Source organism: Xenopus laevis, chromosome 1S (genome assembly GCF_017654675.1).
Source record: "Xenopus laevis strain J_2021 chromosome 1S, Xenopus_laevis_v10.1, whole genome shotgun sequence".
Taxonomy (NCBI): domain Eukaryota; kingdom Metazoa; phylum Chordata; class Amphibia; order Anura; family Pipidae; genus Xenopus; species Xenopus laevis.
Window position 1 is genome coordinate 19,194,058 of NC_054372.1, and position 144,179 is coordinate 19,338,236.

The window sequence follows — 144,179 nt, forward strand, 5'->3', positions numbered from 1 at the left end:
TTAACGTAGCCATGCCAGGCCCTGTGTATTTACCCATTGTTTGGATCTGAAATACTCCACACACTTGGAGCCCAAGGCTCCCCTTCCACCATAGACCAGCACTCTCTGAGCTTCACTGGCAGCTGCCATTCTGTATGAATTCCTGGGTAACAGTGCTCTCCAATTTGCAGCTCATGCCTTACACCCCCCTTCTACAGTATGGAAACTCCCTCCTCATTGATGTCATTATCCCTCCTGGCCATTCGGTGCTCCTCTCCTTTCCCTATTGCTCTGATGTCACCAGCTGCTCTGTGCTGATTGGCCAGAAGGCTCCCACCACTCGCTGTCCTGCTGCAGCTGCACTGCTTTCTGCATCTTGCAACTGCTACGCTGTGTCTCTCTTGAATGAAAGCATTAGTGCAAAATGTTCTAACTGATGTCTCCCAGCTGCAGGGTTGCCGGATATAATTTTCTGATGCAAGCTATTAAACAAGTTAATTAAACAAATTGTAAATGGCCATGGAAACCTGGCTGGCAGGGGATGATGGGAGTTATAATTCAGCAATAGCTTGAGATAAGTGTCAAGTTTGTCTCCCCTTCCACCGGCTGCAAGACAGACTTGGTGCTGGTCATCTACCACAAGATGGTAAATATATAATAATATAATTCATAAATATATAATAGAAACTGAAATAAGAAACTTTGTAAATATAATTAATTATATATTCTGCATCATTTCTGAAATAATCAAGTTTATCATCACTATTCCTCTCTCAGCATCTGTTTCTCTTCATTCTGTCTTCATTCAGCAGTTGGGTGTCAGATATTCATTGACAGTTAGATCCAATATATCTTATTGGGGGGGTTTCCTTTCCTAGCAGATGTATTAGAGCTCATTCAAACAGGTGATTCCAGTACAAACGCAATCTAACAAATAACTGCCTTTTGCACAAATTCTGCATGTAGAGAGACATGATGTCTGGTGATTTTAATAGAGTGAGCGCTAATACAAAAGGCAAAAGGAGCCCCCCTATAAGATATATTGGATCTAACTGTCAATGAATATCTGACACCCAACTGCTGCATGAAGACAGAATGAGAGAGGGATAGTGAAGATAAACTTGATTATTTCAGAAACAGTACAGCATATTTAATTAATTGTATTTAGAAAGTTTCTTATTTCAGTATGCTGAAGCTAATATACATTTTTCATTAGTTCCCTTTTAACATAAGTCAGTTATTTGCTCTGTGTTGTCAGGAGTTACTGCAGTGTCACTTTGATAAGGCCCAACACACTGGGGAAATCCTTCCCATTTTTTCTTTTTAGGTAACTTCACTTTTTTTTTTATTTTGGTTTTATTTGATCACCCAGCACAATAGAATATTGGTGCCCATCCAATTACAATAACAATTTTGCTATTCATTCCTACCGCTACTATTCTAAATCCCAGCATTCCTCAGTAGCAATTGTTGAATTTCGGATTTGTAGTTCCCAACAATGGAATGACTACCAGTTAGGCACCCAGGTGCACCCACTGTGCAAAACCTCTGCATACCCATGATGCTTCCTCTTATTATTGTTCCACGAAAGTTGAGAACAGAAAGGACGCTGAAGCAGAATTACTGCTGGTGTGTAATTTATTATCCACACGACATGTTTCGGGCAACATATGCCCTTTTTCAAGTGCTTATTATTGTGGATATGTCTGGGCACTATACAGTCATTTATTCTCAGAATAAGCCCTAGTGTTGTGACTGCTATATTAATCATTTTAGGTTGATCTTGTGCCTTAACCTGAAGGTTTTGTTCTCTAGAGCTGTTTATACTAGTGACTTGTATTTCCCAGCAAACTTAATCCAGAACATGTTCCAGTTTTTTTAGTTTTATAATAATTGTCTATCATCTAATTATTACTTGTGTCTTGCTAATTAATAACACTGCATATCAACAAATTACATATAAATAAAGTCATTGATATATAGTATATAAATAGTTCAATACTGTAGTGTTTATATCCAATAACTGGGATTATCTTTATGTCACTTTGTCACATATGGAAAAGCTGATCAGTCTTTTTTCATTGTTTATGTTTCGATTTAAACAAAGTAAAGTTTACTTGTCGCACCTTTATACTGTATTTGTGTATATTCAGAGCCCTTGTCTGATGGTATTCCCTAGTAATAAGTACAAGATAAGTTATATCACTACCCATGCTTTATTGTTTTTTTTATCCATAAGGTCAATGGCACATTCGAACATTCTGGGAATCTCTCAATGGCAGTTGCCTGGTCCTGTGCAGTAAACTCAGGTGAATAAGGGTAGGATTACACTGCAACAAAATGCCAGCATCAAATCAATTGCAACAGAAATAAGGTAAGTAATGGAAATGTCGGATGAAGTCGAAGCGTTGATCCGGCACGATGCGACTGTCGGATGCAGACGCAGTGTGCAGCCTCTGCATCCGACAGTCATGTCGCAGCAGATCAACGCTGCGACACCATCCGACAATGCATTCACTTACCTTATTGCAATATGACGCTGTTGTTTTGCTGCAGTGCGTCGGATCGCGCCGAAAACATCCATGTAGACCTACCCTTAAAACTGAATTTTTAGCAACAATTGCCTGACCTGTGAGTTTCCATCCAGGCAATGGCCACTGAGCTCAATGAGAAGCAATCTTTGTGTTTTTAGGCAGCAGAACTATTAAATGCAAAAACTGCAAAACAATTGATTCTTGTGCCGTTGCCTTAAGACTTATTCTAAACTTCATTTTGGTACTGATTATTATTAGTATCAGTCAGATCTAACTACATATTTTAGTTTTGTGTGGGCACATGAGCATTTTGCATCAGCTAGAATATAATGGGGCTCATTTATAAATGGAAAGCAAGGAGCAAAATGCAAAATATAGACCCCAGGTCTCCTGGCAGGGTTGCCACTTGGGCGATATTTTACCGGCCTGGCCAGTAAAAGTTATGGCTGATCCCAATGTTATTAATAGGGAAAAAAGATGAATATAAAGGAAGGCCGGTATTTTTTTCCAGGAAAAGGTGGCAACCCTACTGGCAGATGGAATTCTTTGCTCCGGCAGAACATAAGGCAAACATGGCATAAAGAAGGGGAGACTTAAACCTTTCACTGGCACACAAGTCTGTTGCAGCAGGGTGAACTATAACAAGCAAGGGAAAGTTGAGCTCACCACTAATTTTTAAAAACATTAAGCGGGGGTGCAATGAGGCTGTGACCACAAAATTCACATAGACAAATACAAGAGTCAACCCATTCTCAATATATTTAAGACATTGAAACATTTTGTGTCTTAAGCTACTAAAAATGCCTTCCCCTTTAAACAAAACAGGGATTGTTTGTCCATATATTGCAATATATTTAAGCTGGCCAACTACGTCAAAGTCATCCCATATCTGGCCAGTCCTACGCTTAATTTTATCTGATTCATTAAGATTTCTATTGCTTCATTATACATTTTACAAAGGGACTAAGTTTTACCTGCAACTTACCTGCTGCTTTCAAAGTAAAACTCCCAAACTTGGTTGCCCTTTTATTAGCCACCTGTGCTTAAATATATTGTAATATATAGATAAACAATCCCTGTTTAGTTTAAAGGGGAAGGCATTTTTAGTAGCTTAAGGCACAAATCAATGTCCTTAATATATTGATAATGGGTTGAGTGCAGAGGATCTCTTGTATTTGTCTGTTGGAACAGGGTGAACCTTGCACAATTTTATTTGCAGAAAGTGCACTGTTAGCAAATAGTATTGTGCCAGGGATCACCCTGCTTCAACAGTACTGTGTGTCAGTTACATATATAAGTGTCCTGGTCTTTGAGGGTACTGATCCCTCTATCATTGAGCACTAGGCTTTTCTAATCAGTGGGAAGGTAATGGTGTGCGAGTTTGCCTTACTATCTAATAAAGAAAGGTCTCCTCTTACACACTCCTTCCATACACCCATTAAATACCAAAATCCCTTATCCAAGTAAGTGCTATGCTCTGTGACTGATGCCCAACCGGCACCAGCGAGTATCAAATACCCAAGTCTGCATGATTGATGAATAAACCCATCTATATATTGATAAAAATTTATTAATAATAATAAATAACATGCATAGTGTTTGCCCCCAGCATTTCCAAATGATCCTTACTGTGTATATACTTCAAGACCAGTTTTGTGAATGCTTGAACTATCTATAGCAAAGTTAATGGATACATTCATTAACCACAGTTTGGAATTCTAAAGTTATATGTTGTCAGAAGTGACCCTCACCCTAGATCTATGTCTGCTTTTAAGTCTGCAAGCAGTGTTTTCTTTTCAGGTCAGCAGGTCAATATATAGTCAACTTTATGCTTCTCCTTATTAGAACCTCCTGCTAGTTCTGCTGGGAGGGCTCATTTGGCCTGTGGGCTAAAGAGAAGGGCAGCTTTAGAAGTGGCAGACACAGGAATAAATGCACAGTGGCGAAAAATACAGCACTCCCATTTTTAAACAAAAATATAGTCCCCAGTACGACTAAAGCTGGCCATAAACGTGAAGATTTTATACTTAATGTGACGAACAATCGCTTGTTTCTGACCACCGAGCTACAACTAACCATTCAGATTAAAGAAAAATAACAGGCAGCAATCGTACAAAATTATGTCCAACAAATAGTCATGACAGTCACCCACTGATATTGTTGGATAAGCAATACATGCAGAGATCTTATTGGTAATCAATATAAATCTTTTAACCTGTCTGATCAGCTAAACAACCAATCACAATGGCAAGAAAAAATGTCGGGATACTCCACACACGGTCTGAAAATTGTATCTTCATTTCGTGTGACTGTATCTTTGCTTCTATGGCCAACTTAATACGCTAAACAGAAAAACAGCTTGGGTGATAATTGGTTTGACCTGATGATGCCATCCCCTTCCCCACAGGTCTACCAATTGGCCTATTTTTTGGCACAGGAACCAACTGCAATAACAAAGCGGGTTTCATGCACCATCCGACTACAGGATAGCCATTAAAAGTTTAGCTTTATTATTCCATTAAAGGGATCCTGTCATCACAAAACATGTTTTTTTCAAAACGCATCAGTTAATAGTGCTACTCCAGCAGACTTCTGCACTGAAATCCATTTCTCAAACGAGCAAACAGATTTTTTTATATTCAATTTTGAAATCTGACATGAGGCTAGACATTTTGTCAATTTCCCAGCTGCCCCTGGTCATGTGACTTGTGCCTGCACTTTAGGAGAAAAATGCTTTCTGGCAGGCTGTTGTTTTTCCTTCTCAATGTAACTGAAGGAGTCTCAGTGGGACATGGGTGTTGTTCTTAGATCTACCAGGCAGCTGTTATCTTGTGTTAGGGAGCTGCTATCTGGTTACCTTCCCATTGTTCTTTTGTTTGGCTGCTGGGGGGGAAAGGGAGGGGGTTGATATCACTCCATCTTGCAGTACAGCAGTAAAGAGTGAATGAAGTTTATCAGAGCACAAGTCACATGACTTGGGGCAGCTGGGAAATTGACAATATGTCTAGCCCCATGTCAAATTTCAAAATTGAATATAAAAAAATCTGTTTGTTCTTTGAGAAATGGATTTCAGTGCAGAATTCTGCTGGAGCAGCACTATTAACTGATTTATTTTTTTCCCATGACAGTATCCCTTTATGACCACTACACCTGACACATTTCATGCGCTGCCACAATTAATCATGTTTAGGCATTGTTTAGAATCACACAGTACAGAGTTTAGGGGCTCAGAAATGACATCATAAAAACATCATCCCTAACCCCCCATGATACATTTAAATATTAAACAAATAAGTAAAGTGACCCATGGAAAAGCAAACATACTGATAACTATTGATTACTAAGCCAACTCGCAAAAAGAACCAACTGATTAGATTAGCCCAATATGGCCTATTACTTGGGTGTCCAAATGAAACAATGATCTGCTCATTTAAAAAATGTTTTGTGAACGTATGGTCAGCAGTCAAATACATACTTAACAAATTTGCTAGGCCAATGTTATGGGGCAGCTGTAATCAACGGGAATGGGTAGATTGAACATAACTTTAAATAAGTGTGACCTAGGCAGATATGTGGTCTAAAATGTTTCAAAATTTGTTCCAAATTATAGTAAATGGCCAATGCAGACTGTTCTCATGGCACTTTATGGTTAGGCATTTCCTGGTAAATGGATGCCAGAAACCAAGGCCCCAAACTGTACAGTATATGCACCAGACTAACCTGACATATAGGGGGGCCATTCTTAAGTACTGCATGGCTTATAAGTGATCAGCACAGCTTTATATTATAGATAACCTTGCTTTATAACTAGTCATACACCTAGCCGTTATCAATTTAAATGTAAAGCTACTCCATACATTTTCATTGCCTTGGTGGCCCTCACAGGGAGCTGAACCACTCAATAAATCCTTACCTGCTGGCAGCTACATCTTATTGTATTGAAGAGGTGGTTCATCTTAAACGTTTAATATCTTATACAATGGCTAATTCTAAGCAACTTTTCAGTTGGCCTTCATTTTTCTCCTTTATAGTTTTCTGACTCTTTCCAGCTTTCAAGAGCAGAAGAACTTAATGCAACATTAGTCAATCCAAGTAGATGGGTGAAGAAACCAATCAGCGCAGGTGTACTGCTGCAGGGTGCTTTTATTGAATACATGACATGTTTCGAGCTTAAAAGCTCTTTATCAAGTCAAGACACTTGATAAAGAGCTTTTAAGCTCGAAACATGTCGTGTATTCAATAAAAGCACCTTGCAGCAGTACACCTGCGCTGATTGGTTTCTTCACCCATCTACTTGGATTGACTGATTACTTTGTTTTGGATGGAAACAAGGGTTCGGAGACCAGAAATATATAAGAAGGGTAAATATACCAGTTTATGTTGATTAATGCAACATTATTTCGGCTCCCCCCAGCCCAACCCACCTTAAATCCCCCCCCGATGTATGTGTGTACTTTTTATTGTTGAGTCGGGAGAGGTCGGGGGCAACAACAACAATAGATTCAGGCAGGGAGTGGCCCAGTCCGACTGTGTATAAGATGCTGCTGGACACTGCCTGGTTTATAAGCAGACAGACCTGTGGAAAGTGGAAAACTACCCTTTATTACACTTGAAGTTTAATGAAGTGATAGATACAGTGGAAAGGTTTTAAATAGCGATGATCATCTGGTTTGGATTGGTTTTCCATTTACCAGGGGGGCATTAATCTGCTGGAAATATCTTATTAGAACAGCCTTCAAATATCTTATTAGAACAGCCTTCACTCGATTTGTACATTTTGTAAGATTTACACATTACCTTCCACCTTTAGTCAGTTTAGACTTTTGAGAATTGCCTGTACTAATTTATTTATTTTTTGTACTCTAGCCAGATAGGAATAAAATATCCTCTTCTCGGTTGGAGAAAGTACTAGGCAGAGACTTGGGCATAGAATTACCAGCTGATAAAAGCACCCTTCTGAGACATAAAGGTACAGTGCTCAATGAGATCACTCCTTAATAGCCCCATCCACTTGAGTGACAGATGAGGGTGAAATGAAAAGTATAGGGACATTGAAAGCTATTTGGGAACAAACAATTATTTTGCTAGGTTTCTGAAAATATGGAGGCCTTTTTGGAGAAGACTATCTAGAACTGACAAGACAAATATTGTTCTCACCCAAAGCAAGTCATTTCATACAGATGAGACTGGTTTTGATGTTGTATTATTGCTTAACCTTCTTATGCAACATGCTACACACCTTTCATTACAAGCAAAAGAAGGTGACACTAGCATTCACTTACACAAACTTCATTTTTTATTCTTGTCAAATTAAACTGAAATTTAAATATGTTAAGATGTTCTGCACAATGTACTGTATATATGACAGATCGAGGAAGGATCTGTCCTATATAGAATTTGGCTGTACAGATAAAATGACATTAATCTTAAAACTGTATGTGTTGAATACAGTATGTTGATGGTATTTGTTGCTTCCAGTGCTTGTCATCTGAGTATTTAAAACAAGAGACAGTAAAACCACCTGGTGAAACTCTAGAAGTGCAATGCAGGTAGAGTTACTGCCTTCAAGAGCATCACAACTCGGTTGTATTCAGCTCAAGATCTCCATTGCAAGATGGTTTTCAGCGTCCAGCATTTCTATAACGTCTGTTCCATACCCTAAAGCTGAAAAAACCCTGGCTGAAAAAAATGGAAATTGCCCTGGATCTGTGCATCAAACTTCAAATGTGTGCAAAGGGCATTAAGGAGCTCCACTGTTGCATGACAACCCTTGGAATGATTTCTTGAAAGCTCTAGAATGCCTGGATGCTTTAAAAAAATCCTATTCTCCTTGGCATCGGTGGTCAGTTTTGTGTCTTTCCTGTTAATCGTTATTTCCATGGGAACTCAGAAATGGGTGACCGGCAAAATTCTGTGTCAGACTGGGGTTGATCTGGTCAATGCATCAGATCCGGAGCTGGTAAAGTTCATTGGAGATATTTACTACGGACTGTTCCAAGGGGGTAAGGTACGGCAGTGTGGATTAGGAAAGAGGCGGTTTAAGTTCTCAAGTAAGTGTTCATTTTCATTGAATTATTAAAGCACATTCATAGGCGAGTGCTGACTGATTCAGGGTTAGAAAATGAATTCTGTATTCAGGCATGGAAAAATAAAGGAAGTCTCTAGGTTGGACTGCCAGTGGGTGCTGGGAGTTGTAGTTGAAGGACGGCTAGATGGTCCATCACTGCAAAACTAGGTTTATTTATTAGTTATAGTGATGTACTGCATACACAGAACCTGTATTAGATTCCTTTCCAAGGATATTGTTTGTGTGTTTATTTAAAGCGACATTTCAGTTATCTTATAAGCACAACACTGTGTTTTGCAGGGTCTTATTAAAGAGGTTCCCAAGCTGTGGAACTGGCCCTACTATTGGGGCTAAACTAGTGGAGAGGACTAGTTTGAATGCAAGTTTGGGTGTCATTTATTTAAGTGATCTACAGCATGGTGACAAAGATGCTTCTATATACCTATAACCTTGTTTTGGCCTCAGAAGACCCAGTTGAAGGACAGTAACAGTACCTGTAGAACTAAGTACCAGTAACTTTGGGTAACAGTAACCTTTTCGGGGATGCGACCACTTATATATTTTTCCTATTTAAATTGGACTCAGACTTTTTTGTGACTAAAGTAGAACTACACACCACAGAATATTTTATACTGTGTTTTAATTTGCATTAGTGGCTGTGTTTGAACAGCTGAATGTATTATTAATTAAAATTCTTCTTGATATATATAGTTTAAACTTATACTGATGGAAGAGTATGTTAAATATTAAATAATCCCAATAGGCTGGTTTTGCTTCCAATAAGGATTAATTATATTTTAGTTTGGATCAAGTTTAAGCTACTGTTTTATTATTACAGAGAAAAGGGAAATACTTTTTTCAAATTTGGATTATTTAATTACGAGTCTATGGGAGATGGCCTTTCCGTAAAGGCCAAAGGAAACCAAAGTAAAAATGTAACCATAGAGTTGTCATTCTTCCCCTTTCCCACGTAGCACTTGCTGCTGGCTAGTTTGAGGTTCCACTGAGCATGGGGTCATTTACAATGCCCCTGAGCTCCTCTAAGTAGCACTAACTAGTTCCTATCTAAGTAGCACTTGCACCCAGGGGTCAGCTGCACTCTGCAGTGAACACCGGATCAAAAATCTGATGCTCCCTGCAGAGATTAGTGTTGGGATACATAGCCAAGCCCTGTCCTTACCACCTTCCTTAGGTCTACTGGTAAGGACAGGGCCTGGATGTGGGCTTTTCCAGTTTACTAAAAGGCTAGCACAACAAATTTTGGCAAATTAATACTGACAAATATTCACATCTTTTCCCCGGGTGAATTTTTTTTTTTCCAGTGCACAACATCAAATATGTGTCAGTGTGGAAGAATACATTTTTACCAAGAGTAATTTTACTGGGTTCAGACTGGTGAAAAACTATTATACATACAATACTATTATAAAGAGAGCACTAATTTTGAAGAGCAAAGCTAATAGCTAACTCATGATTGCACAAAGTGCAACAAGCGAGCCATCAAAGATGATATTAAAAATCTATATATAACATATCCAATTATTTGAATTAGAGGAGAAGGAAAGGCTTGGTGCACTTGTCTCTGTGGTGCTCACTGGTATAACCCTGCACCGGTGCAGTTTTCTTCTGATAGGAGCACCAGCACAGGGTTTCATGTAAGTAAATACAATATATAGATTTCAATGGTAGACTAGCACAAAGACTGGACTTCACTCCAAAAATAGATGCAAATTAAAAAAGGTTTTATTTATACAAAAAGGAACATCTCAGAGGGAGGCCTTACGCGTTTCGTGCCTTCTGGGCACTTAGTCATAGGCCAGAAGGCACGAAACGCGTAAGGCCTCCCTCTAAAATGTTCCTTTTTTTATAACTAAAACCTTTTTTAATTTGCATCTATTTTTGGAGTGAAGTCCAGTCTTTGTGACAGTCTACCATTGAAATCTATATGTCTAGCATTGCCTCCCCGAGCTAAAGGTCTGGGGCTTGAGCACCTGGACCCCCTGATGTTATTGGTGAGTTTACCTTATTACTTACATTTTTTGTCACACTGGAACTTTTTTCCTTTTTACCTATCCCCCGTTACCCTTGTGAAATTTTTGAAGTAAATACAATCACTTGGGGGTGCACCAAGCCTTTCCTTCTCCTTTAATAGAGACACATCATTTAAATCCACAGGGGTTTGATGTTGTTTCAATATTTCCCACTCTCACATAATATGAAATCAGATGCTTGTTAGTTTTATTTGTGCAACTGTACAGTCTCTGCGTTGTCCTTTTTCATTTGTGCCATTAATGGGCTGTACTAAAAAGGAGCCATGTCTAATTATCCTCTAAAAAAAAAACAATGCGTCTTCGGAAGTTAACAGGCCCATTTAGGATGTGAAAATACTGTTTGTTCTTTGAAGAGCAGCATAAATACACACAAACCAAATGCTTCCATATTGTTCTCGTTAGGCAGATATCAATTACCGCTTTGTTGTGCAATATGACAATAACAACAACATGCCTTTATATGTTTCAATGTGTTTTATATGTTTCAAGAGAGTTAAATTAAATGACTAATCTCTAACCAAAACCTTTCTATAATTGTTTCCTTTAGTGGAAAAAAGAAATAGTGGAAATAAATGACTATACCCATAATGCAATTACATGGTATATATAAATTATTAATAGAAGAACTGGCCTATATATATTTTCCACAGACAAATAGCTAATTCTGTGCACTGACCTTTCCTTGTCAGCCTTGACTCATGGGACATATATCTAAGAGTGAATCTAGAGCTTTCAACAGTTCGAGTGAAATTGTGCCGGTCTCTTTTCACTGCTATGGGAAAAAAACCCAATAACAATAAAAAAAAGAGAGAGCTCTATAGAACACTGCATGGGCAGAGACTCTCTACATAGGACAATAAACAGATCCCCTAGTTATTTGTTGATAGGAGGTTTTAGACTGGAATTTTAATAAAGCTTGAAAGTGATGATTCGATCGAGGTAGTATGGTCAGTATGATTACAGATTTTGTGAGATTTTTTGTTAATGAAATATATCTGTTCCAATGCATAGCTAAAGCAAAACACAAATCTACAAGTCTATAGGGTGGTCAGTTGGTCACTAAACTGTTGCCCTCTAAATTATTTTATTACCCACATGGTGGATGCAATGGATGGACACACAGGGCTGGAACTAGGGGTAGGCAGAAGAGACACGTACCTAGTGTAGTGGCAGGGGGCGCAAGGCACGTACATCTTCTGCTTCCTATTCACGATCGGGGCCTTGTTCCCCCTCCAGTTGCAGGTTATTTTTTCAGGTAATCATGCGCATCAGGTGGGGACCTGGGCGGCCAGGTTAACTAGGATGGCCCAGCCCGTTTTGCCCATTCTCTGGATACAATAGAACATAGCAGACAAAGAACGGCCAAAAAAAAGTATGGGCCCATAGGTTTACTAATGTCCCTATGGCTTTAAATCCTTACACTTCCTTATCTCCCTAGTTGTTGGGCAGATGCCCATGTATCTAGCTTCTTCATTTACATATATGTATCATTGGCCTACTGGCCTATGACCACCTCCTGCCATACTGTAACATAGTGCCTGATTAGGGGTGGCTCTTTCTCTTTGGCTTAAAAAAAAAATTAAGTTGTTTCCCAAAGTAACCATGGCCCACATAAACAATCACCTACTAAAAACAAAAACCCTATAAAAATACTCTGTCTGGACACACATGAACACAACAAAGCAAAAATTCTGAATAGTTAAAAGAGACAACACAGCATAGTAATGATATTCTACCCTCCTCGTCCCTGATGGGATCTGACTCCTCAACCAGCCCTTTATATATACCCATTAGGGAACCCATTATGTCTGTTGCAGGATTCACGCCAACCCCAAAGCTAATATAGGCCCAGTAGTAGCACGTTAATATGCAGAAAAATAGCTGTACAGTCAAACCCTGTTTACTGGTGAGCCACTCGTTTGGGATCACTGATGATTTTGATTTCTAAAGTTTATATGCATGCTAAAGGATTCTGGGAGTTGTTGTTAAATGAACAGTAACACCAAGAAGTGAAAGTGTTTTAAAGGACTGACGATGTAATGTAGTAGTGAGTGCACTGGTAAAACTGGGGTGTTTGCTTCAGAAACACTACTATAGTTTATATAAACAAACTGCTGTGTAGCCATGGGGGCAGCCATTCAAGCACAGGATACAGAGTAGATAACAGATAAGTACTACTATAGTTTATATAAACAAGCTGCTGTGTAGCCATGGGGCAGCCATTCAAGCACAGGATACACAGTAGATAACAGATAAGTACTACTATAGTTTATATAAAAAAGCTGCTGTGTAGCCATGGGGGCAGCCATTCAAGCACAGGATACACAGTAGATAACAGATACCGTATATACTCGAGTATAAGCCGATCCGAGTATAAGCCGAGGTACCTAATTTTACCTTTGAAAACTGGGAAAACTTATTGACTCTAGTATAAGCCTAGACACAACTACAGCCCTGTCTCCCAGCAGCGCACATTCTGCCAAAGCGACCCCCCAGCGATCAACCGGACTTCTTTGCAAAGTTGATGGTGACAGAGAATTGCCAAACGGATTACTGTGTGCATTGTCCCACTGTCCCACTACCATGTGCAGAGGTGCTGTTTGATATTGCCATCACTGTTAATCTTTCGTATAACCAACAGAGGGCGCTGTGTGATATTGCAGTCACTGTTATTCTTTCATATAACCAACAGAGGGTGCTGTGTGATATTGCAGTCACTGTTATTCTTTCATATAACCAACAGAGGGTGCACTGTTATTCTTTCATATAACCAACAGAGGGCATTGTGGGATATTGCAGTCTCTCCCCAAGTGTACTGTTGGTATAGGAATGATTAAAAGTGACTGCAATCTCAGCTACCGGGTCGGGTACCGCTGACCCGAGTATAAGCCGAGGTAGACTTTTTCAGCACATTTTGGATGCTGAAAAACTCGGCTTATACTCGGGTATATACGGTAAGTACTACTATAGTTTATATAAACAAGCTGCTGTGTAGCCATGGGGGCAGCCATTCAAGCACAGGATACACAGTAGATAACAGATAAGTACTACTATAGTTTATATAAACAAGCTGCTGTGTAGCCATGGGGGCAGCCATTCAAGCACAGGATACACAGTAGATAACAGATACATTCTGAAGAATCCAATTGTATACTATAGTGTTTATCCATTATCTGTGTATCCTGTGCCTTTTCTCCTTTTTCAGCTCTGAATGGCTGCCCCCATAGCTACACAGCAGCTTGTTTATATAAATACTATAAATAATTGAGATTGTCGCCCCACAGAAGAGGCGATTGGTCGCCAGGCGACTAAATCTCCCTGAATCTGCCCGTGTGCTTGAACCCTTAAGCTGTGAGTCTAACTTTTCACAAGAGACCTGTTATCTTATATTGTTACAATTACTTATTTGCTTATCTAGAAATTGTTACAAATGTATCTTCTGCTGTGGCTGATCTGGGCTCTCTGCCAAAAGCCAATTAAGTTAGAAACTTTGTTTCGTTTCCTGGCTGTTCAGTGCAGAGAAAAACTGGACTTTCCAGTACAAATGAGGGACTGTCCCTCTAAAAATGGGACAGTTGGGAAAGGTGAAAGCTCCAATATGGAGCTGAAACGTCTGATAAACCTCCCTTTGCATAATCTTTTTTGTCATAAATTCCTTGGAGTGCTGTTACTGTCCATGGCTATTGATCGATTCTTTCAACTAGGTTTATACTTTTGGTTCAAGATGTGCGTCCAAACGAACTGAATATGATTCATTTGTGTTTTACAGTCTTCCCACATATGGTAAAAAAACTGAACACCTCACTCCACGTCTTCATTATCCTCTTCCTTTGCTCAGCCATAGCATTTGCTCTGATCAGCTTTGGATTCTGCATATACAACGCAATCAAAGTTCCGTATCGATCCATTAAAGGACCCGCTGGGATTTGTCTCTGGAATTTGATAGCAGGTAAATAAAGCAATACCTTTGTTCTGTATTCGTGCAGCATATGTGTGCTACTGTGCTTCAGTTCTTGTTATAGAATATTAGGCCAAGGAACCCCCTATCCCCTCAAGTTGTGCCTTAACCATTCAATTAAAAAACACAGAGACATATTATGGCAAAAATCTGTGGAGGTCACAGGCTTTATTTAACAGTTAAATAATCAAAGTTTAGGTACACCCTGACCCCAGCTGCGGCTCTCATTCTCCAAACGTGGGCTCCTGAGCAAATAATCTGCAACTCAAAAAACGGGGGCTCAATGCCCAAAATATTTCCAAAACATGAAGCAGGGATCACGGGGCCCGGCGCACTCAGTGACTGCCTTTTTGCCCATCCCCCTGCTCCTTCATTGTGCATAATGGCGCTAACCCAGTCACTTGCATGCGCCAGAGAAGACCGTGCAGTCTCAGTCTGGTGCACACTCGTGACTCACTCAAGGTAGGCCCGCACTGTAACCAATTCGTAGACCTAGAACCGCACTGATGCCTTGACCACCACAGATAATGGTACTCGAGAGGAAGGCGAAAACTCTAGCACTTTTCAACCAATTAGTTCTATTAGAAAAATTCCTTCCTGACCCCAACTAGGCGATCGGTTGTAACAACCCTGGAGCACCTTGTTCTCAACCAGATCCGTCTTACCTAGGGAGGGAGGGTGGGAAACAAAAAACAAGTAAGTAATAGCTCTTCACACCCAGCATCACCTTAAGAACCCTGTCCTGCTCCACGCTCCTCCTCTTCTTCCTCCCCCAACCCGCCCACTTTTTTCCCGCCGTTGCTAGCCCCCTTCCTTTGTGCCTACCTTGGGGCTAGCTGGGAAGGGGTGGGGGAGGCTAACAAATGCTGCACCTTAGAGGGAAGGGGACCTTGCCTAACCCCATTTTGTCCTTAACTGCCTTCATTCCCCCTAGGACAAGAAACCCCCTTTTGCATCATGTTACGCCTTTACCATTCAATTAAAGAACACAGAGACATATTATGGCAAAAATCTGTGGAGATCACAGGCTTTATTTAACAGTTAAATAATCAAAGTTTAGTTACACCCGGACCCCAGCTGTGGCTTTCATTCTCCAAAAAAATCTGCAACTCAAAAAACGTGCCCAAACAAATTCCAAAACATGAAGCAGGGATCACGGGGCCGGGCGCACTCAGTGACCGTCTTTTTGCACTTCCCCCTGCCCTTCCCCCTCGTTGTGCATAATGGCGCTAACCCAGTCACTTGCATGCGCCAGAGAAGACCGTGCAGTCCCAGTCTGACGCACACTAGTGACTCACTCAACCTAGGCCTGCACTGTAACCAATTCATAGACCTAGAGCCGCACTGATGCCAACCAATGGAAAAAAGGGGAGGGGTGACACCTAACCTTTCCAATGGCCCCACTACAGTTCCCGTGACCTCCACCACTCCTCAATGAACACCTTGATGTTCCCAAAAACCTTCTTCCGATAAATTAACTCCATCCTCAGTATAACCGTGTTTGACTACATTTTATATTTTCATGTCTTATTACCCCCCCCCACCAGAGGAACACATGAATTTATGCATGGCCCTATTAACCTTCTTCCTGACCTTCTCTATGCCCTTTGGGGAAGTGGGGCCTCGCCAAGTGCTTCTTGGAATCAAATCTGACCATATCACACCGGATTCTCCCTTTGCTCAAAATATCTATCGTCGGCCTTCATGTTTTCAATAAGAGCTGGTGTCCTGTGTGACATAAGGTCATTCCCCCCCGCATGTATGATTAACAAATGTATAGGATTCCTTTTTGCTGCTCCAAAGAACATACCTCTCATCTGCTCCCATCTCATCCCTCTCTTACCAAGCCAAGTGATCTTCATGTGTTCCCCTGGCAAACCCATCTGCTGTCCTGCAACCCCTGCATGCTTCATTGCCCAGAAAATAAATGAATGGGCTAATATCAAAACGTGACAAGTTGTCGCACCTCCTGCTACGACAAAAAACAAAAACATTAGTTAAAACTCTTCCCTTGCATCGTTCCATCTTCCCAATGCCTTTATTCTCTCACTACTTTCCCCTCCCATTGCTGCTTCAGTTGCTGCACCTATTCTGAAAGAATGAGACCCACATTTCTTAGGATCCCACCCATTATCGATCACCGTCCTTTTCAGTACCTGCCTAAACTGAAAAGCTGAAAGGGGGGAACCATCTTCATGTAACAACAATAGTGAACCTCCCTCCAGGCGCACTACCATATATTCCCTTACTAACCTAACAGGGCATGACACTTCCCCTGTTTCCCATATTCTTAACCATTTTCCTTTCCCCATCCGGTCTGTCTTAGAACTACGAATATAAATCAACAATTTATTTTCTTGTATGGACACATCTTTATACCCTAACCCCTTTCCTAGTGCCTTTTTAGAAGGTGGCACTAACTCACTGATACGAAATGCTCCTCCAAATGATAATGCAAAAGCTGCTCTAAACAACACACATTCAAACTGGTCAAAACAAACCCCACCCAAGGATACCAATATCTGTTGCAACCTAGTCTTAACAATGGATGCCCTTTTATCCACCCTAGGGCCCTCCAATCTACTCCAACCTTTTAATAGTTTTTTAATAATAGGATTACGCATCAAATCAGGCTTCCCTTCTGCTAAAGAAAAATGGGATATTGCCGCTAATGAAGTAACCAACATCACCTTGGACTTCCCTTCCTTGTACATTTCCTTCAAAAAATCTAGCAAATCCTTAAACGCATAATTTTTCTTACCACAAGTACAGAATAGGCCTAATGGAGACACCACCAAATCCTTTATAGGAACTTCCGCAAATGGTCCCGCCATCCTCCCTGCCTTCAATTCCTTCTCCAGTTTCTGTTTCAATGCTTCTTCATGCTGACTAGCCCATTTTAAATTTTTGTAAACTTCACTGGGGGGTGGAACCTCTAAAACTGGTATTCTGAAAACCTTCTAAAAAACCCTTCGCTAAAAATTCTGCCGTATCTTGATCTGGGTAACCCTGCAATGCCTCACTTAGCTTGCCCACCTGTATTGGCATTTCTGTTCTTCTGTTGAGCCGCTCGAAAAGGGCTGCCTATTCCCCTCTCTCTTTTTGTTACATTCACTTACCACATGGGATAATCCACAAGCCAATCATTTATGTCTAAATTTACAATACCCCCTGCTACATCTCTTCTCATTGTAAGCAAAACAAACGTTCCTTGGTTTATACGCCATCGACCCTCTACTCACATTGTTAAAAACCCCTTGCTCCTTCGATACCCATCTGGTCCATAAATCTATGTCCTTTTGACCAAACGACAACATCTTGCTATTAACCATCTTTTTTCTAAATTTCCTGTCATAATCAGACCATGAAGTGCCCTTGTATGTGTCTACTATAGTATCTATATACTTAATCACATTCAGACATTGCTCTGGTTTTCTTTCAAGATAAATGCTAGCAAAAACCTAAAAACCTTTTAACCAATCAAAAATCGACTTGTTCTTCCTTCCTTCCCCTTCAATCTTAACCCCATCCTCTTTGGCCTGTACTGTTTCCCATGTCAAATATATATATATCCCAACAAATTTCCCAGCTTCAATTGCCCTCCTCAGTTTCCTAGGCAAATACTGTTTCTGTCAAGGCGCACGCATAAGTATCTGCTACTGGCACCAACTGACCCCTTTCCTTTACCAAATCCCCTGTCTTATCCTTTTTCTCTTTTCCCTTACCATCCCTAAAATATTTTTTAATTAATGCCAACATTTTTCCTCCCTCTGTCTCACTATTTGAAGGTCAGATTCTGAATCCCGATTAACCAATACATTAGACTGCGCTCTCAACTCACCCAATGCACCAACCATCGCCGTTCTACCTCCTGCACCAGATGAACTGCTGGCGAGGTAGACAAGTTGCGACCTTCCTCCCACACTGGAAGATCTGCTGCTGAATTAGACGCCTGTTCCTGCTGACTTCCACCTTGCATTCCATGACCCATCCGCTGTTGCCTTCTCTCTTTCTTCCACTGTCTCCAACTGTCCTCCTCCTCTTTGTTCCTGAAAAAGAAATTGGCAGCCGTTATTACCACTGTACCTCTTGCCTCGCTGCTCCGCCCACCTTGCATATTGCCAAGAACTATGATTTTGCACACCATCTTAACCGAAATCACCATCCTCCTCATAAATGTCATCATCTAAATCATCATCACAATAATCATCATAATCATCCTGATCCCAATCTTGGAAACCTCTTTCATATCTGTGCCTCTTTGAATCATGAACATATCTAGCACGGCCATTACCCCTCAGCCTGACCCTGCAACCCCCCCCCCCTTGCTCTCCTTAGCACAAAACCACTACCCCTAGGAGAGGGGGAAGCCTCCATTCCCCACTCCCCATCTTCAGATCCCTCCTCTATGACCCCCCCCTTTCCGCATCAGGGTCCTCCCTAATGCTGACCCTCTCTTCCCATCCCCCCTCGTCTCTGTCCCCATGCTCCTCCCCCACCTCATGTCGCTTGGTGCCCCCTCCTGCATTGGTGGGAGTGGACCCCCCACCCCCCTTTGGAGGACCCTACCACCGGTCTCCTTGGTGCAAATTTGTTCCAGGCCACATTAACTACTTTTGTGGTCCCTTTCCTTTGCAACATTGGTGGCAGTGGCTCTGTCTAGGCCCCCTACCCCCTTTGCACTCCTCCCCCCGCCTTCCCTGGGTGAATCAGACTCTCGGGTGGACACCCAGCTGTTTCCTTACCTCAAATGTCGTCACCTCCGCAATCTCGCGATCCTTAACCTTCTCTTCTCACTATGCGACCGATCCTTCTACACACTGGGCGTCTTCCTGATCTCTCCTGTGAAAGAAAACTCACCTTCCTCTTCTGAATGGGCCCTTCCAACGATGCCTCTGCATCCTGCTCCCAGTCATCCCGGAATCACCTTCCACCTCTGGCGCCCAAAAATCTTCTACTGCTGCCACCGAATCTTCTCCTGCTGCTGCTGCCACCGAATCCTGTTTCTGCTGCCGCCGCTGACACCAAACGATGAGGGTCCTGCAGGGAAACAAAAAACAAGTATGAGCTCTTCACACACAGCATCACCTTAAAGGAACAGTTCAGTGTAAATAGATAGGCTGTGCAACATAAAAACTATTTATAATATAGTTAGTTAGCCAAAAATGTAATGTATAAAGGCTGGAGTGACTGGATGTGTAATATAATAGCCAGAACACTACTTCCTGCTTTTCAGCTCTCTAACTCTGAGTTAGTCAGCGACTTGAAGGGGGGCCACATGGGACATATCTGTTCAGTGAGTCTGCAATTGATCCTCAGCATTCAGCTCAGATTCAAAAGCAACAGATATGACCATGTGCCCCCCTCTCCAGTCTCTGATTGGTTTCTGCCTGGTAACCAGGGTAAACAGTCAGTGTAAGCCAAGAGAGCTAAAAAGCAGGAAGTAGAGTTCTGGCTATTATGTTAGATATCCATTCACTCCAGCCTTTATTTTATACATTACATTTTTGGCTAACAAACTATATTAGAAACATTTTGTAACATTATGTAGCACAGGCTATCCATTTACACAGTTTTTATTTTTACACTGAACAATTCCTTTAAGAACCATGCCCTGCTCCACTCTCCTCCTCTGCTTCCTCCCCCAACCTGCCTACTTTTTTCCCGCCCCCTTTAGCCCCCTTTCTTTGTTCCTACCTGGGCAGCGCCGGATTCGCTGGGCGGGTGCCCCTAGGCCGTGCACTTTGCGCGGTCCTAGCGCCCGCCCGCACTAATACACGCTGGCGCAAAAGTGCCAGCGTGTGAGTGCCGGTGCACTGGGGAGCACAGGCTCCCCACAGAGTGGCTGGGCAGCATGCTGCCCCAAAAAATGTGCCTATGTGGCCTTGCCACTAATCCGGGCCTGTACCTGGGGGCTAGCTGGGATGGGGTGGGGGAGGCTAACAAATGCTGCACCTTAGGGGGAAGGGGGCCTTGCCTAGCCCCATTTTGTCCTAAACGGCCTTCATTCCCCCAATGACTTTTTCTAAATATAGGATATTGGTTTAAACAAGCTAGGAACTGGGCATTATTCCAGTCATCAGACACACAGGAGTCTATTTTGATGAGCCTTCAGGCAAGACAATGTTGTGGGGGTCCAGAGTAGAACTGTCCAGAGTAGAACTGTTGTATGACCTTTCAACTTTTGGGAAGGTTATACTGTCACTTATAGGCATCTGCTTAATACAAACGGTGAATATTGGATTCCGTATTGGAGGTCTTAATTAATAGTAATGAAACCAAAGCGTTCCAGTGAAGGCCAGCTAATACGATTAAAGATATAAATAACAAGAATATTATAATAGGCTGCAAGACCTTATTACCTGCAACCCAGAACAGACAAAGTGATATGGAATGTACATTTTTCAAAACATTAAATGACAACAACATTAAAAATGCCCCTATATAAATAAAGCCGTCTAAACTTGTAGGCCAAATTTGATGTGAGTAATAAACACATACAATGGCTTTACAGCAGATGGGATAGAGGCTAACTCAGTTTAGGATCTATTATCCGGAACCCCATTATACAGAAGGCTCCGAATTACGGAAAGGCCATCTCCCATAGACTACATTTTATCCAAACAATCCAAATGTTTAAAATTGATTGCCTTTTTCTCTTTAATAATAATAATAAAACAGTAGCTTGTACTTGATCCCAACTTAGATATAATTAATCCTTATTGGAAGCAAAACTAGCCAATTGGGTTTATTTAAAGTTACATGATTTTCTAAGCAGACTTAAAGTATGAAGATCCAAATAACGGAAAGATCAGTTATCTGTAAAACCCCAGGTCCCATGAGCAGGCCTAGCTTTGGGTCCGACAATGGCTCTTCACAGTGATCCCCAACCAGTAGCTTATGAGTAACATGTTGCTCCCCAACCCCTTGGATGTTGCTCCCAGTGGCCTCAAAGCAGGAGCTTATTTTTGAATTCCAGGCTTGGAGGCAAGTTTTTGTTTCATAAAAACCAGGTGCTCTGCCAAACAGAGTCTCAATGTAGGTTGACAATCCACATAGGGGCTACCAAATGGCCAATCACAGCACTTATTTGGCACCCCGAGAAAATAATACTGCAAATACAAAAGTGTTAAATTGCTCCTAATAAAATTGATTATAGTGTGAATGTAATAGATTGCCCCATCGATCTCGCCCCCTCCTTCTTACAATGTTTTTCTCTTTCCTTGCAGGTCTGTTTATTGTATTTGCAGTCAGTAGCTTTATTGCTGCAATGAAACTTCACAGCCTAACGGAAAGAATAGCCAATTTCCGAGAAAATGTTTTCACGATTGTTATTCTGGAAGAACACTATGAGGACTCCTTTTGGCTGTGTGTTGCCAGCGGAGCGACGCACGCCTTTAACATGCTGCTTATGGCAATGAGCAATATCCGTCTTCCGAAATTCAAGACTAAAACACAAGAGGCAAATGTGACGGCGGAGGATATCATGTATTAGCTATACCATAGACAAAAAGTTCTGTAAATATACGCTGTATACATATTGTATATATGGGAATTCCTATTGTGTTCCAATCCTATTAGAAGAAACCAGAATGGGATTAGAAGAAGCAGGGGATATCATCCGGAGAATGACACTGGAATCAGGGGAAAAATTGCTGCATTCCGGGCAAAAATCGTGGTGATTGTGTTTGAAGTGGCACTTTGCTCACTGCACTTACGACCACTGCTAGTTATTTTTATAGCATGCACCAGGAAATACGATAAATCCTTGCCAGCATATATATTCCCCTTTACTAAGCAAACATTTTTCAGGCAAGGTCAACTGCTGTTTAAAGGAGAACTAAACCCTAAAAATAAATGACCTTATTGCACCAGGCTAAAGTTTCAGCTTGTCAATAGCAGCAATGATCCAGGACTTCAAACTTGTCTCAGGGGGTCACCATCTTGGAAAGTGTCTGTGACACTCACATGCTCAGTGGGCTCTGATTGGCTGTTGAGAAGCTAAGCTTAGGGCTCGTCACTAATTATCCAGCAGAAAATGAGCTTCCCCTGTAATATAAGCTGATGCTACAGGTTTGCTGATTATTAAATTCTGATGCTAATTGCACTGGTTTCTGTGCTGCCATGTAGTAATTATCTGTATTAATTACTAATCAGCCTTATATTGTGACATTTCTATTCTATGTGCACTTGTAGGCAGGTGTGCCGTGAATTGTTAAGCAGTAATTAGTAGACCAGCAGTTGTTAAACATAAACAAAGTTCTATTTATTCTTTCAACACAACATGACAATCCAAGTTAACACCGACAGGCAATTTTTCAGTCATTCAATAAATGGCCACTCTTCCCAGGAACCTAGCCTTCCTTTACTTACAGGATTTCTTCAGGTATTATCTCCTAATACAAATGGGCCGCACCTGTTCCACTGGCCTCAGTGTCGGACTGGGATGCCTGGGGCCCACCAGAAAACCTTTGAGTGCGGGCCCACTCTCCAAATTATTTTTCCTTTTTTTCTTCATTCACTTTTCTTCTTTCTTTTTTATTTCAATCACTTCTCCGTACATATTATTATCCATTCTTCCCTCCATTTCCTCTCTTCTCTCTTAGAAATGGGGGAATGGCTGTGGTATAGACATACAAGGCAAATAATTGGGTGAGCAGAAGGGCCCACTGATACCTCGGCCCACCGGGAGTTTTCCTGGTGTCCCGGTGGGCCAGTCCGACACTGACTGCCCTCGATGGGATCTCACTATACCCACCTGCACTCAGCAACCCGACGCTCCTCACTGGTGCCCCTTGCTATTCCAGACAGGACTTTTCACGATGGCCACATTCCCATAGCCCTTTCTTTTACTATCCTGTTTCCAATCACTGCATCTACCGGAAGGCTAGTTCCACTTACTCGATTTGGGGCTCTTAATTGCCCTTGCTACCTATTCCTAACTACCTTGTACACCTAGTGCACACTATAACATAAATCTCCTAACTCTGGCTAAGTCTACTACTTAGGGCTGGGCTCTTCTTCCCTCCAGCAGATGTTCTTCACTGGACCACGCCCACCTACAAACTGCCACACCCATGGTTTCTTCTCATTAGTGGCAGGGGTAAAAATTACATCATTACTTAATTAATAGGACCCTACTGCCCTCTTGTGGCCAAACCCTGTAAACACACTTTTAAAACTACAATTTTCAACATTCAAAACCCATATACACACATAACAGTAGGGATGCACCGAATCCAGGATTTGGTTCGGAATTCGGCCAGGAATCAGCCTTTTTCAGCAGGATTCGGATTCGGCCAAGTTCTTCTGCCTGGCTGAACCGAATCCTAATTTGCATATGCAAATTAGGGGCAGGAGGGAAATCGCGTGACCTTTTGTCACAAACATGTTTCCCCTTCCCACCACTAATTTGCATATGCACATTTGCATATGCAAATTAGGGTTCGGATTCGGTTCGGTATTCGGCCGAATCTTTCGTGAAGGATTCAGGGGTTCGGCCGAATCCAAAATAGTGGATTTGGTGCATCCCTACATAACAGGCACATTTACATTTACACTGTCATACACTGCACTTTTCACATAATATCATCTTCACCCACCTTATACACTGTATATTGTGAGAAGGTCCCTAAGCTCAGTAAGTGACAGCAGCACAGAGCATGTGCAGTGAATCAGCAGAAAAGAAGATGGGGAGCTACTGGGGCATCTTTGGAGACACAGATCTTTACTGCTAAAGGGCGGTGGTTGCCTTGGGCTGGTACAGGATCCCAAAACATAATGTACAACATTTCTAACTACTTCTTTAGTTAAGCTTTAGTTCTCCTTTAAAGTGGAAATGTTCCCTGTTTATAATTATGTGTTATATCCAGTTTATTTCCATTTAAATGGACATCGTTTATGCTATAAAAATTAAAGCTTTGACATTCCTAGTCTTGGCTGAGCCAGTCTCCATATCCCCAAGTAAAAATTTAAACAAAAGTAAGATAAATGTGTCTCCTGTCACTCAGCTTGGTTTCCCTGGCATTTACAGTAAGCATTTAAGTACAAAGAGACTCTGATATAAACATTTGTAAGTCCATTTGAGTGACTTGTAATTAAATTGCTACTATTCCATGAGCAAATGTAAAAATATAGACTGATACAGTAGATCTCCTGTTTAACATTTTTCAAGGAATTGTATCTTCAAAGGTGGACTAAAAGCAGAACAATATTGGTAAATAAGCTATTTGCTGACTAATAAAGCCATTTTATTTCAACAGAAAACCTTTTTGTCATTTACTGCTTACTTAGAGGGACTTGGATACTATATATCAATTCAACAGGTTTTTTATCCTTTTTCACACCCACCTGGAACACATGCGGTAACATATGGGGCAACACACACCTATACATATATTTTAAGGGTATACTGTATGAAGTATAGACACATTCTGAAGTCACTGAGTCATTCTGAGCAACCATGAGTATCATTTATAGCAAGCAATCACGAGTATCATATATAGCAAGTAATCATGAGTATCATATATAGCAAGCAATCACGAGTATTATACAGTATGTAGCAAGCAATCATGAGTATCATATATAGTATAGTCAGCAATCATTCATATTGTATATAGCACTCAATCAAGAGTATCATATATAGCAAGCAATCAAGAGTATCATATATAGTAAGCAATCATGAGTATCAATTCAAAAGGCAGAATAAACGCTTGGGCAGGATCAGTAAACTGAAGCCAGCTTGGGCACTCTCAAAATGGAGGACTGGGCTTTTAAAGCTTTGGTGCCAAGATTATTTCTTTGGCGCTATTTTGTAATGTCACAATGCTCGACGTCAAGCAACAGTGTTACTTTGGCCCAGAAGCCGGAAGTGCATGCCTGCGCACAAGCAATCTTGGAGAGACCCTGCTGGGAGGTAAGAGACCTCTGCAATCTCCCAGCGTGTCTGACAGGTGGCAATGTTCTTTTTGACCTATCATCACACATGCACTCCTCTCACAAACTCTTCATTGCCAGCTATAGTGTATACCTCCTAATCACGTTACCTTCCCCTGTTTCTCTTTCTTACTGCACTACTCATAGGTTCTCCACTAACTTACACCTGAATGCTTCAGTCCCAAAGTGTTGCATGAGTGCCTAGGGTCCCACCCCAAAACACAAACTCCTCAGTGGAGCCAACAACAGCCCTTGCTGACTATTCTAACTGCCTTTCGAGCTAGCTAACACAAACGTTTCGGGGGGTACAACCTCCCTTCATCAGGATGATGAAGGGAGGTTGTACCCCCAAAACGTTGCTATTGGTGGTGTAAACAAATAAAAAGAAGGGGTGCTTTCCCCAAAATTTGTATGTGTGCGGATCCGTGAATAGAAACTCCCTGTAGGACTGTAGAAATGTTTAAATGGACATCCTGGAAGCTGCTTTTTGCCTTGAATTGATAGGGGAAGTTGTTGGTTGGGGGTAACCAACTAACCATAAGTTGGTTGATCATAGAGGGAAATCTCACCTATGAATCTGTAAAGGGGTGAGACCACACCTCCTCTTCACTGACCCAATTGGTCCCAGGGGTAAAAGACACTATTGATTTTCCAGTGGCAACTTCTGGGTCTGCCGGTAAGAGGACCAGGCCGGTTCTTTCCCTATGGCATTGAAGGTGAGGGCCTTGTCGGAGGATTTCTGTCTGGTCTGTTTAAATAAAAAGGAGCAAAAGAGCAGAAAATGATTTGGTTTCTTGGATTTGTCCTGGGAGAAAGATGTGCTCTTACCCCTACATGCCTGGTTAATAGTTTTGTCCTGTTCGGGCAACAAAAACTTTCCAGAAATAGGAATGAAGACCAGGAAGGTCTGTGCCAATTTTTAGAAGATGCACATCCAAGGCAGGTCCACAGGCAGAAAGGAAGGTCTGTGCTGAACTGAAGGGTGTGTGCCAAAGGCAGGGCACTCCTTATGCATATGTCTGATATCACACCCATACACATTATGATCGAAAACTATGGCACAAATTATTAATGCCACAAATGTTCATCCACACGTGGAGCTCCCTCCTGGTGCAGGCAACCTAATGCTTGCAGATTCCATTTTATAAAAAGAAACCGTATTGTTTGGAGGTAACAGATGCCCTTTAAGGGGGCCCTATAATGAACTCGCAGTGGTGGTCAGTAACTTGTAGATACATCACTTGTCTCAGCACAGCACCAGGCCCAGTAGGGTAGAATCTGGTGGTATATCACACAGTTGGGTTTTAATAAACTTGCTTTTTATTTTTTAATTACTGACACATCATATCTGACCTTTCGTGTAGTGACAGCTGGAAACATTGTTTGGATGACTTACACCTGCTCCCCAGCTCTAATTATCTCACAATAAAGTAACAATTGTATAGGCATGTGGCTGTGCTGGTGATAAATGTCAAAAGTCAAATATAAATTCAAAGTCAAATCAAGTTTAACTAGTAGCTAGCCTCTGGGAAGAGACTGTGGCTGTGGGATAGCAGGTATAGTAGGAGGAGATGGTGCCTATAGTAACAGTGGGGATAATAGTCTCTGGGAAGGGAGTGTGACTGTGGGATAGCAGGTATAGTAGGGAGAGATGGTGTCTATAGTAACAGTGGGATAATAGTCTCTGGGAAGGGAGTGTGACTGTGGGATAGCAGGTATAGTAGGGAGAGATGGTGTCTATAGTAACAGTGGGATAATAGTCTCTGGGAAGGGAGTGTGACTGTGGGATAGCAGGTATAGTAGGGAGAGATGGTGCCTATAGTAACAGTGGGATAATATTCTCTGGGAAGGGAGTGTGACTGTGGGATAGCAGGTATAGTAGGGGGAGAGATGGTGCCTATAGTAATAGTGGGATAATAGTCTCTGGGAAGGGAGTGTGACTGTGGGATAGCAGGTATAGTAGGGGGAGATGGTGCCTATAGTAACAGTGGGATAATATCTCTGGGAAGGGAGTGTGACTGTTGGATAGAAGGTATAGTAGAGAGAGATGGTGCCTATAGTAACAGTGGGATAATAGTCTCTAGGAAGGGAGTGTGACTGTGGGATAGCAGGTATAGTAGGGAGAGATGGTGTCTATAGTAACAGTGGATAATAGTCACTGGGAAGGGACTGTGACTGTGGGATAGCAGGTATAGTAGGGAGAGATGGTGTCTATAGTAACAGTGGATAATAGTCTCTGGGAAGGGAGTGTGACTGTGGGATAGCAGGTATAGTAGGGAGAGATGGTGCCTATAGTAACAGTGGGTTAATAGTCTCTTGGAAGGGAGTGTGACTGTGGGATAGCAGGTATAGTAGGGAGAGATGGTGCCTATAGTAACAGTGGGTTAATAGTCTCTGGGAAGGGAGTGTGACTGTTGGATAGCAGGTATAGTAGGGAGAGATGGTGCCTGTAACAGTGAGTCCCCTGACCTGCAGCCTTGTGCCTTTATATGGTCACAGAACTCCAAAGAGGCTTATAGTATATAATTTAAGGTATGGGAAATATCATCCCATATAATACTTAAGTGATACTCAGAGTTCCCTGTATAACTCAGCCTGGAACCTTGTGCCTTTATATTGTCACAGAACTCCTCAGTCACTCAGTCAGTAATACAGGTGTGGGATCTGTTATTCCGAAACCTATTATCCTGAAAGTTTCAAATTATGGAATAGCCATCTCCCATGGATTCACTTTTAACCAAATAATCCAAATTTTTGAAAATGATTTCCTTTTTCTCTGTGATAATAAACCAGTACCTTGTACTTGATCCAAACTAAGATATAAATAATCCTTATTGGAAGCAAAACCAGCCTATTGGGTTTATTTAATGTTTAAATGATTTTCTACTGCACTTAAGGTATGAAGATCCAAATTACAGAAAGATTCCTTATCCAGAAAACCTCAGGTCCTGAGCATTCTGGATAACCGGTCCCAGTATCCTAATAATTTACAGTAAGGGGTACTTTATTCCTTAAATTTACTATTACCAATAATATTCCTTGTAAGGGAGAGGGTTAAGAGCTATTTTGACCTGTCCATTGTTTGTAGTAACCCAGACATCTCTCCCACTGCTAACCAAAGGGTTAAATGCTCTTGCAGACTCTTATCAGTGTTCCGGCACCACAGATAAAGTTAATAAGTCTTAAATTGATACAAATATGTTTAGAACCCCATCACTGCTAGAAATGTCCTGCAGAAATAATACTATAAAGGTCAAGGTGATAAGGATTGGGGGTGCAGACAAATATCTCTAAGGAAGTTCCATCCATATCTAAAGTCATTGGAAAATAAGCTTCTGTTTGCAAGAAAACTTATTCCTGTTGCAGAACCATGGAGTTTGACCGCTGGAAAGACTACTTGCAGCTAGCTGCGCTAGTCCAGGAGATGGCAAGTGAGAGGAGAAGGCAAAGCCAGCAACCACCTTTAGCTTCTTCAAGTGCAGCAGATGCCAACTTGCCAGCCAAGGAGACAATTCAGACTGACAATGCCACCCCTCAGCCTTCTTTAACCAGAAAGTTGGCTAGCTGTCCAGCAGAGGAAGACAATAGTTTTTTTACCCAGAAGATGGACAACGGGAATTGGAATTACACCACTAAACATCCCTTTAAAGTTCCTGCAGCTTCTATTCTGGTTAAGAAGGACAACACCTTGCATATCCAGAAGACTATAGCAGCTGAGGTGAGGAATTACTTCCCTGAACCCCAATCAACCGGAAACCTTAATAGCCATCCTGCATGTGAGACTCTGCCTAAAAACAACACCAGCCTCGAAGTTGTGGATAGGGCAAATAAGACTGAGACTGATACCCCTGAACTTCCTTCACCCAGTACCCATTCTGCTAATGCAAATCATGGAGAGGGCAGCAAAGAAGGTAGCAAGCCAGACATGCAGTGCGGCATTTGCCCTAAAGAACAAGGTGCAACTGAGAACTTCTGCAAGTTCTGCAAGCACAACGGGGAGTCCACCAGAGTTTTTACCTCCCACACTTTGAGGAATTCGAGTGGAATCGTCATCTGCCCCGTCCTTCGCAAATACACTTGCCCCTTGTGTGGGGCAACGGGGGACGTCTCCCACACACTCAAGTATTGTCCCTTCAATGATGACAAAGGCTGTCTCTACAACAAGAGCGGGCGCAATTCTGCAGGTCGCCAAGTTAGGCGCTAATTTAAAGGGCTCATTAAAAGTCTACTTTATATCTTGTGTCTTTGAGATGCTTTGTTATACTGCCAGTTATATTACTTTGTTATATTGCTAGTTATATTACTTTGTTATATTGCTAGTTATATTACTTTGTTATATTGCTAGTTATAGTGATTTGTGTGCTGAGAAATGTATCCTTCGGTGAGATATTCAGGATAGTGAGGACTAGTGGCACAAGTAATAGCTGATCTAATACTTGGTATTTACCTTCTTGCAACTTGCCCATTGTGAATGTTCATGTGACCCTTGTGCAGGCACAACAAATAGAGAAGTTAGTCTAAAGTATTGCTCTGTTTTACCTGTTATTTCTACTAATATGTCTTTCTATTAAAGATTTATTTATATGATATGATACTATGCTCTGTTCTGGTTGGTGATGCTTTTTAAAGGGGTAGTTTCCTACAGTTTTTTAAATGTATTTGCCTTATTTTGGTTCTTTCTCGCTTTCAAATGGGGGGGCCACAAACCCCAGCAGTTAAGAAGGGATTGCTTTGTGATGCTACGATTTTATTATTCACTGTTTTATTTATATTTCTTATAATCTTATAAAAATTCCTGTCTTTCATTCAAACCACTGTCTGGTTTCTAGGGTAAATTGGATCCTAGTAACTAGATAGTTACTGGAAAGCTGCTAAGCAAAAAGCTGAACTCCAAAAATAAAAAAATGAAGACCAATTTAAAATTGTCTTATATTATGACTTTCTACATCATACTAAAAGTTAATTTTAAAGGTGAACTATCCCCATAATCGGTCCGATGTTTTTGGTTAATAAGCAAACCACGTGTCTCATGTACATAATAGGAGGCACAGAAATGAAGGATATAGATTCTGCAGACTCTGCATAAAAATTTCAGAATATTGTTATTCTGATTCTTTCCAGCTTTCAAATGTGAGTACGCTAACCCGCCAGTTAAAGGATTGCTCTGTGTGGCTACAGTTGTATTGTTGCTATTTGTTACTTATATTTCTGACCGGGCCCTCTCCTAATCATCTTTCTGTCTTTCATTCAAACCACTGCCTGTTGCTAGGGTCCAATTTACCCTAGCAACCAGGCAGTGGTTTGAATAAAAGACAGGAAGATTTTATAGAGCCACTAAGTAAATAGCTAAATAATTTAAAAAACTAAAAAAAAAAAGGGACCAATTGAAAACTGTCTAATATTGTCACTGTCTATATCATTCTAAGGGGCCGATTCACTAAAGGTTGTTATTCCTTAACGCACTGTTTTGTGCGTTATTTAAGATGCGTTATTCAAAGGGTTTGTTCACCTTCATATAATATTAGAAAATATAACAGTTCATGTAAAAATAACAAGCTTTGCCATATAAACGTTTAAAAAAATTGTGCAGGGTTGCTGCCTGGTTGATCGCAATGTTATTAATAGGGAAAAAAGATAAATATATAGGAAGGCCGGTATTTTTTTCAAGAAAAGGTGACAACCCTAGCAGTTGATGAGATATTCACCTCAAATGAATTCCTTTGCAGATGGGGCCCTTTCAACATGGACCCCCTGTTGAGGGGGGGGTTGCCGAAACGTGACTGTTGCATTTCATTATTTTATATCATACACAGGGTAGCAAGGTCTAATTTTCAAAACCAGCCAAAGTCAGCTACACAACCAGCCCAAAACTAGCCAAGAGGCACTTCAAAAGTAGCCCAAAAATAGCCCAATATGTGCAGTAAAAAAAGTCTAAAAATAAATGAATATATGTGAAATTATGCCTTTTATACATTTTCACTTTTTTGCAAATTATTCCATAAAGCAAAGATTCACCAGGGGTGTAACTACAGGGGGGGGGGGGGCATAAGACCCTAATTCATATACAATTTAAATAAATATTGTTAAAACAGGTCAACCTCTAGGTATTTTGTTGGTCAGCAGATTTTTGCCCCACAGTTGCCTGAAATTGAGGAAAGTCACCGGAAAATGCTTAAGCGTGACTGGAGACACATATTGCGCTATTTTGTTTTTGTGATTCTGGCAAATCAAAAATGGGTAAATAGATCTATGTACGCCAAACTACCAAGTTATAATTTTTTATAGAAATTGGTCAATGTTTTGAAAAATGACCAGAAAGCTTTCACTCTACAGCATCATATCTCCTACACATCATTAGGTACCTGTGCCAAACACCCTGAATATGATTGCCAGGAGTCCACTGAACAGTTTAATGCCCGATATGTATTGGTTTATCTAAGTATGTGGCATATAGGGGCCCCAAAATGTAGACACCCCATTTTAGCTAACAGTTCTGTAATTCCAAATACTGCTAAGTCAACACATCTGCATAGATTTTGGGGGGGGGGCCAAGGTAGAAAAAAGTACGTTCACCACAGAAAACCACCTATTTTTGGAAAGTGCACATTCCCCCGAATCCAAATTAGGTATGCATGTCTTTCTACTCCAAAGCACCAAGCCACAAACCATTCCTAAATTGGGCAATTTTGGTGACACTTCCAAAAATCACCTCAAACTTCCACCCTGCAGCATCGTATTTGCCACATTTTCTTAGGTATAAAGATATAAAATATGAAAGTTGGCCAGATCTCGATCGGATGGGACTGAAAATCCCGTTGGATTGCGGCCGCATCTGTTCGATCCTACCACCCGTTACCATTTGTTAGGATCTGATCATTGGGCCCTAGGGCCCACGATCGGATCAGCCCAATATTGCCCACCTCAAGGTGGGCATATAGGGGAGAGATCCGCTCGTTTGGCGACATCGCCAAACGAGCGGATCTCTCTGTGTATGGCCACCTTAAGAAGTCGGGTCCTGCAACAATCGCATCACAGGACCCAAGTGGCAGCAATCTAAGCTTGTTGTCTAGGGGGTTGAGCAGTCAGGAGAGCCTCTCTGCACTTTGTTTAAACAAAGAACGTAGCTCCTACGTTCTTGGCACTTACAGCCTTTTTTCTTATAGAACTTAGGAGCTATGTTTTTGGCAGGGAAAGGGTTAAACTTGGCAGTGGGCAAATTGTTAAATAAAAGCTTTCTGAAGCTTATTTCTGATTGGCTGCTTCTCCTGTCAGTCTGCTTCTTATCCCTAGTCAGCGTGGTTAATTTGCATACACACTGCTCTGTAGGGCGGGGCTTGGCCAGCATGTGAGTAGAGGAGAACTCTTCTGATGGAACTCTGTGTGGCAGCATGTATGCACGGAGAAGTTTGTTATGTGAAGGGGCTGACTTGAAGGAGGTGAATGTTTAGTTCTTTGTGTGTGTTGGGAGAACAGTGGGTCATTTTCACAGGTAGGGTTGCCACCCGGCCGGTATTTTACCTGCCTAGCCGGTAAAACACCTAACAAGGCCGGTATTATAAATGTAATGCAATGTAGCTGCCGGTAAATTTGTAATACCCTTAAAAAGACCCTCTCAGCCTGCCCCCAATCCCCTGTAAACTTACCTTGTCCTTCAGTTTTTGTCCTGGCTGTGACGTGGCCCCGCCCCTTTGTGGCACAACCACGCCCCTTTTGACATCACATCACACCCCTTTTTGTAGCCGGAAATTTTTTTGCAAAAGGTGGCAACCCTATTCACAGGGTGGGAAGAGCAGGGTGCAGGTGCACAGGCTTGTGTGAGGCTGAATGAGGGAGGAACGCTGTGTGAAGGTACAGAACGCATTTTAGGACATTGTCAGGGGAAATCCATGTCCTGTTTTCAATCTCCTATGCTACAAGAATGCAATGTCTCCTGCTTTTCCACTCACCCCTCCTCAAAGCAGACTTCACACCGTCCTGGGTCCTCGCTCCTCCCTCCTCAGCCATCAGCTCTAGCTAAAATTTGATTGGTGCAATTAAAAAACCTAAAATGCCTATTGGCTAAAAGAACCTAGGATGGATGGCTGAGGAGTGAGGAGCAAGAGCTGACGGCTGAGGAGGGAGGAGTAAGGTGGGACGTCAGCCTCGGAGGATAGATGAGTAAAAAAGCATGCCATGTTGCATTCCTCTGGCTTAGGACAGCGCATGGAGGACAACGATTATCCCTGACGATGTCCTAAAATGTGTTCTGTATGAAGGTACACGTTTGTGATCCACAGGGAGGGAGGAGGAGTTCATGGAGTGTCTGTGTGTGAGGGAAGGTAAAGTCAGAGCTGGGTGGAAGGTCTGTTACTTGTGGGGACATGTCGGGTGGCTAAACATGAACAAAGGCATTGGGGATGGAGCAGTGATGTCAGGGTGGGCATGAGGACACACAAAGATGTGGAGTTATGATGCCGGATCAAGGTTGTTGCATCACTTATAAGCAACTAGCTGGATTTCTGTCCAGTTTTCACAATGTTTTAAATGGGACAGAACAGACAGTCCTTTGACAAACTGAAATGTCCAGTTGAAACCCAACACAGCTGGAAACCTTACCTCTATCTATTACCTATTCTGCCCGATGAGTAAGACTAATCCTTTAACTACAGATAACGGCTCATTTATACAGAAATCAGTTATCCAGAAAGCTCTGAAATACAACAATGCTCATTTAAAAAAATGATATCTTGTTTTTGATTGATTTGCTTATTTCTGTTTCTGTAATCACAATAAATTAACTGCACTTCATAATAACTAATCCATGACAAGGTGTGTATTTTGGTGTTTAATTGGTTTTCATTTTTTGGCCACAGGCCCAGACTGGCAATCTGTGGGTTCCAGTAAATGCCAGCTGCGGTAAGTTGCCATAGACAGTCAATATTTATTTAGCCATTGAGGGGCTGCTTGGGTCTCTGTGTACTTGGAATGTCGGGGCCTATTGTGAAGCCCAGTTCAGACCTGGAGGGTGGCTGTGTTATAATGGGGTTTGTGAAGAGAAAATTTAAATTTTTGTACTTAGGGGGTGCTGGTGAATAGCCTTGTGTGGATGGAGACGTCACTTTCAGGCAGGACTAAGCTGACATGAAATTTTTCAGTGTTTGGGGGGTAAGTTGCAAGTAGATATAAAAAGCAGACAGCCCTGGGATTTATTATTAACCTTCAACACCTGTGTCAATGAAGGAAAATATGTATATTGTTTTGATTATAGAATCATATAGGACGTTGCAGTGGTATTTATTTCTATTCACATATATTAAGGGATTTGTACACACACAAGACACAGAATACCAGCTACAGGGATTTTTTTAATTGTTTTGAAAAGTAGGGTCCAAAAGCAGAAGAATTCCCTGGCACACAGGGATATTTGTTGTGATACAGGTATGGGACCTTTTATCTTTATAACTTAAGTCTACTAGAAAATGAAGTAAACATTAAATAAACCCAAGTACACGCTACTGTTTTATTACTACAGAGAAAAAGGAATTTTTTTTTAAAAAATTTGGATAAAATGCAGTCTATGGAGACAGCCTTTCTATCATTCTGGATAATGGGTTTTTGTATAATGCATCCCATACCTATAGTTCATGTTTACTGTGGGCAAGAAATCTCATGAAAATGCTTTCTCCTTGCCAAAAAACCACAGTGGTGATCCAACTTAATATAAGGAAAAGAAGGCAACTTTACTGTGATTAATTTGGATTGCGGCATAATATTTTAGGCAAGGGGAATGCATTTTTGGCTGACTTGTCACCAGTGGCAGGATAGATTCACCACAGGCAACAAATCTCCATGTGTTTGGGTTATACTATAATTATACCAAACCAAAGGTATAAGTTATTAGATTCTCTCATTCACTCCTATGGCTCATACACAGGGTTGTTGTTTTAATGCAAGGGGAGCGCAGGAAGAGACTTACACTATTAATTTAAAGGGGTCCATACTGACACGAATGCAGGTGGAATTCAACATTCTGTGTTTGGCGCTTACATGGGCCTGTGTCGGTATGGAGGCCATTTAAAAGAGATTTGTGTGCTTCTTCCTGTGCTCCACTGTGGCTGAACGCATTTAAATTTAATGCAGGGGAGTGCACGGTTAAGTGCTCTTGAGGAAGATGCTTTTAGTTGCTTTTAGAAATGCATATAAATGCCCAAAGTGCATTTCTGAAGTTTGAAAATCACATAAAAATACCCATAAGGAAGAGCCCTAAGGGCTCTTACACAGGGCCGTTTTTGCCTGAGCTCCCCTGCGTTGCACTTTCTTCCGTTCAGCCACAGGGGAGTGCAGGAGTAGACACAGTCAATTATTTTGAAGGGGTCTGTACTAACTCAGAGGCATGTATGCCCTGAACGTCGGTGAAATGCAACATTCTGTGTCTCAACCTGCGTTTGGCGCTTACATGCGTCTACTCCCGCACTGTCCTGCGGCTGAGCAGAAGAAAGCGCAATGCAGGGGAGCACAGGCAAAAACTGCGGTGTGTAAGAGCCCTTAGGATAAGACTCCACAAGAAATTTCGGATGCAACAGAAATAAGGTAAGTAATGGAAATGTCGGGTGAAGTCACAGCGTTGATCCGAGGCGACACGACTATCAGATGTAGATGCAGATCTAAAGATCATCATCATGTTATTCTACTATAAGCTCCACACATACTCCAATAGTATCGCTGCGGAGCGCCGTCCAAAGCAGTCACGGAGTCAGGCGTTTCATTATCAAGATGTTGGCTTTATTAACATCAGGTTTACTGACACGAAACGCGTTAGTTGTAATCCCCCTCCACTGTACTTTTAATGCGCTTAATAAAGCCAACATCTTGATAATGAAACGCCTGACTCCGTGACTGCTTTGGACGGCGCTCCGCAGCGATACTATTGGAGTATGTGTTAAGCCGGCTAGAAGGAGCCAGATGTATCGCGAGAGCTGCGACTCAGCAGGAGCCGGCGTACCACGGGTGAGCTCCGCCATTAACCGCATCGTTTCTGTGTTTGTTACTATAAGCTCCAACCTGTTATGTATAGCCTGCGGGAAGAAGAAAAGTGTCTAGTATGTAAATCAGACTGAAAAACCCGAATAAGCATGCACATCCACATGCATCTGATCCACTTGCTGTTTTGATTATCCTCTGATAGGATAAAATGCGCACACATGTACTTCACCCATTACATAATGGCCTTGTACACTTACAAAAAAACATTGCAGATCCCTTCTGTGTTTTACATTTGTGCAGGGGAGCGCAGTTAAAAATGCTAATCTGTAAAAGCCCTAAAAATTACAGCAACTCTCTGCACTCCAAAGCAAAGTGCAGATACCTGCTTCCCCCAAAGAATACCATACTATCTGCATTTGCAGTTCTCAATAGAGCCCTTTACTTTAACACTTTGTCTGCCAAGCACATACACTGTATATGTTGGCAGGCAAGGACTCTATCTGTCAAGAATGTACTAGGAACGTTCTTGAGCAGATTTGCACTTCTCTCTGCATTGGTGGCTGCTGCTGCATCTGCATAGAGTTATAAGCAATGACAGCCCCCTGGGCACTGAGACTGGGGGCTGTCATATTGTTCCTGCAATGTGATTTTTACAGGACAGACGTCTAAGCAGCAGATACAACTGGATTGCACATCTGCTGTTATGCCGGCTCCCCTCTCACCCCAGCTGCTCACACTCACTTCCTGCTGTACAGCACACTGCACATGCCCACCTTCAGGATGCCTCCAGTGATGCCTGTTCTGTCCTCGCTACGTATTACCCTGGGGCAGTGTGTAGTTTGACATGCAGCTAAACCTTCCCACAATCCAATAAAGAGACTAAGCTTGGAGTCTGTAGATTTTACTGGATAGGCAAGTGGAATAAGGTAAAACTGTAATACAATAATATAAAATATAATAAGTAAGTTTTGCAATGAACTATCAAATTATGCAAATAAACATTTATGCATATACATGCAACATCAAAATGCTAGCTGGCATGAAATATCTATGCAGCAATGTCTCTGGGGGGTGCTGGCAATTGTAAAGGTGCTTGGTGCAACTATTTAGCTTACCAGCGATTCTATCATAAAGGGAGATGCAAACTGTGTCTTTTCAGCAGCATGGATGGTGTAAAATGGAGTCCTGGCTCCCACAAGGCATTGCATTAGGTCACATGGTGGCAGTACGGTAGCCTAATCAGTTCAGAATACTGCTGTAAGCACTATGGGGTGAAGAATAAGTGACCTTGTGCACTTACAGAAAATATCCACAGGAGGGAGCCCACAGCAAGAGAATAGGGAAATCCCAAATATGGTAAAAGCGTATGCTGGAGACATGACACTCCCCGTCTGGCATCTATAGATGTCACCACTTTATTCCTCAGGAGATAAGTAAAGTCAGTTCAGAAACTGGTCTGAAGAACAATTTTGTTTTCTCATTGTTTGGAGGTTTTGACCTCAACCTTTCGGACTCTTCCATCCTCACTTGGAAATGTATTGCTGACAAGACCCAAGGACCATACGCTCCTCTGTGACTGACAGTCTTTCAACAGAACAACATTACTAGGTTTGAGGTTGGGCTTGGTAGTTTGCCATTTGCAAAGTGGCTGCAAAGTGGAGATGTATTGCTTTCTCCATCTGTCCCAGAAGGTATTTGCAAGGTGGCCTCCTACTCTCAATAGGGCAGTTTGGTCAAGGAATGAGTGAAGCTTCCTCAAAGTGCTGTCTTTAGGGACGAGTTTGTTTCCTATGATCTCTTTGGAATAGGTCTCTTGTTGTACAGTGCGGATGATGACATATTTTGCTTTCTGAAGTTCTGCCACTGTGTAGACCTTATGGCAGTGATGCCATCCTTTGCAGGTACTTACATTTATAAATGAAGTATGTTTGAAGGAGTGAGCTATGTGGGTTAAGCAAGTGACAGCTCAGATGAGTGATTTCCAAGTTGAGAATCTGTTAAATCTGCTGGACTTAAGTTGGTTGTCAGTGGTCGGACGTTGTATGACACGTAGACACTTGTGAACAAATTTCACCATTTGAATTGGCATCTACTAGTTCAAATGTCTCGCTTTCAGGATTTCAGTTTGCTCTGTGTTGTACAAGAATGTTGGTCCTGTGAGCCAAGACGTGTCTTTAAGCTGACTTGAGGCAACAGCTCTGGTTGCATGATCTGCAGGGTTGCAGTCTGTGGGTACATAGTTCCACTGTCCTGGATGTGTGGATCATCTAATTCTGAGCACCCTGTTGCTGACAAATAGAGATGTCGCGAACTGTTCGCCGGCGAACTTGTTCGCGCGAACATCGGGTGTTCGCGCTCGCCGGAAGTTCGCGAACGTCGCGCGACGTTCGCCATTTTGGGTTCGCCATTGTTGGCGCTTTTTTTTGCCCTCTCACCCCAGACCAGCAGGTACATGGCAGCCAATCAGGAAGCTCTCCCCTGGACCACTCCCCTTCCCTATAAAAACCGAAGCCCTGCAGCGTTTTTTCACTCTGCCTGTGTGTGCTGAAGAGATAGTGTAGGGAGAGAGCTGCTGCCTGTTAGTGATTTCAGGGACAGTTGAAAGTTTGCTGGCTAGTAATCGTTTTGATACTGCTCTGTTATTGGAGGGACAGAAGTCTGCAGGGGTTTGAGGGACATTTAAGCTTAGGTAGCTTTGCTGGCTAGTAATCTACCTTCTACTGCAGTGCTCTGTATGTAGCTGCAGTGGGCAGCTGTCCTGCTTCTGATCTCATCTGCTGACTGCTGCAATAACAGTAGTCCTTGTAAGGACTGCTTTTATTTATTTTTTTGTTGTTTTACTACTACTACTACTACTACTACTATAAGAGCCCAGTGCTATTAGTCTAGCAGTGTTGGGGAGTGGGACTGGTGTGCTAATCTGCTGCTCCTAGTAGTTCAGCAGCACCAACTTTAATTTTTTTTTTTAATATTCATTTTTTTTTATTTTACTTTTTTTATTTTACTACCGCTGTAGTAGTGTATAAGTTGACCTTTTAGGCATTATTTGCCCTGTAGGCATTATTTGCACACTGTTTTCTTCAACCCGCCATCTAGCTGTGTGACCTTGTTCACATTCTGTCTAAATATCCATAATATTACCGTCTCCAGAAAAAACACCGGAGTGACTTTTTTCAAGCAGCATTCATATATTTTACGTAATCTGTATCCACCGCTGTACTAGTGTATACGTTGACCTTGTAGGCATTATTTGCACACTGTTTTCTTCAACCCGCCATCTAGCTGTGTGACCTTGTTCACATTCTGTCTAAATATCCATAATATTACCGTCTCCAGGAAAAACACCGGAGTGACTTTTTTCAAGCAGCCATAATATATTTTACGTAATCCGTATCCACCGCTGTAGTAGTGTATACGTTGACCTTGTAGGCATTGTTTGCCCAGTTTTTTTGGCCGCAGCCACTGAAGCACAGAGGCCAGAAAAAATATGCCATATAAATGCTGAAAATAGTCATTTTTTGCCATACGTTGACTCAACGTATATGGCAAAAAATTACTATTTTCAGCATTTATATGGCATATTTTTTCTGGCAACTGTGCTTCAGTGGCTGCGTCCAAAAAAACTGGGCAAACAATGTCTACAAGGTCAACGTATGGCGAAAAATGACTATTTTCAGCATTTATATGGCATATTTTTTCTGGCAACTGTGCTTCAGTGGCTGCGTCCAAAAAAACTGGGCAAACAATGCCTACAAGGTCAACGTATGGCAGTTGTTTAAAGAGAACAGTAGATTACTAGCCAGCAAAGCTACCTAAGCTAAAATGTCCCTCAAATCCCTGCAGACTTCTGTCCCTCCAATACAGAGCAGTATCAAGCAGATTACTAGCCAGCAAACTTACTATCATCTGTCCCTGAAATCACTAACAGCTCTCCCCCTACACTATCTCTTCCAAGCACACACAGGCAGATTTTTCAGATACATTTTTGCCCTTGATCCCCCTCTGGCATGCCACTGTCCAGGTCGTTGCACCCTTTAAACAACTTTAAAATCATTTTTCTGGCCAGAAATGTCTTTTCTAGATGTTAAAGTTCGCCTTCCCATTGAAGTCTATGGGGTTCGCGAACCGTTCGCGAACCGCTCGCGTTTTTGCGCAAGTTCGCGAATATGTTCGCGAACTTTTTTTCCGACGTTCGCTACATCCCTACTGACAAAAACATAAAACCTTCTGGTTTCATTATAGATGTAGCCTAGTACTACCTTGCTGTCTGTGTAGAATACAGTCTCTTTGAGTTCTATGCCTGTCTCTGTTGTAATGAGCTCTGCTAGCTCTACGGCTAGGACTGCAGTTCTAGTCTGGGTATAGTGTGTTCTGGGGTAGGCGCCAGTTTTGCCTTGCCCAAAACAAACCCAATGTGACATTGTCCATAGATATCCTCAGTTTTAAGGTATGCTACAGTAGCTATGGCCTTAACCGAAGCATCAGAGAGCACGCAAAGTCTTTGGCTTTGTACCTCTGTAGAAGGTACCGGGGCATATGGACGTGTAACACAAAGGTTGTCAAGAGCCTTTAGGGAACTTCTCCATTCTCCCCACAAATTACCTTTGTCAGGAGCCAGTGGGGTGTCCCAATCAGATGATTCCAGGGTTAAGTCTCTTAAAAGTGCTTTACCTTGTATGGTGACAGGAGCAGCGAATCCTAGGGGATCATACAGGCTATTTATTGTGGACAGAACACCTCTGCAAGTGAAGGGTTTTTCTTCTCTGTTTACTTGGAAGGCAAAGGTATCAGACTTTAAGTCCCACAGAAGCCTAAGGCTCTGGTGTACAGGTAAGGAATCAGCTCCCAAGTCTAAGTCTCTTAGATCATTTGAATGGTCTTGGGAAGGGAAGGCTTCCATCACTGCTTTGCTATTAGAAGCTATTTTGTGGAGCCTGAGGTTGGAGCAGGCAAGTGCTTCTTGTGCTCTTTTGAGAAGGCTGACTATGGCTTTATTTGAGGGTGAGGACTTTAAGCAGTAATCCACGTAGAAGTCTCTTTCTACCAATTGTGCAACATCTGACCCATACCTTACCTCACATTCCTGAGCAGAGTGCCTGAGCCCGTAAATTGCGACTGCGGGTGAAGGACTGTTGCAGAAGATGTGCACCCTCATGCGGTACTCTGCGATGTCTTTAGAAGGATCGTTATCTCTGAAACAAAGGAATCTCAGGAAATTTCTGTCTTTCTCTCTGAAACAATGAAACATTTGTTGAATGTCAGCAATAAAGCCAATAGAGTCGTTGCGGAAACAAAGGAGAACTCCCAAAAGTTTGTTATTGAGGTCAGGGCCTGTGAGGAGAACATCAGTTAGGAAAACACCTTTGAATTTGGCACTGGAATCAAAGACTCTAATCTGTCCTGGTTTCTTTGGGTGATACACCCCAAATATTGGTAGGTACCAGCATTCCTCTGAGTCTTTGAGGGTGGGTGCTATCTCTGCATGGTTATTCTCAAATATTTTTTCCATGAAAGAAAAGAAGTGATCTCTCATCTCTGGTCTACTTTGAAAGTTGCGTCTGAGAGAAGAGAAACATTTAAGGGCTTCCTCTCTGTTATTAGGTAGTTGTTGTCTCTGAGGCCTAAAGGGTAGAGGGGCGACCCAACTGTTTGACTCGTTTTTAACTAGTTCTTGTTCCATTATTTTTAGAAAGAGTTTGTCTTCGATAGACATTGCCAATTGGTTATCCTCTTTTGTTCTCTTTTGTTCTTCATCCCAAATGATCTTGATCACTGTCACAGGTGAAACTATCATCAGAAAGGTGGAGGGGTGTGTGTCCCAGGCTGGTGCTGTAAGGTTTTTCTTTTATTAAGAACTGATTGTGGCATGGTGGAAAAATGAAGGGGCGTCCATTCTCTAATGTATTTGTGAGCATGCTGTTTACGCAGGCTGGTTTGTGTACACTTCCAAGGCAAGCATCTCCAATTATGACCCATCCGAGGTCTAGCTTCTGGGCATAAGGTGCATTGTGAGGGCCATTTATCTGGTCCCTTGCTTTGTGGACCCGCAGGATATCCCTTCCAAGGAGAAGCATTATCTGAGCCTTAGGGTCGAGTTCGGGGATTAAGTGCATTATGCGTTTCAGGTGTACATGATGCTTAGCTATGTCCGGTGTAGGGATTTCAAATCTATTATCTGGGATCTGGATGCATTCAATTATAGTTGGTAAGGGTAGGCATACCTTTCCATCTATGGACGCTACTTGATATCCGGATGCCCTTCTTCCTGCTGTCTCGACAACTCCTGAGCATGTCTTTAGAGAGTAAGGAGTGTTTGGGCCCTTGATTTTAAATGCATCAAAGAAGGCTGGGCAGGCTAAAGATCTGTTGCTCTGGTCATCCAGGATTGCATAGAGCTTAATGCTTTTATCTGTTTGGCCTGTCGGGTATACTCTGACCAGGCAAATTTTGGACAGGATCTGCCTCTTACGGCACCATTGCAGATTTCTGTGCATTGGGAAGTGATTTCTTGTGTGTTTGTGACAGTGCTATCTTCCTCCCCGCCATGCTTGCTGGCGCTCTTGGTGTAAGGTACAGTCCATGTCTGCATTTCAGAAGGGGGTGAGGCTTCTGGTGTAAAGGACACTGCTTACCAGGGTCTTTATTCCTTGTCTCCTCATGAGAAGGTTCTGCAGATCTGTGAAAGGAATCTAAAGAGGAAGCATTAGTTTTGTGTACTGTTACTGCTGCTTTGCGAGTATTAGGTACTGAAGGGGTGGCATGTGGCAAAGTGAAATCAAAGCTGGGGTCATTTCTCATCTTGGCTTGTTGGTATACAAAGTCCATGAATACGGTGAAAGGAGGAAATGGAACATTGTGCATTTCTATTTTGACCCGTGTGCCATCCACCGCTCTTGTAAGTTATAGGGCAATTTTTGTACTATGGGGTTAACACCTCTGGCTGTGTCTAGGAATGCAAGCACCAGTAAGTCTCCTTCAGCTTTGGCTACTTGTAGTTCCATTAACAAGTCACTTAATTCCCTAAGTGTTTGGTAACTTTTATTGGTTATTTTAGGGAAGTCATCAATTCTCTTGAAGAGTGCATTTTCTACAACCTCTGCTGAGCCTTAGCACTCATTAAGTCTGTGCCTGATCATTCTGAGACCAGTCTCTGGGTGATTTATGTTAATAACTCTGATCCTTTTGGCATGCTCTGCAGACTCAGTTCCTAGGTATTTGATAAGGAGGTCTATTTCCTCACTGTATGAAATGTCTAAGTCTCTGATAGTGTTCCGAAAGGAGGATCGCCAGGCTCTGAAGCTTTCTGGGTGGTCGTTAAACTTTACAAGTCCCTTTGTGACTAGCTCACGTCGTGCAAAGAACTTGGCAAAGTCCATTGTTACCTGGTTACTACCAGGATAAGAGGGTGGATGAGTTCATTTTGCACTCATATATACACACTCACAACTTTTAGAAGTGTGTTCACAATCACTACCTTTTTGAAACTGGTTTTCCCCCTAAAAACTGCGTATTTTGGCAGCGTGACTATGGGATGACTATTTTGACCACTAATCACGCAATTTTATCCCTTTATTATTGTTCCTTATGTGTTTTATGGCTCTTACAGATGAGAATTTTTACCTGCGTTCCCCTGCATTGCGCTTTCTTCTGTTTAGCCACAATGGGAGCGCAAGAGTAGATGCACTGAATTATTATCAATGGGGCAATTATTGTCAATTGACAATAATTCAGTGCATCTACTCCTGCACTCCCCTGCGGCTGAACGGAAGAAAGTGCAATGCAGGGGAGCGCAGGTAAAAGGGCTTGTCTGTAAGAGCCCTTAGAATAGCATTGCAGTTTGGTACTTTGGTGTAGAAAGGTGTCTTTTTCCCTTGTTGATCAGGTGCAAATTGATATACAATATTTTCATTTGGGGTCCATACATAACCACATACTTTTTTTATATCTATGCATATTGGGCATCAAACTGTAGACTTCCTGGTGTTCAGAACATTTTTCAAAAACTGGTTACTTTAGGAAAGCATATCAACAGGGTAGTTTGCTTAGATGTTATATAATTTTCCTGAGTAAACCAAAAATTCCCCCAGGAAAGGCCCCTAAATTTAAAGAGCAAAAAATGTTAAAAACTGTCTGGTACCAAATTGGCTGGCAGTGAAAGGGTTAATGTCAACTACCCCTTTAAAGGAAAGTTTGAAAGGGGTGGTTCACCTTTAAGCTAACTTTTAGTATGTTTTAAAAATGCCTAATTATAAGCAACTTTTCATTTTGCATTTTTTTTTGTTTTAAACTTCTATGCCTTCTTCTTCTGACTCTTTCCAACTTTCCATTAAAAAACCTGCTCTCTAAGGCTACACATTTATTGTTATTGCCACCTTGTGGGAGGGGCTTCCAGATTTTAAAGGGGATCTTAACCCCAATTAACACTCACCACCAGAACACGGTGATAAAAATAAAACAGAAAATTTTATTCACACAGGACACAGGGTTCTTACAACAGACGCACTTCACCAGCAATTACTTCTTCAAACACTTCCAATTACCATTGTTTCAAAGAATCAGTTCTGAATAGGCACACCTGCTTTAGGAACTTGGATTACACCTAACCGCCTAGTGGTCCAGTATATACTACGCCCGTATCCCCCCACTCTCCAATAGTGGCCCAATACTTTCTGGGTGATACCCCTCCACTCTTCCAGGTTAGGACCCTTTATCCATCCAAGTCCTGTCCAGAGACCCAGGTGTCCTTCCTACCTTGTCCTAAACTATCACTGATTCCTTTACTTACAGAGTGTCTGTAGGAAACTATTTCCACCTTTCTCCTTGATGGGGCCACAACTGCCCTTACTAAATAATCGCGCTGTCTCGTGCACCTAGTGCTTGCTTACTTGCTTACCTGTCATTGGATAACATGTTTTTTTCAAAATGCATCAGTTAATAGTGCTACTCCAGCAGAATTCTGCACTAAAATCAATTTTTCAAAAGAGCAAACAGATTTTGTATATTCAATTTTGAAATCTGACATGGGGCTAGACATTTTATGTCAGTTTGTCAGTTTCCCAGCTGCCCCCAGGCATGTGACTTGTGCTCTGATAAACTTTAGTCACTCTTGCAAGTTGGAGTGATATTGACCCCCTCCTCTACCCCCCCTAACAAAAGAACAATAGGAAGGTAACCAGATAGCAGCTCCCTAACACAAGATAACAGCTCATTGGTAAAAAAAAACACTCAATAGTAAAAGCCAAATCCCACTGAGACTGATTCAGTTACATTAAGTAGGAGAGATAACAGCCTGCCAGAAAGTAGTTCCATCCTAAAGTGCAGGCACACGTCACATGACTGGGGCAGCTGGGAAACTGGCAATATGTCTAGCCCCATGTCAGATTTCAAAATTGAATATAAAAAAATCTGTTTGCTCTTTTGAGAATTGGATTTCAGTGCAGATGTCTGCTGGAGCAGCACTATTAACTGATTTTGAAAAAAATGTGTGTTCCCATGACAGTATCCCTTTAAACTAAACTAAAACATCACTGCCATCTAGTGGCGATTTACACCAATTACAACCAACATTTTTAAACACACAAACATTTTACATTCATGCACATTTTTGTCACTTACAAGATAACAACATTTTCACATAGCACACTTCTCATCTGGTATACCCCCTTACAACCTTATTAGTCATCTTTCTATTCAGGCCTCTTCTATTCATATTCCAGCCTCTTATTCAAATCAATGCATGGTTGATAGGGTAATTTGGACCCTAGCAACCAAATGGCTGAAATTGCAAAGTTGGAAAAAATTCTGGCCTTCCTATGTTTATATTTCTGCCTTTTTATAACATTGACAACATGCATCATTTTTACTGGCTGGCTTGTATAATAGCAGCCAGGTGAAACCCGTATCTACATGGCTGTGTGGTTTGGCGTCAAATACACAGAAAGATGTGCTTAATATATACGCTTATTTGCATAGTAAAAATGTGTTCGATTTGGATATGGTGGATCTTTTTACCTATGTGAGACTCTCAAGTAATGAGCACAAGATAGCAGCCAATGCAAGGGAGAAATTAACCAACTGGGTTGTTTGTTTAGGAGAAATTAATCAATGGCCTTTGAACTTATGTGACCACTTACAAGTGCACAAGCAACCAATGAATTACAAGGGGGAGGGCATTATCAATGTCCAACAGGAAACAAGTAAGCCAGAGAGAGATGATGTAAGCATGTAGGAAGTGTGGGTTTAAAACAGGCCACTCCCATTCTTCAGAAAACTGATCAGAGAAACAGGAAAAGGACAGATATACTGTAAATGGTATATAAACTAGCTTTTACAATTACCTTTTTAATTTGTTTGATGTAAAATGGGTTTTATGACACATTGAGAGCATTGTTAGTGGTTTCATAAGATTTGGACAACCCCTTTAAATTACTTAATAGTTTTTTATGGGGCCTCACAAAATATCTTATGTGCTTCCCACCACCACAGAGATGGTCCTGCATAGCCCATTTTTACTATGGGATCCATCCAGCTTGACATAATCGGTCCAGCCATTTAGATAAGGTACTAAAAGCCTTTTCTAATTCAAGTTTCTTTCTTGTTTCCTATCTAGACTGAACAAAGTATGGAAATTTGTATAAAGGAACTTTTTCTACACAAGCTATTAGCTCTGCCCAAGGAGCAGTAAGGAGAAAATGAATAAATAGAACTCCCTCATAGAATTCTGTTAAGTTGTAAGAGTTGTAGCAAATTTCTACAGCTTGCCACTTTTGGATACAAATTTGACAGAGGGGATCATAATAATATCATGTAGAAGTACATAAAAAGCAAAAATATGTGCAAGCTGCCATTTTTTTCATGAAAGTTTATTAAAATCCAAATGCCAAAAACTTGAAAAATTTGAGGGTTTTTTTTACTGTAAAATCAGTATTTTTAGTGAAAAAAAATGTAAAATTTTTCATGATTTATTATATCATGAGGATGGAAAAAGTCTGAATCCGAAAATCCGGCATCTCAGACCTGCCAAGGTTTAGAGCGGGCAAAAGGGGCATCTGCCCAGGGCCCACTTATTTTGGGGGCCCACTACTGACTTAAACATTTTTTTAAAATTTTTAATAGCTATAAGATACCTGTCTGAGCTCCCTCCCCCTCGGATTCTCTCGCACACACACCCCTCCCCCAATATGGTGCCACGTGGGAAACTGCAGGAAACATAAATATAACCAGATAGAGGAGGTGCAGTCCTGGGGGAGCCGATGCATCGCGTTGACACATAACACCACACGCCACGCTGCCTGCTCCTGCACATACATGTCATGAGCCAACCGCTATTTCACCACACTGCACTGAGTCTGTCGCACTCGCACACATTGGGTTCCGCAGCTGTTCCACTTTTGCACACATTAGCCCCAGGTCCCAGCTAGATGAGCCAGGTACCTTCTCTAACCTCCTCCTGGTCTATCTATAATATTTCTCTCTCTCTGTCTATCAATCTCTCTGTCTATTGCTTTCTCCCTCTCTATGACTTCCCTCTTTATGGGGGAAATTTACTAAAGGGCGAAGTGGCCAACGCTGGCAAAAATTTGCCAGCGTGACGCCATTTCGGCACTTCACCGATTTACTAATGGTAACTGGTGTAAATTCGCTTGCATATTAGATAGACTCTGGCGCAACTTCGCACTCTTAACGCCAGCCGAATTTTTGGTCTAGCAAAAGAGCGTTACTACGCAAATTCACTACGTTTTTTATTTTACTGACTGTTACCTCTATCGCCAGACTTGCCTTCTCCACCTCAGACCAGGCAAAGTGCAATAGAGTAGATAGGAGTTCCTCAAAAAAAAAGTTGAACATTTTTCTAAGTCCCAAAAAAAAGCTGGTATTTTTTTCCTATTTAAAGGTTGATAGACTGAAAAAGATCGTAAAATTTTTTTTGGGGTACCCTCCTTCCCCCCTACATTTGCTAACATATGGCACATAAACTATACTGTGGGCACATGTGTAGGGCAATATAACAACTTTATATGATTTTATTAAGGTTCCCTGGGCTTGTGTAGTGTAATATATTTGCTGCAACATATACGTCCATTGTACTTTAACTGCACGCCGTATGCTAATTAGCCAACGCTAGTGTAACTTCAAACTGCTGAGCATAATTTCGCCAGCATTCTGTACCCTGTGCGCAACTTCGGATCTTCGTGAATTAGCGTTGTCCAGACGAATTTACGCCTGGCGAAGTGTTGTGATGTGCGCAAAGCCAGCGCTGGTGAATTTTTGCCGGTTATTGAATTTGCCCCAATGTCTCTTTCTATCCCTCTGGTTTATTATGAATGCAAGGTCCCATGTTAGAAATGCTGATTCCCAAAGCTGACTGGCATTTCTTACAGTGCCCACTCATTTTGGGGCTCACTGTCAGTGACTGCATAAATATTTAAAAAAAAAATGTTTTGGTTTGCCACCCTGTGGTTCCTCTGGCATGGCCCATTGTTACAACTAGCCCCCCTAAATTCTGTGGGTTTTTATATATGAAATAATCTTTGTGCCATCCTGCTATGCCTTCTGAGGCTATTTATATATGAAATAATATTTGTGCCATCCTGCTATACCTTCTGAGGCTATTTATATATGAAATAATATTTGTGCCATCCTGCTATACCTTCTGAGGGTATTTATTTATGAATTTATGGGGAATTTATACAAGGAATTGCCACTGTACCATCTTGCTATGTGTTCTGGAGGAATACATGAAATTGCCACTCTGTTCATTTATATATTTACTGATAGTGTAACTGTAACATGGGGAATGTTCTAATAGCAGGAATGTCTCCCAAAGTGGTCTTGCTGGCATGTTTGGAGTTAATGGAGTGCTTATTGTACATTTTTGATCTAACTGACACATCTGGAATTGAGGGCTCATTGGTAATTTCTACAGTGATTATACTGGTATAACTTGGGTTAATAAACAGAGTATCAATTTTCTGCAGTAGTTATACTGGCATGCCTCGGGTTAATATGCCGTTATCCATTTTACTTTGGGATTTACATCTGGGTTGTGTTTAGGTAAAATGGGTGTGTTTGGGGGTATGGTCAAATATAGGCGTGGTCTCTAAAAATAAAAATTGTGGGCGCCAATTATCTGGCTCTTTGCCCAGGGCCCACCAATGGTTTAAAATGGCCCTGGTTTACAGTTTCCAATGTTGTCTGCAGTCCTGAGCTCAGATTAAGATTTGTATTTTTCTTTCATATTGTGTTATAATGCAGATAGTCTATCATTTCAGAAAGGGTGTGTATTCATTTTTTGGACAGAGTTAACAATTAACGCGCCAAGTCGTTCTTTTGATCGTTTTTTCATTTGTAAAACACCGAAAGGAGACATATTTTGTAAAAAAATAACTAGAATATATCAGTGCATTTTACTCTTTTAGCTATAGAAGGAATGTGCTTGAAAAGGTTGTATTTCTGGTTACTTTATTGAAAAGTTCTGAAAACCCCTACTAGTCCCATTTGTTCTACTCCCCACTGAATTCTGTGCAGGGTAGCTGGTGGCACTCAGCACAAGGCACTGTAAGATAGGAACCAATCAGCAGCTAGGCTGACCTGATAGGAAACTGAAGCCTGCCTTTGCTTGTGTGACTGGAGGGCTGTGATTGGCTGCCCCCCCTCCTACTGTGCTTCTAGCAGGTACCATTGGGACACGCTAACCCTCAACAGCGACCAGTGAACATCAATAGAGAGTTCCAATACATTTTTCCTAAAGATAGTATTATTTTTTAGTCCAATGTAAAGCCAACACCATATATTATTCAGAATTGCCTACAAAATGAGGGGATTTTCATTTATTCTAGGTCTCCTTTAAGATGACATAGTGAGTGAGTGTAACTTACTCAGTAAAGTGATTTTTTTTATAGCTTGAAAAAGCTTGTGCAGTTTGAATTAGTAACATTAAAGTTCTGTATTTCTGTATTTTTTATGCCTCATGTAGTAAAGTACCAAAAGTGGCCTTTTCTCCACAGTGGCTAGCCAAAAATAAAAACTTGTTTTTTGACGCCGGCAAAAAACGGACGCCTGCGGTGAATCGCGCAAATTCACCGCAAATTTGAGCCTGGCAAATAAATTCGCCCATCACTACCCAGGAAGCCTTGTTATATGTGCCGATACACACAATTTAAACAGCCATCTCTGTGTCTTTCTTCCCTTTTTCTAGACTGAAAAGCCTTTATGGAAAACTCATGATGCCTAAAGCTAGTGCTAGTGCACCAAATGAAAATAATTTCCAAACTCAGATACCATCGCAAGCCCACAGACATTGTTGATGATTTAATTCATATGGTATGAGTTCTTAAGATCTTAGAATAGGGCAGGATGGGCATTTGCCTTGAGTCCACAGCATCAGAGAGGTGCCTTGTGCAGGAAATTCATGTAAACTGTTGTCCTCCAGCACCATCAGATTGAGCACAGGAGCTCCTCATGGATGTTTTCTCAGCCGGTTGTTGTACACATTGCTGACACATGACTGCATAGCTAGACACAGCTCAAGCCACATCATCAAGTTCGCCGATGACACGACTGTGGTGGAGCTCATCAACCACAATGACGAGTCGGCGTACAGAGATGAGGTTCAGCAGCTGGTAGTCTGGTGCAGTGAGAACAACCTGTCATTGAATGTGGATAAAACAAAAGAGATGATGGTCGACTTCAGGAGAACTCGCCCTGCTCACGCACCACTCAACAGCAACGGCTCCACGGTAGAGACAGTAAAGAACACATCTCTGCATCTCTGATGACCTCACCAGGACCGCCAACACCGCCTCCATCACCAAAAAGGATCAGCAGCGTCTTCACTTCCTAAGACAACTGAAACGGGCCAGCCTTCCGCTTCCCACCCTCACAGTGTTCTACAGGGGCACCATAGAGAGCGTCCTGACGAGCTGCATCTCCATCTGGTACAGAAGTGCCAGAGCTGCTGACCGGAAAAGTCTACAGCAGACTGTCAAAGCAGCTGGCCACATCATTGTAGCGGCTCTTCCATCACTGCAGGACATTTTCCACAAGCGCTGTGCAAGAAAGGCCTCCTGCATTGCACTGGACTCCACACACCCCTCACATGCTGTTTACGCTGCTCCCATTGGGCAGACGCTTTGGCAGCATTAAAGCCTGAACAACCAGGCTGCGCAAAAGCTTTTTTCCACAAGCGATCAGACTCCTCAACTCACTGTCTGCCCTCCCACTACATTCCACACACACCTGAACTGTGAACTTAACTTTGTGAACTGTTAATTTATTTGCATAATTCTAAAGGTTTACACATTTATATATCCAATTTCTTCCAATATATTGCACATTTCAAATGTTTACATATTTATTGTGTATTCTATGTGCCTTTTTGTGATATGTACTAGCTGGAGCCATATTGTCTCGTCTCACTGTATATTCTTATACTGCTGAGATGACAATAAAGTTTACTTTGACTTTGACTGTGAAGGTTCTAATTCATCCAGGTCATTGTAAATCTATTGTAATAAATCAAATCAACTGGACTATTTTTGTTCTCCTGAAGATGTTTTTCTAGTTCTCCTAATGGCTTTCTTAAAGGAATTGTTCAGTATAAAAATAAAAATGGGGTAAATACACTGTGCAAAATAAAAAATGTTTCTAATATAGTTAGTTAGCCAAAAATGTTATGTATAAATGCTGGAGTGACTGGATGTCTAACATAATAGCCAGAACACTACTTCCTGCTTTGCAGCTCTCTTGGTTTCCACTGATCGGTTACCAGGCAGTAACTTGAGGGGCAAACTCACTGAACAGTTATGTCCCATGTGGCCCCCCTTATAGTCACTGACTAACTCAGAGTTAGAGAGCTGAAAAGCAGTAAGTAGAGTTCTGGTTATTATGTTACACATCCAGTCACTCCAGCCTTTATACGTTACATTTTTTGATAATTAACTATATTAGAAACATTTTTTTATCTTGCACAGCCTATCTATTTATCCAGTTTTTATTTTTACACTGAACTGTTCCTTTATATAATACGAAGATCACTTCTGAGTTAAATACTCTGGAATCTTGCTCCAATCAGCACAATCTGTTATTTAAAACTCCCATGAACTCGAAATTCGACCAATTGCAGTTTATTAAAAAAAAAATCTAATTTTTGAAACTCGGGTGAATAGGATGGACCCGCAAACTCGAACCAAACTTAAATCCAATTTGAAATGAATTTGACGTGAGTTTTTTCTCCCGAAAAAACATTAATGTTAGGAAGGCTGCAAACAACTCCAAATTGATCCCAGGACGACTTACATAGGCTAAAACAGCAATTTGGCAAAAAATGGTCCATTACCTGGATGTTAATGTCATTAAAGATGGCAAAACCCTTAGTACTGATCTATACAGTAAACCCACTAAACGCAATAATATGCTGCATAGAAAAAGTTATCATACACCAAGCACCCTAAAAGGTATACCTAAGGGACAATTCCTCAGGATACGAAGGATTGCTTTGGATGATTTAAATACCTCAATAGTGCCAATGGGTTAATTGAGAAGTTTGAAGCAAGGGGCTATGAAAGGCATATGCTAATTAAAGTACGTGATAAGGTACTTAAAACCAAAAGGGAATCCTTACTTGATAAGACTGTAATAAAAAAGGAAACAGCATGGTTCCCTTTTGTATCTCATACCTCCCAACTGTCCCTTTTCGGAGGGACAGTCCCTCTTTTGACAGCTCAATCTGCAGTCCCTCATTTGTACTGGAAAGTTCCTATTTTCTTTGCACTGAACAGCCAGAAAAAGAAACAAACTTTCTCACTTAATTGGTTTTTAGCAGAGAGCACATAACAGCCACAGGTGCAAATAAGATACTTGGAGAAAGATTTTCAAACTTTCATAACCTGCCAAATTTTGTAAAATGAACATGGTAATTAGGGGTTGTGGCCACAGAAAGGGGCATGGTCAAAAAAAATTGCTGTTCTACGTGCAAAAAATAAAAATGTTTGTCCCTCTTTTTGCTTTCAAAATGTTGGGAGGTATGGTATCTACATATGCCCCAAACAGCAAAACAATGCAAACGCTTATTTGTCGCTATTGGCCTATAGAACAGAAAGATCCCAGTTTGGGTAAACACTGTAAAGAACTTCCTATTTTTTCCTACAAAAGGGGTAGAAATATAACTGTTACATAGAATGGTACTGACTGGAATTAGACTTAAACTTATTGTCCCCAGATCCTTCTCAACTAAGAAAACCCCCAACACACTGCCATTTAGTGTATAACTCCCACTGACATTTTTCTGACAACGTGCATAATCTTGCATTTATCAACATTGAGCCTCATTTTCCAATTTGTAGCCCAGTTTTCCAATTTAGTCAAATCTCTATGCAAAGTGGCAACGTCCTGCTTATAAAAACTTCAAAAACATATAAAAGACTTACCCCCATATGTAATAAAAGGCACTAAGTTTGCCCAGGAGTAGTAACCCATGGTAACCAATAAAATGCTTTTTTAACAGGTGACCAGTAAATGCTACCTGCTGATTGGTTGCTATTGGTTACTGCTTCTGGGCAAAGTGCCTTTTATTACATAACTCCCTTATAGTTTTGCACAAAATAATCAGCAGAATTATAAACAGTACTTTCAATGCCCACCTCCAGGTCATTAATAAACAAGTTAAAACCCAAGGGACCAAGGACAGAGGTCTGTGGTACTCATATAACAACACTAGTCTAAGTAAAAAATGTCCCATATACCCTTTGTAATCTATCCTTCAGCAAATTCTCTATCCAAGTACAAATACTATTTTCCACTTCAAATTTCCTGAATTTAATCAGTAACCTTCTGTGTAGTACTGTATCAAATGCACATCCACTAGATCACATCCACTGCCATCCCAGAGTTGAGGTTCCTACTCACCTCTTGATAAAAGTCAATTAAATTAGAATGAAGAGATCTATTATGTATAAAACCATGCTGGCACAAACTCGTGGAGGCCTATTATTGAGGGTTGAATTTAAGTGGCGTTTGAAACCATGAATAAACTTACTTTCTCTAAAACCACAAATGTCATGACATTTTCTAAAAGATCTGAATTTTAGAGTTAGAGTTTGTGAGTTTAGTTGTGGTTTCAAAAAACCTAAAAAAAACTAAATAATGGTACCAGTATGGACACAGAAAAGGCAAATGTGCTAAATCAGTTCTTTTCTTCATTGTATACAATAGAGGAGTCAGAATTCCCAGACTCACTTCATAGCTGCACTGTTGGATCAGATCAATCTAGTCAGCGGCTGACTCAGGATATGGTTTATATGGAAAATAGAAAAGGAAAGAAAGTATCCCCTTTCAATCAAACGCAACACGCAAGGGGAGATATGATAACTATGTATAAATATATAACGGGATCATATGATAATCTCTCTAATGCTTTATTTACCAGTAGGTCTTTCCAGCTGACACAAGGTCATTACCCATTGTACAAGCTGGGGGGGATATATTGTAGATGACCAGTATATATCCCCATTCTTTAGGTTTTAAAACTACTTCTTTAAGAGACACCATGGGGTTAACCAGCCAGAGGATGGCTGGACATCGAAGGGTGAGCAGCAGGTGAAAGGGGTGGAAGTTTTTCAGAAGTGGTAACTCACTGCTGAGTTGAACAGAAAATGCTGTCTCTCTAAAAGACTGGAGAGTTCATCCCCTAAAGACTGGATGTTATATGTTTGGCAAGTAAGCTATTCTTATGTTTGGACTTATATACTGCTGAAGTGAAGCTGCTTTGTTTTCTGTACCACTGTTTGCTGATGAAAGCCTAACCAGATTTTAGAGAAAAATAAACATACTGTTTACCTTCAATCTGGAGGGGCTTGCATGCCTGGTGAAAAAAAAACCCGCTGTGATCCCCCAAACTTGACTCCATATTGAAAGAGAGGAGGTTCAATCTAAATATTTGGAAGGGTTTTTTTTTTTTACAATGAATGCTGTGAAGATGTGGAATTTTCTCCATGAATCAGTCATACTGGCTGATACATTAGATAGCTTTAAGAAGGGGTTGGAACATTTATTCTCTCGTCATGGTTATAGCTATACAGTAACCCCTTACATGCCAGCCAAGCTCTTACTTAAACCTTCAGATTATCAGAAATCTGATACTTTTATATCAGATTTAAGAGAAGAGAAAGTCACTGGTTTTGGCAAAAGATATATTTGATCCACTTAAGAAAGCCTTAATGACTTGGTCAAAACTCAAAGAACAATACAAGCTTCAGGATTCTGACAGATACTATTATTTAGCATGTCAATGTGGTCTTTCTCTGCTAAATAATAATAAAAACCTGGTTTTAGCTGAGCACAAGCTTGCAGGCGATTTGGCAGAGTTTTTGGAATTCCCTGGTCTGGTCTCTATTAGCTCTCTTTCTAAACAATTTTGGAATGTTTATAGTTCAGATTCTCACCCGTTATTGAAACCATCCACTAAATGGTCTGAGTTTTTACATTGTCAAATAACTCCCTCAGACTTGGTAAAATCTATTAGGGATTACAATAAATTCATTTTAGCAGAAAATTGGAGGATACAACATTTTAAGCTTATCCAGGCTATGGAAAATTATTTTCAAAAACTTCCTCCAATGGCCCTATTTCATACTGTCCTAAATGTGATGAGACTAATGTGTCACTTTTTCATTATTTATGGTCTTGCCCAAAGATTGATATATATTGGAGGGAAATTATTGGGTTTTTGAATTATCAATTGAAGATAAGGATTAAATTGTCTCCGTGCTTTGCTTTTTTGCATCTAGATAATGTAGTGTTTCCTTCAGTTCCCAACACAAATTTTATTTCCCCTGAAAATAAATTATTGACAGTTTTTTTTCTAGCAGCTTCTAAGAAAGCTTTATTTAATTCTTGGTTACTAAAAGAACCCCCTTCGTTAACAGACGTTATTTCTTTTATGAACCAGCTTAGTTGGCAAGAAGCCTTATTAACCAAAACCAAAGGAAATAATTCCATTGACTCTTTTAAACTGATTTGGTCTCCCTTTTTTGAAGCTTGTTATTCTAATATAGGTGATCAAATAGGACGGTTTCTCAATTTATAAGATGTGCTTTCAGACATTCCAGTCAATGAATGGCCATTTTTCTTTATTTCTTTCAATATGTTTACATACACTGGCTTAGTTAATTTTAGTTAGTTGTTGTCAGTCTCATTAAATGGTATTTAGTTTTTAATAATTTTATGCCATTGTATCAATTATAACTTGTCTTTTATCTGCATAAAATTTGCTGTCATACTGTTATTATTTGTTTATCATGAAAATAAAATAAAATATTTTGAAAAAAAAAAAAGAAGGGGTTGGATGGTGTTTAGCAAGTGAGGGAATACAGGATTATGGGAGATAGCTCATAATACAAGTTGATCCAGAGACTAGTCCCATTGCCATCTTGGAGTCAGGAAGGAAATTTTTTTCCCCTCTGCGACAAATCGGAGAGGCTTCAAATGGGTACTTCTTGATCATCTTGCAGTTAGGCAGATTATATATAGACATAAAGAGTTGAACTTAATGGACGTGTGTCTTTTTTAAACCTAACTAACTATGTTACTAAAATCCAACCTTTAATAAATAAGTCTCCACAGAAAGAGGTTTGGCAATCATGGAGTGAAGCTCGTTTAGTACCCTGAAATGAATACCATTTGGTCATGGACCTTTGTTTAAAAACACATATTCTAGTCTCTTTTGAATTTCCCCTCATGTTACCCATGCGTCAGTAGCTGTATTAATGGAATTGGGACTATGAATAAGGAAACCTTCATTAGCTGGTTCCTCAGTTGTGTGGAGAGATGAAAAATAACAGTTCAAAATCTCTGCATTTTCCCTCTTCTCATCGACCAACTGACTCTGACATAAGGGGGGTCATTTATTAAAATCTGAAAAATTCTCACTATTTTCTTAAAACTACTTCAACCAAACTTGAAAAAAATCTGGTGCAGAAAAAAAAAAACCATGATTTGACGTCCGAAAATGCATTTTGGCCGGAAAACCACAAATTATTGACTGAGAGATTGGCAATTTCCGTGTAATTCCGCACATGCACAGTTGTCGCAAACCGGCAAACTGCTCCAACTGCGCATGCGCAGAAATAGAGATCTCTCAGTCAGCTTACAGAGGAGCCAGAAGATGGACGCATGGAACTTCGCTGGAAGAATTTGCACCGAGGGGTAATTATGGAGTATGGGTCATCTACCCAGGGGGGGGGGTTATTAGCCTGGGGGAGGGAGGGCTACTTTGGGTGGGGGGTAGGGTTTTTTCCCCACAAGTTGATTTCTCCTTTAATAAATCTCGAAAAATGTAAGTCTATTTTTCTTCTACAAAAAAATTGAGTTTTACCTTTTAAAATCGGAAAAATATCTGACTTCAATCAATAAGCCCATAAGTCTCTTACCTCTTACTAATCTATTTTTTTACTTTTTACATATTTAGAAAATAATTTTGGATTCATTTTACACCTCGCTGCGATATGCTTTTTTATCGCTTTATTGGCTTCCTTGTACCTGTATGCTGCAGAGATATTTTAGTTACTCCCATATAAAATTGCCTCTGCAACAAAATCTCAAAGGAGACTGTTGAATCCTAATTAACATGTAGCCTATTCTGAGGCCTATATGATCGTTGACATCTGTTTCATTCCTATGCAATTTTCTACCTTCTATAGAACATATAATTAGAGCATATAATCTTGCAACAGTAATCACTTTTATAAGATGCAGCTAAAGAAAAATGTAACAGCTAAAATGCGGAACCTAATAACACATGCCAGCAGGACAGGAAATAACATCCAGACAGTTATAAACAAATTGAGTAACGAGTTATTAAGAAATAGAAGTAGCTTGAAAGTTAAAGTCTGGCTAGATACAAACTTTTTCTACCCAGATGCCAAGTTATCATAATGATGCTACATGGCTTAAACCAATAAAAATAAAATTAAATGCTTTCCATATTATTTGTTATGTCATAAATATGTATATAACGAGGAGCTGGAGCAGAACGTTCTCCCCAAGCTACGGAATACTTTTGTATTCTCTGATTGAAACTTTGAAAAGGGCGTTGGCTGATTTATTGGGATAGACTGTCACCGAGGTCTCAACAAGAGCACATTGGAAAAATCTTGGCTGTGCTTCCACTGGTGTCCATAGAGGTCGCTAAAAACAAAGTCTAGCGAATGCCTGGTCAGGCTTGGTCACGTTCTTTTTCCAAGATCTCCATTTTGACTTCCATTTCAGCTTTTTGATGAGCAGTTTCTGTTTCCATTTCTGCCTTTTGACGAGCAGTTTCTGTTTCCATTTCTGCCTTTTGATGAGCAGTTTCTGTTTCTATTTCTGCTTTTTTACTAGCAGTTTCTGCTGTTTAACGTGTAGTTTCTGTTTCCATTTCTGCTTTAAGGGTAGCACCCTTTCTAGCAAATTCAGCCTCTATTTTAGAAGTTTCTTAATCAGCATGAACTTTGAGTAGTTGCTCGCTGAGTGTAGAACACCATGAATGTGAAGACCTTTTGTGTGTCTAGAACAGGGGGCCCCAACCTTTTTTTTTACCCGTGAGCCACATTCAGATATAAAACAATTTGGGGAGCAATGCAAGCATGAAAAATGTTCCCGGGTGGTGTAAAATAAGTGCAATGATTGCCCATTTGGTAGCCCCTATGTGTCTGGCAGCCTACAGGAGACTCTGTTTTGCAGTACACCTGGTATTTATGTAACCAAAACTTGCCTCCAGCCTGGAATTCCACAATAGGCTCCTGTTTTGAGGCCACTGAGAGCAACATCCAAGGGTTTGTAGAGCAACATGTTGCCCATGAGCCATTGGTTGTGGTCCAGATGCAGAAACATGAAATGTAACTTCAACTTGATGTGTGATTTTTGCTTGAGCCTTCAACTTGGTCTCTTGTACTAGGCTGATTGAGGTAATTGAATCTACTTAACTCTTCCTCTGTGTTGGTGCTCTTTAAGAAATATGAATTGTTATACTCAGTCTCTGATAACTTTCAATGATGCTGATGGCCGGCTGCTCCGTACTAGCTCAGAACTAACACAAAGCTGGCCCAATTCGAATTTAGCTGCAAATTAAATTCTCTGACACAAGTATGTATATTTCTCTGAAGTTTATTCTAAAACTGATGAAAAATCTTGCATACATCAATAAATTCAGTAGGTCAGAGCATATTTTCTTACCAGGGTTGGTTGGGCAGTTGGAGAGCACCTAAAATGGCTGAACACTGGAAAACTGTTGAAGAGGGGAGGAGGGTTATGGGTCACAGCAGCTTCCTGGACAACAGGGAGAGGTGAAGGTCAAAATATAAAAACATACAGCACAACATACTTAAAGAAGAAGGAAAGCTACTGGAGCAGTTTATTGCCAGTAGATTAGTCACAATAGTGCAAGCTATAACACTATATTTATTCTGCAGAATGCTTTGCCATACTTGAGTAAACAGCTCTTGAATTGTTCTGTGTTTGTTTAGGATAGCAGCTGCCATATTGGCTTGTGTAACATCACTTCCTGCCTCAGTCTCTCCCTGCTTGCTCATAGCTCTGGACTCAGATTACAGCAGGGAGGGGAGGAGGGAGGGGAAAGGAGCAAACTGAGCATGCTCAAGGCCGTGCCCTGGAGGTTTAAGATGAAAGCAAGAAGTCTGATACAGAAGCCCATGTGTACACAAAAGAAGGAAAGAAATGTGGTGTTTCTTTTGACAGAGGACTCAGAGCAGCATTACTTTGAGGGTTTACTGGTGTATTTATATAGACCTTTCTAATAAAGCTTACTTACTTTTAGCCTTTCCTTCTCCTTTAAATATATATAACTGCAGTTGTGTGCAACATAACACTCCCCATCTGAAATCTTTACATTCCACAATAAACATATAAATAAATCATGCAAGTCCATAAATATGGAGATTCCTGTACTCCAGGGACCTGTAATGAGAAAAAGAGAGCAACCAAAACCATGTATGGCAATACAGGTACTAAAGTCATATCTTACGATAAAGTATATCTTATTGCACACACTATGGGATCTCGGCTTACTTCGGGAGCCGGATCTTCTGACCGCGGTCTCGCCTGTGGCTAATGGCGGGAGGAGAAACACTTGGAAATGGTGTATGAGGACACGGAAGCGTGGAAAGCGAGCAGGAGTCTGGCTAAGAACTAACCCCAGCCGACCCACTCTCCATACTACTATCTAACATCTGCTCCATAGAAAATAAAATGGATTACATTCGACTCCAGCAAAATACCCAGCGTGAATTCAGAGACTGCTGCATGTTCGTATTCACGGAGACGTGGCTCGGCGAAAGAGTCCCGGATGCCGCCATTCAGTTGGATGGGCTAGTCGCGGATCGAGCTGACAGAGTTGCTGCCCTGAGCGGTAAGAATCGCGGTGGTGGTCTGTGTGTTTACATCAACACGAAATGGCGCAGGAACTCTGTGCTTGTGTCCAGCCACTGCTCATTGCTGGTGGAGTTTGTTGTTGTGAAGTGCAGACCCTTTTATTTACCCTGAGAGATGGCCTCCATTCATATTATTGGAGTTTACATTTCTCCCAGTGCGAATACCAAAGATGCGCTCTGGGAGCTGTACAGCGCTATCACGGACATACAAAACACTCACCTAGATGGACTGATTATCATCGCTGGAGATTTTAACCATGCAAATCTCAGGTCAGTGCTCTCTAAATTCCATCAGCATGTGGAATTTGCTACGAGAGGGCCAAACACACTGAATATGTTTTACACAAACATTTCCAGTGTGTACCGAGCAGAGCCCCGCCCACACTTCAGATCACATCTCTGTTATGCTAATTCCAGCATACAGATCACTCGTCAGGCACTCTAAACTGGTTCTGAAACAGGTGAAAACATGGCCAACAGGAGCCATGACTGACTGCTCTTCAGGACTGTTTTGAGTGCACTGACTGGAACATGTTTAGGGAGGCTGCAACCTACAGTGACTACATCAACTTGGATGAGTATACGTCATCTGTAATCAGCTACATCACAAAGTGAATTGATGATGTCACTGTCTCCAAGTGCATCACTACATGCCTCAACCAGAAGCTGTGGTTCACTGGAGAGGTACGTGGATTACTGAGGGCCTGAGACTCTGCTTTCAGGGAAGGTGATGAAGTCGCCCTGAGAACAGCGAGAGCCAAACTTTTCCATGCCATCAGAGTAGCTAAGCGTGCATACACTCCGAGAATACACAGCTTCTTCCGGGAGAATGGTGACACACGGCGCATGTGGCAGGGCATCCAGTCTATCACAAACTACAGGTGAACACCATCTGCCTGTGACAGTGACGCCTCCATTGCACTGAACAACTTCTATGCACAGTTTGAAGCACAGAACAACACAGGAATGAGGAAGACCATCACTCTGTCTAGTGACCAGGCAAGGCGTCTGACGGTGGCTGACGTGAGGATGACTCTGGAAAGAGTAAATCGATTATTCAACTACAAATGCACACCCTGGCCCTCCTGGAACTTGAGTACCTGGTGCCCACCAAAACAGGGGATCGGCCAACCCCTCAACAATGCAAGGAAAGAAGTTCACTGGCACACAAGTAATGCTAGCAGGGTGAGACCCTTGCTTTAAATTTATTTAGTGCGGCAGGCAACGTTTCGGGGACAAGCCCTTGATAAAGGGGTTGTCCCCGAAACGTTGCATGCTGCACTAAATAAATTTAAAGCAAGGGTCTCACCCTGATAGCATTACTTGTGTGCCAGTGAACTTCTTTCCTCTCTGGAAAGAGTAAACCCATGGAAGGCTGCAGGACCAGACAATATCCCTGCCAGAGTGCTAAGAGAATATGCTGATCAGCTGGCAGATATTTTCACTGACATCTTTAACATCTCCCTGAACACCTCCACCGTCCCGAAGTACTTTAAAACCACCACCATTGTCCCCGTGCTGAAGAAATTATCAGTGTCCTGCCTCAATGACTACCATCCTGTGGCACTCACCCCCATCATCATCATGAAGTGTTTTGAGAAGCTTGTAAAGAAACACATCAAACCCCTGCTGCCACCAGCACTGGACCCCCTACGGTTTGCATACCGTCAAAATCGCTCAACAGACGATGCAATAGCCACCACCCTCAATCTGGCCTCTCTCATCTGGACAAAAAAGACAACTACATTTGAATGCTGTTCATAGACTTCAGTTCAGCATTCAAAACTATCATTCCTCAGCATCTGATAGAAAAGCTGAGCCTGCTTGGACTGAACACCTCCCTCTACAGTTGGGTTCTGGACTTCCTGACCGACAGACCTCAGTCAGTCAGGATTGGAAACATCATCTCCAGAACCACCACACTGAGCACCGGAGCCCCTCAAGGCTGTGTGCTTAGTCCTCTACTGTTCACTCTGCTGACGCATGACTGTGCAGCCATGCACCACACAAAATCACATCATAAAGTTCGCTGATGACACAACCGTGGTGGGTCTCATCAGCAATAATGACGAGTCACCATACAGAGAGGAGGTGCAGCGGTTAACAGACTGGTGCAGAGCCAACATCTTGTCTCTCAGTGTAGACAAAACAAAGGAGATGGTTGTTGACTTTAGGAATAACAAACAAGGGAAAGTTGTGCTCACCACTAATTTTTAAAACCATTAGGCGGGGGTGCAATGAGGCTGTGACCACAAAATACATATAGACAAATACAAGAGTCCTCTGCACTCAACCCATTATCAATATATTTAAGACAGAGACATTTTGTGCATACTGGTACTAAAAAATGCATTACCCTTTAAACAAAACAGGGATTGTTTGTCCAGCTTAAATATATTGCAATATATGGACAAACAATCCCTGTTTTGTTTAAAGGGTAAAAGGGCATTTTTTAGTAGCAGTAAGCACAAAATGTCTCTGTCTTAAATATATTGATAATGGGTTGAGTGCCGAGGACTCTTGTATTTGTCTATATGTTGACTTTAGGAAGACTAGGAGTAACCACCTTGCACTGTACATTGACGGCTCTAATATGAAGATCATCAAAAGCACCAAATTCCTTGGTGTCCACTTGTGGAGAACCTCACCTGGTCCCATATCACCAGCTACTTAGCCAAGAAAGCCCAACAGCGCCTATACTTCCTGTGCAAGCTGAGGAAATCCCATCTCCCACCATCCTTACTCAAAACCTTCTACAGAGGGACTATCAAGAGCATCCTGAGCAGCTGTATCACTGTCTGGGCTGGGAACTGCACTGTCATGGAGCGCAAGACCCTACAGAGGATAGTGAAGACAGCAGAGAAGATCATAGGTGTCTCTCTCTACCTTCCATCACGGACATTTATTTGCTGCTTCCGTAAAGCCACCAGCATTGTGGCTGATCCAACACACCCCTCACACTCACTGTTCACACTCCTGCCATCTGGAAAAAGGTACCGAAGCATTAGGGCCCTCACTACCAGACTGTGTAACAGTTTCTTCCCCCAAGCCATAAGGCTCGTGAATACTCAGATCTCTCTCACACTCACACTCCATGTGACCTTATTGTATAAATAAATAGTCATTGGATACAATTGTTCTCTATGAGCACATCTGCACTTTATCATGTTCTTTATCATATTCTTACTACTATCATATCACATCATGTCTGACATTTAGCATTATTTACGTAGCTTATTACATCTGCTGAGTGTGCACTGTCTTGTCCTGTCCCTGCACTATGCTGTCCTGTCTTGCAGGAGTTGCATATTTTTGCACTTGCACTTTTTGTCTTTAGTCCTGTACATCTATGTTGTTTTGTGTGTAGCCCCATGGTCCTAGAGGAACATTGTTTCGTTTCACTGTGTGCTGTACAAAGGTATATGGATGAAATGACAATAAACTCTTGACTCTTGACTCGCAGGCATTTTCTGCTGAAATCATCGAGGAGCTGAGGCATCAGGTGAGGTGGAGTCTTCTTGAGGTAGGAGAAGAAGAAGTTCAGTAACAGGTCTAAAGAACACACGGGTAGAGCCACCTTTGGTTCTCGAACGAGCTGGAGTAAAAAGTTGTCATTCAGCATATTTACAAACCTACTATCTTTTTCTTGGCAACCCCATTACCCCAGTTAATGTCTGGATAATTGAAGTCACCCATAATAACAACTTGGCCTAGTTGTGAAGCCAGTATTAGTAGCTGGGCTTCATTCTTCTCACTTATATTGGGTGGTTTGTAGCATACACCAACTAAAATTTTCTTTGTAACAGTTTGCCCAGTTGAAATGTGTACCCAAAGGGATTCCACACCATCCTCAGTGTTATCCTTTATAGAGTATGGCTTTAACTTCAGCTAAGTTTATTATCTACAATGATTCCAAATTTTCCATAATGGATTTATCTAGTACAGTCCCATTAAGGGTATAAGTGGATATTTTTATCATGACTTTACATTTATCAACATTGAATCTCATTTGCCACTTAGTTTCCCAGATTGCCAGTTTGTCAAGATCGTGTTACATCCTGGATGGAATTAATTGGGCTGGATAGTTTTGTGTCATCTGCAAACACTGGTACATTACTTACAATACCATCCCCTAAGTCATTAATGATCAAGTTAAAGTGGACCCAATACTGAGCCCTGAGGGACCCCACTAAGAACCTTACTCCAAGCACTGAACGTGCCATTAACAACCACCCTCTGTACCCGATCTTGTAGCCAGTTTCCTATCCACGTGCAAACGACTTCATTAAGCCATTCAGACCTTAGTTTAGAAAGCAGTCGTTTGTGGGGCTTGGTAACAGAGTATAACAGAGTTTAATTCTTTTCCCTCTGACATTTACAGTAAATACTGGAAAGTTAGATCTAAAGTTACTATTTAACCTGCTTTCTTTCTAACAGAAGGAACTCCTTAGCTGATAAACCGTATGCCCCCTCACTCATCTAGCTCATCCCACAAGTTATCAAGACAAAATAAGCATTTGTATTGTTGGCACATATCCTTTTACTTTGTTATTGGTGTCATTTCCTCTTAACCACTCCTTTCTGCACAGAGAATAAAATCCCAATGTGCTGCTGCTCTGAATCCATTCTGCCTTCTCTTGTCCTGTGTGAAAGTCATTCTAATGCTTAGTCACAGAACATATTCATTTGATTAAAAGGTTTTTTTTTTTCCGATTGGAAAAAGCTTCTTTTTCACAATGGAACCTGATCCTAAGAAAGCCAAACTATCCAAAGTCCTGATTCGCCTGTGTGATGCCTTCACTCGTACTGAGGGAAACATTATTTGTCCTCTCATCAAAGCAGAAAACTCAGTCCGTGTTCTCTACAAACTAGAGGAATATGTTTTACACAGAATTGTTCGACAGGCTGGTGCTGAGATTGGGCTCACAAATCCAACCTTCCTGTGGAAATCAGGAGCAACTTACAGGAATATGGAAGGCAATTTATTTGTTGAATATTTTGCTTCTGTGAGTTTTGATGAAAATAACCTAAAGCAATACCAGAAAATGCTGGCACAGAAGTTAACAGCGGTGTCAAAAGTAAAACACATTTTGATTGATTATGTTAGAGACACAGAAGATATAATTCCACAGCCGATAATCTCAGGTATATGGTTGTCATCTTCTGCATTCATAATATTTCTTTATTTGCTGAAAGTGATAGGTTTATTCATGTTTACTTGCCTTATTTTTAGAAAGTAAAAATGGAAGATTATAATTGTACAGAGTTTAAAGAATAAAAGTACAGGTATGGGACTCTTTTATCCAGAATACTTGGGATATGGGGCTTCCTGGATAATGGATCTTTCTGTAATTTGGATCTTCACACCTTAAAGTGTTCCTGTCATCGGAAAACATGTTTTTTTTCAAAACGCATCAGTTAATAGTGCTACTCCAGCAGAATTCTGCACTGAAATCCATTTCTCAAAAGAGCAAACAGATTTTTTTATATTCAATTTTGAAATCTGACATGGGGCTAGACATTTTGTTAATTTCACAGCTGCCCCAAGTCATGTGACTTTTGCCTGCATTTAGGAGAGAAATGCTTTCTGGCAGGCTGCTGTTTTTCCTTCTCAATGTAACTGAATGTGTCTCAGTGAGACATGGGTTTTTACTATTGAGTGTTGTTCTTAGATCTACCAGGCAGCTGTTATCTTGTGTTAGGGAGCTGTTATCTGGTTACCTTCCCATTGTTCTTTTGTTTGGCTGCTGGGGGGGAAGGGAGGGGGTGACATCACTCCAACTTGCAGTACAGCAGTAAAGAGTGATTGAAGTTTATCAGAGCACAAGTCACATGACTTGGGACAGCTGGGAAATTGACAATATGTCTAGCCCCATGTCAGATTTCAAAATTGAATATAAAAAAAATCTGTTTGCTCTTTTGAGAAATGGATCTCAGTGCAGAATTCTGCTGGATCAGCACTATTAACTGATTCATTTTGAAAAATGTTTTTTCCCCATGACAGTATCCATTTAAGTCTACTAAAGAATTATGTAAACATTAATAACGCAATAAGTTGGCTCTGCTTCCAGGAAAGATTAATTATGTCTAGTTTTGATCAAGGACAAGGTACTGTTTTATTATTACAGAAAAAAATGAAATCATTTTTAAAAATGTGGATAAAATGGAGTCTATAGGAGATGATTTTTATATAATTCGGAGCTTTCTGGATAACGGTTTCTGGATAACAGATCCCATACCTGTACTTATAAGTGAATTATTTCAAAACTTCAGCCAAGATATGATCATTAAAATTACAAGACCAGTGACCTGCTTTTAGCTATTATTTAGGTCTTTGAAACTGTCACTGCACTTTGGCAATCACAGAGCTATGCTCATTTAGTACCCTGGGATGAATAACATCTGGCCCTTGGATCTTTGTTTATGTTTACATGTTCTAGTCTCTTTTGAATTTCCTCATGCGTAAACCCTGCAACATTAGTAGTATTACTAGAATTAGGACTATTTAGAAGGAAACCGTCATTGCCTGGTTCCTCCTGTTCAGAATCTCTGTTTTTTTCCAGTTCTCATTGAACAACTTATCCCCCTCTGATATTAAGGGTCCCACCCCTTCCTGCTTCATTTTTTTTTACTATTTACATATTTAAAAAATAATTATGGATTCATTTGACTCCTTGCTGCTATATCCTTTTCATCTCAATTTTAGCTTGTATGCATGATTAATTGGCTTCTTTGTACCTGATAAACATTTCAGCTGTCCCGGATAACTTGAAAAAGCGTGTCTTATATTATCCACCGCAACATCAACACTTCTGTCAAACAACAAAGGTTTTGCTTTGCAAAATGTTTATTGTTTACATGGGGAATATACTTACATGTATATTTATTAAGCAGCAGTTTAAAGAACTGACATTTCTCCTGTGTTTAACCCTGTGAAAAGCCTTTCCTGCTGGTTGGGCAGGTCCATTTTGAAATCTGGTCAACCATTGAGTATTAGGGTTAGGTGCAGGTCAGACCAGGGAAGTACATTCTTCCTCTGCTCCCAAAAATGCCCTGTCTTTGAACCTGACCGGCACATCACTAAAATCCAGGGGTGTTTGAGGGGCTGTTGCACCCCCTCCCACTGGCCTCATGCTTACCTCTTACTTATTGGAGCAGGTCTGGAGGCCACATTGCTATTCCAGAAAGTGCACAACTTATAAAAAAAAATGGCAACCTTATAACATGATGCAGCCTGAGAGAAGAATCTCACCTTGCTTCATGGCAGTAGCTGCGCTGAGGAAACTGCTTGTTGCACTGGAAGAAAAATTAATTAATCACAACTTTCTGTAACCATTAAAGCACTATACCTGTGCTTATGTGCCAGTAAGGGTTTTCTGGCAAATCCAGCACCTTTTGTGAACAGTGCATACAGTAGTTTATTACCCCTGCCTACAGTGCATCTATTAACGTTTTACGCAGAGAAATGGACATGCAAATATAGGAAGGTTTGTCTGAATGCTGGGGAGAAGTTTTGGAAGCAGGTAGATATACTGTTGAATGTAAGCTTGTACTATGTCATATGTTGCTGAAGTGAGAACTGTGTGGATCACTGGCTGACAGGAATTTACAGCTGGGAAGAAAGTAACAGATTTTCAAAAGGGTTGGCTGATACAAAATCAGAACATCCAAACGAGTGCATCAAACAGAGAGCAGGAATATGTTCTCACTGAAACTGGGCTGAAGTTGGTGGCTTTGCCATTGGCATACTCTGCTGGAGAACATGAAGATGTGATATCAACTCCTACTGTGGGCTCCATACTATGCCTTGGTCTGCCCTGCATGAGTCCAACATCACTGGATGCATTTATTTGCTTTGGGGCTGCTTGTGACCTACTCGTGGATGTCTATTGCCTAGATCTTTAGTGGCTGTATCATTGAAAATTGGTTACTGGTTATCCCCTGGTAACTGGGTCCTAAAATCTTAACTGGTGTAAAGGTATAAAAACATTTTGGATTCAGACTTCATCAGAAAGTGTTCACTAACCTTTCCTATCAATGTTTAGCTATCCTTGGCAGTTTTCATCAACTATCCCCCCCCCATGTTTTGTTACCCTTCTCTGGCAGTTTTCATTAGAGCAGTTATTTAGAATCACATTTTTCCTTTCTAGAAACCAGTTTTAAACTCCACAAGCTTAAACTGTGCTATGAGGGCCTTACGACAATCTCTGAAGACATTGACAAGGAACCTGATCTTAATGTAATCGCTGATACCATCAAATCCAACTTCGATGATTTAAGAGGACAATATACAAAGTTTGCTGTTATGTCTGAGAATGGTAAGTCTGGCAAATAGATATTGTTGTCAGCTTTGCATACTTGATGATTTTTTTTTAAAATATTTATTTATAGTGAATTATATCTATGTAATAAAAGGCACTGAATTTGCAAAGGTGCAGTACCTGTGGAAACCAGGGGGCGATCCTGGCCTCTCCGCAGCCTCAGGCAGCTTTGCTGCTGCCCCCCTCCCCCGAGCACTCAACTTTATGCTCAGTAGAGGGTCCACAACATTGGCGGAGTGGACCAGGATGGTAGCGCAGAGAGTGCAATTTGCTCTCTTCAGTCAATAGGCAACCAAAAAACCAATAGGCAACTTTCTTTTACAGTTTCATGATTTGATTGGTTTTGCATTGATAATTTCTTTAATACTTTAGGTAAAGGGAAGAGTTTCATCCTTAACCTGCTCCTACTCCTAACAGCAGATAATAATGAAGAATATAAGGAAAATAATGCCAATTTAAAGCTGCCACAGGTTTGTAGTTTTGGTCAAGCATTTTAAATGAGTTTATTTTTAACAAAAGAAATTCTAAGTAACTTTCTAGTCTATATTCATTAAAATACTAACTGGTTTTAGAGTTATTAAAATAGTAACTAGTTTTAGAGTTATTAATAAATATAATTACAGTTGAAATCCGTATCTGCCCCCCTGCTGTTTCATGCACTGACGATATGGACACCTAAAACAATGGAGCAGGAGGGATTTTCGGCAGTACATGATCCACTGATTCACTGTGAACACACTCATATTATCCTATTTAACATTATCCCTTTCACCTATTAAACTGTAGGATATTGAAGAAAACAAAACAGTGGAAGAAATAGAAGAAGATGAAGATCTGCCAGATGTGGTAACACAAGATTAAACATCTCTCAATTTACCTTGAAACTTATTGCAATACCATGCCATAAAGAGTTAAGCACAAACCATTTACTGGAAAATGGCATAGGAAATCAGAAAGAATGAGGTTAAAAGTTTAGCACACGGAAAAAAGGCTGGTCTCAAGTATCCTTAGCCAGCAAAAAAAAATGTGAAGGGCATCTCTTAAAATACAAAAATATTAGGGATGCACCGAATCCACTATTTTGGATTCGGCCGAACCCCCGAATCCTTCACAAAGGATTCGTCTGAATACTGAACCAAATCCGAATTTGCATATGCAAATTAGGGGTGGGAAGGGGAAAACATTTTTCATTTCCTTGTTTTGTGAAAAAAAGTCACGCGATTTTGCGCTCCGCCCCTAATTTGCATATACAAATAAGGATTCGGATTTGGTTCGGCCGGACAGAAGGATTCGGCCAAATCCGAATCCTGATGAAAAAGGCAGAATCCTGCCCGAATCCCGAACCAAATCCTGGATTCGGTGCATCTCTAAAAAATATAAAGGGTGGTGTTTAGTGATGGGCAAATCTGTCGCGTTTTGCTTCTCCAAAAAGTTTGCAAATTAACAGAAACACAGAAATTTGCTACAATCCATGCCTACCAAATTTATTCGCCCATCACTAGTGGTGTGAGAGAAATGGGAAATATAACTGTCTGCCTATAAATAGATTAACACCAAAAATCATAAAATATATGGTGGTGACACAGAAATACCAGCTTATCATTGTCAAAAATTCTTCATTTTATGTTAATGTATGTTAATTCCCACAGCAAAAATCTGTTTCCCAGATCAAGATAACCATACCAACTCATAATTTGATTTGAAAAATAATATGCTGCACTAGAAGTGTTATATCCATATTATGGAGTGTTTATTTTGTGTATTATGTATAAGAAAATTAGAAAGATCTTGACGAAAAATGGTGATCCTACTTGTATCTACTTTACACATGTCTAGCTTTAGGGGCAGATTTAGTAAGGGTCGAAGTGAATTTTCGAAGTTAAAAACTTTGAATTTAAAACTATTTTTTGGGTACTTCGACCATCGAATAGGCCTAAATTTAACTTCAATTCAAAGTTAAAAAGTTTGACTTCGAAAATCGAAGTACTGTCCCTTTAAAAAAGTTTGACCTCGACACTTCGCCATCTTAAACCTGCCAAATTGCTATGTTAGCCTATGGGGACCTCCTAGAACCCATAGCCAACGTTTGACTAAGTCTTTAGAAGTCGAAGGAAATTCATTCGATCGATCAATGAAATCGTTCGAATCGTTCGATTCGAAGGATTTCACCGTACGATCAAACGATTTTCATTCGACCGAAAACGACCAAATTCGATAAAATATAAACTTCGACTTCAACAATCGAAGTCAATAGTAATCCAATTTGATGGTCGAATTTCAAAGTTTTTTCCACTTCGAAATTTGACTCTTGATAAATCTGCCACTTAGAGTTCAATACAACTGCAAAACCAGTGTGGCTTTAAAGCATAAAAATGGTTCAGAAACACAATGATCAGCACCACGTAGCAGAGAAAAAAATTCAAATTGAACATTGATTTTGCAGTTCTGTAAGATAAAATACTTGGGACATGGGACATGTAGATATTATAATACACACACAAAAAAAAATCTTCATAACCATAATAATACATACTATCTTACTTAGGTAAAAGATGTTCTAAAAACAGCAACGTACAAGGATCAATGTGCCAAAACTGTAATAGAATCTTTGTGTTGTCAGCTTCCAAGGGTAAGTTCTATACATTGTCACTTCCAAGAAACTTGTCGGTAATTACTGTATACATGAGCATCTCTCACTGAACTAAAAAGAGATCATTTGGGGATTTCAAAACATGAGACAATATAGATTAAATCGGTGACCTGGTGTGATCATCTCTGTTTGCATTAACTCTATTCTATATGAGCAGACAGGTGAGCAGATTAACAACAGGTGAAACAGGCCATGCCTACTTGGAAATACACAGGCGTTCTGAGTTAGGCATTATTCTGGCTATATAACTCCATGCTCTACAGTGATTCACTGCCCGTTATAGGCAGGCCCTGACTGGCAATCTGTGGGTTCTGGCAAATGCCAGAGGGGCTGCTGTAAGTTGCCTATTTATTGGGCTGGTGGGGGGCTGTTTGGGCCTCTGTGTTTGCTGTTTGGGCTTCTGTGTACCTGAAATGCCAGGGCCTATTTTGATTCCCAGTCCAGGCCTGGTTATAGGTCAAGCGTGTTTGGTCCTAGGCAGTGTCGGACTGGGCCGGCGAGACACCTGGAAAAAACCCAGTGGGCTCCACAGGCCCAGTAATATAATTACTGATGAAATCAGTATCTGCCCCCCTGCTGTTCCATGCACTGCCGATATGGACACCTAAAACAATGGAGCAGGAGAGATTTTCAGCAGTACATGATCCACTGATTCACTGATTCACTGTAAACACCTCACACTCATATTATCCTATTTAACATTATCCCGTTTACCTATTAAACTGTAGCATATTGAAGAAAACAAAACGGTGGAAGAGACAGAAGAAGATGAAGATTTGCCAGATGTGGTAATACAAGTTTAAACATCTCTTCACTTACCTTGAAACTTATTGCAATAATATGCCATAAAGAGTTACGCACAAACCATTGACCCCACAGGCCCCACAGTCCTTGCACGGAACTCGATAACAGCTTCCGTCTTGCCTCCCTGGCTCCCAGCATGGCTTATCAAAAAAGGGAGGGGACCCAAAGGGCTCTTTGCACCTGGGGTCCGACGCAGGTCCTAGGTGCTCTGATCCTTGTGATTGTTGTTCTTTTGACTCTTGTTCCCTACTCCTGTTTCCAGTGTCACTTCTTGGGTCTGACTCTGGTTTGTTCCTGACCTTGAGTTTGCCTCACGATTCTGCTCCTGTAGACCCAGTCTGTCCAACTACATCCAGGGCCTTCCTTACCAGCTCCTACCCCAGAATGTACACTTGGCACCATTGCCTTGTGGGAGTTACTGGATAAGTCCTGGTGGCACCCGAGTAGCTGAGGGCCAGGCCCAAAGCCAAAGGTGGCTGCTAAAGGCAGAAGATCCAGGAATGCAGTAACTTGCCTGTTGTTTGGGTTTGCCATCGGTGAAATATATAATTGTTAGATGCAGAGCAATATTACAAGAGGATGTATTTTTTTCTTTGGTTTAATTAAACCTGCTTTTTTTTACAGAGCATCAAACAATCAAACAGTTCACTTTTAAATCTGGTCAACTATTTTTCTGCAAGAAGCACAATAGATGTAGAACCCTTCATTCTTGCTCAGTAAGTTTGGTGTATTTTATTTCCAAAAATATTTTGTTAAATTGTTTTCAGCAGAGTATAGACAAATTCATTTATTTTGAAAATACACAATATTTATACTTAAAATATTAAAGAAGCTCATGGTTTTTAACATGTCTGAGGTGGTCATTATATCTTGGCAAAGGCATGGCAAAGAAAATGGCAAGTGTGATGTTAGCCTTCATTTTCTGTATTGTGAACCAGATAATCTTCCAATGTTTGTTGATATAAAAGATCTTTGTTTTATGTTAATACATTACAGGAAGAAAAGAGAGGAAAAATATGAGTCTACTACAAAATGCATTATTCATCTGAGATATGGTACAGTTTACCAAATGAGTGTGAATTACTTTACAGAAGAAGAACTTCAACATCAACTATTTGATTTGGTCACTTTGAATGGAGAGGGTAATTACTCCTTAGAGAGAATGAAAATATTATTCTGTATGTAAATGTTGTGATGCAATAAATAATATAATCTATTTATTTCTATTAGGGATGGCAGGTGACTCACGTACACAAAAAAAGACAGCACTGTGTATTGGAATATTCCATCAGGGTTTAAGAATGCTGTTCTCTCCTTAGTGTCATCCAAAGTTGGACAGGGCAAGTGGGATACCAGGAAAAAACCTGCCCTGATCCATCCCCCCATATATGCTAGTGTTGCTCCCATTTAATGTAGCCCATCCACAACAGTTAAGGAATTATTTTAGAAGCTGTATTTGTTAAGGGACGGATTTATCAAGGATCGAATTGAAAATTTGAATTATTATTTTTGCATAATTCAACTAGGGAATAGTCCAAATTTGATTTGAGTTTAAAAAAAATTTGAAATTCGAAAATGTACTGTCCCTTTACGAATTCAAAATTCAACTATTCACCTCCTTCGATCAATTTGGAGTCGTTTGGTGGACTTTTGAAAAAGACTCTAATTTAATTCGATCTAATTCGATTTGCGTTTAAAAAAAATCAAATTTTAAAATAAATGTCGGTTTGTTATTTTTTTCAAATTTTGAGTTTATGGGAGTTTTTAGAAACTCCCACAAACTCAAAATAAGACCCTTGAAAAATCTGCCCCTAAATGGTTTTTTTTCTCTGGATAGGGTGTTGCTTCAACTAAAACTTCCATAATATAATGGTGCAGATTTCACCCATAACCTAATCAAATCCAGCTATTTTTTTAAACAGAATCTCTGTAATGCATAGGGGTCCAAGGCCACTCGAAAAATATGGCATAGGAGTACAGCATAGTTATCTGACATGACAAGTATTTGCATTACTTTTTTACTTAACTTTAATTTTAACTTTATTTAATCGCAATCCTGGCATGTATGTATGTGCCAATTCTATTTTTACTTCTCTACTCATCAGCAGGATATTGATGTTACCTATATAACACTACGGGGCCCATTTACTTAGCTCGAGTGAAGGAATAGAATAAAAAAAACTTAGAATTTCGAATGATTTTTTTGGCTACTTCGACCATTGAATTGGCTACTTCAAACATCGACTTCGACCTTGAATCGAACGATTCAAACTAAAAATTGTTCGACTATGGGGAAGGTCCCCATAGGCTTTCTATCAATTTTTAGGTCGAAGAAAAATCGTTCGATCGATTGATAAATAGTTTGAACGATTCAAAGGATTTAATCGTTCGATCAAACTATTTGCAGTAAATCCTTCAAATTCGATATTCAAAGTCAAAAGATTTAAATTCGGCAGTCGAATATCGAGGGTTAATTAACCCTCGATATTCAACCCTATGTAAATCTGCTCCTACATTATTTTCCTAGGTGTTCATTAAGGTATGTTCTCTAAATTAAGCAGTTCCAAAATTATCAAGTGAAACAGCATCAGATTTATTGTCTGCCCCCAAATTGCAGCACAAGCCATAATGAGCTATTGGCATCATCAACACTGTGGGGCAGATTTATCAAGGGTCGAATTTTGAGTTCATGGGAGTTTTTTTAAAACTCCCATAAACTCCCATGAACTCGAAATTCAACCAATCAAAATTTATTACAAAATAGGATCGACCCGAAAACTTGAATCAAATTTGAATTGAATTTGATTCAAGTTTTTTTCTCTGATTCTTTATCTAGGGACAGATTCATCAAAGCTCGAGGTGAATTTTTGAATTTGAAAAATTTAAATTTAATTTTTTGTGTACTTCGACTAACGAATAGTCCAAATTAGATTCAAATTTGAAAAAAAAATGTACTGTCTCTTTAAAAATTCAACGTCGACCATTTGCCATCTAGAACCTGCCAAATTTCTGTTTTAGCCTCCTAGACTAGACTCCTAGAACCCATTTGGAGTCAATAGGTGGACTATGAAAAATCAAAGTTTTTTTGTGGAAAAACTTTGATTCGAATTCGATCGAATGCACTATTACTTTGATTTGTATGATTCGAATTCGACCGAATACAGACCTATTTGATCTAAAATGGACCTATTCGGCCGGTCTTTTTGAATTCAAATTTCTAAGTTTTTCAAATTCGAACTTCGACCCGTGATAAATATGCCAGATAAAGATGTTTGTCAGCGTTCTTTAGAAGTTCTTATATTGGCCTTTTATAAATGATAGGACACCTCTTACAAGAGTTCCACTGCGTGCTAATGTGATCTCCTTTTGTGCCCTGTTTCTGTTGTTCTACAATCCAAAAGATGCAGTTGTGTTTCAAGTAAAAGAAAGAGCTCTAGACTGCTTAAAGGCACGGTTTCAAATTCTAACTGATCATGAGATTCCCAGTGATATCGAGGTAATATTTTTGTATGAAATTAATCAAAATAGTAAACATATTAGAGATTGTTGTATATTCTGAATGCTGTTTCAACTTTATAGGAAAGCAATGGCAAATTTAATTCTGCCAAAGATATTGTTCTTTCTGAAGATGTCAAACAGTTTGCTGGACAGACAGAATTATATATTGGAAATGGTAGAGATGCCCTGAAGGACCGACTTGCTATGCAGGTAATACTTTTCTACCATGTTTTGTTTTCTATTTGTTAACTGTTACTAATCCTACTCTTCAATTTCAAGTACAGCAGTAAAGAGTGACTGAAATTTATCAGAGCACAAGTCACATGAATGGGGGCAGCTGGGAAACTGATAATATGTCTAGCCCCATGTCAGATTTCAAAATTGAATATAAAAAAATCTGTTTGCTCTTTTGAGAACTGGTTTCAGTGCAGAATTCTGCTGGAGTAGCACTATTAACTGATGCGTTTTTAAAAAAAAATTTTTTCCCATGACAGTATCCCTTTAATCATTTTCTGTGATTTAAAAATTGATTGCTATGCAAGCATCATTTCTTTGAACCATTCTATTCTAAGGTAGCTAATTAACAGACCTCTGAAAAAGCTGTGTGAACTGGATTTCTAGCTGGGGAGAGTGGTCTCTTGCTAAGCAAGCAGCAAATAAGTGGCAAAGAACTACCTAACTACCCCACAACTGTGGGTGCATCCAGATAAACTCTCATTTATATATCTAAAATCAGTAATTTAAAAAATCTTCTCCGTAGTCTCATTTATATACTTAATATTTTCACTAAATATTTTTGCGGTACCATCAAAAGGTTATGCAATATGATATATTGTATTGTATTGTATTTTTGACAGGCTATTCTAAGGCAACTAACAACTTCCCAAGAGGAAGACAAGGACAAAGCTGAAGAATACAAAAAGAGAATTGCTGCTGTCAAGCAAATAATCATTTATTTGCCCAGCAAAATACTGTATGGTGGCAAAGAAATTCTGGAAATGCCAGGAACAGATGATTCTGACCCAATGGCAATGGATTTGATCAAAACTACTCTGAATGAGGTCTGTACAACACTGTCTGCCAAATATAATCTTATTCTTTATTTATTTTATTTAGGGAAGCACCGAATCCAGGATTCGGTTCGGGATTCGCCCTTTTTCAGCAGGATTCAGATTCGGCCGAATCCTTCTGCCTGGCCTAACCGAATCCGAATCCCAATTTGCATGTGCAAATTAGGATTCGGATTCGGTTCGGTACTCGGCTGAATCTTTCGCAAAGGATTCGGGGGTTCGGCCAAATCCAAAATAGTGGATTCGGTGCATCCCTAATTTTATTTTTTTTATGTAATTTTTTTTAGCACAGTTGTTAAAAATCAAACCACTGTCATTTGAAAGGAAAACAATTCTGTTAATCAATGTTTTAATTTTACTGTTAGAAGCAGTCTATACAACAATTTTCTTTATGTGTTAACCTGTAGCTCAAATGCCAATTAGAATGAACCCTGACCAGCAAAAACATTTTTTTTTCTGAGAATAGATATGCCTTGTGGAAACACATACACAGAGTAACAATTTATAAAGCAAACAATTTTAAAAAGAACTTTGGCTTAAACATAAAGGAGACCTGAACCCCAATCCTATATCTTCATAATTATAAAAATTTAGGAGGATAATTTGTCAAAATTAAAATCTATGCCATTTAGCATTTTTTAAAATTTGAATAAACTTGAAATTTTCCAAAACTCAAATGCTTGCTTATTTATTAAAAATTGTGATTCTAAAAAGATCGATTGAATAAAACCATGAAATAACTCGCCTACAAACAATGAAAAAAAATGTAATTATTAATTATGCTCAGATTACTCACTTTGTCTTCTATATGAACTTGCAAGCTGTCAGATGATAAAGTCTCACGGAGAGATGAATTAAGGTTTGAATGGTAAATTTAAATTTTCAAATATTTTTTTGTCAAAATTAGAATTTAAATGCACCAACTCAAATGTAAATTCGAAGGTGAGCTTTATCACACCAAACTGTTCTAATTAGAATATTCACCACCTGCCTATTTAATTTACAAGTCAATGGCTGAGGTCCGTTGAACAATTTGAATAAGTTAATTGCCTTCCTGACATTCACGTTTTTCGGATCAGGACTATTCTATCGAATATTAGACATTCGAGTTTTTCCATAAATGATTAACCCTCGATATTCGACTGGGAACTAAAATCGTTCGACTTCGAATATCGAAGTCGAACGATTTTGCGCAAATCCTTCGAATCAAACGATTCGAAGGATTTTAATCCAACGATCGAAGGAAAATCCTTTGATCAAAAAATCACAGGCAAGCCTATGGGGACCTTCCCCATAGGCTAACATTGACTTTGGTAGGTTTTATCTACCGAAGTAGGTGGTCGAAGTATTTTTTAAAGAGACAGTACTTCGATTATCGAATGGTCGAATAGTCGAACGATTTTTACTTCGAATCGTTCGAATCGTTCGAATTCGAACGAATTTAACCAATTCGATGGTCAAAGTACCCAAAAAATACTTCGAAATTCGAATTTTTTTACATTTGAATTCTTCACTCGAATTTTGTAAATCTGCCCCTTAATTTTATAAACTATTTGTTGCTAATCATGGTAAAGAACCAGTTATTTTGGGATTGCGAGTTAAACCTACATAAATATACTGCATTAATACATTTATATATATTTTTACATATGTGAATATTTTTTGTTGTTGTTTAGGTGGATGCAGTCATTGTTGTAAGTGATTTATCTGAGATTGCAGAGAAAGAAGTGAAAGATCTGCTGTTTAGCAGTGATTTGGCAAAATACTGGAAAGAAAACCCACGCAGTTATAAACTTATACTCCTTGCATATCCAGAAAAGGTACAGCCATGTTTAGATGCATGTATTACAAAAAGGCACATAATACCATAATAACGGAAATGTGTTTGCTTACAAAATTCCTTACTGACCAATATTATATAATATTAGATAAACAATACTGTATCACAATACGGGGGTTATTTATCAAAGTCTGAATTTATCTCAATATTTTCTGCTACAAACTCAGCTCGGGTTTTTTACTCTTATTTATTAATACATTTTTCCTAAAATTTGCTTTGTGGGAAAAAAATCTAATTTTCTCGAACTTTTCAGACTTTTCCATCCGATTTTCATGATTTTTTTCGTAATTTTCACCCAAAAACTTCGGTGTATTGCCTGAAACCCAGCGCACATCAAAAAATCATTGTGACTTCTCCCATTGACTCGACAGGTCTGAGACCGGATTTTCAGATTCTGACTTTTCCATCCTCGGGGTTTAATAAATTCCGAAAAATTCGTGATTTTTTAAAAGTCAGATTTTATTTTAAAAAAAACACGAATTTTTCGTGATTTTTGCATTGAGTTTAGTAAATAACCCCCTATGACTTTCCCCTTTTTACAAGTTATTTGCTATTAGCAGGTTTTAAACATGCTCAAATTTACAACCCCATTTGTAAAAAAAAAGTTGGGACACGGTATAAATTTACTGCCAGACATTGTCTTTTTTCAGGTCTTGCTTATTTCAGTAAGACAATGCCATACCACATTCTGCAAATACTACAACAGCTTGACTCTGTAGCAAAATAGTTTGGAGTGCTAAAGTGCTCAGACTGCAGTCCAGACCTGTCAGCCATAGAAAAAACATTGTCATTAAGAGACAAAAAAATGGATAAAGGAGACCTCCAAACTGTTGAGCAGCTGAAATCCCGTATCAGGCAAGAATAGGACAACATTTCACTTTTAAAACTAAAGCACTATGTCTCCACAATAACCTAATGGTTACAAAGTGTTGTTAAAAGAATTGTTAAAAGAATTCTGTGGGAAACAGACCTCAAATTTACAATGAAAAAGTATTTTTCAGAAAACATACAAAATGTCTCAGTTTCAACCTCTGATATTTTGTCATTGTACTATTTCTATTTGCAATTAAATATAGGGTTTAAATGTTTACTAATTATCATATTCTCGTTTTATTTACAGTTTAAACAGTGTCCCAGCTCTTTTGTAAACAGGGCTGTAGGATAGGCTGAAGTGTTCGAATGGTAAATTCAAATTCGAATTTTTTTTTTTTGGGGTCAAAACTCAACAATTTCAAATTTAAAACCACCAAATCAAATTTGAATTCGAATGTGAGATTTATCACACCTCAACCCTGGAAAAAGTTCTAATACGATACTTTACCACCTAAAACCTGCCAAATAGTGATGACTGAATCTGTTCCATTTGACTGTGCTGAAAAATTTGCAAAACTGCGGAAAAATTAGCGAAATGGCGAAATTTTTCGAAACGCATTAAAGTCAATGGACATTTTTACGCGCAACAATTTTTTTTCTTGCTCCTTTTCTCACTTTTCTTATGGCAACTTTTTTGTCCTAATGCATTAAAGTCAATGGTCGTTTTCTCTTATGGCGACTTTTTTTCTCCAAATGCATTAAAGTCAATGGGTGTTTTTTCTTACTGAGATTTTTTTTCGTCCTAATGCATTAAAGTCAATGGCCGTTTTTTCTTATTGTGACCTTTTTTCTCCAAATGCATTAAAGTCTTCTTATGGGCGTTTTTTCGTGGCAAATTTTTGCTGCAATTTCATGTAGAAATTTGTACATGGCGAAATTTACAATTTCGCCGCAAATCCATGGCTGATGAATAAATTCTCTGTCTGTTGAATCATTTGAAGATGTTAATAGTGTTAATAGTGTTCCTGACATTCAAGTTTTTTTCAATTCTAATTCGATTCAAGTTTTTTCTTAAATAGCCTCCCATTCGAGTACATTCAAATTTATTCGATTAAAAAAAATTCACATAACTTCGAAATTCGACCTTTGATAAATAACCCCGTACATGTAATAATTCATTAATTTAGGTTCAAAAAGGAAAACCCACACGCATTTCACACAAGAGACTTTACAATAACTGACCAGGACTGAATACATGTGGCACAGGCCATTCACTGGCCCACTAATACTAATCCTGATACTAGTTCAGTTCCTATATTGTTTAAAACCTACTTTGTTTTAACTGACTTTTAAATTTATTATTATTATTTATTTATCACTGGGTGACCACGAGACAGTCCTTAAATGCTAGCCACCCCTAGGGGCAGATTTATCAAAAACCAAAAAACATGAATATACGCACTAGTGTTTCTAAAAAAAGTCACTCCCTTATTTTCCCAGCTTATTAAAATCTTCAGACTTTTCCGCCTTATTGAAATTAATGGAACTATGTGATTTTTACTGGCTTTTCCTTCCTTTAAGTGATTTCATGGTATTCTGAAATTCATTGTATTTACAATTTTCTCAGAACGAATTCCAATTTGGAAAAGATGATTCAGAAACCATTCAACTACTGGAAGAACAAGAAAAGAAGAAAAGAAAAGCAGTGCTGAATCTGAACAGAAAAATGTTGAAAATGGTAACACTGTGAAATAAATACATATGTTATAATATAACATATATCATAGTATTGTCATTTATGAGCTGTAGAGCGGTAATCTGATAACATAAATTATGCTGAACCCTATGAAATATAAGCCTTTCAACGCAAAAAGGTTTCAGATCCAAAACAAAATATATTGCATAAGGCTAGCAGATCCTTTTTCACAGACTAGGGTATTTATGCCCCGTTGCATTTAGCTAACCAGCAATAACTCCAATTTGGTGGTACCAAGTAAGGGAGCATATAGCATCATTCAGTAAATGGAACATCATCTTCAATATTCCAGAACATCCAGCACTGTAAAGGCGGAGGACATGGCTTTTATCACACTTATCCATTCTCACTTCTCCCATCCCTCCCCTTGCCTAGTACCGGTATGAGCTCCGTTATCTGGAAACCCATTTTCCAGAAAGCTCCAAATTACAGAAAGGCCATCCCCTATAGACACCATTTTATCCAAATACTCCAGATTTTTTAAAAATGATTTCCTTTTTCTCTGTAATGATAAAACAGCAGATTATACCCAAACTAAGACATCATTTAATCCTTATTGGAAGTAGAACCAGCCTATTGGGTTTATTTAATGTTTACATGATTTTCTAGTAGACTTAAGGTATAAAGATCCAAATAACAGAAAGATCCATTATCTGGAAAGACCAAAGTCCCAAGCATTCTGCATAATAGGTCCCATACCTATATGTTTATCATTTCTCCTGATCCTTTTGTCTTTCTATACTTTTCCTCCCTTCTCTCCACTTCTACATCACCCTTTCTCCTCTCCCTTTTCTTTCTCCTTTAGTCTATCCCATCATTCTCCTCTCTCTTTCCTCACATAGAAGTTAAAGATGTATATGTAGAAAATGTAATTAGTGGAAAATCTTTAGTTGACCTTTTTTTTATCTGCCCTGCATCACAGACTTTACAGTTTATCAGGGTCTCACATTACTTTTTGCATTGCATCATGGCCTCCTGGGGCTTGTTGCAGGAGATAATAAACACTCTTTATTTGTCATTTGCATAAGCACCACTGCTAATGCAATTATGGAAGAGAACAGATGCTCAGCACCCACTGCCATCTTATTTTAGCCAGTTTCCTTGAGCATAATGACCACATAGTAAAAGTAGGGTTCATCTTTGCTGCTGAAGCTGAACAGGCCAGGTACTATTGAATAAGTATGACTAAAACATGTATTTTGTTCTCTTATAGGACACCGATGATTTGAAGAACAGCATTATTACAGAATATATATTACCATTATTACACACATCTATTCTTGCACAACCTACAGTACAGGTACCAATTAATTCTTCCTTACTATTATCTGTTGGGTATAGAAGGTGAACTTTGCCTACTGCTGAAATACGTAGGCCCGACGTGAGCAGTGGCCTCCTCTCTTTTTCGCATCCGGAATAGTTGTTTTAGCTCTGAACATACTCTGTGAATTTTGGCGCAGAGTCAAGATTAACAAATTTGGAGATATATGCCAAATATATACCCCACATATTGTGTAATGCAAAACTATATTCTAAGCATGTGAAAATAATGCAAGTAAAACCGATCATGTTGATGTAAATGATGTAAGGAAATTAGCAGTTATATTCAAAATAATGAATATAATGTTTTTTATAATGTTTTCACTTTTAGGACCAAATTGTATTTATATTGTATTCTATTATAGAATAACATAGTCTGCATAATTATTCCTGTATTGCAAAAATACCTCCTTAATTTCCTATTATTTATTCTGCCTTCTCAGCATTTGGTACTGGGCTAGTCCTTTAAATTCACTATGCCTCATGTAAGTTGTACTAAAACAAGACTTGACATATTTGGCGACAAACTGGTCTATATTTTGTGCGCATATTTTTACCGCGCTTTAGTAAACGGACCCCATGGACCCACTTTGTGTATTAATAAATGATTGGGATAAAGAAAATGTTTTGAAATTATTTTAACTGGTAGTAATAATGTATTTTGTTGTTTTTGTAACAGGGAGAAGAATACAGAGTATTTCAGAAAAATCAAACATTTTTGCAATATACTGGAATTAACAATCTCATAACTATAATTGATGAATTTGTGTCATCACGGCAAAATGTAACCACTGAAGAGGTAAACTGATCCTTTAATGTTCAGATGCACATACACACACACAATATGATTAAAGGTTTTAAAAAATCTTTAATTTTTTAGTCTTTACTTTTAGTCATTACTGTATTTAAGTACAATAAAAACTGCAGAAAGAGAGACGAAAACAAGAAAAAGGGAAACGGAGCGATAGAATCTTCATCTCTGCATTAATTTACATAGGTGTTAATATTTTTTTGTCAACTTCTTTTTATTTGTGGTTTTATATTTCATAACACTAAAAAAACATAATGGAAAAGAAAAGGAAGAAAGAAAAAACCCAAATAATAACATTTCACATATTGTTGTTAACCGCTTCCATCAATCAGACAGGTTACTTTGGTTACTTAGTCTGTGTCAGTCATGGGAGGGGGGGTTAGATATTCTGTCAGGTCAGTAAGTGGGGAATCTCCGCCCCACACAACCTACTACATTTCCCCTACTACTTCCTTATGTTACCTAGTAAGGGGATCCCAGAACTGCTACATATCTGTGGTGTTCAGGGCTGTCCATTTTGCCCAGATCGCTTCAAAATTACTAGGGTAGTTTCTAGAAATGTAGACTGCTTTAATATGAGTTAAGTTAGTGTTTACAAGCTGCTTCCAATCTCCAATTGTCGAGGCCTGGATGTCTTTCCAGTGGAGCAGAATTCGTTTTTTAATAAAAAATAATAATTGGAGGAGCAGTAGTCTATCCAGTGTTTTTAGAGGTAATTCTTCTGTGATGCCTAACAGGCTTAGTTTTGATGGGGTTATGTGCGGGATGTCCTATTGTGTGTGCATGAAATTCCAGATGTCTATCCAAAGTATCTGGATTTGGGTACACTGCCATGTCACAGAATGTACCTTTCTCTGGGCATCCTCTAAAGCAGGTTTCCCTTGTGTTTGGGTAGATTTTTTGAGAAATTTTATTTGTATGACCCTGTCCTTGGCAGGGACAGGGTCCTTTATTTGGCTAAGGACATCAGTCCATGCATCCTGCTCAATATTTCCCAGATTTTGGCTCCATTGGGCTTTGGCTTTCCCTAGGGGGTCTGGTGCTAGATCCTTCAGACCGCAATGGAGGTTGGACGTCAGATGACATAGTCCCGCTGTCTTAAGAGACCTTTCCAGCTGGGATTCCCTGAGTTTGAAATTGTGCTTTGAATGTGTGTTTCAGCTGGAGGTACCTGAATAAGTAGTTATTTGGTAGGTTGTAGTCATTTCTTAGCTTTTTGAGGGGTTTTGAGGGTGTTCCCGTGTAGGATGTGCCGAAGCTCTGTAATACCTTTATTAGCCCAGATGCTGGAATCACATGTTTGGGAAATCAGTCTGTTGTTCCATAGTGGCATAGCCCGGAACATTGGTTTGGGCTTATGTAGGCTTTTTTAGCCACAATCTGCCAGCATTTGTATGTAGAAATGATCATTGTTGGGAGGCAGCTGCCCAGTGTGGCCCAGTGAACACTAGGGTCTGCAGCTTTTCCTCTGATTCCAGAGTGTGAATTTCCAGTGTTACAGCTCTGTTGTCAAGTTGGGGTTCCACTATTGTTGCAGATTGGCAAATTGCGCAGCCAAATAATAGTTCGGGAGTAACGTTAGGGAGAGCCAAGCCACCTTTACTCCAGGGAGCTTGCATGGTTGCTCTTGCAAGCCTTGGTTTGGCGGTAGGCCATAGAAGATTGTGGAGTACCGGTAGGCCATAGAAGCTTGTCAATGTCATTGAACCACTTAAGTGGGATATAGATAGGAGCGTTAGCTAGTGCATACAATATTTTTGGTAGACAGATCATTTTAATTAAATTCACTCGACCAACAAGAGAGAGTGGTAGCTGGGGTTTTGGCCCTAAGCGTAGCTAGTATGGGCTGTAGGTTCAATCTTAGGAAGCTTGACTTATCTAGTGAGGCTACAATGCCAAGATATTGCATTTTCACCACCCATTTTAAAGAGAGGTCCGCTCTGGGGCATGGGTTACAATCAATCGGGAGAATACTTGATTTATTCCAATTGACCTGCAGACCTGAGTATTTCCCATACTGCTTCACATATAGGGAGATTTTTCTCTTCCCTGTTGCCTACTTGCAATCTTCTGATATTGGAGTTATTTCTAATTATGGCTGCTAGTGGCTCAGCTGCCATGACAAATAGCAGGGGGATAGAGGGCACTCTTGCTTGGTGCCTCTAGTGAGTCAAAAGGATATTGAGAGGTGTCCATTTACTAGGACAAAGGCCTGTGGGCAGTCATACACTAATTTCACCCATGAGATCAATTTGCAGCCAAATCCAAATTTTGCTAGTTCTTCAACTAGGTATGGGCATTCAAACATGTCGAACGTCTTTTCTGTGTCAAGGGACACAATTTCTCTGTGAGTGGCGTTGTGACAAAACTGACATCACCAAGCTCTGTTTATAACTGATGGCATCACTAAGAGCTATTAATAAGGATATAATTTACAGGACATTCATGGCTTGTGTATATTATAAAACAATTATAACATACAAAAATGTCTATAGTGATCTTGGGCATTGCTTCTTTGTAAATGTTTTGTGAACCCTCCTCTCAACTATCCTGTGGTATTTTCTCCCATCTTAATGTGTTGGTGGAAATAATTTTGCATTTGGCTAAGGGATTCTTTATCTAGGCTGGGCCACAACATATTAGTTTAAAAGTGTGTTGTGTTCCCAGCATGTTAAAAAAAACTCTTAATCAGAGAAGTTTTGTTTGGGTATATTGCATTCACATTGCAGTTGGGAGAAGGATTTTAAAACATTCCCCATATACTGTACTTCCTGATATGTTCTCTTTTCTCCCACATCTGTACTGAAATTAGTTTAGCAATTATTGTTAGTTACAAGTGATTGGTGATGGGGAGAATTGTGATGTAGAATCTGAATTGCTGTAATAGTTAATTATAATAATTTGTTTGGTTCGGAGAGTTAGGGGCTGAACTTTCATTAGTGCAAGTTTTTGCATTAGTTTTGGTGTTGTTGTATAAACAGCAGCGGCTGTGGACTCCCATGTGCAGAACGAGTCACAGGGATGGGTTTAGGTTTTGGGTTTGGTTTGGGTGCCTCTGACTTCTGAGGTGATTGATTGACCAGGAGGTGATCCTACACCCAGTCACACCCATCCATTCCGAGCATAAGTGGTAGGGATAGAATTATCTAGGACACCTAAGATACAGAGTTGTGGGGATAGTATATGTGGGCATACCAGATCATTAGCCAAAACCTCAGTTGCATTGGAGAGGATCAGATAATATAGAAAAAGTCGTCAGTTAAAGAAGTTCAATTGAGATTAATGGGCAAAGTCCTCAGCAACAGTAAAGAGATTCGGAGGTAAATTTACACTTATTGATGTTGGTCTTTCTATGCCCAAATATTTAAAGAAGGAACCTAATAATACAACTTTAGTTACATGTATGTGATTATGACTATTCATCCGCACTAGGCACAAGAATTAGCATTGAATGTGTTGTTTTCTTTAGTTACTAGGCCCCATGAGTTTGGTGATCCCTACACTTGTACCTGCTGGTTAATCCATGCCCTATACAAACCCTCATATTATCAATAAACATAAGATGAGTTACACAAATTGAAGGCTCCAGGTTGATCATAGTGTTGTATAATATACCAGCATTATTTTCAACAACTAAACTACCAATCGAACACACATTTTTGAAACAAGTGTTTAAGAGTATTTTAAATAGATTTCTGTGTAGATTTTACTTTTAATTAACTGTAGGTTTATCAACTATAATTTTTTTTTAACCTTTTAGGTAAAAGCACAGCTCTCACATTTTCATCACGAAATACATTCAAAAAACATTACAGAAGCAGCAAGATCATTTCTGCACGCGCTAAACAGCAGGGAGTAAGTATCAAGGAGACCACTTTTATTTTACATATTGATGTAAATTCTCTTTGCTGACAGAAAGTAACAAATAAAAAAGAACACAAAAACAAAGGTATTGAAGAAGTGATGCCTATATTGGCTAACAATGAAAATACATTGGAAGCTTTCGGAGCACCAAGGCCTCTTGGGCCGGCAAAATATAAATGAAAGCTAAAAAGGCACAACATATATAAGGGGCAATATAATAAAAGTCGGAAATGGAAAAACTATTTGCATTGCGAAAAGTTATGCCTTTGCGCGAGCAAATATAACTTTTGCGAATCTGGAAACTGTTTAGCGACCACTTCCGACAGTGGAAGACCATTTGCGAATTTTATAGTTTGCGTCATTGCGCAGTCAATGTAATAAAAACTTCTTACTGAAAAAGTCGTTATGTTGGCTCCAAAAGATTACGACACCTTCAAGCACTTCTTAAGAGTGCGCAATTAAAATGCACAATTATAAATCGCAAGGCAATAACAGTTTAAGGAACAATATTGCATTGAGAGATGTGGATTTTTAGTCTTATTGGTGCGAATTGTTTTGATCTTTATGACTTTAATTACATTCCCCCGATACTGTTGGATCATTGAAACGTATTCATGGGCAATAAACTAGGAAGTTACAGATAGATAGAGATAAATTGTAGATATAATAAAAGTAATTAGGGTGGGTTGTAAATAGTCTAGGGGCCTAGATTCAGTCAGGTCACATAGTGTGTCATGAAACCCAACTCCAATTTAAGGCCCTGTCTTTTTTTTTTTTTTTTTTTTTTTTTTTTTCAAAAGTAAATAAACATTTTAAAATGAGTTACAATCTTCAATTATAAATGTAGCAGTCCAAGTGAACGGAGTTTGTTAGTAGAGTCAAAAAAGTCCCAATATAACGACCAATTATTAATTAAATCTTGTTTAAGGTGAAGGCCCTTTCTTAATAGCTCCATAAACACCCAGCTTCATTCAGGACACGACTGACCTTCTTTAAGAAACAGGAACGCCAAAAAATGAAATTCTTTTAAAGAAATGAAAATGTACTGTTGTGCTGCACTGGTAAAACTGATGGGTTTGCTGCAGAAATTCTATAATAGTTTATATGAAAAAGCTGCTGTGTAGCCATGGGGGCAGCCATTCAAGCACAGGATACACAGTAGATAATAGATAAGTACTACTATAGTTTATATAAATAAGCTGCTGTGTAGCCATGGGGGCAGCCATTCAAGCACAGGATACACAGTAGATAACAGATAAGTACTACTATAGTTTATATAAACAAGCTGCTGTGTAGCCATGGGGGCAGCCATTCAAGCACAAGATACACAGTAGATAACAGATAAGTACTACTATAGTTTATATAAACAAGCTGCTGTGTAGCCATGGGGGCAGCCATTCAAGAACAGGATACACAGTAGATAACAGATAAGTACTACTATAGTTTATATAAACAAGCTGCTGTGTAGCCATGGGGGCAGCCATTGAAGCACAGGATACACAGTAGATAACAGATAAGTACTACTATAGTTTATATAAACAAGCTGCTGCGTAGCCATGGGGGCAGCCATTCAAGCACAGGATACACAGTAGATAACAGATAAGTACTACTATAGTTTATATAAACAAGCTACTGTGAAAAGAAAAAAAATCTGAAAAGATTTTAATAAAATCATGCTTCTGAATTAAAGCAATGTGTTAGCAACACTACATCCAGGTCAGGGTAAGAGGAAATACATGTGCAGCTTTCAGGTTTTGCTAATATAAGGCTGATGACTTCATAGATACGTGATACTGTGAATTTTACAAAAAAAAGTCTTATTTGATTGTTTTAGAAACAAGGTGAAATGTGGAAAAAATCTGAATATTGATAGAGACTGGATTTACTTTGATGGGGAAATAAAAAAGATGCTCTGTGATCTTGTAGAAACTGAGGTGGGTATGTAAATGTAAAATGGTAGCAGAATGTTGTTTTGTTACAAGGCAAAGTGTTACAATATATTATTTTGTCACATATTACCAAAAATGATCTGAACCATGGGAGATACAACTTACACTGTACAAGGGCAGGTGTCATATTATATGAAATACATTGGTGGCGCATTTGAAAAATCACATGTGATGGGATATAAAAATGAATGTACAGTAGATAAAGGGGGCCCAGCACACGCCAAGATTAACTGCCGCGTTAGCTTTATTATACTATATCAAATGGAAATGTTTCAGGGGTACACACATCCCTTTGGGGGGAGAGAGAGAGAGAGAGAGAGAGAGAGAGAGAGAGATCTGAAGTAGAGGTATGGGCTCCGTGGCATGATACAGGTTATCTATACACTGTACACATATGGGGTTCCAAACTGAACTCACTTACCTGTAGGCAAACAATGAAAGAGTTTATGATGATATCTATGCCCTATACTATTGTTTATAAGACTGTGAGGCAATTTTGCACCTATTGTGATAATCACATAATGGCCAGTCATCTGAAAATATAATTTGCCATTTCTTAAATAGCTAGGGGGCATTTACAAGTTGGGAAGGCCTTGTTGAAACCAAATGTGGGAACAACTGGTCTACACTGTAATGTCTTTCAGAGGGGGGGCCTCACGCATTTATCATTTACGAAAACGATGTGACGCAATAAACGCACAAGGGGCTAGTCCCCAGTTTGAATCGCCCTGTGCGCCCTTCATAACTTTGTGCCATATAAATACATCTAATATATTTTTACAACATGGCGCATGTGAAGGATCAGCGAAAATAAGTTGTTCCAATGTTATAGTCCTAGGACCAAAGGGAGGGGTTTTCCCCCTTATATAATATTCTGACATTCTAATAATGAGACAACTTGTAACCTAACTTTTGGGGGTAAGGTGCTGGAACCTATATAATCTGTATAATCACAAACAAAACAAGGGAGCACCACCCATCAATTGAGAAAAAAACAGTAGATGGTGTGCAGGGTTAAAGAGATAAGTGTATAAAGGAAGAGAAAGCTAACCTTTAAAATTGCACCACCCCATCGTAAGGCCCGATAATTCAAGGAACATGGTTAAAACGTAACTTTTACTAATGTATTAAATAAAATCGTGAGTCCAGGAAAACATTAAAAATGAGACTAGGACCAGGGAGACAAAGAACCTAGATTAGGTAAAGCGACAAATGCGAACCATGAATAAATTAGGAGGCTGATGCCTGAAATCTGTAGTGAACCACTACAATCTGCAGTAAACAACTGCAGCAATAACGTGGTGTGGGGCGAAAAGGACAAATGTCACGTGGCCTATAAGGATTCTATGTAGGTAACCTATTCCATTGCCACCCATTCCACCACCAATCCGCTTTCCAGCCTTAATAATTCCACCACCCATTCACCCTCCAGCGCACCCTCCCATTTCCATGGAGAAATTGGTATAACAAGGTGGTATCAAAAATTGATCCACTATTTAATTGCTAGAATTAAATTATGGTACTGAAAAAGTTAGCATCAAGGTTCGCATGAATTCTACCCCAGAACGAGGCTCCGTTGTTCACCCACCCCTTCACCCTCAGAGCTTCCCACCCGTTTCAGCCTTGAAGAGGTGGCCTAAATTAATAAGAGTTCAGTCCCCCTGCCTAGCTGGAACTAAAAGGCGCTGGTGAAACGCGCGTCAGGCGCCTTTTAGTTCCAGCTAGGCAGGGGGACTGAACTCTTATTAATTTAGGCCACCTCTTCAAGGCTGGTCCTAGTCTCATTTTTAATGTTTTCCTGGACTCACGATTTTATTTAATACATTAGTAAAAGTTACGTTTTAACCATGTTCCTTGAATTATCGGGCCTTACGATGGGGTGGTGCAATTTTAAGGGTTAACTTTCTCTTCCTTTATACACCTATATAATCTGACATGTAAAACGTTCTTCTATTGCCTATGATCTAAGGGCAGTTTTATAAAGAATCGAATGGGATTTTTTTTCCCACTATTTGAATTTTTTTTGCATCCAAACTCATAACCCATTCGAGTTATATTTTAGAAAATTGCAATGTCTGTGAGTTAATAAGAAAATTTTTTCGAAAATTTGAATGAAAAAATTGGGTTTTATCTGAAAACTCTATCAATTCTCTATCAAATCTTTTTTCATGCCAGTTTTTGACATTCGGATCTTTTAATACACACGGAAACGTTCAAACTTCAAGTTCATCCGAGGTAGAAAAACCCTCGCACAACTTACAAATTCGATTCTTGATAAATATGCCCCCTAAGTGTTTGGCAAGCATGACATGCATTAGTATGATATGGGGTCAGTGTAGAAATATTTTTTATTTTTAAATTGTGTAAAAGTGATAATTAATATGTAATTAGCCAATTTTTGCCACTATAGATTTTCTGTGCACAAAAATATGCATTTATTTATCCATGTCCCTCAGCATGTAGGTAGTGCTAAGTAATACCGTAATCTGTCCCTACCAAGCCAATTATTATATCCTATTTAGCTGTTATGCATGCTTACTAACATTCTTTGTGTTCCAGATTCATGTAGTCTTAAAAATGAATATTGAACATGCAGTGATAAACTGGATAAGGAATAAGAACAAAATTCAGTCACTTGGGATTTTCAGTCCTCACTTCTGTGGAAGAAATCCTGTGTACAAGGTAACATTATTTCATCTAAAATTTTAATTGTTTAATAGTGATGGGCGAATTTATTCGCCAGACACAAATTTGCGCGATTTGTCGCCGGCGAATACATTTGCAAAATGGCAGCAAAAATTTGCTGTTTCGTGAATTTTTCACCGTTTTGCAAATTTCACAGAAAATTCGCAAATTTTTCGGTGAAGCGAAATTCGCCCATCACTAGTGTTTAATTCACTGAGCTATTTTACAGATTGTAACACTCTATAAGGAATAAATATAATTAGATTAAGAGGCCACCAACCCCCTGCAGTTCTTTGGGGATATAAAAAAGTGTATTCCAAAATCAATGTAAAAGCCAAATTAATCCATATGCTACAAATAGAGATTTTTATTTATTGCCCTTAACATGACCATAATAACAAATGAAATTGTTTCAAAAACTGTCCGGCATCTACAGTATAAATAAATGAAACAATGAATTATCAATAAGATCACTTAAAAATTTATAGGTATGGGACCAGTTATCCAGAAACCTGTTATCCAGAACACTGAGTTACTGAAAGGCCTTCTCCCATAGACTCCATTTTTTCCAAATAATCCACATTTTTAAAAATGATTTCCTTTTTCTCTGTAATAATAAAACAGTACCTTGTCCTTGATCCCAACTAAGATATAATTAATCCTTATCGGAAGCAAAACCAGCCTATTGGGTTTATTTAATTTTTACATGATTTTCTAGTAGACTTAAGGTATGAGAATCTAAATTACAGAAAGATAAGTTATACAGGAAAACCCCAGATTCCGAGAATCCTGGATAACAGGTCCTATATCTGTGTGTGTGTATATATATATATATATATATATATATATATATATATATATATACAATATATAGTAATACATTTTCAGTATCCGCACTCAACTCAGGCAAATCTCAGGGGTGCACGGCCAATATTCATTCATATCCTCACAATATGGACTAAAGCATTCCTGGGACAGCACTTCCCTTGGTGAAAAAGAAGAATTCCTACCATACTTACCGTAATTCTCTTTTCCTGGCCACTCTCCATATTAGCATTACATACAGGGATTCCCCGTCCCCGCCCCCTGACCAGATAGTCCCTCCCTCCTAAGCCTTTAAAAGGTACCCCTGGAGCACACTCACCTTGTCTAATAAAAAGCATCTGTACTCACAAAAAGGGGTGGGAAATGCTAATATGGAGAGTGGCCAGGAAAAGAGAATTACGGTAAGTATGGTAGGAATTCTTCTTTTTCCTGGCCACTCCATATTAGCATTACATACGGATGTATATAGCCATGTCCCTTAAGCAAGGGGTGGGTAAAAAAAAATGAGAAGTAAAATTTCCACTAATATGCAAGGGTTTTATTGAGTCGTAAAGGCCAAGTGAGCTCCAGTAGCAAAGGAATGATTGCTCGAGGAGGACATATCCAGCCTGTAATGTTTCACAAAGGTTCGTGCCGAAGCCCAGGAGGCCACCTCACAGATGTGTGGGGTAGGAACATCTGCCAATGCTGCCCAGGATGTTGACACAGCCCTAGTAGAGTGGGCTCTTAAACCCTCCGGAGCTAGCTTGCCCTGTATTTCATAGGCCTTGGAAATACACAAGGAAATCCATCTACTGATGGTAGAAGAGGCAGCGGCCTGCCCCCTTCTACTCCCAGCTGGAATAACAAAAAGAGTATCTGACTTTCTGAAGGCAGCCGAAACTTCGCGTTTTCTAGAAGTCCCTTCTTCAGGCAAGCTGAGGAAGAGAGAGAGAGGACAGCTAATTAGAAAAGGAGAGAGAGACAAGAAAGATAGAAACAACCCAATTGAGGGACCTACCTAGCTTGGGGGGCAGAGGCATTGGAGGCTGAGGAGTCCATGAAGCAAGAAAGACAAAGCCTAGCAGGAGAAGAGAGCATGAAAAAATGCACATGCTTAAGGGCTAAGGATGCCACCATAAAAGAATCTTACCTGTAAGGCTGAGGGGAGAAAAGAAGCACGAACCTTTCCTTGGAAGGCAGAGGGTGGAAGTGAGCAGCACGAGCGCTGCCTTGTCAGGGCCTTTTATACTGCCGGCCCTCTAAAATCCGCCCCTCCAAAAAAAACATGGCCGCCTGGAGAGTGCGCCAAGCACAAAATGGCCGCCGCCAGCGCGAGGATGCGCACAGGGAGAGCGCGCTAGGCGCTAATGAGGAGGCGATGCAATCGTAGCGACCGCATTGGCCTCTGAAACCCCCTGTGTACCGGAGCGGTCGTCTCCTCCCCATACGAAAGAAAAGGTCCGCAGCATGCCAACCACAAGATGGCCGCTGGACAGGAAGTTGACTGAGACAGGAAATAGCACGCGTCTCAGTAGTAAGAGAAAAGGAAAAGGAAAAGGAACTCCTCGTGACACAGGCAACTTTGAAGAGTTACCTCCATGTCACACCTCTCTCAGCAGGAAGAGCAGAGTCGTGCTGTGGTAAGGATGTCCCTCCTGCTTAGGCCTTACACACAGACGTTTAAAACGAATGGGGGGAAGGCATAGCACTCTGCCCAAATTCACCTGTAAAGCTCGAGGGCTTAGGGAATGAACCCAACCAGGAGAAAACCCTCAGGTCAGAAGAAGAGTGAGGACAGAAAGAAAAAAGACAAGGTGAGTGTGCTCCAGGGGTACCTTTTAAAGGCTTAGGAGGGAGGGACTATCTGGTCAGGGGGCGGGGACGGGGAAATCCCCGTATGTAATGCTAATATGGAGTGGCCAGGAAATAAGTGTCTTTTATTTAAAAAGTGTGTGTATAAATAAAAGACACTTATTTCACCAAGGGAAGTGCTGGCCCAGGAATGCTTTAGTCCATATTGTGAGGATATATATATATATATATATATATATATATATATATATATTATATATATATATATATATATATATATATATTTATATATATATATATATATATATTGTGTATATACTGTATATGTTTATTTTTATTTGTAAAGTGCTCCCAGAGGGCAAAGCACTGTACCCCAGAACAATAAATTAGTAGAAGAAACAGGGGGTCATTGCATCAGTAAGTACAAATAAGTATAAAAATACAATACTCATAAATACAAAGTATAGTTACAATACATATTAAGTGCTTATTGTCAAGGAGACAAAAGGATGGAGGTCCCTGCCCCGTAGAGTTTACAGTCTAAATGGGAGGGTAATGTATAGACATAAATCGGAGGGATATTAAGTGCATGTAGATTCCTTGCTTAAAAATGCACTCATGGACTAGGCAGATAAAAAAAATTCACATTTATTACATACTAATTACATCTACACGTTTTGATCCCATATGGATTGTAATCAGGATGAGATCCATGTGGGACTGAAACGTGTAGCTGTAATTAGCATATAATAAAAGTGAACTTTTTTTTATCTGCCTAGTCCGTGAATGCATTTTCAAGAAATTAAGTAATTATTATTTATTTACACCCGGACAATTGCTGGTTAGAGTGATGGTATATGGAACTTCAAGGGACGGGTATTAGAACATGGGACATTCCCCTCAAATCTCCCAATATTACATGCTTATTTCCCCCTGCATTACATGGCTCTCACCCAATTGTTAGCTGGCTTGGACTCTGTATTTTCATTCACCAGTGCTCACCACTTTGTATCTTTCCAACCTCTTTTCTTAACTTGACCGTTCTCAGAAGTAATCCAAGATGGCATCTTAAGCATAAATACCACTGTGGAACGGACCGCCAGAAGCAATCTGATATACTGTATATATAAACTTCATGTCATTTATAGCATATAAGTTTGCTCATTCAAATTTACTATTTAAACCTTAAGGACTCACAGGGTTAGTAAGTCCCTATGGCTTTATATCCCTACACTTCCTTCTCTCCCATGTATCTAGTTACTTCATTTACATATTTCATTTGTTGTCCTACTGGCCTATGACCACTTTCTGCCACACTTAAAGGAAAACTATACCCCCAAAATGAATACTTAAGCAACAGATTATTTATCATATTAAGTGGCATATTAAAGAATTTTACAAACTGATGTATATATTTAAGTAAATATTGCCCTTTTACATCTCTTGCCTTGAACCACCATTTTGTGATGGTCTGTGTGCTGCCTCAGAGATCACCTGACCAGAAATACTGCAGCTCTAACTGTAACAGGAAGAAGCAAATACAGAACTTTGTCCGTTAATTGGCTCATGTGCCCTAACATGTATGGTTTGTTTGTGTGCACCGTGAATCGCAGGATCCCAGGGGGTGACCCTTATTTTTTAAATGGCAATTTTCTATTTAAGATTACCCAATGGCACATACTACTAAAATAGTATATTATTATGAAAATTGTTTGCTGCAGGTGTCCTTTCTTTACTTTTATGCACAGTAGCCTGTGTGAGTTGTAGTTCAACTACACCATTCCTTCATAATTTCCACTAAGCAAAGTAAGCAATGTTGTGTTGTAGAGTTCAATGTAACCCCTGCTCTATTGCTATAGCTGGACACGACTACTTTTGGTTTAATATAAGTTAAAATAGTGTTACAAACCTTTAAAGTATGATGTATTCAAAGTAAAAATCCATTTCTGTGCTCCACAGCGCAACAGTTTCTCTCCAAATGTCCTTTACTCACTGAGCAACAAGAGAAGCAGAACACTAGTATGAAGTAATGGATTAACCACAAAACATTTATGGGCAGATTTATCAAAGGTCGAATTTCAATTTCATGTGAATTTTTTTTTCATTTCGAATATACTCAAGTTTTTTCTCCAAAAAACCGCCAATCAGGAAGGTTATTAATATTTTCAAATGGGTCACTGGACCTCTGCCATTGACTTCTACATGAACTCGTGGTTTTAAGTGGTTGAATTTGAGTTGTTCCCAGGGTCCAGGTACGATAAATCTCGAATTGGAATTATTCCCAACTCAAATTTGTGAATTTTGACCAAAAATCCAACTCGAAAATTCAAATTCGAATTTACAATTCAACCCTTAATAAATCTGCCCTTTAGTGAAATGAGGTTTGAGGACCAATCCCCTCACTTAAGAGTTGTTTCTACCAGTGATTGATTGTCACTTCCCATGTTGATCACATTATACAACTGGCTGGACTGTTGGGAAACACAGCATCTAGCAATCACAACTTGCCCACACTATCACCAAATTACTAGTCACATAAAATAAAGAAATCAAATGTTTCATTGCTAAGAGTTATAACACTGCAAGTTTATTAATTAGGGGTGACTTTTTTCATGACAATTTTATTAAAAGTGACTTGTACAAAACAAATATCTATATCATTTTTTACAGATGCTATTGTACAATATTTTCTTTGATGGCATAAAAGAAAAAAAAGTGCACCTTTTCCGTGTAATGAAATCCAGAATTGAAGTTTTATTCAAACAATGCAAGGTATGTGTGTAAAGAATAGACATATGATGAAAAAGGAATTATTATCTTTTGACCTACTTTGTACGCAGAAAAAATGTTAACTTTGTTTGCCAAAGACAATCCGTATGTTGCATTTAACTGGATCACTGCAAGATACAACTTGTGTAAATTGCATAGTGGTACTTATTGCCTATTTATGGAATTAATAGTCACCAATTCACCAGTAGCTGTGTGTTTTCCTGGTTACTTGTTGTGTGCAAAAGTGTGTAACTTTTTGTACATTTTCTAAACAACATTTGCAGATTTTTTTTTACTTATTTAATATGGGAGGAGACTGGTTCTGGCATTTACAAAAGGTACCACCTAGGCTGGGGGGGGGGGCAGGGAGGGGGTCTATGCAGGGTAGGGGGGTAGGTGTTTTTATTAGCAAGAGTTTGGTTCTCTTTTAAATACAGATCAAGACCATATTTGCCCTTGATGTTGCTGACTGGCATTGTTTGCCAAGTTTATGATCTACAAGGACTCCAAGGTACTCTTCCATTATGGATTTGCCTAGTGCAGTCCCATTAAGAGTATAAGTGGCTTGAAAATGTTTACATCCCAGGTGCATGACTTTACATTTATCAACATTGATTCTCATCTGCCTCTTAGCTGCCCAGATTGCCAGTTTAAGATCCTGTTGCAAGGATTTTTCATCCTGGATGGAATTAATTGGGCTGGATAGTTTTGCGTCATCTACAAACACTGATACATTACTTACAATACCCTCCCCTAAGTCATTAATGAACAAGTTAAATAAAAGTGGACCCAATACCGAGCCCTGAGGGACCCTACTAAGAACCTTACTCCAAGTAGAGAATGTCCCATTAACAACCACTCTCTGTACCTGATCCTGTAGCCAGTTTCATATCCATGTGCAAACTACTTCATTAAGCCCAACAGACCTTAGTTTAAAAAGCAGTCATTTGTGGGGCATGGTATCAAATGCTTTGGCAAAATCTAAATAGATCACATCTACTGCCCCCCCCACACTTTCCAGCATCTTACTTAACTCATCATAAAAAGCAATCAAATTAGTCTGTCATGACCTATCCTTCATAAAGCCATGCTGATAATGCAATTCACTGGACAAAAAGAACCCGGGTGTATGCCATCAGGCCCTGGAGCCTTGTTTACATTATTTTTTATTAAAGCTTTATGAATCATATCCTGAGTCAGCCACTCACTAGATTAGCTGAGCCATCAGTGCAGCTATGAAGTGAGCCAGGGAACTCAGAATCCTCTATTGTATACACTGAAGAAAAGAACTGATTTAGCACATTTGCCTTCCGGATTGCTGTTTTACAACATTTATTTTAGTGTTCATATTCACTAAATGCAGCTCTTGTCCCAACAGACTTGCAGTTTTTAAATGCCTTTCTCTTCTTTTCTATTAACTTCTTTCCTTCTATATTAAGCCACATAGGGTGATTCTTAGTGATTCTACATTTACTCCTTAAGGGAATAAATTGAGAACTGTAACTATTTTATATCATTTTAAATTACAACCATTTCTGTTCTGTGTTTTTAGCTGAAAACATAATGCCCTAACATATGCTCTGAAGGGCAGCCCTCAAGGCACTAAAATTAGCTTTTCTGAAATTCATGGTTTTTGTTTCATATATTTGTTTTTTTGTACCAGACATTAAATCAGGTCACATTATGGTCGCTATTATCCAGGGGTTCAATTACTTGCGCATTTGCTATACATTCTGGTTCATTAAAGAGCATTAGATTCAGTATAGCATTTTTTCTGGTTGGCTCCTAAATAAATTGTGCCATAAAATTGTCATGCATCAAGTTCATAATCTGGTTCCCACTAATTGTCCTGGCAGTACTGTTGCTTCAGTCAATATCTGGGTAATTAAAATCCCCCATTATCATTACTTACTTTGTGAATTGTGGAAAATTAAGGTTTTACTGTGCTTCTCCACTGGGCAGAAATAGTTATTTTGTAAGGATGTATTTTAATATTGCTACTATGTGTTGAGTGACAAGCAAAATTTTTCAACAAGTTTTGCAGTAAAAATGCCGCCCATAGACTCTAATCAGTGAAAAAATATGTCACCCATAGACTTTAATGCACTTCGCCAAATTGTCATAATTTTTGAAATTTTTGGTGAAACGAAATGGGTCCAATTCGCCCATCACTAACCATGTTCTACATTCCTTTAAAACAACTTATTTACATGTTAGGCAACAGCCTACCATTGGTTACTAGCCAGCCATGTACTGCAGGCACCCTTTCTCTTTACACTGGATCTACCCTCAGTATCTACATTGTCTAATAAGCAATCTTTATAAATTTGCCTCTTCCTGCTTTAAGTGTTTGTTTAACTTTAGCTCACTACTAGTTCTTGAGTTCCCTGTTATGATTCTGACACAACCTGTTTTATAGATGTTGGCTGTTCTGACTCCTGGAATATTCATTGCCTCTGCCTTTGGCTGCCAAATGTCCTGACCCCTATGACTATGGCCTGTACACTGACTTTTGCCCTTCTTCTTTATTTCTTCTGTCATAGTTCTTTAATCAAGTATCAGTACCAGTGGCTGGGTATTGGGCTTTTTTATAGTGCAGGTCTGAATTCATGTATGTATACTACACCCATCTATAACTGTGTTAATATGTCATCAGTCTTTCAGTTACCATTTCACCCAGCATATGAAACTTAATTCTTATTCACCATCCATTAAAAACATTCATTCATGATAGGGGGTTAATAACATTCCTGTTCTCCTCCAACAAGGCTCCACTGGAAGATTTTTATAGCTTCTTCTGGTTCTGACTCAATGTTTGAGCAAACAAGTTTGGTGCTGTGGTTGTTGCTATTGCTTCTGTTTTTGAATGACCTTCTGTGCTTGTTGCTTTGATTGGAATTACAATTATGCCCACTCTTGTCAGCTAGAGGCATCTGTATGTGCAGTTATCTTGTAGTTATCTGTCTTGAGCTGCCTACCAAATACTTATAATTGTTGGTTTCATACACTGTTTCTCAGTTGTAGGGAATTAACTCCTCTATGAGGGCTTGTTGAATTACAACAGTAGTCATCCCATTAAGCTCTATTTCTAAACTGAGCAATCTACAGCCTAATATTACCCCATTCAGTAACTTACATTTTTCATTGGACATCTCACCCACTGGGATCATTTAAAAATTACCTTTTATACTGTCAGATGCAGAAATGGTAACAACTGAAGTTTGTGACAAGCCAAGAAAGAAAAACAACACCTGTTCCTAATCTTCAAATTACCGTCAACATTTTCAATTATAATTTTTTTGTTGCCATGTGTACTTTAGAGTAAAATCCTGAACCGATATGAGGTGTTCCTAAGGAGTCTGCTAAGACACAGTCATGATCCCTTCACTTTGCAATTTGTCCAAAATACCATGGAAAAGAAACTGAATGATGAACTGGCATGGTAAGCAAAAAGAAAGTGGCCAGATTCAGTTTGATGAGAAAAGCTTTTCTCCTAATTTAATTCCAGATTTTACCATAAAGCCAGATTTATCTCAATGTTGATCACATAAAAAGTCTTTGGGGGGAAAAAGAACTGGAATTGTATTAGGAGAAAAAACTTTTTTTTTAATCTTGCCCAAAAGTTTGTATGTGATAAACCATAAAATATTGTTTTCTCATCTAATGGAATCTGGGCCAATCTATGTATATATGAAAATGTTATTTGCGCAATGAAAAAAAAAAAATCACTTTTCTCCTATAGATTTTTTTTTTGTCATTGAACAATTTTTTCCTCTTCTCAATGTTAGTTTTAAAAATAAAAGTCTGACTGGTAATATGGGAGAGCTGGAAGTGCTGGCATTGGAGGGGAAATATGATGTACAGTAATTGGCATTGCTGAAACATGGCTGAATGAGTCACATGACTGGGCAGTAAATATAGGAGGCTGTATTTTATTTCAGCAGAACAGGGGAAATAGAAAAGGAGGAGGATATGTATGTTTGTTAAGCAGAATTTAAAAGCCATTATAAAGAATAGAAGTGATGATGAGAAAATGGGTGGAGTTTTTCACAGATTGTAGTCCAGCAAATTAATTGTAGGGGTACAGTATGCTATAGTCTCCCAAATGTAAGTGAAGAGGAAAAGGCTAAATTCCCCTTGCAAATACAAAAAGCTGCTAGTTTTCCCTCTTCTGCTTGCCTGCTCACTGTGAGACTCAAAAGCCCTTGTTAGGAATATGCTACCCAATGTGCTGTGCTGAGGGGGACAGGCAGAGGGGCAGCATTGCATCACTGTTCAGGAAACTAGGTGTACAGCTGGGGACCATCAGCATTTGGCTCCTGAGTCCACCAAGGTAAGCAAAGTGGAGGTCCTTACTTCAGTTGAGTCAGCCTTTTTTTACATGACAGTCTGAGGACCAGTTGGTAGCAGTGTGCAATCTCTGCTATTGCTCACTACTAGGAGGGCACAGAGGAGGAGGGGATCTGGTTGGTACAAATGGCAGTTAGGGAGTGGTCGGGGGCAAATCTTCTACATGGCTGCCCATATGCAGAGATCCTTGAGAAGTGATTTCCCGTCCAGTTCCATCAAATACCAGGATGATTACTGGATGGCCACCATGCTAGACCCATGGTACAATTGGTGGAGGCCTTCCCCCAGCCTGCCACTTCTCAGTCCTCCACTACTCCAACAGAGCAGATAAAGTAAAGGTGGTGGTGAACTTTCTTTGAGCCTTGACAGGCAGCAGCAGTATACTGTGGAGGTGCTGGCTTGCCCCCCTTCCAGTGTCTTGTTTTCTGTGACTCAGGTGGAGTGGTCACTGAGAAGCAGACACATCTATCCACTGGCAAGTTAGATGAATGAGTTGTGTATAAGTGAGGATGTCCAAATTAATTCATTATATCACAGAGAAACCTGCTCGCCTCCTATCAGATAAACTCTCTTCTCTCCAATGCTGCCTCATTCTTCACTGCTCCCTCCCCACAGCAGGTATTCTTTTCAGAGATCCCCCTGTCTGCTGACCTGCTATAAATCTGCAGAGTTGTGCAGCAGAGTTCAAAGGCTCCATCTTCTGTCAGTCTTCTCATCCTCTCCTGTCTATGCCCATATGTATCTTGTGGGAGCATGCAGAGTAGAAGATGATTCAGGGCAGTGGAGGGCATGGTAGGGGGCAAGGCAAAAAAGGAAAGGGGGCAAAAGATGTTCATGTGATGCCAGCTCCTGAATGCCCAACCTTAGAACTTTAAGAGTGGAAAACACATCAGAACACTGACTGCCCCAAGAAACATTCTTACTGAAGTAGACATGATCACACTGTAGAGCATTCCAGTTGATTTAAATGAGGGGTCTGCCATCTCGTTGGGATGTTTCTCAAAGGTCTCTTGTCTTGTTGGGCCCAGGTCCCATTTATTAAAACAGCCCTGTCCTTGTCTGCCCATTTATTAATGTGACCTCAGCTAAATTCTGTAGAGACACATTAAGAGACAGATTGGGGTTATAAGAATTATTTGCCATAAAAAGAAATTCAAATAACCATCTGTCAGGGCCTGATGGCTCTTACTAGTGCAGAAGACAGGACCTAGGAGGAAGAAACAATGCAGACAGGCAGGAACATTCCAATAGGTGATACACAAAGGGTAAGGTCAGGGGCAGGCAGCAGTTAAGTCAGAATCAAAGCAGAAGAGTCAGGAGCCAGGAATCAATCAAGCAGCATTATTTAGTGCACCCACGAACTAACAGAAGCATAATCTATATTGGGGCATTGAACCCAGGTCTTTGGTTTCCTTTTATTTTACATTTACGTTCCAATCTGTGACATGGTGATGTTAAGTGCCACCACTTCTCCTCACTGTGTGCTGACATGATGCTGCGACCATGGGTGCCAACATCTTGGATATGAAGTGGAGCACTCCTGACATCTTACTTTATTGATACTAGGAATGCAGGTTAGCGAACAGGTATTAAGATTAATATATGAAACAGTCAGTGATATCTGTTTACATCTGTATGGAAATGTATAAAGACCTTTGTTTTACGTGTACAATTACAAAGCTGATGTGATATGGTCACACTCATAACCCACCCAAACCTACTCATCCTCAATCCTCATGAGTTGTTTTGAGATATGGAGATTTCATTCTAGTCCAACTACATCGTTAAGTAAAATGCATTTAATTGTAATCCTTTTTTTAGGTATTTAGAGACGAAAGGGGGCCTGTATAGTGTGGAAACCATGACAAAATGTTTTGAAGAGAGTCAAAATGAAAGTTTCAGGAAGAACATTCTTGTACCAATTTACAGCAGCAACAGTCCTTTAAAAACGGTAATACAAAATGTAAGTAACCCATGTTTTAGGTTATTAGTGATACTATATAATATATACAAACATGAAGTGCACATCAGTACTGTTTAGAAGAATACTTGGCACCAATGCACCCCTTTAGCCTGCTCAATTGAATTAAGCAAAAGTGTATACATTAGCACTAGGGAACTCTAGAATTACTGTCAACCTGGACTTACTAATATTTCCAGGGTTCCCTTAGCAAGTTGCACCCAGAGTTTCTACTTGTGACAAGTAAATTGTGTGCTAATTTCCTTATTGTTGATGTCATTCCAACACAAATGCAGGGTAAATGGCATGTGTAATGCAGTATAGACACAACTTACAGTGACTAACTAACTTATTTTTACCTGAATGAGAAAGGGATCTTGTTTTGAATAATGGCACCATATAAGCAATTTGCCAATATCTTGGTACCATGGCAGATATCAATGAAGCGTAAACTGGTCTGGTAACCATAGAGCAAGTATTCTTTCACATACAAACTTACCCTCATATGTCATAAAAGGCATAAAGTTTGCCCAGGAGCAGTAACCTAAAGTGACCATTAATTGCTGCCTGATGATTGGTTGCTATAAGTGATAAGAAGTGTAGAAAACTATGCCCCTGGTATACGTAACCCCATAAGACTTTTGTTAATTTTCCACTGGTGTAGTAGTCTTTTATCTAGTTGACGTTCCAAAGAAACATCTCCATTATGGAATAGACCTTTTCAAAATACTGGTTGTGACAAAATAAAATCTAGTCTCTTTTATATTTCACCAGTCGAATGTGAATGCGGGAAAATATGAAAAGCGGATCTCACTCCAACATGGCCGAAGCTTGTCTCTCCTCCAGCAGCATCCCGCGACAACTATACAGGTACGCAACTCCCGTGACAACACAGCAAGAAATTAGTTTTGCACATGGGCGCTCAGCCGGAGTAATTTCAGAGACGGAAAATTTTCATCCAAAAATGGCTTTATTGTGGCAAACAATGTGATACAGTGGCAATGTTCGTGCAGATCAGCCTACGCATTTTGTGCCCACAACCAACAGCACTTCAGAACTCTGAAGAAGTGTCATTGGTTGTGGGCACGAAACACGAAATTACTCCTGCTACGTGAAACGTGAAATTACTCCGGCTGAGCGCCCATGCGCTGAACTAATTTTGAGCTACTGTATCGTTCAAAAGTCACCTGCTATATACTAAAACCTGTCCAGTTGGGTCTATTCAGGGGTGATCCTTACCCCTCTTCTCCCACACTCACCTTTTATTTATTTTGAAATATTTTATTTGATTTTCACAACACACTCACCTTTTAAGCACCAGAGCTGCCCCTGGTAACTTGTGGGGAGCTGAAACCTGAGGCGAGTTTCTCAACTCACCTCATTGGCACAAAGCTCTTTGGTCTATTAAACAGCCTTCATTAATGCATATTGGCATAGACAGGAGAAAATAAGGTCCAAAACCTCCTCTCTCCATGTTTCTATTAAACAGTTTTCCTGGCTCAGATTCCAAAGAATCCTACACTTCCTATTTCATTGTTTTGTTTTTTTTAATATATGTTTTATTTATATTTATTTTATTTTTTGCCTTGCCCTGTGAACATAGGTGGTATTTAGCAAATGTATAAAGAGCTCTTTAAAAAACTACCCAAGCTCTTTTATCATACAGGTAACAATGGGAGGACAAATATCCCAAATATCAATAGTTATTAAAAATATATAAAAAATATTGTATATAGTTATAGGTTGCCATTATATACTGAATAAGTCCTCCCCACCATGTAGTTCTTTTATGTTTTAGAACATACGGTAAAATGCTTTGTTGGGTTGAAACTATTGATTTCATGGCTTGTCTATGTTGGATCCAAGAGTGAATTTATGGCCTGTACTATGTGTGTTCTAGGCAGGTCCGGACTGAGAATTAAAATAGACCCTGGCATTTCAGGTACACAGAGGCCCAATCAGCCCACGAGAGGCCCACCCAGCCCCCACCAGCCCACTAAATACTGACTTTCTATGGCACCTTATAGCAGCCCCTCTGGCATTTGCCAGAATCCACAGATTGCCAGTCCGGACCTGGTTCTAGGTGTGCCTGGGAAAGGTAATTACACCAGTAGCCTAAAGCTATGTATTTTTTCATCTCTTCAAATATCTTCAAAGGACAGTTCTTCTCACTCATGGAAATTGGCTTCTTCATTTATGTAAAATTGTATTTATCTATTTAAAACAACTTTTCTAGTGCACATTATTGATTGTGTGAATTTTTACTATCTAGACTGATAAATATCTGATAAATATCATCACTTGCATGATGGATATAAAGCAGCTTTTTCTAAACAAGCTATCTGCTTTGCACGAGGAGAGGTAAGGATAAAATCAATAAAAATCTCTTTTGTTGAGTTGTAGCAAATTTCTATAGTTTTGCACTTTTGGATAATAATTTGAGACAGAAGGGGTCAATCCATGGGGCAGGAATTAAAGTGCAAAAAAACCAGGCTCAAGAGGCCACACTTTTTTGCACAGCTCTCCATGGTTGCCAACCGGTAGGAGTCCTTGCTCTTCATACTGCATTTGGCAGTTCTGTAATGATGAGACATTGGCTGAAAGCACAACAATCAGATAAGAAAGTTAGGGAGAGTAGGCCGGTGCTTTGTACATTAAAACCCTGTAAGTATAGAGCTGCCTTGTGTCTGCAGTAGTGTGCAAAATACAAGTATCGAGGGCTCACACAGGTATAATGATGTCACAAAGACACACTTTATTAGTTCATCAGTTTAAAATACTCAAAACACAGTTAAAAACATCTAAAAATGGCAATAGGGGTGTAAAACTCAAATAGCCTTAAAGTGCATAAATAAACCAGGGGTACAGGAAGAATCACTGATTCTCCTAAAACTACACTGATCTGAATAAATCTCTTGTAAATAGCAATACATTGTGTAGTATAGTTTGCTCTAGCCAAAAATTATAATAAAGGATATTCAGTTTGTTAGACCAGGTTAAAAACAAAGCCAATAACATGGTGATGACCTGCTGGCAAACAGCTGCTGAATTTTATCTGAGGTCCATGTGTGACTCTTTCATAAGTTCTGTTATATATACCAATACTCTGTACACATTTCTCTGTGCTTTACTTCTCTTTTTCTACATTTAAAAGACTTGCGGACAAACGTATGACACCGGAAAGATCTTCTAAGATGTGGCAGCGGCTGGTGCACCACATGCAACTGATTTCCAATCTCAGACACCATCGCCGGCACAGCGACGTTCTTGAGGATTTAATTCATATGGTATAATTTCTTCTTTCAGTTAAGGCCTGCTAATATATGATATATTATAATATAAAATGTAGCCACTGACCAGTTCTGTCCAGACTGAGTTATACGGGTCATGATCAGATGTACAGGTCAGAGAAGGTCAGTATGAGAATTCAAATACAAGTTATATCACCATATAAACAGGGTCAGATTAATGCACAGGCTACTCTAGCCTATAGCACAGGGGCCCAGTGTTCAATTATTATTTCAAATTTTTTTGCTTTTAATATTTATTTTTATTTGCGTTGCTGGGTCTGGTCAAACACACCTGCTGGGAAGAGAAGGCAGGTATCCAAATCCGACATGATAACTCTCGGCAAGAGAGTTCAGAGGGAAGTGCCGTAAGGGCAAGAAACACGTTAGTTTCTGCACATACCCACTGCCATGTACACCGCACTGTGTTTTGAATAAAAGCCGCATTTACAATAGCGGCTCTCTCTGATGTTTGGATCAGTGCCGGATAGCGGGTCTAATTTTTCTATGGACAAAATCAAGCAGGGAAAACAGCAGAGTGAAAACCAACTATAAAGTTGCTAGGAATAGGCCACTAGTAAAGAAAAAAAAAAGTAAATTTAATCTGAAATTCCACTTAATATATCAAATTTTTTTTGAATGCTTGGGAATGGATTGAGTTCTGCCAACAGATTATACAGCTCTTCACTATCTAGAGAAATGCTTTGTTCAGCTGTTATATTTAACATTATATTTTAAGATAGTTTTTTTCCTGCCTGCACCATTATAAATTATAGCTCTTTTCTACTTCACACAAACAGGTTGCACTTGGCAACCTGACAGATATCTGGCGCTACCTGAATGAAAAAAGAATTTATTACTTTCATCAACACTGTATTCATCAGGAGTGGAAGGCATCAGGAGTAGCCGTCCCACTTCCCACCCCCTACCTGTCCAATAACTTAGGTGTCATTAAAGAACTAGGAAAGTTAAGTAAGATTTATCAGAAAGGTCTATATAAATACACCAGTAACCCCTCAAAGTAATGATGCTCTGAGTCAAAAGAAACACCACATTCTTTCTTTCTATTTCTTTCCTTCTATTCTATATATATGTACACATGGGCTTCTGTATCAGACTTCCTGTTTTCAGCTAAAACCGCCGGGGCTTGGGCTTGAGCATGCTCAGTTAGCTCCTTTCCCACTCCCTTCTGTAATCTGAGCTCAGAGCTATGAGTGAGCAGGGAGAGACTCAGACAGGAAGTGTTGTCACAGCAAGCTAATATGGCAGCTGCTATCCTAAAAAAAAAACAGAGACAGTGTCTAGAGCTGTTTATGAAAAAGCATTCTAAAGAATAAAAATGGTGTTCTAGCTTGCACTGTTGTGGCTAATATATTGGCAATAAACTGCCTTGGTAGCTTTCCTTCTCCTTTAAGATGCACAAGTTAAGAAGCAGCAGTTTGGAAGGTTGTATGCCCACAGACGCCATGTTCTGCACCTTGCATCTGATTTTCATTAAGCCAGACCATTGCCAGAAGTGGTAACTTCATGAGCACCATTCACTTGCACTTCTGCCTGTGTGCTTTATAAATGACTCCCAGTATCTACTGGGCAAATATGAGAAGAAGTCTTTTATCTCTTAAAGGACTCTCTCAACAGGTGTTCCAAGACCCTGTATCACTTATTTTTAATGGAAAATGTGTGCAGGGGTGTTTGCCCTGTGTGATTAATATCATCTCGTTATAATGTATTTTGTGCCAGAGATGATTTCGCTTTACCAGTGTTTTGAAAGTGCTCACCATAATGATTTTCCTTTAAATTTCTTTCCAAACAGATGTCGGCAAACTTGGATGAACCCTAACGGTTGTAGAAATCCTCACCTATACGTGATCGCTAGAAAGAAATGGAAAACAACATTTTTATAAAAGCTGTTTAGACCAGTTATTTTTGTTAACAATTTACATTTTGATATTATAACTTTTTTGATACTATATTATTCTGTCCTGGGTGCCTTTAATTTAAATGTATGCTGGCAGTTTTATGGGTAAATTGCCTATACCATCCCTGGACCTTTGCTTTCTTTAGTGCTGACTGTTCTACACCCTGACTTCCAACTCCCCAAAGGGAGCCACCATCCGAACTTCAAGCAGCTAAACAGCTGAACATATTTTGTGGAAGAAAATACTGTATAATATTAAATAATAATATGTTATTTTCATTTTCTATATAAAAAAAGTAGAAGTAGATTTTCTTGTACTGGTTAGTACTCTGAATACATGGCTCTTGGATAAATGAATTGAGTGGCCTGTGCTTCATCTTGCAGTGGTTATTCTTCTTCCAAATAAATTACAATTCTATATACTGTACATTCGGAATGTTAGTGAAATTATTTTGATAAGAAAGCCATATCTCCTACTTCATTTCCAGATTCCCCTGTTCCCTTATTTTAAGGTTATATAAGGTAAACCACAAGATATATTTTTCTCAAAGAATGTAATCTGGCACAATGTTAGGAAAACATTTAACCAGATCTACCTGAAAGAGGGGAAAGGGTAGCAGTCTAAGACCAACACACAGGGGCAAATTCATCAAGGGTCGAATATCGAGGGTTAATGAACCCTCGATATTCGACTGGGAATGAAAATCCTTTGACTTCGAATATCGAAGTCGAAGGATTTTGTGCAAATACTGCGATCCAACAATCGAAGGATTATCCTTCGACCAAAAAAACATAGCCAAGCCTATGGGGACCTTCCCCATAGGCTAACATTGGGTTTGGTAGCTTTTAGGTGGCAAACTAGGGGGTTGAAGTTTTTACTTAAAGAGACAGTACTTCGACTATCGAACGGTCGAATAGTCGAACAATTTTTAGTTCGAATCCTTCGATTTGAAGTCGAAGTCGTAGTTGAAGGTCGAAGTAGCCCATTCGATGGTCGAAGTAGCCAAAAAAACACTTCGAAATTCGAAGTTTTTTTTCTTCTATTCCTTCATTCGAAGTTAATGAATCGGCCCCACAGTACCTCCCAACTGTCCTAATTTTCATAGGACAGTGAAAATGAGATACAGAGTTTCACAAACTTAAGATAAGGAGGCTTTTTTGCAGAGTAACCAGAGGTATTCAAACAGAAATACTCACCCCTTGATCTTGCTTAGGTATCTGGAGAAAGACTATAGGGAACTAGGTGTGTATCCATTCATGAAGGGCTTATTAGATCATTAAGAACATAAGTGGCTGTTGTGAAAAAAAAACAAGCAGCCACTTATATTCTTAATAAAGTGCTGTCCAACTGGCGGCCCACAGGCTGCATCTGTCCCACAACCCCCCTTGTGTGGCCCCCACATGAAAGTCTGCCTGCTGTGTCTGCTTGCCTTGTGTAAACTTAAAAGGTATCATTGCAGAGATTAACTGGCCTCCTGAATTGTTTACACCTCAAATTCTGCCCCCATACTCCAGATGAGGCCTCACCAGGGAACTATAAAGAGGCAGAATTATGTTGTCATCCCTTGAGTTAATGCCCTTTTTTATGCAAGACAGAACTTTATTTGCTTTAGTAGCCACAGGATGACACTGCCCAGAATTAGACAACTTGTTATCTACAAAGACCAATAGATCCTTCTCATTTGTCATTGTGTCACTGTATGTAGCACAGTATGAACTGTTCATCTTAGAGTGGTATGTGATATGTTTCCCTGTCTCCTGCTCGGTTCTGCCTTCCCTATGCTCCCTGTGTGTGCCATACTCTACTTGCCCTATTCCCTATGTCTTAATATGACTTACATTTTCCACATATGAGTGATAAGTGATATCCCTGCAGTGAGCACTAACCATTTGTTTTTTTGGTGTCGTACCACCATTAATATAGACAAGGTCTTGAAAATTCTTGTCGCAACATGGGTGTTGTTGAAAGTGGGTGTGGTTTAAAACAGGGAGTGGTCAACACTGACTTCCATTATTGGCCTTCCACCATGTAGTCCAGAAAAATTCCAGAGAGTTTTCTCTAAAAATAATCTACCAAAAAGTGGTTAAAACTTCAAGTCCATTTATTAGGACAAAACAGGTGGAGGCCTAACACGTTTCGTGCCTGTTGGGGCACTTACTTTAATGGGCCATTCAAAACAAATCGCCAATTCACCTACAGTACCTACATACAGATTTTTTCATAGTAAGTTACAATATAAACCCACACAGAGTAAACAAAGGAAAATAAATCATGGGGAAAATATTACTTAATCAAAACAATTAGTAAGAAAACGGAGAAATAAAACAATGATTTTATTGGCCGTGCATTGTGTAAAACAACTGAGACATATAGGTGACGACGTATACATCAAATAACAAACAGGCTGAGAAAAACATGTAAAGTATATGTATGTAATTCATTAATGGATATGTACTGGTGGTTGCTGTGGCAACACTGAGTGCTTCCTTATTATAATCCACGGCAAATACCTGTTATTAAAGGCTGGAAAACTGTTTTCTGTTTGATGTATGCAACCTTTCTTTTCCTGATTCTATCAACTTCATTTCTATTTGCCCTTACATAATGTCCAATGGTTTGGATGCTCTCTGCTATATGAAAGGATTGCCTTTGGTTTCTCCGTTGCATGTTGGGACCATTGTATTTTTCTAAAACAAATCAGTCCGAGTTTCATTCTTGAAAGTTTTAAAACACATGCAAAAAAATGCCATCTTCCTGTTCCTATAGTTAATTTTTAGATGTTGAATATGACATTTTTTTTTAACTATTTAAAGTATTTTGATTTAGATGTTATTTTATTTTATTATTTTATTATTTGTCTGTGCAGTTTTTGGCATGAGCTCTAAGGAACTGGTTAAAGGAAAGGCCAAAAGTTAAACACCCCCAAGTGATCACATTTACTTACCTGGGCCAGTGCTCCTATTAGGGGAAAACTGCACCAGTCGGGGTTATTCCATTAAGCAACATGGAGTGATCGTTTTCTGGCTTCTGATTTTTCCCTTACGGCTCTGCATGCGCATTAGAGTGACAAGCTGAAATGTAATGAAAAAGCCAGTTATTTTCTACTGCGCATGTTTCTGCCCCTGGAAATTTGAAGAAAGAAAAAGTCAGAAGAAGATTGCGGTGTAATAATAATAATTGCACTGGCCCGGGGTTTCAGGTAAGTAAATGAGATCACTTGGTGGTGCCTAACTTTTGGCACCTTCAAGTAAAAATGCCTTTTCTTTCCTTCAATCAAAATTCAAGTTTGTGGGGGAAGGGGAAATGAGAAAAAAAACGCTGTCAAAACACAAGCAACATTACTTTCTGTTTTTCCCTAAACACTACCTTATTTAAGAAAAAAAAGGCAGCAGAATATTCTCAGGTGCTTTATTCACAGAAAAGACTTACACTGTTCCTTTCACTTCCAATGAGGTTGAAAAACTCTGTTGTTTTGAGCAGGAAATTAAAGTTGTTAGAGGAAATTCCCACTGACTTCTATGCAACCTTGACAGCTTTTTCTCTTGACTTTAAGCATTCTTTTTAAAATAAATCCTGACTATTTGCGGTTTCAGGAAAAAAATATTTTAAAAATACACCATCTCAAGGTTCAAATTAGTGCCCCATACATATCATCCACTTTCCAGTTTTGTGGATGGGACAGTCTGTGTGTGCCGGACCTTCAGAACATTTTTTTTATGTTAGGGGGTCCTGGCGAACTCTTGTTACCCCCCTGTTTACCAGGAGCCCTGTATCTAACACCTGCATAAGACAGTAACACTGGCAACATTTTTCCTGGTTTTGTAAATCTCGGAAACAGGGGCATAACAAAAGTTCGCCAGCCCCCCCCCCAACATAAAAAAATATTCTGAGGGTCCGGCACACACAGACTGTCCCATCCACAAAGCCGTGCCTGTCTGCAACCCCACCGCTATAAAGGAAGCTGGCCCCATAGTCCATGCCCCCCTGTTCCCTGGGCCTTCCAGCAACTGCAGGGTCTACTTTCTGTATAATTACACTACTGCTTGCAAACAAATCAGATATTTGCACTTATGGACAGGATAATGGTCTTCATTCTTATTCTACTAATATTTTGCATTTTAATTGTAATTATTGCAGATAAAATCCTTAGTTGTAGTTGAAGTTGCAAACATTTAATAGAGAAACCTCTTCCACGTTTTTCTAATTTTTATAAAATTGTAAGTAAGAATTGTCTTTCATATGTGTCTTTCCTTACACAAATTGAGTAATATTAGGGCCTGCTGTGTGCCCAGAATGATGCTTCTCTGTATAAATTAATACTAATAAGTGGGAGCTGCCATAGGTTTTTATTTCAATGAGGCTTTCTGCTTAAATGAAGCAGCATCCCTAATATAGCACTGTGACCAGATGAAAAGAACAGTTCTTCTGATGGAGTATATGGAAAATCACGTAGCCACCTCAGAAGCCTTAGGATGTAACCCTATGGCAACGTGCACCCATATTTTTGTATTTTTCAAAGTGCCCCATGTTTGATAAAGAAGTCCTCATATGTCTCACTAGATGAGCTAATGTTGAAATGTCCTTAAATCACTAATCACTTCATTGGTAAGAAAGCACAGAACGTGGATGCAGACATGATAGCAATGCAAAGTATGTAAAGGCAATTTGGCTGGGCAGCCTACAGCGTAGCCTTTAAATGTGTTACACTAAGGGGGTCATTTATTAAAGGCCGAATCCCAAAAACTTGATAAATTTGAGCTTTTTTACTATAAAATCAGAATTTTAAATGGAAAAAAACCCTCAAATTTCTCAAGATTTATTATACCTCGAGGATGGAAAAAAATCAGAAAATCTGTCATCTCAGACCTACCGAGGTTTTATATAAGTCACTGGGACAGGTCCCTATCCTATTTGGAAGTTTCTGTGGTCTGAGCTGGATTTAGCCTGAATATCCAACTAACTCGGACTTTTCAAGCAAAAATCTGAAAAATTCGGGCTTTTCAGTGAAAAAGCCCAAAAAAATCAAGAGATTCAGGAAAACTACTCTGAAAAAATCATATGATTTGAATTTTGGCTAGATTTTTCCGGGTTTGTCCCCAATCTGATTAAATTGTGCTTTTTTAATAATAAATAAGGTCCAATCATGGATTCTAGTTTGATCAGAATTTTCTAAGTTTTTATTTTGTTTAATATGCCCCTACATCGATTTTAGTATTTTTTTTTAAAAGAACTGATACTCCTGCTGCAAAAAAAGGTATTTTGGGGGTTCAGAGCCAATCCATGTTTCTTCTTAACAAAAATGTTCTTTAATATGATTTGCTATACAGTATGTCAGCAGAGGTTCTCCTCATATATATACAGCATGAATGTCACTATGCCAGACCTCAGTATCAAAGATAGAGAGCTTTTCCCCCCAAACAAATATCTTTTGTGGTGTCAGGTGCTATGCTGAAGGACCCACATCTTCTGCTTTAAGGGCCAGACAATCCAATGAAAAAAAGGTCAGCAGAACACTGAGAATTTGAATTAGTGTGAGGTTTATTGAAAAAACATCCAAAAATAGGGCAACGTTTCGGGCCACCCGGGCCCTTTATCAAGCCTAGTCTTACAATCCCACATCAACATTTAAAGAGTGAGGTGGAGGTGTGGAAAAGAGAACCACTCCCCTTCCTGTGACATCACAATTACATTTCATAGTGTTGTGTTATTCATTGGTCCATGAAGGTGAAGTTCACAATTAGTTCATAAAAAGTCAATTGTGTCAGATTCATTGAGAAGTGCTCACCCTACATCTTATCACCTATCATATGTTGAATTATTAGTGATCAAAAATGTGAAGAATAAAAATTTAAAAAAATTGAAAAAATAAAAATAAACATAAAAATAAAGACCAATTGCAAGAAAAACATTTTTGACAAAATATTAAGGAAAAAAACTTAAGGAAAGACTTTTTGAGGGAATTTAGGACAAAAACTTTTATTTCAAAAAGGAAAAAGGTTGAAAAAATTGCTTCAAGCAAAAGGTCATATGGTCGAATTTACATAATAATAATCTGAAAACCTGCTTTTGTATTATATTGTGAAAATCTCTTGAAAAAATTTACTATGCCAGACTTCAGGCTCCCAGGCAATGGTTTGACATGCACAGCAAGAGATACATATTTTTGCAGCTTGTACACAAAAACATTTTGATCCCTATATTTACTTTAAGTTTAAAGTACAGTTGCAGTGTACCTGCATATGTTTAGATATGATCTACCAAATTTATCACTGGAAAAACTAAAGAGGCATCTATTGAATGTATTTGGATGATGAATTGGCAACTTTAGGTCGGTGAGCTAAAGTATTGTGCGAGTACAGAGGAGGATTGAGCAGGCTAGAAAGTATAAGGTATAGAGTTATATATAATACACAAGAGCCATGAATATCCTGTAAATTATATCCTTAAAAACAGTGAGTTCTGATGTCATCAGTTATAAACGGTGAGTTCTGATGTCATTTCTGTCACATGACTCATTAAAACTTGTGTATTATAATAAATAAAGTACCCCCAGTTGCAAAATATGAGGATATTATAAGTTACCGAGGAGTTCCATGACCTGTATAAATGGTCATGAAACTCCTCGGTAACTTATAATATCCTTATATTTTACAAGAGGGGGTACTTTATTCACTATATATCTCGCCTTACTAATGACAAAAGTACTTAAAACCGCAAAAATAGTACCATTGTCTAACTGCTTGTGAATGCACAGAGCTTGTCCCGCAAAATGGGAAAGCTAGAGCTGCATCGACAGAGAATTATGATATATATATTTATATACTTATAAACGGTGAGTTCTGATGTCATCAGTTATAAACGGTGAGTTCTGATGTCATTTCTGTCACATGACTCTGAAACTTGTGTATTTATAATAAATAAAGTACCCCCTGTTGCAAAATATGAGGATATTAGAAGTTACCTTGGAGTTCCATGACCTGTATAAAAACATGGTCATGAAACTCCTCGGTAACTTATAATATCCTTATATTTTACAAGAGGGGGTACTTTATTCACAATATAACTGGAATTACTGAGACTTGGAAGGCAGTAAATTTAGCACGTATCATCTGACATTCCTGTTAGTGTTCCAGCCTAGTAGTAGGCGGTCCTTGGCTACCCAAAACATAACAATTAGCCCTCAATCATTCTCAGTCACACCTTTCTGGAAAGAGAATACACTGCCTTTGTGCTGTTGATCTGCATTTATTCTGCATTGAATTGCGCCTGGTGAAACATGTTCTAACCCTTAGTCACAGAACATGTTCATTAAATAGAAAGTTACTTTTTTTTTCTATTGGTGGAAAAAAGTAAAAAAAGGCTTCTGCTTCACACAATGGAACCTGATCCTAAGAAAGCCAAACTACCCAAAGTCCTGATTCGCCTGTGTGATGCCTTCACTCGTACTGAGGGAAATATTATTTGTCCTCTCATCAAAGCAGAAAGCTCAGTCCGTGTTCTCTACAAACTGCAGGAAAAGGTTTTATTTAAAATTGTTCGGGAAGCTGGTGCTGGAAATGGTTTAACCGATCCGACCTTTCTGTGGAAATCAGCAGCTACTGACAGGGAGATGGAGGGAAGTTTATTTGTTCAATATTCCACTCATCGATGTTTCAAGAAAAAAAACCTAAAACGATACCAGGAAACACTGGCACAGAAGATAACCAAGAAGAAGTTGAAAATAAAACACATTTTGATTGATTGTGTTGAAGACACGGACGATATAATTCCACAGCCGATAATCTCAGGTATACTGTACATGTTCTACATTATTTATAGTAAAATGTATTTGCTGGATGAAAAAGTAGAAAATCTGCTGCATGGAAATCTGCAGCAGATTTTTCAGTGGGAGGGTGGCCATTATGGATAACGGCACGTGGTTTATATAAATGCTGTTATTTGCAACCAATATAAAGATGCCTACTACTTCTCTAACATTAAATGGAAATAAAGACACGTACCTCTACACCACACAATGTATATTCACACCAACCATGCCAACATTCAATTTAAGATTTTTAGTGAAGGAAAGAAGATTTCGGTTTCTTAGAGCACTGTGCAGATTTTGTATTGGTGCACAAATTCTGCTGCTGTGATTAATTGCAGTGATGGAGCTGAATAAGTATTTTAACTAGGCAAAAACAAGGTTGGTGAGCTAAAGTATTGTGGGAATACACAGGAGGATTGAAGGGCTAGAAAGTGTAAGTTATAGCTAGAGTTATATATATATATATATATATATATATATATATATATATATATATATATATATATATATATATATATATATATATATATATATATATGTCCAGCAAAATGGGAAAGCTAAAACTGCATATACAGAGAATTATGATATAATTGGAATTACTGAGACCTGGAATTCTGTAACGCTAGATGGCTATAGTCATAAGGACAGGAAAGAATATCAATCAGAGTATATATATGCTTGATTTTGGACTTATATACAGTTGAGAGACTGTGAAGGGGTCGGCAAGAAATAATCTAAGAGACTGACATTTTTTAATTGGCTACATCTGTAAGCTATATATTGTTTTCAGTGTAGTCAGGAACAAGGCAAGAGGTCAAAAGCCAACACTTCTGGAAACACTCAGGAGTAGAACCTTTATTTGGGCATTGAACCCAGGAACTCCAGCGTCCAGTGAAACAACATCACGGGGATCTCATGGATGCCTCCATCTTGAATTCCCTGCCAAAAGACGGAGGAGCATTCCCAGATGAATGGAACAATACAGACGGGTGCATGGCGCCTCATACAGTATTCATCCATTCAGCCACTTGTGAAAAGAGAAAATAGGCCCCTCCAAACTCGCCCCTTGTGTGTTCTTGTTAGTGTAGCTCCATTTTTTAGTTGTTGTAATCCGGGTGCTCTGCCGTCAGTGTCCCCACTGAAATCATAATTTCTCGAAAGATGAAAAGGCGGCACTCTGGTAAGATAAAAAGGTGGTTTATTCCAACAGGTCACTGACCAACATCACCTGACGCATTTCGTGAGTAACTCCCTTAATCATAGCCTATGATTAAGGGAGTTCCTCCCGAACTGGAATAAACCACCTTTTTATCTTACCGGAGTGCCGCCTTTTCATCTTTTGAGCATTCAGCCACTTGGTTGAATAGTATAGGTGGTATACAAGGGTTGCTTGTGCAGCCACAGTAAAGCTCTGGTGGCCTTGTGATCCATTTAAAGATCATTTTAAGCCTTTCATTTGTTTTGTTGATTACAGAGTTGTCCATGGGCCCGGACTCTCAAAGTTATGCTGCTGTAGTTGTCTTTCAGGATATTACAATTCTTTTCTTTCAACATCTGTGTCTAAGATAATTACACTTATATTACACTGTAATATATCTTTCCTCATTTGCCATGTTTGCTGTTATTAAGCTGGTAGTGGGTAATAGTTTATTGTACTAAAATGAGCTTAAATATATACAAAGTGTTTCCTTGTGTGGATATCAATTTTTATTTTTTTTGTTTTCAATTTTTTTTTCATAATTATTTAAGTCTGATGTAAAAGTGGTTCAAAGCAATTTGAAGGAAGAGTGCAATAATGTTCACTAGTGGGCAGCATAGTAGTTCACTTCTATCTTGTAGCACTGGGGACCTTGCATTTGATTCCAGCCAGGGAATTATCTGCCAGGAGTCTGCATGTTCTTCGGGGGTTTCTTCCCAAATGTCAACACACGGGAACCATAGTGTATGTGTGCATGTGATAGGGGTCTTAGACTGTAAGCTCCATTGGGGCAGGGACTTATGTGAATGATGTACAGGTATGGGACCTGGTATCCAGAATGCTCAAGATCAGGGGCTTTCCTTACTAGAAAATCAATTAAACATTAAATAAACCAAATAGGCTGGTTTTGCTTCCAAATAGAGTCATTATATATTTGTTTGGTACAAGCTACTGTTTTATTATTACAAAGAAAAAACAAAATCATTTGTAAAAATTTGGACTATTTGGATTAAATGGAGTCTATGGGAGATGGCCTTTCTGTAATTTGGAACTTTCTGGATAATGGGTTTCTGGATAATGGGTCCCATACCTGTATTATCTTTGTAAAATGCTGTGGAAATGTGTTTGCGTTATATAAATACCAGGAAATAAATAAATTAATAGTATTGTCCACTATTCTGCAGCCCAGTTTCAGTCGTTATAGATATTTCATAACTTTTGGTAAAGAAGAGATTTAATGTTGTTCAAGTAATAATGAGCTCACCAAGTGTAATGTGTAGTACAGGTGCACATACTTCAGACCTTCAGAATAAGGGCAATATCAGAAATAACCAAGTTGAGCAGGCACTAATAAAATCCCATGTAGTGAGGCTTAAAGGGCATGTAAAGTGTAAAATAGAATAAGGCTAGAAATGCTGTATTTTGTATACTAAATATAAACATGAACTTACTGCACCACAAGCCTAATCAAACAAATAATTTATGCTTTCAAAGTTGGGTACAGGGGGTCACCATCTTCTAACTTTGTTAAACATCTTTGCAAGACTAAGACTGTGCACATGCTCAATGTGGTCTGGGCTGCTTAAGGATCGTCATAAACAAAGCTGATTGAGTTCTGCATGGCTGGGAAGTAAGGCGGGGGCTCCCCCTGCTGTTCATAAGTATGATTGTTTCCCTGCTCAGCAGTTAGGGACTGTCTGACAATTCCTATCCACAGCAGTAAATGAAGGGAGAATTTCACTTCATACAGTCAGGTTTCTTATAAAAACAGTACACATTTTTTAATTAAAGTATATTGGAGATAGGTTTCTTTTTCATTAAAAAAAATAAAAATGTTTTTTTAAATTTTTGCCTTTACATGCCCTTTAAGGATATTTATTTTTTAAATAAAACATACAAAAATTGTCAGAATTGCCCTGATGCATGTTTCCCCTCAGGCTATATCACATTCATTCTATTTCACCTTCAATTCTCGCGTGACTTTTTACCCGATACATTGGTGGCTTAGGGAGCCGCGTCACTACGCTGAACGTACTATCGGCGAAAGTGACGTAGGCGGATGTGACGTCACAGATCCGGAAGTTCGGGTAGCGCGCGAAAATCAGGGATGGACGCGTAATGGAAGAGGGTATTTATTTCATGGCTAATTCCGCTACACATCAGAATCCCCTTGACAAAGGCTATTTTGCCGAAACGTTGGGGTTATTCTCATCCTGGCAGGTGTATCCGCTACTTGTAATTCTCTTGTCTGCCTTTTTCTGTACTTGAGGGTGGTATGTATATCATTATCATGTGTAATGTTGTTTGTTTTCTGTGAAACTTAAGCTGCTGCTATGTTGTTCTTTTACTAGTAAAGCATATTTCAAATTTTACCACCTGAGTCAAAAACGTTTTTTGAGTGTGCAGACCTGATTTTCTGTGTATGTTATATCACATTCTTTCTAAGGTAACACTGTTATTTAGAATTATATTTTTTCCTTAATAGAAACCAGTTTTGAATTCCACAAGCTTAAATTGTGCTATGAAGGCCTTTTGCATAACTCAGAATACATAAAGGGCCGTGAAGGTGGTGACATAGGAGCTGATCTGTTTGTAGCAGCTGAAACTATCAAATCACATTTGGAGGATTTGAAAGGACAATATACAAAATTTGCAGTGCTTTCACAAAATGGTAAGTCTAGAAAAGAACAGTTATGGTGTTTTTTGTTCAGAAATTAAAAGTTGTTATCCAAATTAAACTAAGGGTAGAACTACATGGGCGACTATAGTCGACTGTAACTGCAGCGTCTGCATCTGAAAGTCGTGTCATGTCAGATGAATGTTGCGACAACATCCGACATTTGTATTTCTTACCTTGTTTTTTGTCGCATCCGACTTGATGCCATCGTTTTGGCGCATCGCGTTGGATCCGCCCGGAAACACATCAAAGTCGCCCGTGTAGTTCTACCCTAAGTCAGTAATAATCCTGTCTTTTCTCTATTCCACATAAAATAATTTCAAGTTTATTTTCATTTACTTTTGACAACATGCGAGTGACCGGACATGGCTGCTTGCACTGGGAGCGCCCTCTCGGTGCAAGTAGCCTATCGCTGGCAGGGGACTTTTTTTTTATAAAAAAAAAACTACTGTTATCCACAACTGGAATTCATGCTCTATTGGCCCACACCTTTGGTTGGGGATAACATTTTTAACCAAAAGGTGCCCTTTAAACTGTAAACATAAGTTTTGGTAAAACGGTAAAAAATAAAACATGGAAAGTCTTTATTTCTGGTCAACATTCTTAAAACAACTCAACTGAAAAACTGCAAAGCTGTTTGGAAGGTGAAAAACCCTTTTAAGAGCTAGATTTCTGGTTTTTAAACTGCAAATTCAGTTCTTCTAGTGCAAGAGAACACAATTGCACGCTCTGCAATAGTGACATACTCCTGACTTAAAAAAGCAGCTGCATCTTCATGCTTTGCAGCAGTAGAGAGTTGTGATTTCAAATCTTCAAAAGGTTTGCTCCAGGCCATGTTGCAAAGTGATAAAACAAGACAGTTGGTAAGACTTTTTGAGGAGACGTATAGGCAGCAGTTTTGTTAGTGCCTGGACATACACTGAACTAGTTTAGATTGACATAACCATCTATGCTTTTTTAAATCAAAATTGTGTTCCAGTAATCTAAAGTAAAGATGCACCGAATCCAGGATTCGGTTCGGGATTCGGCCAGGATTCTGCCTTTTTCAGCAGGATTCAGATTGGCCGAATCCTTCTGCCTGGCCGAACCAAATCCTAATTTGCATATGCAAATTAGGGTTGGGGAGGGAAATCGCATGACTTTTTGTAACAAAACAAGGAAGCAAAAAATGTTTTCCCCTTCCAACCCCTAATTTGCATATGCAAATTAGGGTTCGGATTCGGTTTGGTATTTGGCCGAATCTTTCAAGAAGGATTTGGGGGTTCGGCCGAATCCAAAATAGTGGATTCGGTGCATCCCTAATCTAAAGGGGTGGCATCTGATACAAAGATGTCACTTTTAATCATGTGGGGGGCAAAGATTCCTCTGAGTGCCAGATAGCCCTGTTTTTCTTGCTGTTCATTTCGGTCTTTTAACAATGCCTCAGACACAAGTACTAGAAAGCTAAGTGGCACAAATTCACTCCCCGTTGCTTTTGTGTGGGGGGCATTGTGCCTGAGGTACAGAAAGCAGCACTGGTGGGTGCAAGGTGCCCTTTCCCTGCCACTAATAGAAGGCAACATATTAGTGTCGCATGGGTTTGGTCAAAACTCACATGTTGGGTGTGTATGTGCCTGTTGGGTGATGGGCTGAAACATGTCTACTCCCTCTGATTCTTTCTATGACTGAGCAGTTCTTATTTTTATATTCACACTTGCCTTACCCTTTTCAGTGATGTGTACAAGTTGGGTTTGGTTTTGGGCTGAGAGCGGGCAGGTTACGGATGGGTACTAATACAGCTTATCTGTTTGCAACATATATTATTCCAGTTATATTATTGATTAACCACCTATATTCTTTTATATTGTAGGAATAGGGAAGAGTTTCATCCTTAACCTGCTCATGCTCCTCACAGCAGACAATGAAGAAGAATATAGGGACAACAATAAGAATCTAAAACTGCCACAGGTTTGTATTTGGAAATGCATAACATTTGGTTTATTCTGGTATCACTTCAGAATTTTGTTCATAAGGACATTAAGGGGCAGATTTATCAAGGGCCGAAGTGAATTCGAGGGAATTTTCGAAGTAAAAAAAAATCGAAGTAATTTTTTGGATACTTCGACCATCGAGTAGGATACTACGACTTTCGAATTTAGTTCGACTTCGATTCGAAGTAAAAAACGTTTGACTATTTGACCATTCGATAATTAAAGTACTGTCTCTTTAAAAAAACTTCGACTTCAATACATCGCCAACTTAAACCTGCCGAATTGCTGTTTAGCCTATAGGGGACCTCCTGTGTGTTTTGCTAAGTTTTTTTAAGTCAAAGGATTTTTTGGGAAAATCGTACGATAAAAGCGTTCAATTCGAAGTACGATCGGAGTACGATATAAAATCCTCCAACTTCTAATTCGAATGTCAGAGTTTTTTCTATTTCGAAATTCGACCCTTGATAAATCTGCCCCTAAAAAAAACTTAAATGCGGTTATTAAACCCTCCATAATGCTAAGCACAATTACACATCCTCATACTGTTCAGAGAGATCCATAAATACCCAGCAAAAAAGCCAGAGCTCTTAAATGTTAACTGGTGATCAGCATGTTGCAAATATGGTGTGCTGTGCAAGGTTCAAGAAGGGTCAACTCTGACATATCCTACATCTGCCTCTTAAATGCGAGTTTACACTTTAGTCAGCTACACTAAGTTGTATTTCATTGCAAATATGTTTTTGTAAGTGAATAATACGTATGGCCAGTTGTCAGGATTTACAAGCTGGGTGGAATCCATGTGCTGGGTAACACTGGAAAATAAAGTCATAAGTAGTCTGTAGCAGTGGGATAGAGTAGAGCCTGTTTGTGGCTACTTGGATGAACTGAGACAAAGTCCTGTATACAGGCCAATGGTCAGGGCAAGCTGCAAGCAGAGGCAAAGCCAAATAAACAAGCCAAGGATCACCACAAGAAATCTGTCACAAAACTATGGAACTGGCTTCAGGACTTCAACTTCGCCTCCTTTCGTGACTTTGGGTCTTTTCGCCGATTCAGGACTTCAATTACGGCTGTTTTCGTAGCTTCTGTTTTTTCCGCCGCTTCTGGACTTTGGCTATTTTCGTGGCTTTGGGTTTTTTTGCTGCTTCGGGACTTCCGCATTTCCGCTGTTCAGGATTTTGGTAGGAGGCAGCACGGCTTTGGTGCTTTCCAGGGGGACAGTGCTCTTTTGAAAACTTCAGCACTGCCGGGCCCCCCTTCAGGCCTGGGCCCGGTACACTTGTATCCCCTGTGCCCCCCTGATGGTGACCTTGGGACAGGGACTCAGTAACAAGAAAGAATAAGCCAGGAATCACAGGAACTTTGTAAATAAGGGAGAGGCTAGATCCTAGCAACAAGTTTTATGGACAACAACTGGTAAGAGCATGAGCTGGCAAATACAGACCCTCGGCTAAGCAATAACATGCATATGGTCTAAACAAGAAAGTGGCGATAACAGAGTCAGCACTGCAAGACATAAAAATATTTTCTTTGTCTCTGTAATAATTTAACCGTAGCTTGTACATGATCCAAACTAAGATATAATTAAACCTTATTGGAAATAGAACCAGTCTGTTGGGTTTATTTAATGTTTATATGATTTTATAGTAGATTTAAGGCATGAAGTACCAAATTACAGAAAGATCTGTCCCAGGTCCCGAGAATTCTGAATAATAGGTCCCATACCTGTATATGAAATTGTTTATTTCTGCTATATTGAGATTGAGTGTCACCTTTTATTGTTTTTGGAAAAATCTTGTGTATTTGAGAAAACAACAGAACTTTCCCCTTTAAGACTGTGCTGTACACCAAACATGAACTTGAATTCTTGGGACCTTGGCGTTTTCTGGATAAGGGATCTTTCTTTCTTTTTTATAATAAATAGAATGTTTGTTTTATAACACAGGATTCTTATTTATTCATCAGTTATTGTACATGTTCCTATATTCAACCTCAGTTTTATTTGTTCTGTTTGTACTATTTATTCTATTAACCAGGAATATTACATTCAGGACCCTCATTCACAAAAACTAGCAAAGCTCCCATAACCTGTGCCTCTCTTTTTATAAGGAGTTAGTAAAGCCGATGAACATGAACATATGAACAATGTTACATTCAGACACTGTGAAGTCTTCATATTCATTAATATGATAAAGAACTGTACTTTTATATGATGTTTGTTAAAATATATACGTCTCCTTTTCTAGGCTATTGAAGAAAACAAAACAGTGGAAGAGGTAGAAGAAGATGATGACCTGCCGGATGTGGTAATGCAAGATTAAAAAATGTCTCCGTTTACTGTTATGCAAAACAGCATTTATACCATTCTCTGCAAATGACCCAGCAGATACAATAAATAAACCGGTTGAACTATACAGCTAACATACCCGACAATGGTCCTGCAGTGGTGATTGCCAGACACAGAGCTTTGTGTGAAATAAGTGGAGCTTTTAGAGGACTGGGGTGTGTCAGGGTGAAATGGACATGTCTGGGGGCAGATTGTGGGTGTGGAATAATTGTACATTGTTTTGAACTTTTATATTTTGTGAGGTATGTTACTGTATAAAGCCTGTATAGTACTGTCATATATAATAAAATCCCTGTCCAATTATTACATTACAACAGCACAATCCCAATGTTAGGGAATTTGGCACACTCGCCGGAATAGTATTCAGTGGCACTGAGAGTTATAAGCAGACTTAACCTGAGAAAGGGCATGGGTCCCACAGAAACATTGTACCCATGGAAACATTTTTAAGCCGTTAAATTACTTTTTCCATCCCAATATGAACCCAACCAATGTCCAGTTGCAAATCAACCAAACCCCTTTTATGCAAGCCAGGACAAAAGATCTGAAGGCGAACCCTATCCCACAGACAACAGATACTTTCCTTAAAATTTTCTCTCTCTCTAAACTTTCTCGAACCAAAAAGACATTATGGGGCCCATTTACTTAGTTCGAGTGAAGGAATAGAGGAAAAAAAGTTCGAATTTCGAATATGGCTACTTCGACCATCGAATGGGCTACTTCGACTTCAAATCGAACGATTCGAACTAAAAATCGTTCGACTATTCGACCATTCGATAGTCGAAGTACTGTCTCTTTAAAAATTTCTTCGACCCCCTAGTTCGCCACCTGAAACCTACCGAGGCCAATGTTAGCCTATGGGAAGGTCCCCATAGGCTTCCTAACAATTTCCTGATCGAAGGAATATCCTTCGATCGATGGATTAAAATCCTTTGAATCGTTCGATTCGAAGGATTTAATCGTTTGATCGAACGATTATTCCTTCGATCGTTCGATCGTAGGAATAGAGGTAAATCCTTTGACTTCGATATTCGAAGTCGAAGGATTTTACTTCGACAGTCGAATATCGAGGGTTAATTAACCCTTGATATTCGACCCTAGGTAAATGTGCCCCTATATATTTTTTGTTACAGAGGAAATATTGGAGACTATTCAAGTTTTTTAATCTATACTATCCAGAAATATAGATTTCCCTCTACCTTCATAAATGTAATTAAAGAGCAATACCATTTACCCAATGCTCATGTACATCACATACTCTTCCTATCTGAAAAAAATTATATCAAGCAAGGCACTTGGCTCCTGTTCCCCGCTCCTGTTTGCCTTGATCATTGAACAAAAGGCTTAAATTCTGGAGGAACTGGCTTAAATTCTGGAGGAACTGCGCCACACTCAAGCGATTACTGGAGCTTAAGACATGGGAGAATGGTTGGTAGGAATAAATATTTAAGAATGCTTATTAGACATATCTTTTAAGCAGCAAAGCATAGACTGGAAAACACCTTCACTTAACCTCCAACAGGTAAAAAACAGACTTGATATTTACCTAGTAATGGAGAGAGACTTAGTAGCATAACTAAAGGCAAATTTGATACCTTTCAGAGAAAATAGGATCCCTAGATCAAAGCCAGGGGCTTAAAAGCAGACTAACTTCAACTAATATGCCTGACAACTCTTAAACAGCTTTGACCAACTAACACTTACCAATTTTTGAAATTGGCGCACATAATACATAGGCCCGTGGACACAATCTTTTTTGTTATTGTATTGTCCATAACAGCACTGCTTTCTTTTTTCCCCATTCTCTTTTTTTCTACATCTCTTTTCTTTGTTCTTTTTCTGCTTTCTCTTTCTAATAACTTGCCGTGAAAACTGAACTTTTAATGATCCTGGATATGTGAAAGTGGCTTAAAGGGCATGTAAAGGCAAAAAAATAATATCCAATTTTTACTCTCTGTAATGAAAAAGAAACCTATCCCAATATACTTTAATTAAAAAATTTGTACAGTTTTTATAAGAAACCTGACTGTATGCAGTGAAATTCTCCCTTCATTTACTGCTGTGGATAGGAATTGTCAGATGGTCCCTAACTGCTGAGCAGGGAAACAATCATACTTATGAACAGCAGGGGGAGCCCCCGCCTTACTTCCCAGCCATGCAGAACTCAAGCAGCTTTGTTTATGACGATTCCTAAGCAGCCCAGACCACACTGAGCATGTGCACAGTCTTAGTCTTGCAAAGATGTATAACAAAGTTACAAGATGGTGACCCCCTGTAGCCAACTTTGAAAATTATTTGTTTGATTAGGCTTGTGGTGCAGTAAGTTCATGTTTATATTTAGTATACAAAATACAGCATTTCTAGCCTTATTCTATTTTACACTTTACATGCCCTTTAAGCAACATATGTCAGTTTTCTTTTGTATGTGAAATAATGCAAAGCTGTTGTAAGTTTAATTTGTTACTTATAAAACAAAAACAATTAAAAAATAATAATAATAATAATACTGCCGTTGATTTTATAATCATGTAAAGTAGTAGCAAAGTAGTTTCATATACATGAAAAAAGAACTTTTTATAATCACAATATTATGTTATCATCTTCTAGGTAAAAGATGTTCTAAAAACAACAACAGAAAAGAAGCAACCTGCTAGAGCTTTAATAGATCCATTGTGCTGTCAGCTCCCAAGACTGAACCCAGAGGTATGATGTACTAGCATATGTGCATGTTTTTATTTTGTAATAATCCCAAAACTGTGAGAATAAAAGCAAAATGACAAAAAAGTAAATTCTTTGTCTTATTCAGATTTACTTTTCTTGCAGAGCGTCCAACCATCAAATTCACTTTCAAATGTGCGCACATATTTTTCGGAAAAGAGCAGAATAGATATAAACCCCTACATACTTGCTCAGTAAGTTTGGTAATTTTATTTGAGATTAAGGTTTGGGTTGTTTTTAGGTGAATATAGACTCATTTTCTTTCTATGGTATGGTGCCTTGTTAAGAAAAGACATCAACAGCCAAAATAAGTTCGATTATGTAGGCTACAGAGAAGAACCTTAAGCACTGAAATAGGAAATCACATTGGCCTTGAGATCACTGCCAGAATCACTGGAATCAATGCCATTGTAATGAAAATATTACTAGTTATGTAATAAGCATCAAAGTGTTCTGTATACTGGCAGAATTAACAAAGTGTGAAAGTGTCACCACATTACAATCACTCCTATGGATTATTAAAGGCGTATTTATGAAATGGTGAACTTTCACCCATAGATAAATTTGACTTTAAAATCCCATAGGAATGAATAGAGAGTGGTGGAATTTTACCATGGTGAGCTTTGATTTTGCACTTCGATACATCTACCAGTGTTATTCTATTATAACTTTATTTTATGTTATTACATTTCAGGAAGGAGCTAAAGAGAAGCTATGAATCGACTACAAAATGCATTATTCATTTGAGATATGCTACGGTTTACCAAATAAGTGTGACTTACTTTACAGAAGAAGAACTTCAACAGCAACTTTTTGAATTAGTCACTTTGGATGGAGAAGGTAATTACCTTTAAAAGAAAATGTAAACATTTTGCCATTTTCTAGTATGATTCTTACTTTTCAGAATCTTTCAGGGTTGATGTTTACTTTATTCCAACCCTACACTAAGGGGCCGATTCACCAAGGGTCGAATATCGAGGGTTAATTAACCCTCGATATTCGACTGGGAATTAAAATCCTTTCGAATATCGAAGTCGAAGGATTTTAGCGCAAATAGTTCGATCAAACGATCGAAGGATTATTACTTCGATCGAACGATAAAATCCTTCGAATTGAACGATTCGAAGGATTTTAATCCAACGATCAAAGGAATATCCTTCGATCAAAAAAACTTAGGAAAGCCTATGGGGACCCTCCCCATAGGCTAACATTGAGTTCGGTAGCTTTTAGATGGCGAACTAGGGGGGTCGAAGTTTTTTCTTAAAGAGACAGTACTTCGACTATCGAATGGTCGAATAGTCGAACGATTTTTAGTTCGGATCCTTCGATTCGAAGTCGTAGTCGAAGGTCGAAGTAGCCCATTCGATGTTTGAAGTAGCCCAAAAAACACTTCGAAATTCAAAGTTTTTTTACTTCGAATCCTTCACTCTAAGTTAGTGAATCAGCCCCTTAGGCTTATTAACACACGTGTGTTTACTCAATAATTGTATTTTCTTATATTGTTTATCCTTTTCTTTGGAGCCCATTTAGAGTTATATAGACACGTCAGTACTTTCAGAGGGTGATTATATGTTACCACTTACTAGAGCTCTACTGCCTTATTACATTTGTTATTTAAAAACAAATAATCTCATTACAGACACTTCAAGCCAGGCAAGTGGAATAAATAAATATATACAAAACAATGCCCAGGACAGCTTGAAGGCTAGATTTAATATTCTAACGGACCAGGTTATTTCCAGTAATTCACAGGTACCATTTTTCTATTGATTTAATTGCAATTGTGACCCCATTTAAAACTACGCTATATTCAGAATGAATACTTTTATATAAAATTTGCAGGAAACAGAACTACAATTTCATTCCCCAAGTGATATTGTTCTTTCAAATGAAGTAGCACAGTTTGCAGGAAAAACAGAACTGTATATTGGAAATGGGAAAGAGGCTCTACATGACCGACTTGCTATGCAGGTAATACATTTTCATCATGTTTTTCTCTGTTGGTGGTTCCTCACGGAGGAAAATTTGGGCGACTATTGAAAATGCAGCGTCGCATGTGCTTTAGCGCAGGCGACTTTTCATTGTAGCCTATAGGAAAACACGCTGAGGCAGTTCGGGGAGATTGTCGCTCAGAAGACGAGGCGATTAGTCGCCAGGCGACAAAATCTCCCCGAATCTCCTCGTGTGGCCTTACCCTAACTGGTACTTTCCTACAAAATGCTTTTGTTCACAAATGTAAAATAAAGTAACAGACTCTTCAAAATCTGAGATTAGAAAAACCTTGACTAAAGCCATTTAATTGACTAAACAACTGAAGGCTGCCTTTTTTTAGATGAGAAAAATCTGCAAACGTTCAAAATACCAATGTGTACAGATGTTTTAAAAAGTCACTCTAAAAAAAATGTCCTTTTTAAGATTTAAAAGTTAAAAAAAAGTTGCTTCATTATATGATTTACAGAGTATTCTGAGGCAGATCACAACTTCTCAAGAGGAAGATGACGATGAAGCTGACAAATACAAAAAGAAAATTGCTGCTGTCAAGCAAATAGTGATTTACTTGCCCTGCAAAATATTGTATGGTGGGAAAGAAATTCTCGAAATGCCAGGAATAGATGATTCAGACCCCATGGCAATGAATTTTATACAAACTGCACTGAATGAGGTGTGTAGGTCAAATGTAATCTTTCTAATATTTGTCTTTTGTTTACAGATACTTTTAAGTCATCTTACAAATGGTATTTAACCACTTTCAAATCAAAAGTAAATTCCTGTTTAAGACTCACAGAGGCAAGTTATTGATGCCCAGGGGTGCAAAGTTTCACGCTTTTGGACCAATTCATTAAGCACTTGTGCCCATCAAATTTTCTGTTTCTCTCACCAGATTAAGAATTCAGGTCAAAGTGCAGAGCGCAGCACTGTTAGTCACATGGCAGTCCTGAACTTGACCCTTGTCATAGGTAGATTGTAAGAACAGTATTGCTCTGCTGCTTGTTCCCAACCTGGCTCCCCATCTTGAACATCTTAATGATGGGCAAGTTATGGAGCATCTATGGATGTCCACATGCAGTCCAGAAATTGCCCCTTTCTGAGAGAGCAGAAAGAGTTGCAGACATGAGGCTAGACATATTGTCAGTTTCCCAGCTGCCCCCAGTCATGTGACTTGTGCCTGCACTTTAGGAGAGAAATGCTTTCTGGCAGGCTGCTGTTTTTCCTTCTCAATGTAACTGAATCAGTCTCAGTGGGACTTGGCTTTTACTATTGAGTGTTGTTCTTAGATCCACCAGGCAGCTGTTATCTTGTGTTAGGGAGCTGCTATCTGGTTACCTTCCCATTGTTCTTTTGTTAGGCTGCTGGGGGGGAGGGGGTGATATCACTCCAACCTGCAGTAGAGCAGTAAAGTTTAAATATTTACTATATAAATTTATAGTAAAATTAATTTTTTAGCGTTTTTTAGTTATTTGCCTTTTTCTTCTGACTCTTTGCAGCTTTCAAATGGGCGTCACTGACTCCCTCCTAACAAACAAATGCTCTGTAAAGCTACAAAAATATTGTTATTGTTACTTTTTATTACTGATCCTTCTATTCAGGCCTCTCCTATTCACATCCCAGTCTCTTATTCAAATCAATGCATGGTTGCTAGGGGAATTTGGACCCTAGTTACCAGATTGGTTAAGATGCAGGAAGTGAAACAGCAGCCTGGAAGCAGCAGAGCCTGGCAGAGAACAGCCTGGCAGAGAGAACCATGTGTGGGTGAGACATCAGTGTGCTGTTGGTGGGCCCAGAGAGCTGGAAGGCACCGCAAAAAGCTGTCATTTGGGTCAGCCTGGCACAGGGAAGGCAGATACTGTGCATGGAGAGACAAGGTGGCAATTTCCCTTACCAGCGAAAATCGCAACCATCACAACACTTCGCCAGGCGTAAATTCGATAGGACAGCGCTAATTCACTAAAGTGCGAAGTTGCGTCCAGGGTGCCGAATGCTGCCGAATTTTCGCTAGCATTATTTCGTCAAAAGATGCGCTAGCGTTACCTTATTTGCATACGGCGGGAAATGATAAATTACATGGACGTATATGTTGCAGCAAATACATTACACTACACAAGTCCAGGGAACCTTAATAAATAAAATAGAGTTGTTATAATGCCCTACACATGAGCCCACTGTATAGTTTATGTTCCGTATGTTAGAAAATGGAAGGGGGAACGGCTGTTAGCAAAGTCTTTTGGGCCGAAGGTCACGGTACAAAAGGATTAGGCAGGAGGATGGTCAGACAGGCTGGGTCGAGGCAGGCGGATATCAGAAACGTCAGGCAGGCAAGGGTCAAAACCGGATCGTCAATCAAGGGGTTAAGCTAGAAGAGTCGTAGGCAGGCAAGGGTCAGGATACAGAATGCAGAATAGTCAGGAAACAGGCAGGAGTCAAAACCGGATAATCAGGACAAACAGATTCAGGATCAGATGCACAAGGCTCAGGAACCACTAGAAACTAGGTTCTATCACGGGCAATTTCAGACAGATTGGGCTTTAAATAGTATTTGAATTTCGCGCCTTTGCGCGCTGACGTCATACGCCAGCGCGTCTGTGCCTTTAAATGACAAGGAGCACTCTAGAGAGGAGCCGGCACCAGCGAAAACATGCTGGCGCGGCTAGAGAGAAGAACGGTGCGACGGGCGACCCCGCCGATGGCGCGGCGGACGACCGTGCCGCACAGGTACTCTTACAGCTACCTGCTGATTGGTTGGTATGAGTTATTGTTCCTGGGCAAACTTAGTGCCGTTTATTACATAACCCCCCTTTATGTCGTTAGTTAGAGAGATAGTTGGTGCTGGCCTTAGTTAGTGAGTTATGATGGGCAAATCTGATCCGTTTCGCTTAGCCAAAAGTTTGTTAAATGGAAAAATTGAATTCTATGGGAGACAATTTTTTTGACGCACAACAATTTTTTTTCACCTATGGATGTCATTTTCAGGCAAAACTTGGTGAGATTTTTTGCTCATCACTATTAGTGAGACCACATTGCCACTTGTCGGGAGTGTTGTATATGTTAGTTTCCCTACAGAGAAAAAATGGAAATCATTATTAAAGATTTGAATAAAATGGAGACTATGTGAGATGGGCTTTCCGTAAGTCGGAGCTTCCTGTATAACAGTTATCCGGGTAATGGACCCCATACCTGTATAATGTAAATAAAAATTGTGCATTTTAATATATATATATATATATATAATAGTATAGTCAGGAAGCCGGCACTACGCGTCGCAGGGTCAATGTGGCCTGGGTGCAAATAAGCCCAAAAAATGTGTAGAAAGATGAAAAGCTCGCACTCACAGGGCTTACAAGGTCAAAAAGTGTTTATTTAAACAAAAAACGACTGTCGTTTTTTGTTTAAATAAACACTTTTTGACCTTGTAAGCCCTGTGAGAGCGAGCTTTTCATCTTTCTATATATATATATATATATATATATATATATATATATATATATGAAAAAATGGCAGAAAGGACCAGCACTCCGTGTTCCAAAAAATTCAACGGTTTATTCAAAAACTCACAGTGTCTCCAACGTTTCGACCCTCTTTGGGGTCTTTATCAAGGATAAAATGCTGTGTGTTACAAATCTTTAAATACCCACAATCCCTCCACAAGTGACGCCCTGAAGTGACATCATAACCAATCAAATAATTCAATTGCATCGTTATATCATAGATGTGAAAAACAAACAAAAATTTTTTTAAAATCGAGTGAAAATCATCTTTCATTAAGACATATGTGCATAAATATATAAATAGATTAATACATAAAACATGTAAATATCTAAAAACATTTTTTGTATATATATATGAAAAACCACCACTAGGTGTCACCTCGATATCAAGCTGTGAAAAATCCATGTGTCCAATCCATATAAAATCACTTTAAAAGTTCGAATATAGCTCACTACATTTCCAGATACAGCAAATACATTGTAACATCATCTGCAAAAAAGATTTTTTGTTATTATATATCTCTTATTTATGTTTCAATTTCTGTGTCAATAAACTTTCTTCATAATCTCCGTATATTGTAAGTGTGTAATAACTGTCTGGGTAAGAAAAAATTTTTTGTAGCAGGTAAAAAGTAGCGTTACGGCAAAGATATACCTCAAGTTAAAAAACAGCTTAGAACTTGTTGTCCATTTAATCCCTTCGGCGCTACACAATCTAGCTCGTTTATCCAAAAAGCTTCCCGTTTTAAAAGTATGTTGTTATAATCACCCCCTCTCATTCTCTTTGGCACTTGTTCTATCGGCATGCATCTAAATGATGCCGGACTATGTTTGGCCTCGGCCCAGTGTTTTGCCACAGGCTGCTGGGTGATATCCTGTTTCTTTTCTTTAGTCACTTTATCAGGGTTCAGTGCAGCTCGTATGCTGGACCTATGCATCGCCATCCTTTCCTTTAATTGTCTAGTGGTCTTGCCACAATAGACAAGGCCACAAGGGCACTTTATAATGTAAACTACCATCGTAGTGGTGCATGTCATTCTTTGTCTCACCTTGTATCTTTTCCCTGTATGGGGGTGGGTGAAATGTGTTCCCAGTATTAATGTTGTACATAGGATGCAACCCGAGCACTTAAATACCCCTGGGCGTTGTATCAAAAAATGTTGGATTTGTGGTTTTTGATATTTGTGTACAGGGTCTGACGGGCTAAGCACTTCCTTAAGATTGCTTCCCCTTCTAAAGCTAAATTTAGGTTTTCTGGGAAGCTTCTTGCAGATGGACTCGTCTGCCATCAAGAGCTTCCAATGCATTGTGACACTTTGTTTGACCTGTACACTGTACTCTCCATATTTACTAACATAGTACATGTCATTCTCAATTGATTTTTTGTGAACATTAGGTTCACTGCTTTGTTGTGTCATTATTTCATTCCGATCTAGTGATCAGGCCCAATTTTTGGTATCCATTATTAGTTTGTTAGGATATCCCCTAGCCAGAAACTTCAGACACATGTCATTCAAATCAGTCTCCCTTTTTGCCAATTCACTATCAATGCGCACAACCCTAAGCATCTGTGACTTCGGTAGAGAGTTCAACAGGTGCCTCGGGTGGTTGCTATGATAGTGCATTAGGGTGTTACGGTCAGTCGGCTTCACATATATACATGTCTGTAATCCTCCATTTTCCTTATAGACAGTTACATCCAAAAAATTAATTTGATTTGAATCATATTGAGCCGTAAATTTCACTGGACTATCTATAGCGTTCAAGTACTCTACAAATACCACCAAATCTTCCATGGGGCCCGTCCACAAAAAGAAGATATCATCTATATATCTCCTATAGAACGCCCCATGCTGTCTGAACATTAAATTACACAATATATGATCATTTTCAAATTTATTCATATATGCATTAGCGTACGCCGGGGCTACCTTCGAGCCCATGGCTGTGCCCGTGCGCTGAATGTAATATGTTGTCTCGAATTTGAAGTAATTTTTGTCCAAAATAAATTTTAACAGTGTCAGTATAAATTCAATCGGGGGACCTGTATATGATGGGTTATTGACCAATAATTCTCGTACTGCCTCCACACCCGCTTCGTGAGGAATGCAGGTGTAGAGGCTCTGTACGTCCATGGTTACAAGAATGATATCGCTTAGTGGCATGTTAATACTCTGGATCAATCTCAAAAAATCATTGGTATCTCTTAAATAGCTATAGATATTTTGCACACACGGTTGCATCACAATATCCACAAATTTGGCAATGCCCTCATTCAACGAACCATTTGAAGAGATAATTGGTCGCCCAGGCGGTTTCTCCACATTTTTGTGAATTTTGGGCAACGTGTAAATCACAGGTCGAATGGGGTATGCAGGAAGAAAATAGTCATACATTTCACTAGAAATCCATCTATTGTTCTTAGCAATTCTAAGTATAGTCTCCAATTCCATAAGAAAACGTTCCGTAGGGTCTGAGGGCAATGTCTCGTATTCATATATAACTATATTTGACCTAGCATCCGGCAAAAAAATACAAGTGAAGGAGTGCGGGTATTTTCTACATTTCTGCTATATATATATATATATATATATATATATATATATATATATAAATATATAAATATTATATATATTATATATATTTATATATATTATATATATATATTATATAAATACTGAATATATTTCTTTTTCTTTAGGTGGATTCTATCATTGTTATTAGTGAATTTTCATTTACCATTACTGTGGAAAATGTCAAAGCAATGCTGCAAAACAGTGATTTTACAGAATACTGGAAAGAAAATACCGGCAATTATAAACTTATGCTCCTTACATATCCAGAAAAGGTAAAACCATGTTTAGTTGCATATATTACACAAGGGAATACAGTATAATGAATATAACTATTGAAATATAATTTTGGTCACAGAACTCCGTAGTCACCTTGTAGATCACTGTACATTATACCTTATATATTTATAACTATATTTGTACAAGAAATGATGGCCTTGCTCCTTTTAAAAATGAGATTGCAGTTGCCATGTACAGTATAAGGAGAATGAATTTGTTGTAGAGTGTATTTCATAAAATGAACTTCAGAAAACATTTGCTGTTTCACCAGCGACGGCTTCGCTCACAGCGCAACACTTCGCCAGGCGTAGATTCGCCAGGACAACGCTAATTCACTAAAATCCAAAATTGCATCCAGGGCGCCGAACGCTGGTGAAGTTGCGATAGCGCTACTGCGCCAAGCGAAGCGAAGTTGCGCTAGCATTGGCTAATTTGCATACGGCTGGAAGTTACAGTTCAATGGACGTATATGTTGCAGCAAATACATTACACTACACAAGCCCGGGAAACCTTAATAAAATAAAATAGAGTTGTTATAATGCCCTACACATGAGCCCAGTGTATAGTTTATGTGCCATATATTAGGAAATGTAGGGGGGAAGCCGGGTAGCCCAAAAAGAGTTTACGCTCTTTTTCAGCCTATCACCGTGAAAAAGGAAAAGACGCTAGTGTTTTTTGGGAATTTTCTATTGCACTTTGCCTGGTCTGAGGTGGTGAAGGCAAGTCTGGCACAAGAGGTAACGTTCAGTAAAATCCGCATCTTAGTGAATTTACGTAGTTACGTCCATTCACCAAAGCGCAAATTCGCCAGGCGTTAGGGAGCGAAGTACTGCTTGAGTCTATCTCCTTCGCTGGTGAAGCTACGCCGGCGACCGTTAGTAAATCGGCGAAGTACCGAAATGACGTCACACTGGCGAATTTTCGCCCACGTTAGCCCTTTAGTAAATTTGCCCCATTGAGTGGCGTTACGCATCCACCAATACTCATCCTGATACCAATACCTTTTAGATAATTATCTTCACCTGCAAGACTCATAGTTCAGCAGCAACTTATAGTTCTGGTGAGGCGTAATGTGTCTTGTGCCCAGCATTTCCCATCATCTATATTTATATATATAACTTATTTGTTTTCTCCCAACAGCAGCCTTAGTATCCTTTTGTTCTCAGAGAGTTCAAAAGTATTTTATAGTATTGAAATACTTTGTATTTCCAATTTTGCCAGAACCTAAATTGGCAGTTTGGAAAAGGAGATTCAAATGCTATTAAAAAGTTGGAAAAACAAGAAAAGGAAAAAAGAACAGAGGAGTTGAAAATGATCTGCAATGTTTTAAAGATGGAAGATGAGACGGTAACGCCATATAAAAATAAACATGTTATTGCAGTACTGTATAATACAATTGTATTGGTTATGAGCTAATATCACAAAACTGTTATCTGATTTAAATTAATTATATGGTTCTACTATACAGGAGGGAAAATATTTTGCAGTGTATTTATAAGTAAGCTAACAGACACTTCCTCCTAAAATGAAGTAGATACAGAGGAAGCAGACCATGTGGTTGGAGGGGGGCCCAGGAGTGTAGGGGGCCCATTTAGGCCCTAATTAATGAGCATTTTTAATATATTATGGTATAATAAGTGAACTTACTGTTATCTATAGCAATAAGTCAAATTAACTGGACTTTTTTTTCTCTTGCCGACGTTTTGCTAGTCATTCTAGGGTGTCTTTCTTATTTCAGAATCACTTGTACAAAAGCCAGGGTCACAACCAAACAGATAGATCGGTACAGAATTCGCTGTGGGGCCCAGTAACATCTAGTTATACCACTGAAGGCAAAGTAAAATACTGTATAGCATTTAAAAGTTTTAGGGACACATTTTGTATTGTAATGGCGGAGGAACTGGCAGTAATCAGTCTCCACAGTCTCCTAGAAGCTCTTTCATGTATATTCCAGTGATCCAACTGTAAAAAATTTTAGTATGTCATTCCACCCTAAGCATGAGATTCATAGCTCGGCCTTTCCTTTGTTCTTCTTTTCTCTACTACAAAGCCAACTATAAATTACTTACTTTTGTTCGGTTATAGGACTCAAAAAAAAAGGCTTCGGAGGCAAGCATCATAACATCATATATATTACCTGTGTTGCACACTTCAATTCTTGCTCAATCTACAGAACAGGTAGCATTTTAACTAATGTGGCTTTCTCTTGTGAACTGCAACATTTATAACACCTTTTACCATCTGTGCTTCATGGGACCTTTTTTTGGTATTCCTGAATGGTACCTGCTTGTCATCATAAGTGATGATAAAGGGTGATAAATGGGGTAAGGGGTGTTTTGACTGTTAAGATTCTATATTGGAGCACAGTCAAAAGACTATGGGACAAACTCACTAAAGGGTGAATTTTCGCCTGCAAAGGCTTCACCACATTCTCGCCACTTTGTCGGGTGCAAATTCACTACCACTACGCTAAATCACTAAAATGCGAAGTTTCGTTAGCATAAATTCGTCAGCACAAGCATGTCATAGCGAACTTTCGCTAAAGATCATTTCTGCCTAGCGAAACTTTGTTATTACACTTAAGCTTAGGTCACTTTGAATAGGGTGGGTACATATAGGCACATATATATAAGTCTTTATTAGAGATGTTGGTGCAAATACTTGAAGTGGCCTCTTATTGTTAACAATGTCCAAGGAAGCAAAATAAAGACAAAAGAGATCCTCTAATGTCCTAGACATGAGCCCACCCTAAAACAAATGTGGCATGCCCCTCAAAAGGTTAAAAACTTCTAAAGACAATCCTACTTTAAAATATAATAAAATAACTTTTCAGCATACAGGATATGATTGACATAAGATTGAGGAGGATGTAGCTTCATCTGATCAGTTCTCCAGGTCTAAGCTGGAGAAAGAAACTCTGACAAAAGGGGTAAGGTAGTAGAAAATTCGCACTTTAGTGGATTGTGGAGTAACGATTATTCACCTGAGCAAAACTTTGCCTGGCAAAAGGGTGTGAAATTTCATTAACAATGTGTTCTTTACTACCCAATTGCTCTCTACTCCTGTTAATAAATTGGCGATGTCCCTGAGGATAGGTTTTCTGGCAAATTTTCACTAGCGACGGCCACTTCACCCTTTAGTGAATTTGCCCCTCTGTCTGTCATAGCTCGCAAGAATAATGTCACTAGTCAACTAGCTAGTTGTAAAAAAATACACTCAGCAGGAAAATATAATATAAATACACCTCTGCAATGTGTTTTTTTTAAAAATGTTTATCTGGGACCTCCATTAAAGGCATGATCTAGACAGCCTGTAAGAAAAGACCCCAGACATGATTCTTGTAATAAGAACTGATACTCCAATGCCATTTAAATTTTATAGCAGTTAATTCCTTACATAAAGCAACTAATATATAAATATAACTAATATATAAATACATACATCAAAATCACATTTGGGGGGCACATTTACTTAGTTCGAGTGAAGGAATAGAATAAAAAAAACTTAGAATTTCGAATGATTTTTTTGGCTACTTCGACCATAGAATTGGCTACTTCGACCTTTGACTACGACTTCGACTTTGAATCGAACGATTCGAACTAAAAATTCTTCGACTATTCGACCATTCAATAGTCGAAGTACTGTCTCTTTAAAAAAAACTTCGACCCCCTACTTCGGCAAGTAAAACCTACCGAGGTGCAATGTTAGCCTATAGGGAAGGTCCCCATAGGCTTTCTAAGCTTTTTTTGGTCGTAGAAAAATCGTTCGATCGATGGATTAAACGAACGATTTTTCGTTCGATCGAACTAATTGCGGTAAATCCTTCAACTTCGTTATTCGAAGTTGAAGGATTTACCTTCGGCAGTCGAATAACCCTCAATATTCAACCCTATGTAAATCTGCCCCTTGTTGCATGAAAAAAAAATTCATATAATCTGGTTAATAACAAACATAGAAATAATAACATATATATGTGTGTATATACTGTATATATATATATATATATATATATATATATATATTTATATATATATATATATATATATATATATATATTATATATATATATATATATATATATATATATATATATATATATATATATATATATATATATATATATATTGTTAAGTGTATTAGGTTTATTTGATTCATTTGTCTGTTAAATAGGGAAAAGAATATAGGGTATTTCAAGAAAATGAAGCATTTTTGAAGTATACTGGAATTAACAATCTCATAACTGTCATTGATCAATTTGTGTCTTCAAAACAAAAAACAACTACTGAAAAGGTAACAGATTCTTGATATTTTCTGTACTATTTTTAATACAATGTGTAGAACTTGACTAGTCCACCCTGCTTTAATGCAAACTTCAGGTTGCCGACTTATCCCTCACCTTTTTTTGTACAAAGGCACTGTTCTTCAGACTTAGTACTGTAGGATACAAAAATGTGCCAGGGTTTCTGAAAAAAAAAATATACAGCCATTCAGCCATAATTCCAAGGCCATCTAGGAAAATAAGTGTTCCCCCCAAATCTCCAGTTTTCTGGTTGCATCTATGGAAGCAATAGGCACTCTTCCCCTAGATCCTCAACTCAGAATCGGGTTCCCTTTGGGGAGGGTCACCTAACCTATCAATGGACATCAATATTTTCATTATTCTACCCTATGGAACTGGATCCTAGCAGATAGTTTTGGTCCCATATATAGTATAACACATGACGCATATGGATGGATATCTGCTGCATCTTTATGCTAGCCTGGTTACTCATTGTCTTTCTTCAATATTTAAATTTAGAACAAAAAAGTAATTCACTAAATCTGCTAATAGCCACCATTAACAAAATTACTAGTAGCAAACAACTTTGCAACTGATTATGGTAATTTTGAATAAAGACTTTCTCTATTTTTTTCTTTACTAAATTCTGACTATTCTACGTTTCATAAAATACTTGTGCATATTTTTACATTTTCTTTGTGTTTTCTCCAAATCTAGAAAACATGCTGTGCTGATTTTTGATAAATAAACCCCTTAGTTTGAGAATACTAGTGCTTAGAGGATTTTTTTCTGGTCAGACTTTTAAAGGGGAAAACAACATTTTTTGTAGAAACAAACTAAAATGTTTCATGATTTATTAAACCCTGATGGTGTTAAAAGTCTGAACAGAAAAGTACTCCATCTCCTCCTGATCTGTCATGGGTTTTGTATCCAAAGATTTCATGGTTTTCAGGCAATAATCTGAAAAGTCTGAGGCGGACTTCAAATCCTAAAAAGCTGACGTTTTTGGAGACAAATCCAAAAAATTTGGTTGATTCTGATTTTTATTGAGACTTTTCCCCCACAAGAAATTTTCATGAAAATAAATTAATAAATAGGGGGGGGAAAGTGCGGATTTGGTCGGAGTGGTTTTCAGAAAATAGTTAGAAAATTTTGGATTTTGATAAATAACCCCCTTAGTGTGGCAATTGCATTTTTTTTGTGCACCTTTTGTAGGGTAGTCTGCATGTAATACAAACCTTAACTGTGCTTGGAAGCATATAAACATGTGAACTTCAAAGACTACTAACTAATATACTATTCAGAGTTTACAAAAATTACAAGAACTTCAAAATGCAGCTTTATCAGATAATGTATCCCAGGTTGATTTCAAAGAAAAGCCCCAAATCTGCCACTGCTGCTTCAAATTCATTTGAATGGCTAATGCTTTAAAGCTGCTTGAACTGGTACTTTTCGACCCCCAAAATGCTTACTTTTGCTTTTTGGGCTGAAAAGCAAGAGTTTAGTTACTTTTATGCTTTACCAATTCAAATTAATGGACAGTAACCTCATTTGCTTTTCCACTGACCAAAAAAGACTGGTGTCAAATATGACCTATATGTCATAGTTCTAACACCTAAAACACGTTTCCTTTGAAAGTGTATAATGAGAGTATTTATAAAGGATTTCTTGAATAATTGTCTTTTTAACCTTCAGTATATTTTCTCATCTAAATGTTCATTAAGCATAAAACATATTTTTAATCTAGATAAGAAACCAATTTTTACATTTTTGTCAAGAAATGTTTGAAAATCCAGACATCATTAGAGAAGCAGCAAGAACAGTACTACGTGTGTTAAACAAAAGAGAGTAAGTATCAAGGAGACCACTTTTTTTGTATAAATTCTGAAGATGTCACAAATAGGGTTAGCAGGTTGTAGCCTAAAGCTTGGTAATGTAGTGATCCCATATTGGGTTTTAGAAGAACTACTACACTCACTGCAGTTGGTGGACCAACATAGACACCCATTACAGGTGGCAGATCACCTAAGATGGCAGGAAGACCACCACAGATAACAGCAGAGTCTGGAGTAACAGAACTGTCAGATCCAGCAGCAGGGAAGGCAGGTCTGAAAACCAAAGTAGTTTTGTCCTCTGGCCCAGAGGCCAGGGCAGACAGGACCTCAAAGGCTGGAGGAGACTGGGTTTTAACAGACAGACTCACAAATTGGGGTTCAGGTCTCAGAGAAAGGGAAACAGTCGTGGGCTTGTCATCAGACTTCAGAATAGCAAAGACTGATACTGAGGAGCATATACTGATTGAACTAGATAAAAATAAACAAGGGCTTGCCAGCAGTTTGAGTCTCTTCTTCATCTGAATCTAAATATTCCCAGTCCTCAGCATTACAAAAATCAAAATGGTCATCCACATCAGACCCATCCCTCCAGTGTAATTCCGCTTCCTTAAAATCATAAAAACGCGGAACATCAGACTGGAGTTTACTTAACTCTATTTGCTTGACAAGTACAGAATACCTTGGAACTGGGGATGTAAGGTGAAAAGTCTCAACAGGAGCAGGAACTGCAGAACTTGTTGAGGGAAAAAGTTAAAAGTCAATGAGCGTTTTTTCTTGGGGCAACTTTTTTGTCCAAATACATTAATTTAATTTAGTAGTACAGTTATTAACCATTCATAAAACCACATATGACTGAGAGTTGAGGACTGCTTGTTGTGTACACCTTACATTGGTGTGCACTTATCTCTAATTCATGGTGTTGCATCCATGAATTCCAGTACACAGAGGTTGTAATCCATTAGTGAATATCCACATTATATTCCCATGGAGTGCAGTATCCAGTCCGTCGTATTGGCTCTCCTTTTGGGTAGAACTGGGCCACTTGCTAAGCCAGGTCGCTGACCCTAATGGCCATCTAGAACCTGGGGCTCTAAGGTTCCCAGGTTCTAGGTGGCCATTAGGGTCAGCGACCCGGCTTAGCAAGTGGCCCAGTTCTACCCAAAAGGAGAGCCAATACGACGGACTGGATACCTTGCATAGAGAAGGGGTCTGACTAATGAACCTTCTAGTTCTTATGAGACAATTCTCTGTGTCCCTAACTGGGCCCTAGATCTGCAACAGCTGCAGTAAAGGCCTATTGGAACAGGAACCTAAAGGGCCTAAATTGCAAGGAGAGTGAAGTCCTTCCCTGACTAACACTTACTGGCACACTTAGTGGAACCTGCAGTTGGTGCAGCCTTTCCTGCACTTACCAACTTTACTTCACAAGGGATCTCTCTCTAGGGTTGCCACCTTTTCACTCGGTGGAGACAGGGCAGGGCTGTGACGTGGAGGGGGCGGGCTATGACGTGCCAATCAGCAATTGCCCGATTTCCGTGTCATTCATGGGGAATCCTTACCAGTTTTCCTTATTTGGAAAACCGGCAGGAAGTTTTGACCGGGCAGCCCTTCAAAATACCGGGCTGTCTATGTCAAAACTGGACAGGTGGCAGCTCTCTCTCCCTGATTCCAGATCGGTTCATGCTGTCTCCTTGCCTTGTTTTCTTGACTTCCTTCTTCCCAGCATCCCTTACACAGTCACATGGCATCAGCCTTGCTCTTTCTGGATTGCCTAAGACTGCCATCTGCAGGCTGCAGGTAACCTTTGCATTGTCCTCATA

The 144,179-nt window shown here is 39.4% G+C and overlaps 4 protein-coding genes and 1 long non-coding RNA gene across 6 annotated transcripts in view; 3 read left to right on the forward strand and 2 right to left on the reverse strand.

Moving 5' to 3' along the window:
• The window catches only part of qdpr.S (quinoid dihydropteridine reductase S homeolog), a 15,800-nt gene extending 15,618 nt beyond the window's left edge, over positions 1 to 182 (reverse strand). Inside the window, 1 exon segment of one of the 2 annotated variants that reach the window (NM_001096335.1) lies at positions 34 to 182. In NM_001096335.1, coding sequence (NP_001089804.1) covers positions 34 to 129 — 96 coding nt within the window. In that variant the 5' untranslated portion in view covers positions 130 to 182. 2 annotated transcript variants of the gene reach the window in all.
• A 7,988-nt stretch (positions 183 to 8,170) lies between these two features.
• Positions 8,171 to 22,481, forward strand: clrn2.S (clarin 2 S homeolog). The gene is made up of 3 exons (XM_018243064.2): positions 8,171 to 8,563; positions 14,401 to 14,580; positions 21,819 to 22,481. The coding sequence occupies exons 1-3, from the start codon at positions 8,311 to 8,313 to the stop codon at positions 22,082 to 22,084; spliced, it is 699 nt and encodes a 232-aa protein (XP_018098553.1). The 5' UTR covers positions 8,171 to 8,310; the 3' UTR covers positions 22,085 to 22,481.
• On the reverse strand, positions 14,672 to 26,615 carry LOC121399272. The gene is made up of 3 exons (XR_005964869.1): positions 26,094 to 26,615; positions 19,335 to 19,629; positions 14,672 to 18,638 (listed from the first exon to the last, which is right to left on the reverse strand). It is a non-coding gene; the product is annotated as an uncharacterized LOC121399272 (long non-coding RNA).
• Positions 26,616 to 28,809: 2,194 nt separating this feature from the next.
• On the forward strand, positions 28,810 to 29,787 carry LOC108705901. Its single transcript, XM_018242666.2, has one exon. The coding sequence runs from the start codon at positions 28,895 to 28,897 to the stop codon at positions 29,726 to 29,728; it is 834 nt and encodes a 277-aa protein (XP_018098155.1). The 5' UTR covers positions 28,810 to 28,894; the 3' UTR covers positions 29,729 to 29,787.
• Positions 29,788 to 65,545: 35,758 nt separating this feature from the next.
• Positions 65,546 to 109,619, forward strand: LOC108704198. Its single transcript, XM_041579412.1, has 25 exons — positions 65,546 to 66,053; positions 69,059 to 69,226; positions 69,602 to 69,699; positions 70,016 to 70,075; positions 71,775 to 71,858; positions 72,608 to 72,667; positions 73,308 to 73,399; positions 73,680 to 73,825; positions 76,085 to 76,179; positions 76,263 to 76,391; positions 77,039 to 77,242; positions 78,928 to 79,071; positions 81,532 to 81,642; positions 82,874 to 82,960; positions 83,660 to 83,779; positions 87,552 to 87,646; positions 89,490 to 89,589; positions 92,164 to 92,286; positions 97,579 to 97,680; positions 100,998 to 101,119; positions 103,849 to 103,990; positions 104,762 to 104,857; positions 106,260 to 106,348; positions 107,142 to 107,274; positions 109,088 to 109,619. Exons 1-25 carry the CDS (start codon positions 65,645 to 65,647, stop codon positions 109,112 to 109,114), a joined length of 3,036 nt encoding a protein of 1,011 aa, XP_041435346.1. The 5' UTR covers positions 65,546 to 65,644; the 3' UTR covers positions 109,115 to 109,619.
• Positions 109,620 to 144,179: the final 34,560 nt, after the last annotated feature.

Coding starts and splice junctions, on each gene's coding strand:
- clrn2.S (XM_018243064.2), top strand. CDS start 8,311: ATGCCTGGATGCTTTAAAAAAATCCTATTCTCCTTGGCATCGGTGGTC. Junction 8,564..14,400: donor GAGGCGGTTTAAGTTCTCAA/GTAAGTGTTCAT, acceptor TGTGTTTTACAG/TCTTCCCACATATGGTAAAA. Junction 14,581..21,818: donor TCTCTGGAATTTGATAGCAG/GTAAATAAAGCA, acceptor CTTTCCTTGCAG/GTCTGTTTATTGTATTTGCA.
- LOC108705901 (XM_018242666.2), top strand. CDS start 28,895: ATGGAGTTTGACCGCTGGAAAGACTACTTGCAGCTAGCTGCGCTAGTC.
- LOC108704198 (XM_041579412.1), top strand. CDS start 65,645: ATGGAACCTGATCCTAAGAAAGCCAAACTATCCAAAGTCCTGATTCGC. Junction 69,227..69,601: donor TGCTGTTATGTCTGAGAATG/GTAAGTCTGGCA, acceptor TTAATACTTTAG/GTAAAGGGAAGAGTTTCATC. Junction 81,643..82,873: donor ACAGAAAAATGTTGAAAATG/GTAACACTGTGA, acceptor GTTCTCTTATAG/GACACCGATGATTTGAAGAA.